Here is a 142,407-nt window from a genome sequence, read left to right on the forward strand (position 1 = left end):
CATTTGTGCAGCCTAGCCTGGTGCTGCCCACTCAGGTTTCCTCTTCTGTCAGCTCCAGCCCCTACCTGGACTACAGCGCGGCCTACTCCCAGTACGCCCAGGCTGCTTTTGATCAGCAGTACCCGTACGCCGCCTCTCCAGCCGGCTTCCTGAGCTACAACTACGCCACCAGCCCCACTGCAACCGCTGGCCCACCTGCCACTGCCACAACCCCAGCCACCGTTCATCCCACCCTGCCGTCAGCCACCGGCCCAGCCCCAACCTTCCTGCACTACGCCCCGCAGCAGCACATCCAGCCGGACCGTATGCAGTGAACCAGGAAGAGGGAGCAGTACAGGTGGAAGAAAGAGAGGGGAGAGGGGGGTTGAGGACCTTTGGACAGAGGATAGGGAGATACCCTACAGGGTGACTTTGCTGTTGTCAGCAGCAGCTTTCAGGAAAAGAGTGGGACTATTGCACTATATGATCAGGATGAGCTGTCTGCTCATTGGTGAAAGTTGGGGGAAGGGGGGGCATAAAGTATGTGGATGCTTCCAAGGGCTTCCAGAAGCTGACACTTCATTTTTTTATTATTATTATTTTTATCTTCTTTATTATTGTATTAATGTCCTTGTCAACGTTTGTATGCCATTATTATCAATGTTAGCATGTTTTTGGCTCAATCAGTGGATGTATGTCCATGGTACATATTGATGTTTGGAGAGCTGTCTGGGACATATAACACCTCCTTCCTCCCGATGTGGATATTTGGGGGCGCCGCTGCTTTAGGACACTGAAAGACAGTCATAGATGGGTGAAGACATGGTGGTGGAGGCAATTGGCGATGCATACAGCCAGCATCCTAACTGTGGTCCCATCCTGGTGCACAGTAAGGCAGAGACCTGCCACATGAACAAACCTCCAGCCCTCAGGTCCACATAGAAGGATGACGAGAGATTGCACCTCAAGGACAAAAGAGAACGTTTCAGTATAAGACCATGGGAGTTGCATTGTTTTGAGACGTCAATGTCAGGACTACACACATTTTGATTATTTTATTCAAGAGGCCTTAATTAAAAGAAAAAAAACTCCTTTTGAATCTCCTAATTTTTCAAGTGCTCCAACCACAGGGCCACATGCAGAAAGTCTTTTTATAACTGATCTGTTTCCAGCAGTCCTATTAATCTGGGTCTTGATAATTTCAGATGGATGTAGATAATCACAAGCAGTATGTGGACAAATGGGGACCAGGAGCTTCGTATATCAATGTTGAAAGGTAGCTGACACTGAGCTCAAACACCAGTGTTTTTTTTTTTTTTTTTTTTTTTTTTTTTTATTATTATTATTTTGTTTTGTCTTTTTGATCACTGAGATTGTTTAAAACCGTTTCTCTCAAAAGGACATTCATGTACAGCATTTTAAAATGTCAGTCATCAAGTACATCTAAATATTTATGGTATTTATAAGAGGTACTAAGTTAAAATAGCTTTGTTTTGTTACTATGACTATAGTTGTGGCACTGATGTCTTTTAACTTGGAGAGGTAACTGCAGATACAGGTGTTGTATTCATTTTGTTTTTCCTGTCACCACGTCAGGGGATTTACCAGCAAGCTCATTTGTAGATCCTGGACTGGTTTCATTAGAAGTTGCCTAGGTTTTTTTTTTTTTTTTTGATTTGTTTTTTTTAAGTAAGAATGTCTTTTACAGTCCCTTCAAAGAAGCCATACCAAAAAAAAATAAAATAAAGAATTTGTACTTGAAGCCTCCTGTCGTCTTCTTCCTTTGGCTATGTGAAAATCAATTAAAATCGGTAAAATCCAGTAAGGAGTAATTCACTGATTTATGTTTACACTATGTGTTATTGCAGTGTCATTGTGTTCATAATGAAACTGACATGCAGATGATTCTGTGAAAACCCTGAGGTGACAGGGTTCAGTTCAGCATGTGCTTGTTATCAAGGCTGTGTGTGCTGTCAGTTCCTGCATGACGGAGAGGGGCCCAGACTTTTATCAAGCCACAACACCACTACCTGCCAGGGGTGCTGGGTGTTCCCTTGGCCTGCACATTTGCTTTCATTCCCTGAGAGGTTTCTCTTTTAAAGAAAATTAAAGTGGTTTGAAGTTTGATGCCCCATTACTCACAGCTGCAAGTGACTTTTTCATTTTTTATTTTTTTATTTGTTATTTTGCAAGACAAGCTTAGCTAGCTCTATTTCCCAGCGGCGTCTCTACATGCTTGTGCTTACATCAGCTTCTTCTCAAGATGTGTCGCTTCTAAACCCCACTTAGGCCCAGAGAACCAAATGCAGGCAAGGTTGTTGGAAACAAAAACACATCCATTATCGTTTTGTCCTCACTAAGGGTGTAATTTATCCACCCAGTGATGATTTACAATATGGCAAATTGATGTTTTTGTGGTGCTTTTATTTTGATTGAAATCCATTCAGACATTATTTACTCCATAAATTTGGTACTTAATTATACAGACACGTTGCCCTTTTAGCCATTGTTTCAGTGAGCTTCTTTTCACTCATGAGGCTATGATCGTGACATGTAAAGTCGCGTACACAATATGCTCGGCATTCAAGGTGTAATATTGGCGTGGATGCACAGCTGCTAGGCAACTTCTGGCACCTAGGAACCATCGAGGCTAATGGTTAGCAAACTAATGACTGGTTAACTTAAAGTGCGCATATTTGCTGCCTTCAAATGGGGTCATGTGTACCTTGTGAATGAGAAATGGCTACATGAACGGCCCCCTCCTGATAAAGTCACAACCTCAAAATAATTTTTTATTATAAGGTCAGAGTTCACAAGTTGTGACGTGTTCACTTTCATAAACGGTGGAACTGGCTGTAAATATAGCCTGTTGTAATTTGGTTTCCTACTTCAGAATGTACCTGAGAAAATTTATAACAGCCTCATCCTTTTATTATGGGTTTGTTTTTCCTATATTAAGATACCTGGTGGTTAGCTTGTTAAACTGTTAGCCTCGGTGGCGGTGAAGGCTGCCCACCAGGAGTGTTCTCACAACTTATGGCTGCCTTTAAATGGGGTTGTGTTTACTATGTGCACAACCTCGTAACTGATAATTACCATTTCTGTGGGGCAATTGTTGACGTTGTCAAACTCATCACAACTCATGAACTGTTATGAATACCCCAAGAGAGGTCCGTTCATATGGACTCTTCTTGTTGACACAATAAAAATGACCCGATCTGAAGGTAGTATAAGACTTGAAGACCGAACACAAGTTCGAACGTACACAAGTTCATAAACTCATGAGTTTCATTTGAAGGCAACAAATGAAAGCAAGACGCCATTGAGAATACCAAAATCTAAACAACTAAATGACTGTGTCTTAACTCACAATCTACTTCCACCATTTCTGAAATCTTGAGAAAAACTTGTCGCAATTCAGGGCGTAGACAAAATTTTCACTTATGATCACTGTAAATGGGGATTTACAGTAATCAATAAATCAACATGTTGTACTGCACCAATTCTGAGTTATTATAGTATTCAATGCAAAAACAATATCAGAGGATCACATTATTTTCTGACTTTGGCCTGCTCCCTTTCAAGCCCCAGGAGTCATGACTGTGTGTTATACTGTGAGCAAACAGATGATCAGTAAAGCTGGCAGTGTCCCTTTAAAGTGTTTTGGTGTATAAAATAGATGTGCTTTTTATTTTTCAGTGTTGACAGCGATGAGTGTGTTTCAGGAGCTGTGTTTAGGAAGAAGCTTTACAGTTTGAAAGTAGAAAGAAAAGTTTGATGGGAGCTGTGCAGTATGTTAGGACGTGCTGTAGAAGACGCCAACACAAAGGACAGGCTGCAGTTTTTATAGCTGAAGCTTGTCACAGGTTTTAAACACGTTCAGCAGAATAGATGTCTCTGCTGTTGCTGTGTTTACTGGCTGTTACTGTAGTCAGGCGGCTCTGGTACCCCTCTCTTCTCTTCACTTTGTCACTGTTTATCTTTGACTATCTCATCCCCCGGTTCTCTGTTTGTGATCTCCCTCACACATTTGTTTACTCAACATTTCTGCTTGTCATTCGTGCCTTTTCTTCCCGTAACATCTCTTGTCTTCCTCACGTCCATGCTCAAGGTCCTGTTTCTTCTCACATTTTTCTCTCTACTTTCCTCTCTCTCTCCTCTTCCCTGTCTCTCTCTTGTCTTCCTCCCATTCTCACTGTGAATCACAGAGGAAACACAGAGCCGGGTGTCATCTTGATGAGCGAGGTCATACAGGCCCAACAGACCTTGTTATGCTGAGTCACCATAGGGCCTCTCTCAGCCCCCCCACCCCTGCCCCTCTTTCACATGCACATACAAAGTAGGTTCACTCAAATCTCACTCTCCACATGCTTCTCGCTCTGTCGTGCAACTGTGACGTCAAGTGATTCCACAGAACTGTTATACCTTATCAGCCTTCAGCTTAACTTTAATCACAACCTGCCAAAGGCACCTCTTGTTTCATGGCCTGAACACCGTGTAGGACAAGTCTGCATTTGCAAGAGTTAATGTCACGCATCAAAAGTTGTGAGCTGAGATATGATCCAAAAGGTTTCCTCAATTTTATGACCACAGCATGTTTCTTCCTAAATTTCATTGGCACAGTGACTATTGCTTTCTATTTTCTCCCCAGTCCTAAGCACATATTAACCTTTATGGATTTACAGTACCTCTACTCTGATAGCTTTGAGGCAAGCGAAAAAGTTCCTGTGAAACAACTTCATTTTGAACATTAAACATTAAATCTTTATTATCCAATTTATAAATTGGTTTTATCTTGATTTTTCTGTATCTTAAAAGCATGCCACATTTAATCATAGTGATTGGCAACTCAATGAAAAACACTCAATGACAATTAAATATGATGTATACGTATGCAGTATAACTAATGTTCCACACCTGTTTAACTTGACAGACGTGACAGTAAGGATTTGTTTTTATTTGTGGAAATTACTTTCATCCAAAAAACATGAAGAAGAGTCATTCAATTTATATTCCACACTAATTTTAAATGATGTATGATATTCATTTGTATCAGGGAGTCTCCATTGGAAAGGCCCAATAGGCCTGTTGGGGCCTGGTGATGTTGGTGCTGCAGCACCAGATAGGATTCAGCCTATATTTACCTTGCCTCTCATGAGAATTGGCTGGACCACAAATACCCATCACATGCACTCTCCCGTAGCCCTTTTGTGCACCAACAACTCGTTCAGATAACATGGACAGGTCTGGAAAGAGTCAGGTTTAAACCGTAAATCAGAGCAGGATCAGATTAAGGCCCCGTTCAGACCTTGGGTTAACATCCATCCTGGGCAATCTGATCGCAAGTCACCAGCTTTAAGTACGTGTGGTCACACCTGACATTAAAATGCATCTACATATGTGTCCTCAACCAGCTCTTAATCTTGATCTGATCTCAGTTTTGGGCTCTGCATGCAAATAAACACTATCATCATTTGGGGAGCAGTAGAATAAGATTAATATGCTGGAACAAGCTGAGAAGTTTCTCTCACTATCTAAAAGCACACACTAAGTTGTTATTTGCTGCCCTGTGGTCAGTTATTTTACAGACCTGCACAAAGCTCAGATTATAATTGACCGCTGAAACGTCGTTATGTACTTTCATGTAACACCGCTCTGTGGTTTGAAGCGCTGACGGTAAAATCTGAAGTAATAAAGGTAAATTAACACACCAGTGATTATTAGGAAGAAACATAACGTAACTCCTCAGGGATCTTTTACATCAATATGATCGCATCAATAATTAACCACAATCCAATACTTTTTTAATGACAGAATCACACACTGTGGATCCATTAAATTATTTCATTTGTTAATTCTGGTTTTGATGTATTTGTTATTTAGTTAGTTAACAGTCACAAGGACAAAATATTTTAAAAGGCTCTTATTACTAATGAGCAGACACCGCTTGTCCCTCTGAATCCTAAACACTGGTCATTTAAAGCACGGAAAGAGCAGACAGTGGAGATTAAAACTGCTGGGACAATATCTGGTCAAAGTGTGTTTTAACACTGCACGTGTATTACATCTAAAGCTGTAATGAAAAATGGACAAAAAAGATTATACAAGGGAAGCAGTGTTTGAAGCAGTGTTGATGCCAACACACACAGAATGGCGCTGAAGAAGGTATGGGTAACCCTGATATTGTGTTGAACATTAAAGTATTTACAATGGGCGTAGGAGGAGGAATGTAGGAGGGATATGAAACCTCCAAAGCAACTTCTATCTCATACAGAAACCACAGTCTTGAACAAAGGATGAAGAGAAACAAGGAAATAAGGATGAAAAGCAGTTCAACCCAATTGAAAAGTTTCCAATAACCTCCAACAAGCTGATCAAGTAGTGCACAAGAACTCAGCTGGTTCAGCCAGTAAGACAAGGAACATAGCAGAGCCTTAAACAAATATTCTTCTCTACATAAACATGCCCATTTGTTTCTATGAACCTGACGCTTTGGCTCTGGCTTGGTGTGTGTAATGCAGGCTGCTGGTTGAAAACAAAATGACTGAGTGTTGCAAAGAATTATTTATGGCAAAGCTTTGGCCAAATTCTAAAACACCCTGTAAGTGAATCCCAAGTAATAATTTGTAAGCAGTCTAAAAGCCTGGTAACATCAGCTCGGAACCAGTTTTATTGACCCAAACTGGTGACGCTTGGACAGCGTAAGGTGTCTGGAAAGTGACTTGCAAGGGTTATAGCCAGGACTGTGTAGTCTGATAAAGGCTGAGATATTTGTGGCAGAAAAAAGTGCTTATCTGCGACAGGCCTGTATCCTATCAGCTGCTGTTAGACGGCCCTGCGTGCCACTCTCACACCTCTCACATCCACTGAGCCTGGTGATAATGAGATGGGCCAGAGGAGATAGACTTAAAGAGGACTGATATGTGGTAAAGTTTATCTAAGTAATGAATGAAGAGAGGTTAATTATTTGATGGGACAGACAAAGAACAGCTGGAATAAGTGGACTCTGACTGAGGTGAATGATTAGGTTGGATTAAGTGTGGATTTTAATGTATGTATCAATCTGAATGCATGTGTGTGTTTTCCAGTTATTGTCTTCCCTCCACTCATCCATGTTTCTGGCCCTGTAATGTGATCTGTGCGCCTTTACTCAAGCAGAGCTGGGAGACGTCCATCAGAGCCGGCCTGTAATCAAAAGCTCAGACACCCCCCAATCTCCCCTCAAACACAGCCCCCATCCCACCCCCACGTCTCACAACGACAAGCAGATCTGAGGCGCCACAGACGCTCTCAGCCTCCCCTCGTGTCCATTTCACACCACGCCACACACTTGTCTGGTGGCACTGGCGTGCGCACACACCAAATGTGGAGCAAGCTTTTCAGAGCCAAGCTGTTTGTTCTGTGTCATTCTGTATGTGAGCAGCTAATGTAGCATGGGTAACACCCTGCATGGAGTGAGAGAGAGGTCTGGGTAACGCACAAGAAGATAATAGAGGAAGCAAGTAGGCGAGAAGTGCGAGAAGAGCTGGCTTTGGCCAAGCCAGGTCAAAGCCAGCTTTAAATAGCAATCTCATAATCAGCTGTAAACATCACAAAGCAGAATAAATGCTTTGACCTTTAGCCGCCGTGTTTCTGGCACTTGTTGGCTGTGAGTGTGTGTTCGTAACATGTCCAGCCCAGGGGGGGAGTTGGTTTTTCTCAGTGCCATATTTTCTTATCTCTGGCCAACATGCTTGTGCTAACGAGCAGCGCCTCCACCTCGACCTCAAACCCAGCCAGTCACTGTTGGAGGGCAGAAAAGAGGAGGAAGGGAGAGTCTGAAAGAGAAGGAGGTTGAGGTTAACTACAACATGAGCAGCAAATAAAGAGAGATAGAGAGATACAGAGAGAGAGAGAGAGAGAGAGAGAGAGAGAGAAAGAGACAGGGGCCTAGTAACTGACAGCTACTGACAGCCGAGCTTCCTCTTTCAGTGGGGCTTTCAAGACCACAAACTGACAGTCTCTCTCTCAGACACACACACACGCACACACACACACACACACACACACACACACACACACACACACACACACACACACACACACACACACACACATCGATCTGTTTCAGACATAGCAACAGGGTGACCACAAATTATGCCCATTCCCTCTCTCACAAAATGCTTGACACTGACTATGTGAGACTGTTCTGCTGAGTTGTCTGTGTGGAACAGGAGCTGGTTATGTAACAAGTTCTGATGTTCGGTGCATGAGTCTGTATGACTGTGATGTCATTTTGCGCTTTTCTACCTTTGGTGCACGATCTCAGCTCTGATAGTTACAAGGGAAAAGAAAACAAAAAAACGTGTGTGTGCATATTTAGTGCGTGTCCACATCTGTCTCAGTGTGTGGCCACACACTACAGGAGGCAGTGAGCAACAGGTGTAAAATAAGGGGTTAAAACACATGGTAACCTCCCCAAGACCCCCCCCCCCCCGTTTGACTTCTGGACCTTTGCTGTCACTGCTGGCATATGAGGACAGCTGTAAAAATGCCCAGTTTCACACAGAGCACGACAAACATTACATCTGTGCCACAAAAAGTGAGCTATAGTTGATCTATTTGTGTGTCTCCTGCTGAAGCACGTGGGTCTGTGGTCTGTGTTAACCAGCACATGACCTGGCTGTTATTTTATCAAAGGTTGGGGCCTTAACGCAGCTGCTGATGTCACACACAGGACGGGCAGTTACTGATAACTGCACCTCAGACAGACGGCAACAGTGTGCAGGACGGGGAAGGAAATCACGTTATTCACTTACACAGCTGTTGAATTTGTTCATCTGTCATGTGGCGAAGGTCCTGAGTGAAGAGATCACTTTTATGTTTGCTGACTGCGGTCTGATTGTTTACAAATGGCATAAAGGCTTTCAAGCAGAGAGGATAAGGATGCAGCCATTAGAGAAACAAAGCAGTCAAAAGATTTTTAAAGAAGTATTTTGACCTGGCATTACTGTCACGTTGTTATTGTAATTTGGAAACTTTTCCCAGCAGGTAGTTAGCTTAGCAATAAGACTGGGAACAGGAGAACAGCCAGGCTCCATCTAAAGGCAGTAAAATCTTTGTACACCTCTGTTTAAAGTTAGTCAACATCATTTGTTTAATCCACCCACTGAGAGACTGATTTGAGGTAGTTTCCAGGTGGATGTATTAATGTCTCAGTGATATGCAATAACCCCTGAATGAAAAAATTATATATATATTGTTGCATAATTATAGTATAAATACAGATATAGATACACTACCTGTGTTAATTAGAGCACTTGACGGAGATGGGTTTTGCTCCAGAGCCAGCTGTTCCTATTTCCTGTCTTGATGCGGCCTGTAGCTTTATTTTTACCTCATAGACATGAGTGTAGTGTCTCTCTACAACGATGCTAGGCAAGAAACTAATATTCCCCAAAATGTTGAACTGCTTCTTAAAGCCAAATAGGGGGATTGCGTGGACGGGGGATGGCGATCATGTCGCTACAAATTAAAATGTACAGTAAAATCCATCCTTTGAGATATTTTTGGCTCTTGTCTGTATCTTCTTCATAATCTCCTGCAAGACAACTCTCAGGGCAGGAGCCTCCCTCAAGCACAAAACTCCCATCATTTGTTTTTGGAGGTTTCCTCTGACCTCTCCTATTTTAGTAAGTTTCACCGAACATGATTTGCCCTCTTGTGTGAAGAAAAAAACTCACTAAGCTCTCTTTCTCTCATAAAACAACCATGTGGGTGTGTGTGCACGACTGTGTGTGTTTCCACGCACCAACAGTTATGTTCCCGATCCTGGAGGGAGTGATCAGCGCTCAGTACAGCAGGGAGGCTAGTCTGCCCGGTTCACCAGCAGCTCTTTATAAGGACAAGGAAAAAAAGGTCCTGCTGCCTCTATATTTAGATGGACTTTATTAGGCCCCTTGTCTTCGTTTTTCTATCCCCTCCTCCCGTGCCGCTGCTGCTGTTGGAAATCTCTCACCAGAGCCATGTGGGAGGCCGACCCTCCTCTCCATCGCAGTGAGGGGAGAACAGGCCTGATAATGATCTGGGTGATAATAACAGAGGGGGGAAAAGACAGAGAGATGGGGGGTGGATGGAGGGAGGATGACAGAGAAGAGGTGGGTGGTGAGAGAAACGTTTTTCATTGTGTCTCACTTGCTCCTCTGCGACTATTATCCACTCTGCCGGTGATGTTCTCTCTCTCCTCCACCATCCTCCAGTTTGGAGGAAGTCCTAAAAAAAGGGCTATGTTATTCATCCGGCTCCATGAGGAGGGGACTGCCAGTCCCCTGGAACCAACAGGATGGGCCTCTCCTAGTCCCCCCACTGCTCTACTTTACCCACTTCATAATAAGCCTGAGGTGGCAGACACTGCTGCATTAAACCTGTGTGGAAATATGTGCGTACTATATATGCATACACAGTCCTCTTATAGGTCTCCTCTACATACCTCTGCTATCACGCCTTATCTCCAAAGCAAAGCATATTTCACAAGAGCTTTGACCTCTGCTGTCCAAATTTACTGTCAATGACAAACAGCTCTCTAACACGGCACTCTTTCTTATCTCACCTAATGCCTGGTGATTTTAGCAAAGTAGAGTCAAACACAAATTGCACACTAGTGTGTGTAATGCAGGCTGCTGTTTGCTCACTGAAAACAACATGACTGAGTCTGGCAAAGAACTGGTCCTAACTAAAGCAAAGCTTTGGCCACAGTTATGAGCCCTGCATAACTTGAAGCTTGAAGCTTGGTCTTGGATGTGATGGCAATCAAACCCATAGCTCATCTCCGATTTGTATTCGTTTTGGGTGGATCCTTCAAATATCATTCATTCATTCATTCATTCATCCATTAATTTTCCGCTTGTCCCTTGGAGGGTCGCGGGGGTGCTGGAGCCTATCCCAGCTGTCATCGGGCGAGAGGCGGGGTACACCCTGGACAGGTCACCAGTCTATCACAGGGCTAACACAGAGAGACAGACAACCATTCACACTCACACTCACACCTACGGCCAATTTAGAATCAGTGGGAGGAAGCCGGAGTACCCGGAGAGAACCCACGCAGACACAGGGAGAACATGCAAACTCCACACAGAAAGGCCCCAAATGGAATTGAACCCAGAACCTTCAAATATCATGATTTTCCCAAACCTAGACTCTTCTTAGAAAACACGACTGAGTCTGTTAAGCTATGTGCTCTTTACTTAGGCACTGCAGGGGATCGAGGTTAGACGCTCACATGCTCACCTTAATAATGCTGAAATGACAATGTTCACCATCTTGGTGCTGACATTTGCTAAAAAAAACACTCATCACAAAGCATAACTGAGGATGATGGGAATATTCCAAACTGAAACTGAAAATGTTACACTACTAACCACAAATACAAACTTTATGTTGACACTAGAAGGAACAGAAAATCATAAGGTGAACTGTCAGGGTATTACCAAAGTTTTCAATATTCAACCACCAAGTACTGTCTATGTATGGATCAGGTTTCATCAGGACAAATGAGAAAGTCTTTGGCGATTAGACCTATTCATGACTTCATCAAGATGGAAATGGGGAGAAGGTAATGTTGTTTAGTACAGGAAACCCCCCAGGATCTAGACACTGGTGGGGGAAGAGGAGAAGGCTGGAGCTCTGGAAATGATGAGGAGTGGACTCTGATGACCTGGACCCTGGATGTGAAGACTGGACGTGGACCAGGTGGAGGAGAGTTGCATCACTTGAACTGAAATGACATCAAGACTGAGAGAGAATGGAGACGGATCTGAACGGATAGTCTAGAAACGCCCCTTGTCAGCTGGAAGAGGGGGGAAAAAGGACAATATTCCTGAATGACCTTTTGTGACCAAACCCATGAGGAGCAATCATTCATAGCAATCTTAACAAGAGTTAAAGTATTTCAGGCTGGACCAAAGTGGTGTAGTGATGGACGAATTGCCATCCCCAGCTGCCAATAGCCTGAACAAAAAGAGAAAAAGTACTGGTACATAGAACTTCATATTGAGAGCCGTTGTAAACTTGGAATGACTTGAGCCCAGACACGAATAAGGCTCGACCCTCTGAGTACTGAGGGTTTGCTCTCAATTATTACACAATTATGACTTGTGTTCGTATTCAGTCTGCTTGTGACCTCCTAATATAATCTCTTGCCCACAAATGATGCCCCTGCAACTTATAGGCAAGCCTTGTCTGCCTTGTCTGATTGTTTCCTCTGTGGTAGACTGCACCTATCTTGGACAGAGTAACAGCATGGGGGACAGGCTGCAACACGAGATCTGAACCTCACCAGTGAGCATGGAAAGGCAGGACTGAACGAAGAGGCTGATTTGCATGCCAGCTGCCAAATTCAGGAGTCATGCAAGAAAAGCATCAACTGCCATTCAAATGAGAAGCAAATTTAAATTCAAACCAGACAGAGTTAGAAGAGGGGTCAAAAAATGTGAGCGCATAGCAATGTTGTGTGTACTGTATGTGGGACTCGGGGACGACACTCTGATTCTGACTTTGGGCTAAAAGGTCTGCCAGGTTTTACCACAGCAGCAACAGCAGCCCTCCAGGGAAGGACAAACCATGACATCAGAATAGTGGAAGTAGAGCTGAAGACAATAGTCCTCTGTGGAGGAGAAGGGCCGAGGCGTGGCCTGGCTGGACAGAGGCGCTTCTCAGTGGACCAGCCGGCCTCAGCAGCTGTCTCAACCTCTGTCTGTATCTCTGTCACACACACAATTTCAATTCAGCATGAAAGCTGACATAGCATTAGGGCAAAGGATCAACAGATTTATGCTAAAGCCCTCTACCCCTATGTATATCTCTTTGTGTTCGCACATGTGTGTGTGTGTGTGTGTCTGTGTGTCAGCCTCTCTCTGTTCCATGCTCATTCCAGCTCAGGAACGCAGGGACGGAGGTGGAGTGGGAGCCCTGGAGAAAGACACACAGTTTGTGCACAGTGGCAAACAAAGAGCCAATGGACAGAGAGCTGATCTAGGATGATAGCTGCATTAATAAGTGTGCATCTAGACACACAGCTCACAGTCTGCCCACACAGCAGCACTGTATTTACTCGCTACTCGTGTGACGTGCAGCAGGACACTTAAGTTCAAGTTATTTATCCACTAGAGGAGAGCCCTCCTTGTCACACAACCATAAAGGTTTACAGGCCGTAACAGGGAGGAGTGAAGAAGCTCACCGTGTAGCTGAATTTCACACGGCGAAAGGAGGGAGATACGTGATCGAGCCGAGCTGAGGCTGAAGTTAGAGCCTCGTAGATCATTAATCCTATTCAGTTCAATTCAATTTTATTTATATAGCGTCAATAACAATACAAATTGCCTCAAGACGCTTTACAACATCCGGTCTGAAACCCGGCCTGACACTCCCAGAGCAAACCCGAAAGCAACGATGGCAAGGAAAAACTCCCTTTCAACAGTAAGAAACCTTGAGCAGAACCCAGCTCATATGGAGGGACCCATCTGCCTAAGAGACAGAAAAGAGAGAGAGAACAGCAGGAGGAACAAGATAAATAAACATCCGTCATAGATACATTAGATACATACATCTGACTAAAGCGTACATGAAGCATCTGATGATGATATAAATACAACATACAGCTGATGACAGTTTGCTAATATAAGAGGAGTCATAGGCAGGTTGGAGAATTGTTCATTCAGGTAGGATCTTGCCGCTTTAGGGACGCACCACCTGGGCTGCTAAAGGGAGCCTGGCGAGCCTTTAAATGTGGGATGTGCAAACAGCGGACGAGCATCATTGAGCCTGTATGATCGGTGCATCAACACAAAACCCACCTGCCCTTCAGTTTATGTCTAATGACAACAAATGGCAACAAAAGCCCTGCGTGATACACCCAGCCTCGAGGGGCCTCTCATTCACCTGCGAGGAGGACTCAATAGGTCTGCATGTTTTTAAATGCTTTCATACACATGGGCTGATGGCTCTTTGAATTTGCGTAGAGGACACCGGCCTAATCTGAGGAGTTTGTTTTTTTATAACATGATGATTGGGCCATTGTTGGAGCCTCAAGCCTGGCTGCAAACTGAACTGTGCTCAAGGACACTGAACTGAGCTTTTATTTTTTTTATCAGACGGTAGCTGCATTATTCAGTCCACAGAGGGCACTTGTCTTTATATCAGCTACATACACACATAACCAACATGCAAATAAAGAGAATAAGAGTTTTACAATCACAGTTTTATTTTTGAAAGGCAGTAACAATCACTAAAAATGCCAACCACTTGAATGTAAAAGTACACATACTTCTGACAAACTTGCAGTCAGAGTAGCCTCTTCCTGTCCTGAATATGGAATATAAACAGGCGGGCTGACACCTATAGTGTCAGTCATCTGACATCAGCTTTAGTCACGCTGATGATGATTACAGTAAGAGTTGACCTGTAGACTCAATAGTGTCTGCAGTGTGTGGGCATCACTGTGTTGCCGCGCAGTTTCTTTTAAGGCTTATTAACCTTTGTAACAGCAGAACTGAGACATGATCATGACTCAACTGTTCAATCAAGTTACTGCATCAGGAAGCAAATCAAATCTGTGCACAAGTTGTTGGTAGTATGATCGGTGCTAACTATATGTTATAATACACCTTTTAACATTTTTAGACAATATGTACTGTATTTGCCTGACTGATCATAATCTTATCATATCAAATATGATAATCAGGGACAGGGACCAAACCAAAACTTTAACTACGTCTATCTATAATACTTACGTACCCTTATTGACGTTTGCGTTTTCAAGCAGGACTATTTTTACATTTCTGTTCTAGTACTTTTACTAAAGGATATGAATTGTTTTTGCACCGCTGGTGTTAGAGGAACAACATCAGGTAAAAGCATTTTGGAACAACTCCCAATCAATGACGACAATAAAACTAAAGCACTGACGGGAACATGTCCTCCCCCATTTCAGTACATGTTGAACTCATATTCTGAATCCAGTCAGGTCAACACCAGGGTGGTAGTTGTTGCTGTGACCATGCGATGGTTGGGTCAGAAAGAAGTGTGTCTGAGCGTTGTCCATTGTCAAACCCCCTCTGGATAATGTGCTGGTCTGTCACTCTATAGGATGAACTGTGTGACCCCCAGCACACAGCTGCACACTGTGAGACACACAGTCTCCTGCTTTATCCTGGGATCAAGATCAGTGAGGATATCTTCAAGCAAGGACATACACCACAATGACACACACTGTGTTAGGATAATGTCAACCATAGGTCCCATCTATGTAAATTCTGCTGGCATGGTCAGGCTAAAGGCAATGAGTGCCATCTAGTGGTGCCTCAGTACAAAGAGAAAATAATCAGAATCAGAATCAGCTTTAATGGCCAAGTATGTACACATACAAGGAATTTGACTCCGGCAACTTTTCTCTCTAGTACAGAAACAACTTAAATAAGTGAAATAAAATTAAATAAAATAAAAATAAAAATAAATCTCAATCTGAACTAAAATGAATACTTCAATACACATTTCAGGATACCGACAATGGAAAAGGGGTTTAATAACTAAGACATATAAATGAAAGTACAGCCTCTCAAGAAGTTTTGCACCACAAAAATAATCTTGCTGGAATAATAGGTGTAACATGCTGGAAATTCCCTTTCTCTTAGCCTCTCTTGATGCTCATTGAAGTAGCTGTAATATTACAGTAATTATAATACACGTAATCCTGCTGCATATACATAAATGATGGTTCTGCTTGAACCTTACCTTACCTGAAGAAGATGGCTCAATGTATTCCACAGCCAGATGTTGGCTTTGTTTGCAAGTAACGTTAAACATTTTTTCATGGTGTATGAAAACTGTGGAACAGATTCCTGCAAATATTCTGTTGCTCAGATTATTTTATTTTTATAGATTTTTTTTTAAACCCCAAGAAAAGACACTCTGGAGTTCAAAATTTTAAACTGAAAATATAATTTAATTTTCAGTGTTCCTGGTGTCATATTCGTACGGTGCTTGCAGTTTGCTGAGTCGTTGGACCTCGCCCCCTCCTCAGCCATAATGCATCCTTTAATGCCTTGGCTGGAGTTGTGAATTGTACTCTTCAGTGAGAACACTTTCAAAGCATTAGTCTGGAGCACTGCATCACACTTAAGGAGAATCATTAGTTTGAGGACAAGTGTTGATCTTAGTACCTGAAAGAAATACGTCTGCCTGCTAATGCTGACAGGGAAACGATACACAAAAAGGCCAACGCAACATATATCAACAATCTGATGGTGTTTAATTGTTACTTGAATAAGTAGCAGGGTCTGTCTCACTGTTAGCGCTGAAGACAGCAGAACAAACTCTACTGCATACGCATAAAAAAAAAACTGTCCTTCAGTGGTACTGATTTATTCAAACTGTTTTGTTTTTTTAAAGCATGACAATGGTAAACAAATCACAACGCAACATAAAAATTCCACTAACAAAGAAAAAAATAGAACAAAAAGGTGTAAAAAGTCTCTGATGCATACTGTTATTTTCTGCTGTACATGACATAAAGAGGACTACAGAAATGTCTCTACTCAAACCATGCAGACCTACAGTGAACTGTACCTTAATTCATTATGGATACAGCTTTTCACTTTCAGCTGTGTCAGTTTTTGGGAAAAGATGCTTCTTCCGCCAATTATTTATTTTTTTGCTTTTTCGGGCAAAATCTCGCCACACTAACGGTTGCCTCCTCTATCCATCCAGTAACTTGAGGATGCTTTCCCTCTCCTTCAGTGCCTTCCAGGCCTGGTCTTTCTCCTTCTTAGTTGGAGTACGTTTCTTCTGCCTGGCTGCCATGATTCGCCGAAATCCCTCCATCACCTCGTTGTCAGACACCCTGACTCTCTGCCTTAATTCCTGCTTGCGCATCTCTTCTCTCGCCAACCTGTGAGACAGCAGCACATCAAATCAGGGATCTTTTATAGACAAGTGCCGTTAATTTAACAACTTCTTGACTTTGTCCTCACCGGAGGAGCTCCTGCTTTCTGGCTCTGTTGTGAGCACTCAAGGCTTTCAGTTCTGCTTGTCTCTTCTGCAGCTCGGCCAGGACCTCATCCTCAGAGTCTCCTCCTGGTCCAGGTCGCTCCTCAGAATCCAGCAGCCCCTGAGCCACCAGCTCCTCTTTGATTCGCGCCTCCAAGGAACGTGTATGAGGAACACTGGAGGAAAGAAAGACAAAAAATAGGGGGATGTAGATGCAGAACAGCAACTTGATACCTGTCCTGCACACTTCAGCCTACTATAAGGTATGAATAAACCACTCGGGGAACATCAGCTATTGATTTCAGGGCTAAAAGTGTTGCCAGTGTACATCCAGACAACGGATAACAGATTTGTTCAAGATGTTTACTTGGCAAATGGGATGTGTCAGCTTGCTTGCCACATGGTCTGCTTACCCACATGAAACCGATTACCACTCATATTTTATTAGTCAATACTACTTGGACAAGAACTTCTGGCCCATAGATCTAATCCCTACAGGACTACAGGTATCGGTGCTTCTGGAAATCATCAGTGAATCACACGCACAACCACGAAAGAGAACTGTATACCAATAGTCAGACAGCTTCAGTCAAAAACTTTCACCACCAGTGTGAGTCAATGGAGACACAGATCCTGGATATGCAATGATCAAAACCAATATGTACTAGTTCAATCAAGGACACTATAACAAATTTTTACAATATTGACAATTATTTCAACCCTGAATGGGAGGTATAAAAATAACCATACACATCTCATTCATTCATTCGTTTCATTAATTTCCATCCGCTTATCTGAGGTCAGGTCACAGTGGCAACAGGCTAAGTAAGGAACTTCAGACGTCCCTCTCCCCAGCAACACATTCCATTTTTTTCCTGGGGAATCCCAAGGTGTTCCCAGGCCAGACGGGATATATAATTCCTCCAGCGAGTTCTGGGTCTGCCTCAGGGTCATGCTGGCCGTGCCTGGTAAACCTCCAAAGGGAGGGGGCATTCGAACAAGATTCCCAAACCCCCTCAAATGTGAAGGAGCAGCGGTCCTACTCAGAGCTCCCTCCGAATATCCGAGCTCCTCACCCTACCTCTAAGGCTGAGCCCAGTCACCCTTCAAAGGAACCCAATTTCAGCCACCTGTGACCCACAGTTCATGACCATGAAGACAGACTGGTAAATGGAAAGCTTTGCCTTACAGCTCAGCTCCCTTTTCACCACAACAGTTCAATATAGTGCCCGTGTTACTGCAGCTGCTGCACCAACCATCTCTCGCTCTCTTTACCATCAATCACTAACAGCATCCCAAGGTACTTGAACTCCCTTATTTGTATATAATATGTATATATAATAGTATATAATAAATCATATAAATTATTTAATTTGTTTATTTACAATTATTTCAGGCTAATAAGACTACCAGCTATAGAGCACTGTGACAGATTTCTTAATCGAGTGACAACATGTGGATTTCTTTTTCCCCCAAGACCAATCAGTTTAAGAGTAGCTACAATTTTAGTTGACAGATTTTCTTTAACTATTGAACCTATAGAACAGTTATGCTTCTGATATCTCACAGTGTTGAGACGCTGCAAACACTATACCTAAATGCTTTTCCTTGGCTTCGAGGAGAAGTACCAGCACCATCATTAGCATCCTTCCCTGAAATGTCTGGTATAGGAGAATCCTCCATGGGGGATATAATGTTCTCCTGGAAGAAAACAGAAACCATGTCAACAAATGACGGCCATCTTTTCACAATATTTAAACATATATACACTAAATAAATACTTTCAATGCTTTTTAATGTGTGTATTTTGTCAGTGTGGAAACACACAAAACAATGAGTCTGACCTCTACAAGGGCCTGAAGCAGACGCTGTGTGAGAGGCCCAAAGGGACAGCCATCTTCAGGGGATTCATGTTGGGATTCTGACTTTTTCAGCAGCGAGTCCACATCTAGAGTAGTTGAACATGACTATTAGGGTGGATACATGTTTGTGCAAAAACTACAGTCTAACATGGTACTTAGTTAACTAGAGCAAAGTGTAGTGGTCCTTCACCTTTAGCGTCCAGTTCAGACAGCGGCCCTCCCATGAGGTTCTTCTTCTTGTCATTGGCTCGCGCTCCTTCCCTCTGTTCCTCCAGCAGATCCTCTTGAGCCCACCGCTGAGAGTAGTGTTTCCCCAATGCTGGGATCTACAATCAACACAACCAAAATGATCAATTCTACTCTACTTCAACCAGAATTCTGTCACTGCTTTTAATTGAGTTACTTGGAATGATCAATTATCATATCATACTTTGAAATACTCAGCCTCGTCCTCTGGAGGTTTCAGAAGCTCTTCAAGCAGTCGTATCTCTTCATTTGTAATATCGGCACAGTATGGCTCAACTGAAGCCCAGAATCTAAAAAACAGAAACTATTTAAATACACTGATTTGTATTATCCTTCTTACTGAAGCACAGATATCTGAGAACAGCCTCACTTAAGAATGAAGTCATGAAATGAAGCATCACTGAATTTCAGCAGAAGAAAGAAACATAACTAGAAAAAGGCATATAACACTAATACTATACAGAGTTGTTTTGCTGACCTGTTGGGTGCATCATTTTTTGGAGTGCGAGGAATGTCTTGTGGGTCGTCTGTAAATTCATACTCCTGAACCTTTGGCTGCAGGTTTTTAGATTTGGGTCTGCCGGGACCTGGGCCTGGCCCGTGACTTCCTTTGCCATCCAGTTTCTGCTTCTTTGGCTTGTGGCGAGATGAGGCAGCAGGATCTGGGTCTTTCCCCAGTTTCAGAAAGCGCTTGTCTCCCTTCTTGTCTTGCCAGTCAGTGAGGATCTGGGATGCAACACAGAAGAATGAAAGCAACATAAACAGAGATATTTTATACGAATATGTCTTATGTGTGATTCATACAAATCATAATCTGGGTCTAAGTTACCTGTCTCTGCTCCTCCAGGGCTCGGAGGCGGCGGCTGGCTGAGGACAGAAGTGTCTCCAGCTCCAGCTGCAGGGTGTCCAGCTCTTCGATGCCGATGCCATCGTCCTCCGAGCGGCCCAGCACTGCAGTGTAGCGGGGACACACCTTGACATGCTCGACGGGCTTGAAGTCGTAGTATTTGAGCGGGGGGCAGTCCTTCAGCTCACTCATGATGCCGTGCAGCACAGACCTGGCAGTGTCTCCTTAAACTGATACACAAAAACGTGGTTATTGAACATTATTAGGCTCACACACGTGCATCTCTGCTCAGCTGGTCTTTTATCACGCGTTTAACACACAAGCAAATAATACATGGGCTGCTTCTTAGAGCCCAATCTCGCTGGGCCCAGTCTGCCTAAATGTATTCTTAAATTCTACTAACGGCCACATGTGTGTTTCACATATGCACACAAACGTTTAACATTGTGGTATTTGGAAGCTGTATGTGGTGAATGATATAGAGCAGGGCATCGATATTCACCTCACAATTTTTAAGAGCAACGATATTTACCGTCAGTGAATGGTCTCCATGTTGGAAAGCACTATTATGGTGAGAGGGGTGTCTGAAACACATTCTGATGAAATTATTACTTATTTAAGACAAAATGGCGATTTTAAGAGCACGGTTGAATTATAACAATGTAACAGAAATTATGTGACATTTTAAATCCCGACATGTATCAAAATGATAGAATAGATTTGTGAATACATGGACATGGGGGTATAATGGTATCGTCGGAACAAACCATTTTCTCTCGAGGCGCTTTAAAACAAATAGTTTGTCGCTAAACCCGTAATTCGGACGTTAAAGTAAAGCATACACGTGCTAAAGTTTTTATAATTTAACGCTGTACTCAAACCAGGTTCCAAAAGTTCAAAATAACTTAAGACCCGACGGTCGACGTACAATGTCCCCTTTTCACTGAGCGAAATGGAAGCACCTTGGGGTGTGCTCGTTTTGATAAAAAACATATTCCGCCCGGGCGGAGTGCAACACGAAAATCGACGACTGTGCGAAGATATCCGTTTCCTCAAACGAAGAGTTATACAAAATCAAGCGCACCCTAGCTTCACTTGAGTATGTAGGATTTACGGAAGAGTCGTCCCAGGCGTGGCTGAGGAACTTCCGTCTTTTACAGATCAAAAATGGTAAGTCTCTTGCGCTAAATGTATGTTTATATGTTATTATTTCGCATTTTGTCGCTACTAACTAAGGCTACGTTCAAGGCCGGATGAGCTAGCTAGCTCCGTGTTTCTCTTAGACGTGGTTTCTGGTTGTCAGCAGTAAAATGTAGACGTGCATCCTTGATACGGTTTGCAGAAACTAGAGTGAATGAGCTGAGCTGTCTTTTCCTCTCGGCCTTTTTCTCCTCATTACTATGAGTGGTAGCTCCCTCAAAGCTGTCTTTAGACGGCAGGAAGGCGGTGTTTGTAATTGGCATGATGGTAATTAAGCTGGAATAGTTCGGATCAGCTGCAATCTCGGTCACCTGAAAGCATCACATCCATTTATCAGTCACTACTGTTAGTCATCTACAATCTGCTACATTGCATTAGATTGGTACTTACTTATTGATTTTCTTCCTAAACTATAATATATAATGAATAGCTTTGGTTTTTAAATAAAAAGCGTGCAAATTAAATATAAGCAGGTTGTTGAGTCGTACAGTGAATCACTGGATCTTTGCACACCCTGATCAAACCAGACCTCATATCCTGACCCTGCTGTTTGAGCCACCCTCACTAGACCGGGAGGTTTACATTCCATGCACTATGATTTAAATAACATCTTTGCAGAGTGACCCACTGATTTTATTCCATTTGTCCCCAGACAGCGACTCTGCGCCCCTACTTGAACGCTGTGAGGGCCACCTTGCAGGCTGCCCTCTGTCTGGAGAACTTCTCCTCTCAGGTGGTGGAGCGTCACAACAAGCCTGAGGTGGAGGTCAGGTATGTTTGGCAGGCCTCTGCCTTGCCTCCTTCTGTTTCTCCTGCCCTTAAGCTGTGTGCAGATCCTCTGCTGCTGTCATGCAAGTTTGGACTTGTGCAAACTTGCACGAGAAAATCCAGGAGGCAGGAAAAATGACGACAAGCATGGGCACGGCTCTGAAATTGCTCAGCAGGGACCTGTTTGCAGGTGTTTTCCCTGTGCAGTGACATGTGTATGGGCTCTGTGCAACAGATGAGTTTCTAGAAAACAAAGTGGTTTTTGATGTGTTTACAGGAGCAGTAAGGAGCTGCTACTCCAGCCAGTGGTGATCAGCCGTAATGACAAGGAGAAGGTCCTCATCGAGGGATCCATCAACTCTGTCAGAGTCAGCATTGCTGTCAAGCAGGTAATTGAAGGCGGCATGATTCTGACTTGTTTCAGGCTATCTATAGTTTTCCCTCAGAGTCTAAAACAGGCTTCTGTTCTTGTCAACTGTAGGCTGATGAGATTGAGAAGATCCTTTGCCACAAGTTCATGCGCTTCATGATGATGAGAGCAGAGAACTTCTTCATTCTGAGGAGGAAACCAGTAGAGGTAAGGGATGGAGGCTTGTGTATAATAAAGCAGCAAATGACAAAAGAGGAATCGGTATTCAGGAAGAGAAAGAAATGAGCAGCAGTGTGACGTTCAAAAGTGGTTTATGTCATGAGGTTATACAAACATTTTTGTCAGATGTGTTGAGCTGTGTAACTCATGTCTTCCTCGTGTCCTCAGGGATATGATATTAGCTTCTTGATCACCAACTTCCACACGGAGCAGATGTACAAACACAAGCTGGTGGACTTCGTCATCCACTTCATGGAGGAGATCGACAAGGAGATCAGCGAGATGAAACTGTCCGTTAATGCTAGGGCTCGTATCGTTGCTGAAGAATTCCTCAAGAACGTAAGCAGCCTCTTCTCTTGTCTTGTAGCTCCTTTGGAACCGTTCTGCCTGTGAAAGTCAGACTTAAGCATAAGTGCTTGAATAATAATTAGCTTCTGTCTTCCCCACAGTTCTGATGACAGTGTTGTCCTCGGTCCATACAAACCTGGGAACACTCTTAGGGTCCAATCAGCACAGGGGTGGAGAACTAAAGGAGGAGACAGCCAATCAGAGAGGAGATGAGGATCGTGACCAATCTGGCAGTGACGCCCTTTGCACACGTCTCGAGTGTCTCCCTGTACTCATGAATATCAATTCCTGTATATAATGAAATATTTACCAGTTTCATTTTCAGCCACTTAGAACAAATCCCCAAACAAAGGCGGGTCCTTAAAGTATTAATCAAGTTGATAGCCATGAATACAGGGGCGCAGACGTGTCAGTGCAAATAAAACAACCAGGTTTTTGTATTTTACGTATGTGAGTCTGTTCGTTCCGTCACAGTTATTTCAAATTTGTCTCTGTCAAAACTTCTTTGTTCTCGACATTTTACACGTTTGAGGAAACAGTCTGTGTGGCATTAAGTTACATGGAGCAAGAGCTGTCTGTAAAGAGGCCACCATCACCCATGTAAGAAAATAATGAAAGATAATAAAACTGTGTTGTTTGTACTTGTGCTGTTTGTGTTTAAAAACTGTCCACTGCTACTGGTTTGCGCCGCTGCCCTGTGCCTATAAATGGATGTGTACAGTTTCTGAGGAAGTTGCCTGCACTCAGCACTTAGGTCACATCTTGCTTTATGCACTGTTGGTGTTATTTCAGCTGTGAGGAAGGGGAAGTGACAGAGTATGAACCGTTCTTTTTTGGAGCCGTGCGTGTCATCTAAATTATTCACGGCCTCTAGAAAAGAAAGTGGCATTGTCAAAAATTTTTATTTCATCAGCAGTGTTGTGCTTCCCTGCAGAGCGAGGTGTTGCACACAAACCTGCTATGCAAAGCTTGTAAAGGGTTTTTTAAATATCCAGACTGGCTCAAATGTTTCATTTCATCCCATGACAGTAACAAGATAGAAAGCTCCTGAAGACTCCTTGTTTGTTAGCATAAATATACACCGTGCTACCCAGCTTCACTCTTTGGTTGTATTCATGCAGCTTCCATCCACTACGGTCCACCAGTTCCTCCCAGTCCCAGTACAAAAAAAAAAAAAGCTCATCTAAAACAGCCTTCTTCTTCACCTGTCATCGGCTGGCACCTTCTGATTAGACCGCTATTCTAACAGGATCATTGTCTAGTCATCTAGTTGGAACTTTACTAAATAATCAAACCCATCATGTTTGATCAGGATTAAACAAAAGGTAAAAGAGAAGCAGATAACAAAGACTGGTTGGTTTAGAAAAATAACATCTTTATTGGAGTGGAGCTGGGACGCACACGTCGTCACCCATCAATACCAACAACTTCAAGTTGGTGTGTTGCATTGTTAATGCTCGGATCACAATAAAGTATTAAGGGCGTGACTTCATTTCACCGGCAGTCTGTGTAGAATCATCATCAGCTGAGTCAGCACATTTACATAGTGTAGCTAAAGAAAGCTTTTATTAATATTATAACCTATCTGTATAAAATTTAAGTAAAGATTTGTTCACCGTTAAAAAAAAAAAAAAAATGTCCTAGTCCACTGACTCACTCAACACAGAATAGTAAGCTTTGTTTTCTGAGCAGGTCTGTAACCTATAAATTGCACATGGTCGCTGAAGACACCTTCACGTGAAATTGCACAGTACAGTAACATGTCACACATGTAGCACGAAGATCACATGATACATTTAATGAAACCACGTGGTTAACACTTCTAACTAAACATCTTACAGTAACCTTCAGTGTTAGTTCTACTGTTGCACCATACGGACACACATGAAAAGAAGCAGAATAACACAGGAGCGTTTCGACCTCTCTGTGCACAGTTTGATTCAGCTTTAAGATGATAGAGCTCCTTAAAAAGAGACCTTAAAGGAGACGAATGTGGGGGTCACAGAGAGGTGTGTGTGGCAGCAGTGGAGGAGGAAGTGGAGGAGGCACATCACCCAGACAGTGGGGGGAGAGGAGGAGGAGGAGAGGTCCAACTTTTAACATCCACAGAGCCATCAGAGGTGAGGAGGGACGGTCTGCAGGGCGTCTTCAGCTGTACGATGGATAGTCACATTCTGGAAGGAGGAACGCAACAGCGTCAGATGTTTTGTGCAAACACACAGCAAGTACTCACTGTTGCTCTGTTTTTAGGTCAGTTTCCATGACATTAGTTTTCAGCTTTTTGAATGAGGTTGCTATTTACTCTAGTTACTGTGCTGGAAGCTTCATGTTATTCGCAAATAAGTTAGTTTAATCTGATCCATTTTTGTACGTGGTGTCATTGTATGAGTCATCTGGAACTGCTCATAGCGCAAGGCTCGTGCTATATTTTTAAAATGTCACTTTTATTTAATGATTATTTACACTTTTATACAAATATTAAACTGAGCTTTGTAGATCTCCAGGGAGACAGTAATCTGTGCATGACACAGTGAGGGTTTTGTTCAGGCTGATGAATGGCAGCAGTTTGTTATTCACCCCAGTGGAGTATTTGCATGTAAATGAATGGGGAAATCTCTGCGCCTTCATGTTTGTGCAGCAGAGTGAAGCAGGAAGGGCAGAGCACTGAATATTTGATCTGTAGATATGTACAGATGCGGAGGAAATGGCAAACCTTGTTTCATCTCCCAGTAAGAACAATACTTAGTTTATGTCTTTACTGTTAAACAGTAACGCAGCTTTCATGTCAAACTTTCTAAAATGATGCACAACAAGAGTGTGGTGAGGAATCATGAAGTGGTTGAGTGGAGTTTATTTAGAGACAGTGTACAGACATACCTTCCTCTTATGTCTGATGTGAATATACTGTTTGACAAAAAAATAACAACGTATTTGTGCACTTCAAGGATCAATATCAGACAATGTTGGACATCCTAAAAAGCTAAACAGTTCATTTTAAATGTGCAAAATAGAAGAAAATGCACAACTTCATTATGTTGTGCATTGCTGTCAAACTGAGATTAGAGCTTTTTGACACAAACCAACAAAAATATAAAGTGACAAGACACCGGTAAGAAGTTAACATGATGAGAAAAACGACCTCAACAGATCAACAAGAACATGAACTACTCGTAATCAATGCTTCAACAGAAAAGGTGCTGGAGTTTCATTGCTTCACAGTTGGACGTTCATCAGCGTCAGCAAAAAAAATAAAAATAAAAACAACAAAAAAACTTCATCTGCTTTTCATTTATTCTCCAAAAATAGGAGAACGTGCACGACCCAAAGATCTGTGACAGGATTAATAATCGGAAAATTAGAAACTGGATTCCAGTCAATTGCCACCATCAGCACATCTTAGCATATAAGTAGAGGGAAAACAGACAAGAACTGTGGCGAGAGACTCAATCAGTGATTTGGGAAGATACATTGTGCGTCTGAAGGGTTCATTGTGCGTAATGAAGGGTAAAAGAGAGAGGGGTCAGAGTGGGTTGAGGGGGACTGCCTCATTGGTGAGCTGGCACCGTTAGCAAAGCCTCCTCTGACATCCGCGACACTTCTACGTTCTGTTCGATAAAAAAAACAAAGAGGAGGAGGAATCAAAACACAAGGGACACATGAAATCCACTGTGCACACACACACACCCACACCCACACACACACCCACACACACACACACACACACAGGAGGTGAAAGAAACATGTGAGGGTTTTATCTCTGTGTCTTTATCAGCTGTGTGGTAGCAGTGTAGCTGGAGTAGAGATGAAACCACTTTTACGTTCTTGTTCATCACATGCTTATTGTTGGAAATCTGAAGATTTGTCTGCTACAAAAACTAAAAAACCCACAAACAAGCTTTATTGGTGAATGACAATCATCTGAAAGCCCCAAATGTGATTGGATGTTTTTTCAGCTGATTTTCTGAGCCTTACGTCATTCTCTATAACTCATGTACAGTACAGTACATACAATCACAACCTCATATACAGCATTTGTTGCCGTTAATGACCAGAACATGTAGAACAAACAGCAACACAGTGCATTGAGGCATATTTACTCAAAGGGTGTGAGGGTGAAAATGTGGAAGCAGTGGGAGCATTAGTCATCGTTTGTGTTCACCTATGATCCACCTGCTCTGCACTCATCATTAACACATGGCCCTCTGAATGACGAGCAGGAACAAATATAATCTGTATTATGTCTGAGCATTGCAGTGAAACGTCACAACACCATTATGTTGTGAAGCTACTGGACCAACACGTTTGTCAGTTGTACTGTGTATTTGCGTGTCATTATACCCACCTCAGGTCTCTCTCTGTGTGTATTGACCGCGTCCACGTTTAGACGGATGGACTCCACTTTGCAGCCTAAGCGTACGGACAGAAGGTTTTATTGGTTTGAGTGACAGGAGTTTGTTTATTTTTCAGCAGGTATATACAGTATTGTGTCTTATAAGCTAAACAAGAGAGCAGTCCTACCGTAGGCCACTGGCGTCAGCTTCAGCACGGTGTGCAGCGGGCACTTCAGGTACGGCAGCTCCTCTGTGTGGACAGATCATCAGCTCATGAACCCACCAAACAAACAGGAAACACCAACTACTGTTTCTATAATCTATCATTTACAGAGTCATTTTTCCATGCGAGGACCAAAGCCCACCTTGTTGTGTTCCGTTTGTCCCCCCCATAGTCCAGTGATAAATAAATGAAATAAAACACACATCCACTATTTGACATTTTCTGACAATACTCTGATTTACAACACAGACATTTGGTCACTCAGCTAGGAATGGATCATATACTGTGTGTGGACATTAATAAAAGTATGTCACGGGTTCATACTTTTCATGTCAGTGCACTGAACTTTTAAACTATTGCCCTAAATAGAACAATCTGTAAACACTTTGTGACACTTGTAGCCCAGCCCAGAAAAGGGATGTGATATCATGTTTCTGACGTGGGTGATAAATAAAGTGGTGAAATATGACTAATGTTTCCTCAGCTTCCAAACACAGTGCATCACTCGCTCTAGTGGCCAAGCTCTGACTTAAAAGACTGAAACAAAAACCCATGGATTCAGCCACTGTGCCGTCTTCAATATGAGTGAAAGGGAAACTGAGCACACATTTGAAGGACAAATCAAAATTTTTCTTTCTCTAAACTTACTTATCTACCTCTATCAACTGAATGTAGACTATTTTGGTGACATTTCCCACAATGCCTCCTATTTATGCATGTTTCTGTCCTCTGACTTGCACCCCTCAGGTTTCTTGAGGTTCAGTTTGATAACTGACCTGCAGTCTTGTCCAGGAAGTAGGCCAACAGGCAGCGCATGACAGCCTGGTGACAGATGACCAGCACGTTCTCCTGCCTCTCCAGCTCCATGATGACCGGCTCCAACCGCTGCACCAGGTCCTCATAGGACTAACAATGTTGGAAAAAGCCAAATCAGACAAATGCAAAGATTGAAAACTCTTGACATAGGAAAAAGTGAATCTGTAAATCAAAAATGGAATTTTCTTCAATACTCTGCTGATACAGTAGTAGTATAATAACCAGACTGACATTTTAGCGAATGGAAAAATCCATATATGCCGTCTAGACACCAACACCGGCTTGAACAATACAGCACTACATCAGCACTGTCCTTCTGGGCAGCCAACTAATGCCCATATCCATCTTTCTGTGTGATATTAATGGGGAGGTAATGGAACGGACGAAGAGGGACCAGTGGCCATTGAAGCTCAAAGTAAACAACCTGACCCTACATATTTGGCACACCCACAAACACACAGACACGGGGATTAATGTGAAGTCTTTGTTTGCTGTGAGCTAGACTTTAGCTAAATCTGTCTGAGAAGCTGCTCGTCCAAGCTGAGGCTCATTAGCAGAGTGTACGTGGCCAACAGCCATCTGGATAGTTTGATGGTGCGACTGTGGCTTTGTGTGTGTGTGAAATGAGACAGAGGACCGGGGACACAAAGGATACTCTGCATTCATTGAGAAATCCCACAGTTCAAACAGACAAACACTGTCCTTGAGCCCGTGACATACATACCGATGGACAACATCACATTCAAGTTCAGCCACTGACCTCTCCTTTTGGGTATCTATAGCGGTATTTGTCCTGGTCCCTTAGGGCAAACTCCAGAGGGAAGTGGTCCTGGATCTCTTCATACATCATCTCCTCACACACACCCTACAATGACGTCACATGCACAGGTTAAAAAAGAGACAGTGAAAGAGAGATGCCTTGCAGCCAAAAGAGCACTACTTACAGCATCAATCTCGTTCAGGACCTTCCATTGCTCATAGGGCACATTAAGACCCTCGGCAGTCTGGATGGTTCTCTTCATCTGACTAGTCCACACCTTCAGGTCACTAATGCTTTGCGACTGGATGAACTGGTTCAGCTTCTTTCCAAACTAAAAGACAACAAAATGTTATTTTCTTACTCATTTAAAAGCAAAAGAGAACGTCTGTTCTAAAGAACACATCTCTCGTATTGTAATGTTTGCTGTACCTCTTTGCCTCTGGGCGTGAGGCCAGAGTCTCCTCCAATTCGACCCTTGACGTTGAGCTCGCTCTCTCCATGGCGGCACAGGTAGATTGAGCGTGGAGTGATGTGGATGTTCATGAGGTAGTAGACGATCCGGCTCTGGATGTGGTCCAACACTCTGTTGACCGAGTACCGCTGCCCCACGTCCATGATTTTAATGTAGGAAAGATCCCTGAGAGGAGACGATGAAAACATTAAGACAGAAAATAAATTTGAGCACCACGTCATAAGTAGCAGTTTAGCAACTTAATAACTTGATGAAGATAATATTATGTGCTTTTGTCACTTGTATGTTTCACTGTGCAGAATAGTGTAAGTACAGGGGCTGTTTTAGCATAAATCCACTGGATGGGGAAACCCTAAATCTTAGCGTACAGGACAAGGATCGCTTTGTGACAGGTTTGCAAGCCAATCTAATCCAACACAGAGCTTACACCAGTGTGAGGCCAGTACACAAAGACTCAGAGTACATACACTGTCAGTGTGGATATGTGTTCAGCAGTTAAACATATTGAAATCAAATCAATCAAATTTGAGTGCAACAAGGACCTTTAAATGGAAAAACATTACTATTCAATTCAGGTTATTTTTATACATTTTAAAACTTTTGAACTGACAGTCAAATTCTTTAATAGAGCCATGAATACATTTAGTTCACATTAGCTTTTCACATATAGAGAGGGTAGTGACCCCAAATGAAATATGAAGCCTGGATGTCACATCTAACACACAGCTTCCATCTCACCTGTCTAGAACTTCATCCAGTGTTTCATAGGAGTTTTCATAACACTTAATCCTCTTCATGAAATCTTCTACTGCGTCTTCTGTGTTACAGTTCGTGTAGTCGGGGCTACCCAGCTTCACTTGCTGAACAGAGAAAGAGAAGAGGAGTGAGTACAGCGCAGACAGAAGTTAATTTCCCACTGAGGCAAAACAGTCCAACAAGAACAGCCACTCACCACGATGTTCTCCTGTATCACATCTGGGTCTTCACACACAGACTCCACAAAGAACACCTGAGAGAAGAGGGAATGAACACAGACTCAGAATGACTGTCAATAAAACTAGTACCTTCACAAACAACTGTGACACAACAAGTTACCTTAAAGCCATTTTGTTCTGCAAACTGGATGATGGTTTTCCTTCTCTCTCTAGTAGTGTTTGTTGCATCGAACACCTACAGTACAGAACAGATGTGGACATTTTAGCATTGTACACTATATCTTAACTGCATATAACATCTCTGCCAATTCAACATTCAACCCACCGCAACTTGGCCACTTTGCTCTGTGAGGTACTGTCGCACATCGTTCAATGCTGCTGAAGCACACTGTCTGTAAAGATCACAGATCAAAGTCATAAATGTCACATGGCTGGATGCTAATTAAATTGTTAAGGTAGTCCGATTCCTAAAGCCACCATTACCTTCTGATCTTCAAGCCCTCCTCGTTGTCCGGGCGGAAAAACTCAAAGGACTTGTAGATCTTCACAAACTCCCTCCTGTACTGTCCAACATTGAACTCTGAGGGAAAGACGGGAAACATTCAAATCACCTGTCTTTTGAAGATGACCCATTTTCCCACATCATAGCGAATTATTTCCCTCTTTCCTCTTTAGCTGACATTTCTGCTGGTGCTCACTGACAAACCCTAGAAGCCATACCTCTGGTGGGCACTCCGATCCAGTTGAGGTAGCGGGTCAGCTTCTTGGAGATGTAGGTCTTTCCTCTGGCAGGCAGGCCCACAGTCACAATCAGGGTGGGACAGTTGGTCATACATACTGGAACAAAGTGGGACAAGAAAGCCTCGGTCATGTGCTGATCACACATAATGCACGTGTACATAATATATGGATCCATCACTTTCATAATCTTCCTAACACTGACTGGGTGTGTGTGTGTGTTATCTGCTGCACAAACAAAGTTGCATCACTCTATTTGGTGCATGTCAAATAAGTAAAGAGCTGACATCTGTGGATGTGTCTGAGGACTTTTGAAACACTGCACTTTTACAACTCCAGACATCTGGAGAAAAACAACCAGTTTCCACACTGTGTGCACAGATGACGGGGTCAGAGAGCATGGCGGCTTCCCTGGATGCTGGTTTATTTGTTTTTAAAGATAATGAGAATTATGGAGTGCTTTTCACACTAAATCTGAGTGTATAACTCCGACCAAACAGACACTTACCTACACACATTTTAGTCTGAGTCAATACTGTTTTCTTTGTGAGGCCACAGCAAGGTGACGCAGGCAATAATAGTCAGCCTGACTGCAGATTAAATGCAGCGGGCCCATCCACATGGCAAATCACTCACGTGACTGCATTCATACAATTCCTGTTTACCAACACCTGGTGTTTGACTTGACACAAACAATGAGACGGACACCCCCCAGTCCTTTCTCCGCGATGAGAGCAGCCTTCATCTGCAGTGAGCATCATGTGAATCCTTACATAACCGTGGAGAGCAGATGGCAGCAGCAGCAGCAAGACATCTCGACCTGTGCTCCCCGCTTGTATGACCCCAGCAAGGTGAGCTGGCGCATCAAAACACGCATCGGGGCGGGCTAACGTCGAGTTAATTATTCATATAAAACAGCGGGTTGGCGAACAACCAACAGCAGACAATTACACATATCAGCTGATAGACACGGAAACACGCGTGGAGTGGCTACACGCCGATGCTAACAGTTATCGCCACGTCGCCATACGTACCCTTTCTTTGAGAAATGTGTTTTTCAGGGAGGCCGTTTTTACACGGCATCCAGATCTTCTTGAGAGGGTTCTGGGTGAGTTCCCGCGGGTTCATCGGTGTTTTGTCCTCCATTCTGTCTTGCGGCGAAGTGGAGGGAACCGCGGCGGGAACACGGGGGCTTTTCCCGTGATGCTGCGCTGAAGGTGACCGGTGTTTCATCCGCGCGGCTGTGCTGCTGGGATGGAGACGGTACGGTACGGCAGCGCTCGCGCTACCCTCTCTCGCTCGCTCTCTCTCCGTGCCGCGGTCACGTGCCCCGATCTGGCCACCCTGGAAACCAACCCACGGTCTGGCTCTACCGTAATGACCGCAACACGAGCGCAACGTGTTTTTGCTCGACCGTAAATGACATGCACTGTGCTCACCCCAAAAAACACAAACTAAATGCTACAGTGCATCTTTAGGCTTTTTTTGTTTGTTTGTTTTTTTACCGTACACGACAGTAAATGCTGAATTTGTTGTACTTCTGGTCACCAGATTTATCAAGGTCAAAACTGCTGGTTTTAGTCTTCACCAACGCTTGAGAAAAATATGTGACTTTTCAACTGCAAAATGCTCCACCTGTTTACTAGCAAGTTGGTAACTTTCCACGTAACTTCATAGGCAACCAGTGATTCCCTGGGTTTACCACTTTGTCATTACTCATAGTCAGTTGATCTGCTGTTTATATATATATATATATATATAATGATTAGTGCAGCTTTAATGGTAGAAAAGTATGGTAAAAATTCATATTCTTGCCCTTTTTAGGCCAATATGTACCTGTCTAAACAGCCTGCACCAGAAATACGAGTTAGGAGAGTAGGAATGGAATATAGTATTCCTAATTATGTCTTCATTTGTGTATAGTCCCCCATGACAAAAAAACTGTTGTGTTTTCATTTGAGTTCGTCATTTTTCACAGAGGGTGCAGGTCCTCTTCAATAGAGCCCGTCTTGTTTATTAACCCAGACAGACTGACAATCCAAATACTGACTCTAGAAAGGACCTTTTGTATTTTTAAGTTGAACTGGTAACTACTGTAAGTTCTCCTATACTTCTAAAAAGGGAGAGGTGTTCAATTGGTTGCAATCGACCACTAAATCCTACACAGTGGTCCTTTAAACATATTGTTCTGATGTCTCATGGGAACTCGGGAGATTAATGATAAGAAAAACTTAACGCATTTTGTTGCGTCTGTTAAGGTGGGACAAATGGCACCATGAGGATTTGTTTCAGTTCAACATATTTGATCACATACTTCCAGCATGGTTCCCCCTCTCTTGTACCTAGGTTGCGTCTGACCAGTAAGAGTAATTCCAAACACCAGTGTGAGACCACATTTTCCACATTGCTGAAGGACTCCATTATACTTAGCCTTATCTTACTTTGCTTTAATTGTTGCTTAAGGCTCGATGCTTGGCTAACTTTATCAGTTTCATAAGATTGTGCTTGCAAAATGAAATGTTAATCTCCAAAACCTGAGGTAAACTCTCAGTGCTACTGTCACTTCAAGAGTCAGACAGATGGCCATTTGTGCTCTTAAGTAAGAACTCCTGAAGCTGCAGAGCTGGACAAGAAAATGTTGTGCTTGTGTTTGGATAGAAAACCAACTTTACAGCTGCTTTGAGTATGAGTCATTTCGAGGTAAAGGGTTCTTTTTCAGCATTTCTGCAGATTTAAAAATACACAATATCCCTTTTCACAGAGGGCAAGAAAAGCAGAGGTTATTATAATATGAGTTGTGGCTGGATTCCATTTAGCTGCCTCGGTCTCACAGTCCTTCTGTTGTGTCAGCTCGCTGTCACACCATCACCTGACTAAAGCCATCGTTAATGTTATCAGTCACTGTGATGGTGGCAGTCACTAAGTGAAAAATGTTGACAATATTCACGTTAATATTACCATTAAGCAGTTTGTATGTTGGTCTGTTAGTGTTAATAGCATTTTCCTACACTTCACTTATGAGCTGACTGTGTCCATGAGATGGCAGCATTACACTCTCTCTCGTACCCTCTTCGTGTGTTGACTCAGGATTGCAAACAACCAGTATTTAAAAAACTGGCATTGCAATCCAGGATAACAGCCTAATGCTTATTTGATATACATCTAAATCAGTACAATCCAATTTTGTTGTTTGTAGGGTGGCAGAGAATTTGTTTTTGATTTCAAGAAGTGCTTTTAATGTTCTCTTCATCTCAGGTGAACAGTAACCTTTCAGTATAATACAGCCAAGTACAATATCTCCACAGTGGCTACAGACATTACCATGGAGATTAATCCACATCACACTGAGTATCAACAAAAACTCAATATTGTAGGCTTTACGGAGACCTTTGCAGAGCTGCTGTACTGGATTAAATAACAGTGTGCCACATTTTCAGGTTAGTAGGCCTATTTGTTCATCTGTTGTTATCTGTTGTACTGATTATATTAAGCTGAGAGTCAGTCTTGGTGGTGGAGCCACAGGGCCTGTGACCTAAATATTGTAAGATGGAAGTTTTCTAATTAAATAGCTTCTACACTCTGACAAATTCCCTGACTGCTGTTACACTATAATATATGTCAGGTTCGTTAGGTGCACCAAGAAATGGCACAGTAACTCCTGCTAAGGATATACTTTTAGACTTTATTTCAGCTGGGTAAAATAAAGTTTGAATAGCGTCTCGCAAACAGTGGAACATGCTGCATAATGTAAACCTTTAATTCAGTTTTATTTTCTTATATTAGGCTACTTAGATTTAATTTACTAGTCACTCAAAACAGTGGCTTTACCAATAGGAATAATTTGAATAGTCTCAAGATGCTTTATAGAAGCCAGGGACTGAAAAAAAACCCGGAACAAGCACTGAGGCAACAGTGGAAAAAACTCTCTTTTAACAGGAAGAAACCTTGAGCAGAAGCCAGCTCATATAGAGGAACTCATCTGGTCGGACGGGTTAAAGAATAAGGGAGGTGAGACAGAAGATAAGAGAGGAGGAGAAGCAAACAGATGAATTCATACATGCATCTGGGTAAAACATACATGCAGCATTTGCACATGATGCATAATACATGATGCATGGGAGATTGGTAATGGATAAAAAGGATGGGTAGCGCCATTAATCAAAGTATTAATTTTACAAAACCTTGTCAGTGATGATAGTCACTGTATTACAGGTGAGTAGGCGTGTACAAATCCTGAATATAAGATGAATCATAAGCAACATGAAGAAAATTATGCAATTTAGTTGGAATGAACACCGGACAGCATGGAAAGTCTGCCAGCAGCCTAGGCCTATAGCAGCAAACTTAGGGATGGTTCAGGGTCACCTGAGACAGCATTAATCATAAGAGTTATCAAAGGGGACAGGTTTAAGCCCGGTATCGGTAGGTTCCGACTCACATTCTACTTTTGGAAACAGAAGCCATGTTTAAGCAAAGTGCTCTATTGGTGTAATATGGTACTGAAATGTATTTTAAGAAAAGATGGAGTCATTAAGGGTCAAAGGATTTTAAATTCTGGTTTAGTTTAAACAGGACGCCAGTGAAGACAATCTAATTGGCTTGTATGTAGGTAAGTGTTTGGAATTGTCTTGGCTGGCTATCGTCCACCTGTGTGACAAGGCTGATGGACATCTCAGCTTTGTATGAAGTATGTCTCAGTCTTACATGCTGTAAACTGGAACATGAACAGGAAACAGACTGAGCTCCTCCTCCGTGCTCTCAGCAGCTGCCAGGCTCTGATTGCAGCTAGCAGCCTTTAGCCTGTACTATACAGGACAAGTCATTTCCCAATATAGAAGTCTATGGTAACATTACAGCTGGCAGTGAACCAGCATTCACCAGGCTGTGGCACAGTCTGAGCTCACCGAGCACACATCAGGGCTCAATAACATTCATCGCAGCAGCAGCACAGTGTGAACTGTACAACAAACAGCCATAAAAGCGAAACCATCAACCTCTGCAACAGCATCAGTGAGTGAAATATAGGATAATAACACCCCAATCATGAGTGGAAAGAAACCACGGAGCTCAGCCTCACTATACACGAAACCTTCATAATGCGTTTTATTATCATCATTTCCAGCAACAGTCCTAATGACATCCTCCTTACTCTTCCTCCTGTGTGACAGTAAAGCTGCTGCTGTTCCAAACCAGACTGCCTAGGCTACTATTAAAAACTAACATCAACGCCTGGTGTTGTTATGTAGGGTAAAGGTCTCGGCGACAGCGCCAACCCTCGATCGAGCGCGTCGACTCTTGTTTACGTCCTTACCGGGCTGCCCGGCACCGTCTATAACCCGGCTAAAGCTGGACCGTGTAAACTGTAAACGCCGTGGCATGTCTTACCCGCTCTGCCCTGGTTCTGTGCGGACTTGGACCGGCTGGAGCAGCCTCTCATCATGGGCGTCTGGTCTGATGGAGCGCGGTGATTCCGACAGCAGCAGCCCGCTGATCACTACGCTGATGCTCGCTGTACACACACCCACCCACCGTGCGTGTGTGGGACTTGGATACGGGAGGAAGGCTTTTGACTAAAATGGGTATAATGAGGTGGCTGCCTACCTGCCCTCTGCACCCTCCTACACCCCACCCATCCTTTTTGAACTGCTGGGAAATGTCCACACTAGTCATAACTGGGCTGGACTTCTGTTGTTTGCGCATTAAAATTTAGACTGCTGAATATGCGCTGCAAGAAACATAATACAACTACACAAGCCCTCTAACAGCTGAGCAGTGAATAAAAAACATATCCAACATCATAATCTGTAATATTTTGTTTGCTTGCGTTATAAGATATTCTTTAAATAAAACAGAGTACACAAACCATTTATCATATATTTACTGCTGAATGTTGCAACGTACTGAGGAATGTAAGTTTATTTTTTGAACCTTTTTTTTAGATGTAAGTTTCTGTAGTATTCTAGGAACAGTCAGACTGGCTGAACTTGTTTTTTTAGCCGTGCCTTTTAGAAGTAATCTGTTTACATTGACCTTTGACGCATTTAATGGTGTCATACATTTGTTTTAACGTGGATTATTTAAGAATATACATGTCTAATATATCAAACTGAAAGCAAATATTTACAAATTCATCTGCAAAAGGTGAAAATGCATACTTACTGTATGACTGTGAAACCCTTATAAGCCCGTCACTGGTGCAGACTGTTGTCTTTAAAAGTAGTTTTTCTTATGCTGAACAGAGACCATCTGTGTGCTATTAAGAAACTGATAAATTCCCAGCAAATGTGACAAAATTTCCTGAGAATTACTGCACTCATTATGGGAAGGAGGCAAGAAAAGCTACTAAATATCCCCTGTAGTACGGTCTTTAGAGAGACAGGCAGTGATGGGGACCAACAAGAGACCCACAGACCTGTTCTAGTGATGGCAACGTAAGTTTTTATACTCGTGTTTGTAATTTTATTATTTTTTTTCCTGTGTCAAAAATACCACAACAGAATCCATTAAATTAAAAGTGATATAAAAAAAAAACAAACATACAAAGAACAGATGGTGGATTTAAGTATTACGTTTATCACTGATTTCCATGAAGTCAAGTAAATTTGGTTGGTCAGACGAGGAACAAACACTCCTGCACTAAGCTTGCTGCCAGCGCTGTGACCCTCTGGAGATAATATAAGCATCATGTGACCCGTCTGTGAGGACTTGAGGCTATTTCGGTGGCAGTAATGATATCCTTATCCTACCCATGATAGTGATGGCACTAATTGTCGAGCGAGGCCTGTAACTGCACATCTGTGAATTAATGGGACAGTCTCACATGCAAACACGCGTGAAAAACAGAGGAGTGGCATGGGGGAGATTTGAAGGGTCCCTTCAAATCTTTGCCTCATAGAGACAAAGACTACTCACAGAAGTGTCCAGACAACAGAGACGCTGCGTGGTGGAGAAACAGTGGAAGGTCAGCTCTCTTTCCGCTGACCTTCAACACATTCCTAACTAAAGGCCAAAGTGATCAGCCTCCCTGTCCCACCCTTCATACACTCCCCCCTTGTCCACCTCACTCACGGGCCTTAGGCAGAACGTGTAGTATTCTGGTCACATCTGCCTCACCAGGATTTATCACTGCGCATAAACAGGACAGCTTTCATTTGCTCCGTTTCTTGAGTTTAGACCACTACTGCATTTGACTGAATGAATCCAATGCTAGACAGAATTTCTGACCCCCTCACTGGACCACAGCTCAGGCTGAGAGTACAATAATTCACAAATAACCGTTTTATAAAATTAATTAAACATGATATTGGACCCCGGATTCCAACATGCTTTTTATGTCATTGCCAGGCTCTCTGCAGGAGAAGTGGTTCTGTGGCTATGGAGGAATGATGCAAGTAGGAAGTGTCGGAGACGCCGTGTGTCATCATCATATGAGTGGTACAGATGGGTGAAAAAATCTTGACTGAGCTTGTCTCTACAAAATGGCTGACTAACACGGAAAAACACTGTCCTGTCCATTACTGTCCCAAGGAAAAATGTCACTTTCAACATCCTGTAAAATTCCACTCACCAAAGCTGTCAGACTGTTATTGTTTGTGCTACTCTGAGCGCTTTATCATTTCTTTATTCATAGACATGCCCTAATCATGGCAGACGTTCCGTACGTGCAGAATCAAAGTAGTGTTTATTAGCTTCCCCTAACCCACACTCTAAATTCTGCAGGAGGACCATGTGATCAAAGTGGGGGAAAGGTTCCATATAATCTAAACATAATAATGTTGACCTTTTGCTGTCAGATGGCTGAGTCCCAAATAACTACTCCACTGCTGCTATTTACGGCAGCCTTACAAAGCCTGAGAGGCCCAAATACAAAAGCCAAAGGCCCACATAAAGACATGTCTCACTCATGAACATTAACCCCTCGATGCGCCTTACAAATGAGGTGTCTGTTTTTATCAGCTCCACTGCGTTGCTCATGTTTTATTGAGAAGGGTAACTGCAGCCACTATTTACTGAAAGCATTTTCTCAACGCCCATAAACACGCACAAGACGTTTCTCAAGGAAAGTGTCACAATTCATCCATGTAGAACGATCTCCTGTTACCTCACTGCTGTTTGCATACAGCTCCCTGACCCTGACAGGAACCTGACATTGCTCCATTGATATTACATAAAGTTGTTATGAGTAAAGTAAGTAAAAGGAATTTGTTTGACTTGATGGTGAGCGTGAGGTCATTTGATTGTTGCTACAATAAAACAATACTCCCTCGGGCTGAACTGTGGAGGCTACATTTTATTAAGACGCCATGTTAGACTTTTACCCTGAAAGGAAGGCAGCGAAGGACGACATTAAGACGACACAGGTAGTAATGAGTGTTCTAGTTTCACAGTCCGTCCACAGTTGGTTTCTTTGTCTTTGTGTGATCTGCACACTAGTGCGTATTTGCAAGGAGAGGTCAAACAGGCATTCAATACAGAAAACGTTACCACTACACACACTTTTTACAAACAGGCAAGCTCTAAAAATGACTTACATACATAAAAATGATTAAAACCAGACAGTAGGCAGAGCTGTTGATTTCTACCACTGATGGGAACCAGGTGATATCACATCTTGATATGTCCTATGAATGTCCAGCGTTGACACTGGTGTTTTTTAATTGTCCCTTTAGTTCGGGACAGTTGTTTAACGTCTGGTCTCTCAAGAGTCCTGAGCAGCTCTCTCAAAAAACCTTTCTCTTACACAAATTCATTTTTTCTTCTCTGTTCTGAGCTGCTTTTCTTCATTGTTGGCGGTTCTGCCACCGAAGACCTTCATCGTCTCACTGACTCTGGCAGACTGTGGACCCGCCCTTGGCACCTGCAGCAGCCTTCTTGCGTCTCTTGTTGAGCAGAGGGTTGCTGGATGTGTCCAGATCCTTGATCTTCACCTGGTCGTAGTCCACACGCATGGTCGCCAAAGCGCAGGTCATCTCCTCCTAGAGCAGGCACAAATTAAAGACAAGGGCGATTCAGAAGCCTGTGAATGAAGCTACAAAATACCCGTGTTTTGTAGATTGATACCACTCATGTGTGTACAATAAATACTATATGTAACACTGTACACCAGAGAAGCTTAATCGCAAAATTCACACTCCAGCACAACTAAAGCTCATTATTTAACAAGTTTTCACTAGTTTTTGCTATCCACACAGAAACAGCAGCATAAAAAAAACAAGTTGTAGTTATAGTGAGGGTTATGTGAAATATTTCTCAGAAGGGAACCGTTGCCACGCAGCCAGTTGAGATTTTAGGAAGTTGCTCCTCTTGGGCGAGAAGCATTGCAGCATATAACGTATAATAAAACGGCAATCTAACATTCTTTACAAATCTGTTTTTTTACTGATTAAAAAAAATAGATGAGATGTAACATTAATAAGTGAGCTTTAGAGGTGCTGATATGGCACACTTTACTACTTTTGGACAGTCATTTGACACGTTTCCAGGCTTTATGCTGAGATGAGCGACTGTTTGCCTTAATTTTTTTATCAACTCAAGTTATTCACAAAATTATTTTTTCAGGGCTAAATGACCTGATGTGGACCTGGTAGACAACAACCAGTCTGGTGTTTTTTTTTTTTTAGTGAGCTGAGAAAAGGTCAAGTAGCCTAGAGGCTAAGGTCAAGAAAAGCTGCAGCCAGAACACGGTTCAGAGCGAACTCTCAAACTCTTTATCCTTTACTGTAAATGAATAAAGGTTTTTCACTCATGATCCATACTGCCAGGGCAGAAAGATTGTATTCTTGCTTTTGTGCTTTTTGAGAAGCTTTTACAAATGCAATCTGCGAAATTTTTACGCAACGTAGCAGTGCCCATTGGTGAACTGAACAGTGATGTATTGTGTTGAAGAATGGTCTTTTTAGACGTTATCACCTCCAACTTGCTGTGAAGGAATGTTCCATTTTATCTTCTTTCTCATTCTTAGCCAGTGAAACACGGGATTGCCCAATATGGAGACTTTTCTTTCAGTATTGGGGAATCAACCCCAGCGTGACTTGATGTCAGCAAACAACTTTCTTATTTCTTTGTATAAACTCAACCAACACACAGAACAGACTGTGACCATTTCCCCCCCTGGTGGCCGTCTGGGTATCATCAAGATGGTGGCACCAATTTTAAACATGAACATCCGATCTGAATATAAGTCATTTACAGTAATAATATTCCACATATTAGAGCGGCTGTATATATGTTTGGCACTCTGAAGGAGAGTTTTAAAGTCGGTGCTTCAGCATGGGCTTAAAAACATTTAAAGACAAAACACAACAAACCGGGGGAAAGAGTGCGAAAATATCACATCTTCTGGGCTTCTGGGTAATAAAGAATCAAGCATTTTGGGGGTCGCTTCATTCTTAAGTCTAAAAGCTGGGATACTGAGTCCTCCAAAACATTGAAGACAAAACTAAAGATTTAGTAGCCCATGAGTAACAGGTTGTAATGCCAATGTGTGGCCAGAATGGGTCAGTGTTGTTGTGCTTCTGACCTTCACATCGTCCCACAACTCTCTGTCTTCAGTCAGGACTCGGGTGGTGTGCAGCGGAGTGGAGGGAACCATCATGGACTGCTGCGGAGTGCAAAGACACAAATACACAAAGATGAAGACATGGGCAGGAAAAAGTATGGAAAGGGTACGATGCCTTTCTCTACTTAACTCTCCACTGGCTTGACACGCATACGTACATTGATCCAGGGATGGTTCATAAATTGGGTGATGGTCATTCTTTCGTTAGGGTCTGTCTTCAGCAGCAGGTGGATCAGATCTTTTGCTGGGAGAGTGGCACAAAGATAATGACATTAGTATTAGCAGCAAGACAAACAGGACTGCTAATGTTGTCTCTTGTGGCGCTTTTCCTGGTCTCGAGGACAGACTGTCCTACTTACACATCAAATGGGATTATTTGAGAGCATGATAGTGAAAAAAATAGGATTTACGACACTGTCACCACTGCCTGTTTTGTCAGATATATCCGTAATTAAGTAAGATTATTTGTTCTTATGGTCTTTAACAGTATTAACCTAAAAAAGAAAGAAATTTAGTTGATGAGGAACCAGAAGACTTTCAGAGGCATTAAAGTCACAGTAGACCTATATGTAAGGTAAATGATAACTATAGACCACAGTTTACATGAACCATAAATGAAACATACTGGCTGTATACAGAAATGCAGAAAAAGAAAGCAGTAAAAACAGGATGTGATATCTCCACCTAACTGAGGTTTCCTATTTGAGAGTTCTCAACATGACTGGGTCATTCAGTAAACCTGCACAGTCAGACTCAGTGCAGCTCTACATCTTCATAGCTTCCTGTTTCCTGCACGCTTCACAATGAGGTCATGTACACACCAATGCAGATAAATATCTGTTAATATAACGCTGTTTCCATGTCCGACACGGTTCGTTGATACGACTGTTTTCATATTTTGCACTTTTGTCTTTCAACTGGGGCAGCACAGTGGTGTGGTGGTTAGCACTGATGCCTCACAGCAAGAAGGTTCTGGGTCTGAATCAATCAGCCGACTGGGGCCTTTCTGTGTGGAGTTTCTATGTTCTCCCTGTGTCTGCGTGGGTTCTCCCCGCGTACTCTGGCTTCCTCCCACCATCAAAAGACATGGTTGTTAGGTTAACTGGTGATTCTAAATTGGTAGGTATGAGTGTGGTTGTCTGTCTCTCTGTGTTAGCTCTGCGACCTATTGCATCAACACATTTTGACCATTTTGGCATCTTAGATACACTGCTTGGTCTAGAATAGATTAAGGACCAGTGTCAGCTGGGCCAGTGTGGTTTTATTGGTTCTCACCTTCCTGTGAAACCTCAGACCACTCTGGATTAGGGAACTCGTACTGGCCCATCCTAATCCTCCTCTTCATCCCCGGAGAAATGGCCTGGCCTGTGTTGGAGTAAAATGGGGGGAAGCCACACAACCTGCAGACACAACCACAGCAACAAAGACAGAACAGTTCAAAACCTTTGGAAACATTCACCGAATACATGATACATAAGCATTTGAGATGGCTACCGTGTCACCCTCTGACCAAGCACACACCCAGTACTCACAGGATGTACATGATGACGCCCAGAGACCACATGTCACATGACTTGTCATACTTCTCCGGACCCAAAACCTCAGGAGCTTATCAATGGCCACAGACACACAGACAATATAAAAAAAGGATATTAGACACTGCGCAGGCAAAAAATGACTCAACAGCTAGACATATGTCTTCTAAAACATTGGTCAAATCCCGGAACAATAATGTGAAGCAACTTACCCACATAGTATGGTGTATAACAGGGGGTCTGCAGTGCGTTGTGTAGTGTAGTCTCCTTAGCAAAGCCAAAATCTGTCAGTTTGAGGACCGCTTTTCTATCCTTAGTGGTGTACAGCAGGTTCTCTGGCTGCGGAGGGAGGTACAAGAGGAAAATGAATTCACTAAACTATCTAGAAGTGATCACACACTGCCTGATTTGGATGCTGATCTTGATCCCTGCTTACCTTGATGTCTCTGTGAGCAATGTTGATGCTGTGGAGAAACTCGATGGCCGTGCCGATGTCCCTCATAATCTCAGATGCCTCTGGGAGGAAACACATAAAGACACTCTCTCAAACCAGAAGCAGTTCTTATATTACACAATGAGAGCCACGGCTAAAACAGAGATTATGTTACAGAAGAAGAAAATTATGTTTAAGAAGTATAAGTTCAGGATAATCAGGGCAATCAGGTTTGAACTTCCTGATTGGCAGAAGCCTAAGTTTGTCCTAGCAGTACCCAAACCTCCTCCTTATGCTCTATAGTTTTAGTAATACCAAGACATGCGTCGTATGTCGCTGTGTGTGTTCACACATCCCTCCAATAGTCCTCACCTTTTTCAGTAAAGGCCTGGTCTCCTCTGGCCTGGATCCTGCTGAACAACTCTCCTCCCTCCATACTGAAGGGAGGGAGAGAGAGAGAGAGAGAGAGAGAGAGAGAGAGAGAGAGAGAGAGAGAGAGAGAGAGAGAGAGAGAGAGAGAGATATTTGAAATGTATTCATGTAGGAATGGACAATATCTTGAATGAATTGTGGGTATCATAGAATAATAAACATATTTCTCGTTAATTTGACAGTTGTCATATAGGCTTCATGGGTAAATAATTTGCCAATTACGCTTTGTGTCTAAGATTTCATGTCAGTTTAGTAACAACATAATTTAGTAATAAAGTCATCTGATACAAAGTAGACGGAAATGAAAAATGATGCCACTTTCTAATCATTCATATTGTATTCATTCCTAAAATGTGTAACATAAAATAAATAATAAATTATTTACTAATTTCATCCCAAAGAAATGTTCAAACTCACCACCCTGAACAATAATTGGTTTATTAACAGCTGCAAACAGAATACAGACTGGATGAATGAACAGGGCTCAACTTTTGACAAACCAAATATTGATCTTAATGATTTAAAACTGATATAACTGGTGTATTAATTACAAAATGTAACCTTTTTATAATGCTGAGCATTTAAAAAAGCGCAATAAATCATATACACTGTTTTTTTACACTGTCAGCCACAATTACAAAATACTGTGCCTTCATGAAGGCAGGTTTTATTACAGCACTATTGTTGTTAGCTTTATAAGCTGCCAGCTGTCAGCTCCTCTACAATACTTGTTTTGATACATTTTGTACCTGTGACTATAGCCTAATTATTTAGAGAGTCTGGCCACAAAAAATGTTACAGTGTTAGTCAGATGTCTGTGCTTCCCACTACCCACTTTCAAAACCACACATTACTGACACCTGAAAGTCTCCCTTCTGTTCCCCAGGAAACAGTGCGAATCGGCTGCACTTTTATGTGCATTTAGTAAGAGTGTACTTTTTGTGGTTGACGGACAGATAACTGAGAGATATGTCAGTGTGATTGTGACTGTGCGACTGTCAGCAGTGGACTATAGCATCACGCTCAATCATACAGGAAGCTGCAGTGAATCTTTCACTATATGTATACTGAGCGCGTACACACACAAGGTCATTACACCAGTAAAACACAAGCAGTTGCTATGTCAATAAATATGATGAGAATCATTTGGTTTAAGATTCCCATGAACAGAGGACAGGGTCATTTCTCTTTAGTCAACCTCTGTGGTTACTATCTTTTCCTCCGAACTGTTCCGTTTTTCCCTACTTTGGACAAGAAGAAGTTGAGAGTTTAAATACATGCATGTGTGTCAGAGAACACACACACACACACACACACTGTGTTTAGCACAGCCATTGTTATGACCAGTTTGTCATGACACATGAGGTCCAGATGGAATCTCGTCTGTCTCTTTATCAGTGCTGTTGTCATCACTTTGTCTTCTCAGCGTCAGATCTTATGTCTTGGCCTTTAGCTTGCATGAATGTTCTGCCCTCAGTGGCACCGAGCTTATGTGGTGTCAGTGCAGACACGTGTGTGCCTCTGTTTCTTTGTGGCCATATAGAGTATGAGCAATTTAGATATATTATTATTATACTTTGGCAACCTAGTACCAGGGTTAGAGGAAATACTCTATTTCAGAAAATCTATTTCAGAAACCATTTTTCCAGCAGAAAATAACAAGAGTTTTACTTAAACTCACAGTAAAAAAAACTTCACAGTTATATCTTTTAGTTTGTGTCATGACTGTCTTCGCATCATAAACAGTGCTGACTTGTGATGTTGATAGTATCTGGTTGGAAAAACACGTGGGCGTGTTGTAAACCTTCATTTACTATTAAACTCATTTTCTATTTTGCTCACAAAGCAAAAGAGAAAAGTTCCAGTGGAAACTTGCTAGCTTAACTTCTGACCTATTTTCTGAAGTGGAAATACTAAGTATGCTTTACTTTTCTGGTGACATTTGTTGAGGAGAAGTCTGTTACAACAGACAGTTCATCTTTATTCATTATTTGTAAACCTTTACTCCTACTCAGACTCAGACTTAAGGGAATGTGTAGTGAGTGTAAACTCTATTCCCAGTTTTGAGTCTGACATTAAAATGACTCACTGTCATGTCTACTGGAAAACATCTATCCACAACCTAATGTCAGCTTTAAAAGGAATAAGACAATGGCCTTGTAGTAAGCTTCAAAAATGTCTTATGATATTGTATTAGACAGGATCAGTACATGTTAGAGTTCATTTGAAAACTACAATTAGGCAACAAGTGGGTGCCATGGAAAGCATGTGGACAGGTCAGGGTGTGTAAACAGACTGGTGAAGTGGTGAAATGTGAGTCCTACCACTCCATGATGATGAGCAGGCACTTCTTGCCATGATGCATGTTCTCATAAAGGTTCAGAATGCGAACAATGTACGGCCCTCCGGACACTTGCCAGTGAAGCTCTACCTCTCGTCTCGCTTTGGGACTGTCGTAGAGAATCTGCGAGAGGCGTAGAATGATGGATACCAAATTAATAAATGGTTTAATCTTATCATTACTTTGGTCAAACTATTTGTATAAATATTCAATTCAATTCAATTCAATTCAATTCTATTCATATAGCGTCAACAACAATACAAATCGTCTCAAGACGATTTACAAAACCCAGCCTGAAACCCCCAGAGCAAGCCTGAAGGCGACAGTGGCAAGGAAAAACTCCCTTTTAACAGGAAGAAACCTTGAGCAGAACCCAGCTCATATGGAGGGACCCATCTGCATAAGGCCAGCCGGGTACAGACAGAAGAAAGAGAGAAGAGAACAGCAAGATAAACATACATCTGTCATAGATACATATATCTGACTAAAGCGTACATGTGGAATCTTATGATACAAACTGATGATGTTACATGACAGTGTGAAAATGTAAGAGGAATCATAGGCAGGTTGAAAAATTGTTCACAATAGTGAGGTTATAGTGACTGTTGTAATTAAAACAATCTAAACAAATACAAACATGGAGCTTTTAGTCTAATGTAATGCAGCAGGAACATATGACATCAGTTTAGTTATTTAAAATGCTTTGAATACAACTGGTACTTATGTAATGGTACATTTTTATTATAGCCAGCTGCTCAACAATACTAGGGATTTCAAAGGAACAAACGTAAAACATTTGCTTTGTCTAATACTATTTTATAGTATTGTAAATGTTATACAATGTTTTTGACAGATTAAAAAAAAAAAACTAATCAAATATAATTGTTAGTTTCAGCTCTGTCAATGTATTAATACCGTAATAGTCAACCATAACATTCATAGCATCTATAAACCCACAGCTACAAGACTGTGTCAGGTATTTATGTGCCTGATGAAACATGTCTTGTTACATACTACATTATCAAACATTTGGTTAAAGCTGATGAAAAGTGACCCTTAACAGTGTAACTATACTTATTATAATAATAAAAACACTTCCTTCACTACCTGAAAGCTGAGTACACACGTACAGTCTTTAAGGCAGCCTGGTGCCATGACAGGATGTGTGTTTGACATAAGCAAATGCAGCACACGTGCACACACAGACACACAGCAGGTGTTAGACTTTGACATAGCGCATTGGTCAGGGTGTATTTTTGGATGTGACAGTGATGGAGTGGATCCCCTGCTGTTCACAAGGCTGGTCTGGTCATAGACCAAGTCTGGAGTACAAAACACACACAGAGAGACTGACTCATTGAAGTATGACAGACGCACAGATATAAATCGGTGCCCACTTTGAAATATCAGGTTTTCATATTGAGCTGGTGGGTGAAAATGAAGTTTCTTTAAAATCGGAAACGCCAGAGACAACAAGATTAACGCTGGTTAATAGTAAAGAGGAAGTGAAGAGCTCAGAGCAGAGTGTTGAAAGAAGAAGTCGAGGGTTTCCGGTGGCTTAACTTGTCCGTTGTGCTACCATACGTGCCTTATTTTCTTCAGCCTCGACCACTGAACTTGACTTTAAGTGAACCAGTGGGTAGGTTTGCTTCTGGTGTGTCATTTATAGCTTTATGACTTCAATCAGTGCCGACAGTTTGTGAGCTGGCTTCCTTAATTTCCGGCACTGAACCAGAATTGGCTATCATAAAAAAGGACTGCGTGGATTAAATAGACACAGGAAATAGTGAGGAGGAGACCGACAGAAACGTGAAAGAATGAGACAGTCAATCTTCTGGTGGACTCTTCTTATGTGAGAAGACATATAAACTAATCATCCACATGATCCACATCCCAACACTCAGACAAATCAGATCTGTGTCAGTAGAGGCTCAACACAAGGTGAGACACGCACATTTACCTGATAAAACCCACTGTGTTTAACAACACATTACCTCTTACCAGAATCTCACTGAACACACACATCATTTACTCTAACATGTCTCCACTCTATTAAATATTAGTGCATGCCAGAGTGCCTGTCTTCTATCTTCATGAAATTGTGGTTTATCTTTACAGCTTCTACAATAAAGCACTGCTCATAAACTTTCAGTTATATACATTGTGTTTTAATGTCTGTCTATATGCTAAATGCTCATGTCAGCAAGCTAACATGACCAGACTGACTGGATCAAAGTGGTAGACTGACCGGCCAAAACAGCAGCACCTTGAACCATATTATTATTTGCATTATAATAACTAAAAATGCATTCATCAATAAATCGCCCATCACTCGCTACGAACTACAAACTTTCAACTCAAGCAAGAAAAATCCCCTTGTGTAAAGGTTTCCCAAGACTTCAGTATGTTCCTATCAAAACCCTGTGAGTAAAATCACCAGTGAAAGTCCAAGTAAGGCAATAAAGGCATAAACTTCCTGTGTAAAAGTGTGTAAAAGCTGAAGACAACAGCAGGCACGACATCTTTCAGCTCTTTTTAATGCTACAAATATCTGTAACCATAATGATTACGGAGGTTTAAAACGCCCAAACTCCTGATGAATTCAAGACGACCTCTAAACCCAAACCTCTGATTAACGTTAACAGCGCCAGGGCCCTGGGGCAGATCCGACAGCATTATTCAAAATAAAGCTTTCTTCTGCACGCACTATCAAACCATACAGACAGTTTGGTCGTGGGCTCTAGAGGACACCCAAACGAGCCACATGCATGCCAGTGGGCTGACCACAGAGGTGAACACACTCAAATAAGGAGAATTATTCTGTGACTGGAAGCCTTCACACAGACATGCAGCTCACACAGATAAACTGGAAGGCACTCCAGGCGCTAAAATGGAACAACTGCTGGCCAGATTTGTGCTTCTAATGGCATGAGTAGTTAATGGCGGTGCGCAAGAGGCCTTCCAAACGGAACAGGGCTCTGTGTGTGTGTGTGTGTGTCCGAGTCAGACAAATCCAAGTTAAAAGAATCTTGATGACTGTAACTGAATTACATTAAAAGGATGGCTCCCCTCCAGCTCCGCTGCAGAGTAGATTAAACCTATACCATCCATTACGTTTGGCGCTCAGAGCAACACTTAATTAAAAACCCAGCGAGTTGGTCAACTCTTTTAACGCCCTGCACACTAAACACTTTCACCTACAACCTTCTGCTTTCTATTTGCCCTGAGATACAGAAAAATTAAAAGGAAGTTGTCAGTGGCACATCGTGGACACTCGAACCTGACGCTTTACTGCACAATCCAGTTTATAGGCAAACCACCACACACGCCAGAAGAACAGGAATGGACAAGACGAGGTGTCTCATTTGTCCTCTCTAAAACCTTTTAACAGGTTCTTCAGTGAACAGACGGGGTTCAGGGGCTGAGTAGCTCGTTTGTTGTGTTCTCTCTCCACTTTGGGTCACACTGACCCAGTGTAGGCTTCCCCTGTTAGAAGCCAAAGGCAGCACTGTTATGGATGCAGTCCGCAGTTACATGATGACACAAAAACCCTTTTTTACAAAATAATATGGCAACGATTAAGTATCCCCACTGCCGCCCAAAAAATACTTTGTGCTGTGGTCCTGCGTAAACATATCTCTGTCTCAGTTCTGTTATAAATTCTGGAAAAAAGGCTGAGATTAAATTCAGCAAGTAGTCTGAAGATTCTATGGCCACATACATTTTTTTAAATTATTTCCTCTGTAGCCATTTCTAAGCAGTAATTGTTTCCTACTCCCCCACTCTGATGTGATACTATCAAGCATCTTGTCCCTTTTGGCCTTCATCTTCATTCTTTTGTCTGATTTCCTATTTTCTACTGAAGTTTATCTCCGTTGTCATCATTTGTCTCTATTTCTAACCCACAGCCCGGGTCTGCAGCTCTGCTTGTGACACTGCTGCTGCCTGGTTTGGCCGCTCAGATCCAGATGGATTACTGTAAGCCAATAAATCTTTCTGAGTCTGCGGCCCAGTGGTGACAGGTGACAGTCTGACGACCTCTGCATGCGTGAGCCTTTGCATGCGTAAAGTGGTGCCCGGGTTTCTTTCCACTGCTCCCAGAATAAGGTGTCACTATTGAAACCCATGTGCCAATATGGCTGGGTGACCACATGGCCCTGAACTTGTAGCTGATCCTGTGCTAGGCTGAACTTCCAGGAAACACAGCACCATGATCACATCCAGTCTGAACGCATGGAGCATGGTGTGAGTTCAGTCAAACTCAGACTGAATGTCAGGTAAAAGCGGAACAACATTCATGTACGAGTCAGAAACGGAGGCACCACTTCACTATGAAAGGAGAATTACACACCATCACACAGATGGGTTGTATCTGTCACCTTTGGCCACTCCTGTGTTAGTGTAAGTGCTGCATGTCTGTGAGCCAAATCTGACCTCTGTAAAGGTCAAAGTTCTCGATTCTTGACTGCAGAGATAGACAAGCCTCAAACTCTTCTTTCTTAAACATACACGCTGAACATGAACATTCAACCCAGTATATTGATTATTTTTTTCCAGATCAATGGACTCATGTGCAGCTTATAATTATTAAAGTTTATAGGAACAACTTGTGATTTAAACACCATAAAAAAACAACAGGGCTCACACCAGTAATTCCAAAGGGACTGATCAGGTTTTACGCAGCAGATACATTTCTAGATCAGTAATGTTTGTGTAGACAAAATAAAAATTTTAGTTTTAGTAATTAATACGGTCACTAAGTGTTGGGTGACTCCAGTACCTTCAGTGCGCACTTCTCTCCAGTCTTCTTGTTGAAGCACTCAAGGACTTTGCCATTAATTCCCAAGCCGAGAACCTGACTGGAGATCTTATAATCGTCCGTCACTGCATTGCGCTTTATCTCCAGTTTGGGGTAAGCGGGCATGGGGAAGTGCGTGGACTCGGTGTCCGTGTCCTTCTTGTCAGTGTCCGCAGTCAGGGGCTGCTGCTCTTTCGGGGTGATGGCCGTGGAGTCCGACTCTGCCTCATCATCAGCATTTGGAGCTTGCTGCGGGTTTTCCTTTCCGTTTCCATTTTGTAACATGTTCACACCGACTTGCTGTTAACCAGCAGTGAACAGGAACAGAAGACGTGAGAAACTGACCACAACAGTGCGATGACTCCTGCTGTCCTGCCTAAAGCGGAGCGGAGCGGATCGGATCAGGACCACTAACACATCTGCCTGTCCAGAGCACCAAAGCCTCCACACAAGCTGCTCTACGGCTTATAACACAGAACACATTTGTTTAAACTTCGCTATACTAATTCCCAATTCCTATAAATATATATATATTTTTTTAATCTGTCAACTTTACCGGTCAGTGCTCAGTCTCTTCAGAGAAATCTAAAATAATTTAGCGCATCCCAATCAAGTAAAAGATCCAGTCAGGTGTATTTAAAAGACAGTGGTTGCGGCAATCTGTTGACTCTGGTGTTCTCAGTTTCCCGTTGATCTTGAGTCCTTTAGTTGTATTCACATGGCCACTCTGTCACTGTTTGTTTAAGCACCACCCTCCTTCAGTCAAGTCGTACTTCTATCTGAACTGGCCCTGAGCGGCCGCCTTAAAGGAGCAGCACGCACGTTTTCAGCTCAGTGCTCAGCGAGGACAAGTGAACCAACGGAGCTTTGGTGATAATCTTATTTTAAGCGGTGCAGAAAATAAGCAAAGGGAACACAAATGCTTCTGCAAGGTTACTCATAAAGACCACTGCAAGATCCCACTAACCAAGTGATTTTGTCAAAGCAAAGTAGTCTGAGATCTGAGATTAATATTGTGGGGGGGGGGGGGGGGAACATTTATTACACAGACTAAGGAAGGGTTTCAGACAATGGTTTTGTTTTGTTTTAGCAACCATAACCGCATTATGCTTGTGTATGGGTGTGAAAGTGTGCATGTGAGTGTGTTCAATAGTCCAGTGCACAGATAAGGGCAACTCCCTGCTTGATCCAGTGTCCCTGACTGTGATCTGTAGGCAGCTCCACAGCAATCACGTAGTTGGTAGAATGACCGGTAGTAGACAGAGTCCCTACAAAAGCACACAGGAGCAGTTCAGTGACACAGAGAAAACATTTTCCATTCCTGCACTGAGTTCTGTGTTTCTGAGCAGCCTAAAGTGGCAGCACAAGGTGTTGGCTTCACACTGCGGGTGGAACATACAGAGCTGCACTTTCAGACGCTTCGTGAAACACGACACTAACTACAGTCTATTTTGGGTGAGTAATAAAACCACCAAAAGAGATGCACACAAATACTTGAGGAAGCAAAAAAACACCTAGTCATAACTGAGCCATTTCACAGACAGATTATTAAATTAAATAAAAATAATTTGTTTGTTGTACTACAGATGAAATCTATCACTCTCAAGGACTGTATGTACTGACCAGCTCGTGTGAGCGTCTTGTAGATTGGGCAGACGTAGATCCCAGAGGACGGAGGTTTGCGGTTGGGTTTGGGGATCAGTCTGATGATGGCCATTTGCGTATAGAGCTCCTTGGGTCTGGACTCTGTGAGCTGACCTGCCTTGGTATCCCAGCGAGCTCCCTCTAGGAATAGACCATGGATGTAGCAGCCTGTGCTTGGCATTTCTGTTATGTCTGACACTGACTCCACCACTACCTAAGGGAGAAAGAATTACAAAAACAGGCAGCGGAAACTATTAAAAGCTAATGTTTCAAAGCAACTCTTATAGAAAGAAAAGACAGTATGTGTTTACATTTATACGCACATTAATAAATAAATCTGTAATGTTACAACTGAGAATTATAAATTAATATATTTTAAGCTAGTGAGGCAAAAAAAGTTTACAGCTAAATGTCTGACCTCAAAGTCAAATCCAATTGTGTCAATAGAGGTGCCAGAGCGACGGGCGAAATTCTGCAGGGTTCCAGTGAGAAAAGCCTGCGGGAAAAAGAAGCCACTTATCCAGAAGACAGGTGGAATGCCATCATAGATCCATCTCTTCAGAAAACTGGTCCTCTGAAGCAGGTCTGACACCCAGGAGGCCAGAGGCTTCAGAGATGGGTAGGCCTGGAGAGAGAGAGAGAGAGAGAGAGAGAGAGAGTTGTGTTTGTTGTATTTTTTATAAAACAGAGCCTGTAGTTATTAGTGAATTACAGAAAAGCCAACAAAAGTTAATTTGATCAGACAATTGCACAATTCAGCTTTCAGAAATGTTTTAATATAAAAAAATAATTTAGTAATTACATAAAAATGTATCTTTGAGTTTTTATAATTAAAATCAAAGGATAGTGCTTTTAAATGTGAATCTCATTTTGTATTGTGTGTGTCTTGCCTTAGCTTTCCACATATCAGGCACCATATTATTGAACAGGCTGCGGGACATCAGCTCTAGTTCTGAGGACATCACTACTAAACCCTTCAGAGCCTTCACTATATCACTGAGACTCTGAGAGATGACGTCCAGCAACTTGTTATATCTGAAAGACAGAAGATAGAATTACTTAACACAGTAATAACTGAGTACTACTCAGACTTGGAGTTATTCATGTGACCTTCTATATTCCTAGAAATAAATATTTTTTTAATTACATAACAATTCATAAGTCATGCAGAAAATTGGTAATAATGGAGAAGTGAAATAACTTTGCTTAAGGCAGATGTCACATTTCATTGGATAATATACTTGCAGGAATTGCATTTACCACTTACCAGTAAACCATCATATAATATATGATAACTGGCAAAACAAAATCCCAGATGAGGTGCATACAAACACTACATAACTCTCTTGATAGATCCTACTGGCAGATACACAAACCAAACATAGAAGCAAATGCTGTGGCAGAGGGATGAAAAAAGGGTCCATTTTGCTCCATTGATCCTTATAGCGCTTGTATATGACCAACATTTCACAAAGGAAAAAATAAAAGCTTTTATTACCACATAACAAAACGACAAAACAAAAGGAGCATAAAATATTTGCAGGAGGATAACAGGATCAGTCAATACCAGTGACTCAGCAACAGTGGCCTCCAATTTGACATTGCAAGATACATCAGCTTACACACAACCAAATTAAAGAGTTGCTATTATTACAGTATAGCACATTACTGATCCAAGCAATATAATTATGGTTCATGGCTGTGACATTTTTATAGCTCAGTTTCTGATCCCAGTCTCAAATAGAGATATTGCATTACTGGTTTAATTGTAAATATTTTAGCAGAAAACGGAAATAATGTTCTGTTTATACTATAGAGAATTACGGATCTATTCTGGCTACCGGACCTGACCACATATGGTGTTTAGTTTACACAGATTATTTATTTTTCTGATTACAAAGAATGACCAAACTGAAGATGAACGAGTATTAGAATTTTCTTTTTAAACAAAGTCTTCTATCAATTCTAATACAATACACTATACAGTTAAGGACTGTATAGCCTAAATTGTAAAAATATGTATTACCGATTGTTGTAAACAGTGGTTTTTACCAATTCCTTATCGTTTATGCACACTGGCAGAGTGGAATGGCGTTTTAGTATACTACACAGATCTTGAATATAGTTTGGGGTGTTGCCTTATAGTGCAGTCTAGTGTTACCTGATGACCTCCTGGATGAGTACTGTGTTCATGGACTCCTCATATTGAACCGGGTACTTTTCAGTCACCTCCTGAACGCTGAAAGGCTGAGGGATCTTTTCAACAATACCTGCCACTATTTCCTCCACTATCTATAGTTCAGACAGACAGACAGACAGGAAGCACAGTACATAAGCTGCACCTCTCAAATTGTATTTAATTCATATATACATATCCAAATGATAAGAAGTGCTAATAAAGACAGCAGAAGAGCGAAGGAAATCCAATTAATCTGTATCTGTACCTCCTCTAGACTTTTGCCTCCAGCAGATGCAGCTCGAGGCTGGAGACTAACCACAGCTCCCAACAGGGTGAAGGTCTCATTCTGGGCAAAGCTGATGTTAGCGTTGTCGTGGAGACCAAAGATCTCAGGTGTATCATTGATGGGCAAGCCACGGATGTATGCCAAATAGCCCTAGAGTCAGAATTGCCATGACAACAGGTAAGGTTAGAATTTGACATGGTTTGACTTGAACTTTTAAAGCAGATTTTTTTATGTGTATCTTAGTGTGTCTTAACTGGGCTACATTTATGGCTTTAGTTTAAAGACTTTCCCAGAAAATGTGTACATACTGATACAGCTTTTAAAATGTCTACATCTGTGCAACTATAGACACTACACATACTTCCAGTCTCACTATTTACATTTCCTTGTTTGTGAATGGCAGCAAGAAGGCACAAACATTTTTTGTTATTTTAAACTTCCCGAACTTCTGAATAATACAGTGGGAAAGTCTGGTGTTAAATATCTTAGCTGTTCTTTGGGAACTTTTCAGCACCTCATAGCTGCTTTATATTTGAATGATGTCTGGATGATGGTGCATGAGACGTTACTGCTGTTTCTTAGGATATCCTTTTTCACCTTTAATCTGACCCTTTATTGCAACAAATAAGTGTTTTACATGCCAATTTTATGCCTTTTAAGAACATAAGTCCTTATTTGTCTAATTATTTGCTAAATAACAGTGTTTCACCAATTACAGATCATGTACACTGAATAGTGGGTTTGGTTCCCAACCTTAGGAAATGTATGCAGTTTCGTATACAAACTGCAGACAAAGGTCAAATTTAAAATACACAATCTTCTAATGCTCCAGTGATTATCTAACCTTGACATCCAGATTAGTGTCTATTTGCCGGTAAACTCCAGACGAAGAGTAGCTGTAATCATCAATAAGAACAGCAGGACAATAGAAGTCTTCCAGCACACTGAGCAGACAGCGTCTGTCCCAGTCATCTGTCACACGTCCGCCATAATTAATCTCTCCTGCAGTGTATTTTAGAACCTGGACAGGTGGAGGGCAAAAAGGGGAGACAGACAGATGAACATATCCAACACACGAATACAAACACACACATGCCTGTTTGTGCCTGTTTGTGTTTCTGCTTATAGCTTTTACTTCCACTGTTCATAATGGTAAAATCAGAACAGTACAGTGGACATGTATGTACGAGTATGTATGTACTTGTCACACGTACATACTTGCCCCTTGGGGGTTCAAGTATGTACGTGTGACAAGTTAGAAGTAGTGTGGAGCTACTGTTCTCAGGCAGTTAAATACAGACAAAAGTCGCTTCCCCACCTTGTACGGGATGTCCTGATACTCATCCAGAAACATTTTGAGTTGGCTGATGCAGATGTTCAGGTCGCCATCTGTGAACTCATAGGGGATGTTGAAGCCCAAAGGGCCAAACTTTCTTCGCTCCAGAGCAATTCCATGGAACAGACAGAGAGACAGCAGCAGAGACTTCAAGTGTGCTGTCTAGATTAAAAAGAAGAGAAGAAATGAGGAGATGAATAAGTTGATATATGACCTAATTCATTGCAAATGTAGGTATTATACGATGCATCGATCAGGCATACCATTATGACCACCTTCCTAATATTGTGTCGGCCCCCCTTTGGCTGTCAGAACTGTTCTGACTCATCAGAGAATGGACATGTGCCTTCTGGGGGTGCCCTGTGGTGTCTGGCAAGAGAATGTTGTTAGTGGGGGCCTTTGGGTCCTATGGGTTGAGGGAAGGGGCCTCTGTGGATCATCCCACAGATACTTGATCAGTTTGGGATCTAGTGAGTTTGGAGGCAGGTTAACAATACAACGGCCATCAAGGAGTGTCATTGCTATAGGGTGGGTTTGATCTGGTCGAGGTGGGTGTCTAAGTAACATCCACATAAATGCCAGGTCCATATCTTTCCCAGCAGAACATTGTATTGTCACTAGATGGTCAGTGTTATTCACTTCACCTGTCATAATGTTATGCCTGATCGATGTATACAGTGCATTCAATAACGCTTTACCAGACTGTTTCAAATCAGAACAGATCCAAAGATACATATATTTAAATCAACTGTAAGTGATGAAGAGGTACATATAAGGAGCAGAGCAGACACATGGGAAGGTGCCTGAGGGATATGCAGACCTGGGTGGAAGTGGAGATGAAATCATCAGTGAGTCTGAGGTAGGTTTTCTGTAAGTTGGCCTTGATGCCTTTTGGGGGTTCAATAGTCATCTTGGAGCCATTTTGGAGAATGGACACAGGGAACTTATTGCTGGGAAGACTTGTGAGCCACAGGCGAAAGTCCTTGTGAACCTATGAGGAGGAGAAGGGACACATGGTTCACATCAGTAGTAAAGGAAGCACCTAATATCGCGATTAGAAAGCTCTGTGTTTTTGGCTAATCTAAATAGTATGCATTAACTCACTCACGCTTCTTTCTGAATCTGTAGTCAGCCAGGTACTGTAGTCCTGTACCCATGCTCATTTGAAAATATTGTATGTTCTTACCTTTACGGGGTTGATGTTTTCAATGAGTCTCTCCAGGGAAGGCATCCAGCTGGGTGCCAGGTGACAATTCTGGAAAAAGGCCCACTGGCCTCTTTCCATGGCAGTGTGCATCATACTCTCAGCCCAGGGTCCCTGAATCACACAAACAATAGCAAAGGGTTGTGCCAAACAGTAAGAGAAGATAGGTAACCTAGATAACCTAAAGGTTTGAAACGTATTTATGGAGTGATTAGCATAGCACAGCATAGCATAGCATAGCATAGCATTCAAAGCCTTAAGGAAGGTTTAAGAGCCCTCTGTTCAGGTTTTAAGTACAGACAGAAATTGAGGACACAACAGTCCAGCACTACCCAGGATTCTAACTCACATAATTAGTGCTAACACCTATTTAGAAACCACAGAATGAGGGAGTTGCTAGGAGAATATTGCCAGTAAGATTTAAGGTTTGAGTACAGTGAGTTTGCATTTGGGTTGTCTGTCTCTGTGTTAGCCCTGTGATAGACTGGCGACCTGTCCAGGGTGTACCCCGCCTCTCCCCCAGGGACAGCTGGGATAGGCTCCAGCACCCCGCGACCCTTCACAGGAGAAGCGGTTACAGAAGATGAATGAATGAATGAATGAATGAATGAGTTTGTATTTGTCTTGTATTTTGTGAACTCTTTTATGGCCTCTGGAATCTAGGACCTGTTTAAGTAGTATAGTCTATTGTCCTGGCTTTTGGTCAGAAATAAAGAAAGTAATTAGCACATAGATGTTCATTTTTAACAAGTAAAATTAAAATGCCCTGGCTCAGTTAGTGCTCAAGAGAGTGTGTAAGCGAGAAAGGGAACAAGAACTCCCAGGCCTCTCCCTGATACTGACCTGGCCTTGACCCAAGGAGATGGCTCTCATTTTCTTGGAGAACTCCATGACATCAGCAAACTTGTAGAGGTCGGCTGCAGGGTCAGTACCAGGAGACAGGACAAAGATGAGGGGAGTGGAAGGAGATGACTCCATGAAGACTACAGACAGGTCTGATGTCTGTGGAAAAGTGTAGTGAGACACAAGACATAAATATTTCTGTTACATACAGTAATACTGTTACATACGTACATATAGCAATTATTTTCTTTTGTATGTATATTATAACAGTTACCTATTTGCACTGTTGCAGACAACCCAACATAAAGCAAACCATTATTACAATGTTACTCTCACTACAGTTTAAGCTTCTGTCACAGACAAAAGAACAACTTTGTCACTAGTAGATATTTTGATAATAGGCAGGAGATCCACCTGAGGCTCTATGAAGCGCTGTCCGAGCTGAGCTGATACAAAGTCCTGCAGGCCTTGAATGAGGCAGTCAGCCCTCAGACAGCGCAGGACCAACAGCTTTTGGAATGAGTCTAGCATGGTGTCCCACTCTCCTGGGAGGGCCTCCCTTTAAGCAATCATACACACAAAACCACACATTGTTAGATACTGAATGTACAAACAATGTAAAGAACTGAATATGTGCAGTCGTTATCCTTTCATGCCTGTGAGGCTGGTTGCTGTCAAACAAATTCTTGAAGGCCTGCAGATGTTCAGTGAAGCTCTCTGCCAGACTTCTGAAGTTGCCCAGAGTGCTGAGTCCTAAAATGTCCTGCCAGGCGCGCTCCGCCAACCAACTTACTGCAGGGTTGGGCAGCTCTTGGACTGGCATTCCTCCAGACAGTAGGTAACGCCACTCAGCCTGCCACGGAGATACAACACAGATTCATCATGTTTACTTTGTTCTCAATTAACTCTTGTATTGTATGAGTTCCTAAAGAAGATGACACCTCTTGTCCATCCTTTTGCTCACCATGTCAATTTTGTTGTCATTCATCATAATGCGAGTGCACAGAAGAAAGGCAAACATGAGTTTGTGTTTCTCAAACAAGCTGCGGCATACATTGCTGTACAGGCTGAAGGTGAAAAATTCATTGATGTTGATGATTCTTTCTTCCACTGTGTCTGAATGAAACAAAAATAATAATAAAGTGAACTCATAAAGTTGTATTTTCCACCTCTATGTACAATACATCATATGCCAGTTCTTCAATTCTGTGTATAATCTTGTGTATATACCAATGTTGCTTTCTACCTGCTCTCTCAGAATTGGCAATGCCAGCCATGAAGATGCCTAGGAACCACTCCAGAGAGTACTGGTACATTGGGTCAACACTGGACAGGTCTGATACACAGAAGAAGAGGATCTGTGTGCGCACGGCCACCGGCACGTACTCCAGACGGGTGGCATCAATATCCTGCTCTGTCTTTTCTGCTGCCATTACTTTGGCCTGCAAGTAAATCTCAGTGTAAAATTCAGGAATGGTAACTGATCGTTTCAATGATACTATATATCATCAAAGCGTGATTTATGTGGAGTCAGGTCTTTATAGGAAAAACACTTCCAAGTTTTGTGATATTAGGTATTAACCTCTCCCCATGTCTGACCTTAATCTCTCCAGCTTTGATCTTTGAAGCTCCCAACACTTGAATAAGCTCCTCATTGTCCACAGGGTTTCCCTCTGTGGAGCTGAGACGGAACAGGATCTCATCCTCAATTTCTTTCAGCTCCTGTTTCATTTTAGCATTGCTGAGGATAAGCTGGTTCTTTGCCTCCTCTAAGTCTGGACGCTCCTCCGCCACCACCTGGCCCAATAACTGGTCTTCTAGACCACTGAATATACACAGAAGTCACAGTCAGTTTGGTCTAAAGCATGAACGTTAAAATTCAATTCAACAAATTAATTCTGAGATGCAGAATATATTGATAAAATATTACAAACAGATAAGACTGTACTGAAAGAGTAGCATATTTTTCAAAAACAGCAAATCTCATAATTAATACTTTCAAATGATACTATTAGATGATTTGGACATATAATATTCAGTGATAAATCCCAGGTTAAACAATCAATTGTTTAAAAAATGTTACAGTCATAATACAGGTTTCTTCAGATGTGGGTCTTAAGCAATACTTTAATGCATGAGATAAGGAGACATAGCTTTAAAATAGGCCCCAAGCAATAACATGTTGCATTTGGAGCTTGTTACCATTGCAGACAGAAATGATGACAAACCAGAAAACTACTTCTTCTATTATCTGTTTGAAATGAGTTTTACCTTGGTGACAGGGTGAAGTTAATGAGGGTGACTTTGGTAGAAACCTCTGGAGAGTAGTGTGGGTTAGGCAGCTTTGTGGTAATGTACATCTTGAAGCCTTCATGGTAGGGGATGACTGAATCACCCAGCTTCAGAACCATGCTGCCTTGCTGCTTGAATGTCTAAGAGCCAAAGATGCAAGTTAATCAGAACAATGAGTCAAAGGACACTGAAAAACATGCGATTTTTGTAATAAATGTGTGTGTTATGACCTGTTGCAACAAGACAGGTTCGAGAGCCGGATCTAGCTCTTCTCCAACATTCTCCAAGAGGCTGGGTTTACCGAAGCGAATTGAATTCTCCAGACTGCGGAGGAAATCCCGGTCGCTGAGCTTCATAACTTCCAATCCACTGTCCCGCTCCTAGGCAACAACAGAAAGCATTTCTGTGAATAAACATTCAACTCAGCCATGGGTATGTTAACAAACTTCCTACTGTTTCCTGGACACCCAGAGCAGGTACCTGCATGTATGTAATTAACCTATTTTTTTTCCAACTTTGTTTATTGAACAGGGATTTTTTTTTTCAAACAGACAAGCAGCAGTAGCAAACAGGTATCAAGATAATTGTGCATCCATACAATTTTATGGCTACATGTTGATAACCCTCCTGTCCCTTCCCACCCCGTGAACAAACCCCTTTCAGGTCAGAGCCAAACAGGGACACAAGACAAACAATATATACACTCAAACAATGAAAATAAACAAGCAAATAAATAGATAAAATAAGTAAGAAAAATAAAATAAAATAATAATAATACCTAAACATAAGAGTAAATGTAATTAACCTATTTTATTGATATATTAAGCATGTTCACAGGATACTCCTTCTTCATGACTGTTCTAATGTTCAGTTTATGTTGAAACTGTGTAAGAAAGGTGGTAATCCAACTAGATGATCATTTTGGAAGATGTGCTTCGTGGTGCTGTTAAATGTTATTGAAAACTGTTTCTGTTATCAAACCTAGCCCACTGACTAAAATAATGGTGTTGGGACAACACAATACAAGTAAACAGTAGGTACCACAAGTGTAACCATGAAATCCAATGCACTCTAATATAACAGTCCTTCGCTAAATCTTAGCTTCAGAATGTCTTTAAAACAGCTACGAGAGCTGATTTAACAGTGTTTTAAATGTGGATCTAATGGTTTACACAAGTGTGAAGGGATATTCGTACTAAAAACTGATGGTCATTTTGTCTCACTGGCACCCTCTGCAGTTACAGCAAGATCCTTACACGGAAAAAAATACCTCACCATGTTTTTGATCCATGTGTTGGCTTGTCCCTGAGGATCAATGAAGAGCGGCCAGCGCAGGGAGTACTGGGCAATCACGCCATTCTCCACCGAAAGATTATCTTTGGGCAGACCAGCAATCTGTTCATATATAAATGGAAACATATGATGACAACTGAGACAAAGGATTAAGAGAAATTACCAGCAAAGACATTCAGATATTCAGATGACATCAGCCTCAATATGCTTCAGTCGTGAAGGTCAGCTAATGATCAGCTTCTGACCTGCCAGGAGCGGATCTTGACAGGATTTCCTAAGGTGTTGATCAGGTTGGGTTCGTCAGTGTGTGGAACACTCAGCTCTTTAAAACAATGCAGCCACTCATCTGCCATGGCAGCCCGGTACTCTCCCTGAACACAAAATTGGACAAATGGAAACATATGGAAACAGAGCAAACCTACAGAAAAGCTGATTGTGATGGGAAATAAGTGCATATACAGACTTACAGTGAAGGGTCCCAGGTAGGCTACATATCCTGCAGACAGAAGCACGTCACCTGCTACATTATTGACCATGTAATCCAGATGTTGCACAGTTTCCTTCCAACGCACTTTTTCATCTGCCAGTCCACCTATCAGCTGGAGAAGATCAATGCATCATGATGAGTTATCAAAATTTAAGAAGTTAAATATGTTGAGATTAAATAAATATTTGAAGAGACAGAGACATTCTTAAAAGACACTATAACACTGCACCTTCTGTAATTTAAAAGCAGATATTGACTGTTTACAATGAATTTGTACTCTGTTGTACTGTTACTTTATTATGTATTACATGTATATTGATGTATACATAAGTGTTGATATAGTTTTGATATTTACTATTTATGTTTTCACATTATGATTAATTGTATAATAATAATTAGAACAGACATGCTATGTATATGTTTTTCTTATTTATTTACACTTCCTAACTACTTCACTGGTGTCTGTGGAGATCAGAGATGTTCGTGTCATCTAATCTTTTCCATCTTCCTGACCTTGTCTGCTCGGACGAGCCGGACCTCACACAGTTGATACTTGTTGTCCAACTCCTCCTTCTTAGCCAGACAGTCCTGATACGTGGCCTGCAACGCGGCAATGCCCCCTTCCACTGATGCCAGTTTTTCATTGGCATCATCCAGGATTCTCTGGGTCACTGCTAAATCCTCCTGGGCCTCATGAAGAGCTTGCTGCAAAAATATTTATATTTTTAATGTTTTGAATTTTGATAAATCTCTGACTTGCTACCAAGACCAGAGCTTAAATGTGGAGTTAAGTTTTTACCCGTTTAGGTTCCACAGCCTTGGCCACAAAGTGATACATATGCATGGCTCGCACCCACTGGCAAATGGAGGTACAGGCTTTGGAAACCTTGGCAATGGCGGCTGGCTGAAATTCTTCATTATCTATGTAGGGCTGAACTAAGTTTATCACGGTATCTGGGATGTTATCCTGCATTCATGGTAGCAGAACAAGTTGTTTGAAATACATCAAATCGGCATCAACAACTGAAACACAAAACTTCAGAACTTTAGATCAAATCTGAAAGACAAAATGTGCTCTACCTTATCATACTTGAAGAGGCTCTCCAGAAACTTGCCAGGATCTTGTAGCAGACCCTTACCAGGCTCCCAGTAGTCATCAACCTTGGTGCCAGGCTTCTCCCCAGGTACCCTTTTGGGTTTGATGCCCCTCATAATGCACACTGCCTCAATAACCAGCTTCACCCCCTGGGGTGGTCGCTGCATGGCTCGCACCTATGGAAAAAAAAAATCTGATCATAATCTAATCTACATATAGTGTAAGCTAACACTGCAGTAATGTTTGAAGGATATGCCCCCTCCCTCTGGAACTCTCTCCCCAAACACATCCGCGACTGTACCGACCTTCCTACCTTCAAATCTCTGACAAAAACACACCTTTTTAAAATTGCTTTTAATGTTTAGCTCAGTTTATTGTGTTTTAATGTTATATTTCACATTTGTTTTTGCTGATTTGATGTTCTTTTTATGTAAAGTGTCTTTGAGTACCTTGAAAAGCGCTTTTAAATAAAATGTATTATTATTATTATTATTATTATTAAATGGCCTTGCTTTTATATAGCGCTTTTCTACCTATTGGTACTTGTTACGTCTAGGTGTGTGTGTGTGTCTCTCTCTCTCTCTCTCGCTCACTCCTCTCTTTGTTCTGCAGGTGAGAAATGGAAGATTGGCTGCCACCTGTGAGCTCCTGAAGAGCTGTGGATTGGCCCACCCTCCAGCCAATCAGCCAATCAGAGACAGCGGACACCCTTTTTAAAAGCCTCTCTCTCTCTCTCTCTCGCTCTCTCTCTTGTGTTGCTCTTGCTGACCCTTTCTTGCTTTGTGTGGTCTAGGAAGGTTTGTGGTGGGGAGGTAGGACTGAGGTAAGGCTGGGGTACCCCATACATTTACACACGTAGACAGAAATTGTTACCACACTAGGTTATGGGCTGTTGCCACCGTTGTATTTTTATTACTTTCAGATGTTTTTTCAGATAAGAGTTAGGCCTTTTGTTTTCTTTTTCTTTCCTCACCGATAGGTTGAGCTAGGCCCTATTTTTTTTGTCCTTTGCTTATTTTGTTTGGCACAATCCCCACTGTTACCCTCCCCCCACGTTTTTCAAACCTGCATTCATTGTTTACCTTTTCACTTAAAAATTGTAAATAAATCTCTTTTTGACTGCATCCCATCCTCCCTGGGTTCTTTCTTTGTTGGTTGTCAGCATTATTGTTTCTGCTAAAAAGGGAAACGTAACAGTACTCAAAGCGCTTTACAGTCACATACACATCTACCCATTCGCTCACACATTCACACACCAGTGCCACGCACTGGGAGCAACTGGGGGTTCAGTGTCTTGCTCAAGGACACTTTGGCACATGGCACATTCCGGGGATCGAACCGCTAACCCTCTGGTTCGTGGACAACCCGCTCTACATACTGAGCCACAACCATATCTTAACCAATCACCTCTGTGACGTCATTCTTGTTGAGTGACTTGAGGCTAGTGAGGGCAGCATCCAGGGCAGGCAGAGCTTCGTCCAAGTCTCTCTGGGCATCTGCTGCGATGGCTCCTGTTAAACGGGCTTTCTCTGAGGCTTTGGCTTCCTCTGCTTGCACTGACTTACGGGTCTCCTCTGCAACCACTGTGTCTTTCTGGCGACATAGAGTGTGGTCAAGAAGACAAAAGCATTTATTTCAAAATTTGAATAAAGAAAATAATTATATGCAGTCAGTGTCTAGTGAATTTCACATTCAGACTATGTGTATGTTGTGTGGCTCATAGATTTCTCACACTATTAATACTCACTTTAATGGTCTCCATTGTGACTTCAGTGTCCTTAGCAGCCTCCTCCAAAAGAGGTCTCATTGTCCCCAGCTCCTCCTGCATCTTACTCACATCCTCAGCTGTGCTAAGAAGCTACGGAAAAACCATAAAGCATACATTTAGCCAAATAAAAGCTAAATTATACACTGAATTATTATGATTCAGTGCCTTGCCTTGTCCAAACCAGTCTTCATGCGCTGACGAGCACCGCACAGCTCTTGCTTCTTGCGTCCAATGAGATCTGAGAAGATTTTGAGCAGTTCCAGGTAGCTCTTAGGTGTGACATAGTTATGTCGAGATAGCTCAGCAAGGTACTGTTCACTCTTTCTGGCTACCATCTGGTGAATCTTCACACACATCAATGTCTGAAAAAAAGGAATTAATAAGGAAGGAATTATGCTTGCAAAAAAATTATTTCAGCATTTTAGTTATTTTTTTTCTACTGTTTTAGCAGTCAGTGGTTTACACGTACATAATGATACAAATAAATAAATTTACCAAACTTCTGTTTATGGTGTTAATTAATGTGTTAATTGTGTTAATATTGTGTATATTATTGCTTTATAACTCACTTAAGGTGATTCTGTGGCAGAAGTGCCCCAGTAATCTCACACATATACATGTAGTTATGGCTTGAACGTTTTTTTTAACCGCCATTTTTGTCTGTTTTTAAGTTTACAACAAATTAATCATCTTCTTTGTGGTCATTCACAAATCAGTGTAATCAGTTTGTATGTGGGCACTCTTGAATCGTAAATAAATATTGCATGCACATAATATTGTCAATAAAGTGTTATGCACTTTGTGGTGCACTGTCATGATTTAACAGGCTAGGAATCAGAGCTGACATCCAACTTATGTGATTTCTTATCAAAATGACAGATACACATACTACATAGTGTGAAAACCAATTAGCCAATGCAACAGAAAATTGTAAACTCTTTCCCTTATCGCAAATGTAGGTCCATGACAATGTCATGTGTTCCATGCATGAAAGCAACAGTTAAAGTTATTTCTACATATTGTTATTTAAGTTATAAATGTGTCAGTGCATGACACTTTATGTCAATAAAGCTCACTGACATACAGGATCCTCACCAGTCCTCTCAAAGCTGTGGGGCTAGCTTCTAACTCAGGCAACTCATTAAGAAATGATGTGGCCACAGCCTGCAGAGCCTCCTCTGGCCAGGCACTGAACCAATCAATTGTACAACATGTCACCAGTGAAGGAAACTGCCTCAGCCGTGCACGAAACACCTCACCAATAGGGCTACAGAGGAACAAACAGAGAGAATTATGAGAAGTGGAAAAGAGAAAGAATAAGAATTTTAAAAGTAATTAAGAGACTGAGTAGAAAGTGTTAAAAACCTCATGCAGAGTACAGTGTGAATGTTGCTTCGGACTCTCCTGATGTACGCAGCCATAAGATTGGCTTTAGTCGGCTGCTGGCCCAGGTCCTGCACCACTGATTTCATTGCTGTCAGGATACGCTCCTGCTCATCTGTTGCGTACAGGTTGGGAACATCCCCGCTGTTCAAAATATTGTTGATATCCTCCAAGAATGACTCACTTTTAATCTGGTGACGGAACATTTGGATGGAACAGTGACATAAAAGAATCCATCAGTGTTTTGTGGATAAATTAGAGATACATACTTTTGTTTGAGCTTAATTTGCACAGATTTAAAATAAGGTAAGGTAAGAAAGTGTTACTGTATACCTGTGTGTCTACAAAAAGGAAGGTGATCTGCTGGTCCTGGAGGCCAGCCTTGAGCATGATACCTTTAATGTCTTCTCTCCACTCTGTTTGCCCATAGTTCTTTGAAAGCTCAATCTGGAAACACTCATATTCCGATCTAAATATGGACAGAAACATTATGAAAACGGGTCCACAACATCACTGGACCACACTGGTGGTTTTGCATGTTTAAGCAATTGTGTGAGTGGTAAATTTTTATGAAGAATTTTCTATTTTATAGATTTTTAAAACACCTTCTGAATAAATAAATAATGTAATTATGCCATGAAATGAAGGCAAATGCTGAGTATGCGTTTTGAACACAATTAGGCGCCTATAAAGTAAGGCATTCAAACAGATAAATTGTTTGGATAAAAAAAATACTTAAAAAACATGCAAAAATTAGCAGCATGATCCTTTAAAAAAATGCAAAACAAAAAGAGAACTGTTCCATGAAAAGCATAATAAGAAACCTGGCATGAGAATTGAAAGATTTGTGCAACTCACATATATGAGGCCAGGTTAGTGAGTGACTGGCGCCCACTGCCACCCACTCCAAGCAACAGGGCATTGCCAAGGGGCTGCCGTAAAATGCGGCTGATGCGACACACGTGCTCAATGGCATCCATAAACAGCACCAGCCTCATCTTGGTCATGCTGATCTGATTGTAGTCTTCCATGTACTCCTCCATCACTTTCTCCAACTAGACAATATAATGTGAAGAATCTGGGTTTAAAAAATGGACATACATATAAACATACATACTTACAATATTTTCAAGATGGTAGGCACCACTCACCTTTTCCTTGTCATCTATGTATGTGTAGACTTTGTGGTCAGCACCAGGAATCATGAAATCTCCATACAATACAGGATAGCAGGGTACAACCTCTTCAAAGCAGCAGTCAAACGCCTGAATACAGTCCTTCAGCAGCCTGTTGAACCAGTCCCTATCCTCAGCACACACTAGACGATCCTGGAATATCCGGCAGCTTTCATGATACCACAGCTGCAGCAGCTGTACTTTATCCTAAAAACACCAAAGTAATGCTACGTTTACACTGGGGATTTTAAAATGTACAAAACACTTCTTATCTTTTTCCTTCAGTTCAAATTCCTTTTTATTATTCAAGGGACAAAAAATGTATTTGTCACACCTGTTATCTGGGTATTGCAGGCCTGAGCCGTTTAGTATGCTGCTTGTACGGTTCACTTCTAATAGTCCACTGTGCCACACAGTCTAAGCACCTAATTGATGATAATACTAACCTAATATGTGGATATTACCCACAATCTTCAGTACATAATTTTAGCAATGAGATAATTTCTTAATCATTTAATAATGGTGGATCTGAGTACCTCTATCATGCCAGCCTCAGCCATGAGGATGCCCTGGAAGACCTTGGACAGGTCTCTGAGGTTGAAGGTGTAATGGGACTTGGCTGGAGTTGGGAGGAGCTGGGAGGTAATGGTAGCATATACTCGGATAGTGGCATCCACAAGAGACTCATTCAGCGGCTGGATTGCTGGCACAGGTCCTGATGAGAAACAGAGGGATAGAAGAGGGATGGAAACAATGTTTACCAGAGACATCTCACAAGCCCGGTTCCATATTGGTTGTTTCTTAATATCTGCCATAAACTTTGTGTGCTCTATAACTGTAAGATCTTCACAAAAATTCAAACCACTTTGTGTGCCCTGTACTTAAGGAGTTACACTAACATAGTATTTTACTTCCTTTCTTTGAGTCCCTGACTTACTGCCTGGTTCCTTTCTACTCATATTTCCATCTGAAAGAGAATAAAAATTCCGTTAGAAACTTTTTCACAAACTAATAAAGGTAGGCTGTATCCTGGAACCACTGACCAACCACTAAAATATTCAAACACATCCCTGACTCACCCATCCAACTTCCTAGAATGGTAGAGAATATCTTTTTCTTGCTGGCATCTTCCATTTCAGTAAAAGACAGGAAGTTGAAGTGACGTGTGAAGCGCTGGGTTATGGGGTTTCGCCCTCCACCTGGGGGTCCCATGGCACAGGCAAAATTGATATCCACTATTTGCTTGAAAGTACCTGTGTAAATATGACAGGAAACACATACACACAAGAAACTTAATCTCATGAATACTACACATTTCCAAAATAGTGTAACTAAATACGAATCTTGGTGATTTATACTGTAGGGGCAGTATAATACAGAGAAACAGTGTACAATTAGTATAAAAAGAAGCTGAGAGGTCAACAGTTTTTTTTCATCACATTTAAAGAGTAATACAATAATACTTGAGTATTCCCACCTATCTGCTTCCTGTCATACCAGCCTCCATGGTCCATCCACTGCCTCAGCAGTTCAATAGGAGGCTGAGCACCATAGGTCTCCAACATGGGCATGTTTAGGTCATCAATGAAAAAGATAAAGTGCTTCCCTATTGGAGGTCCAAATACACCTTTCCGCCTGAAACACATGCAACATCAAGCCACAAACATATTGTTGCTCTGCTGATCATGTGCATTTAGTTCAGCTGTGGTTAATGGAGCATACCCACCTTTTGTCCAGTTTGCTGTCAATGTAATCTTGAGTCTGGTTGGCTGATGTGCGGGCAGAGAACATGACAAAGTGTGTGATGTACTTGTCGGGCATTTTCTTTAACAGCTTGTCTGACATGGTCAGGGTCTTTCCTGTGCCAGTTGGCCCAATACACAGCACCTAGAGTCACACAAACCATAAACATAACTTAACCTTTATAAGAAAGAAAAGAAGTATATGAACAACAACTTCATCTTTTCTTCATAATTTATTTGAAATAAAACAATAAATAAGTAAATTAAATCAAATTTAACAGTACTCACATGTTTCTTATTGGTCAAAAGCATATCCATTAGGAAAGATATCCTCACTGTGTCAGCAGTTGGAACAATTATGTCGGCATAATTTGTTTCTGGAGTGATTACAACATTTTGTGCATTTTTCATCCAGCTGACCCACTGGACCTATGACACAGGCAAAAGATGAATACAACAAATATGTATCCGATAATCGTGGCTGCAGTTAAAGATGCTCTGCTTACTTTTCTTTCCCCATCTTCTCCATCATCCCCTGGATTACTAATCCCTGCATCATCAAGCCTGTAGTCATATACCAAGCCCTCTGCTGGAAAACATAACTGTATCTGTAGGACAAATACATGAATATTAATTAACATTTACCTCTGCCAAGACTAGAAATCAATGCAAATTCAATTTGAAACACATTATAACTTGGATGCTAAAGCAGAAATGGTGATCTGACTTGCTCTTCGGCCATTTTGTTTTTGAGCCAGACACTGAAGCGCTGGCTGCTGGCTGCATCTCCTGTGGCTCCTACACTCCACACAAGAGAGAAAAAGAACCAGGGCTCGATCAGCTCCTTCAGACGGTCCAGTTTCTTTTGAGGTGGTGGATTTAAGCCCTAAAAGTCAATGAAGGTTTAGCAAGGGAAGAACAATCAACACTATTCACACATACATTGCAAGTACTTACAGGGAAGCTGTGGCTCAGGTGGTAAAGTGGGATGTGCACTAATAGCAAGATTGGCAGACAAACTTTTTTGTGAATGAGAAACACTGGAAATAGCTTTGGGCACTAATAAAGTGGAACAGCATTCTGCAAGTGCAGACCACATACAGTATGGAATTTCCATCAACTTAAAGGTGCATCATGTTATTTGATCTGTCAAATAACATGATTAAAAATTGCCATAAAAAAACGTAAACCAACAGAACCAATTGTTTTGTGCTGCAGAGTTTATTTCTTATCATAATAATTCATTTTCATAATATGACATTTTGTTTTAAAGTAGATGAAACAGCTTACTGTAAGCACTTTCTTGTTGATTATCTGGTTGATTATCTGACAGAGAAGATGAACACAAACCTCTTTAACACTGAAGGGACTGAAGAAGCAGTCCATTAGTTTAAGCAGACTACAGGTAAGGTTGCTGTCCAGAGATGTGATGACCTCCCTCACTGATGTGCGGACAAATGTAATGGCATCCTGTGTAATGAATGCAGAAAAATAAGAGCAGTGTAATATTTATATATGAGGTGGAAAAGCCTTAAGGCTCCCGCTTATTCTGACATCTCTCACCTGCAGGAACCTGGCAAATAGTAAGTTCAGCTGCTCTGTGTACGGTTTCAGCGCTTCAGGGACCCGCCTCAGCCAGCATTCTGTGAAGGAGATGAGGCCCAGGATACTAGGCTCCAAGTAGACCATACCACAGCGTGACACTGTGGCTGGAGATGCCACTGCCAAGTCCTGCACCTCAAACATCATGGTCATCACCTGCAAGACAAAGACACAAAATATCTCAATGTACTATGGAGAGAAGACAACACACTGTCTGAAAAGCCATGCTTGGGAAATGTCAACATTCATCTTACATCAGTGAGTTTTATGATTTCTCCAGAGCTAAGACACAGCTTTTTGTTGTCATCCAGCACAGTGTTCATGTTCTCAATCCACACTGCATCCACTGGCCCATCAAACATGTACCACTTTTTCTCCTTGTCCATGGATGCTGCTCCTCCACGAATAAGAGATGAGAGGATACCATCAGACCTTAAAAAAAAAAAAAAAAAAAAAGGACAAAATGTGGGTCTGTCTTCTTCATTTGTTATGTTGATTGTGTAGGGTCAAAGCTTTCCTTACCACTCATGTGTAAGCAAATCATACTCCCCATACAGCTGTCCCATGGTGATTGATTTTGGGTTGAGGACATACATCTGAACAGCCTCATACACATCGCCACTCACAGAAGGCTGGCCCTTTAGAGCTGTTATTGCTGTACCTAGTATCTCATAACACTTAAATACACAGCATTTATATAAATATGATGGCAGATGATTTGCAAAACAAAAATCAATGTCCACTGCATGGAACAGCAGACACTTTACTAAGATGTAAATGACTCACCTTGGTTTTACCCGATCCAGAGGGTCCCACTAACATCAAACCATGCCTCACCACAGTAGTTTCATACAGCTGAATACACTTATTAATATATCCTGCAACCACAATGATACTGTTATTGTATTCATTGTATTGTACACGGAAAGGTAAAAGCTTTAATATTTTGTGATTCCAGTAACAACTGACCATCCACATCTTTGTGGTTCTTTGCAGTGCACACGTTACGCAATGATTCTTCCAGTGTGCCGTAATCGATTGGCTCCTGCTTCGTCTTAGGGAAAAGATCAGACACAATGCCATTGAAGAGCTTCAGGTCATCCTGTAAAAACTTTGGTACATTGACGTCTTGAATGGCCCGAAGACAGATCAACTCCTGGAGGACAGCAAGATTGTAGATACGTTTTTAAAGCATTTGAATCTTCATTAAAACGTGTCTCATAGGTTCCCATAGCTACTATAGGTCATGAAAAAATATCTTACCTCATTCATGTCAGGATTTTCTCTCTTCAGGTTTCCAGCAGCAGAGATCACAGTCTTCACAGCTCTCATACCAAAATCATAATGATCCTTTGCATAAATAAAAGCGAAGGTCAACATATATTTTATCATACATATACATTTGTCACCTGAGTTTAACTCCATTAAACCTCATTATGTCCTTTTATGTTATAATAGACTTTAGCATGTTTTTTAGAAGCATGAGGATATTTAAGTTCAGAGTTTCTCTATACCTGAGAGCTGAGCTGCTCAGAGGACAGCTTGAAAGTTGTAGTAATTTTCTTGGAGAGGACTTTGGCATCACCGAAGCCAAATGAGTACAAGGAGATCTCGGCTATCATGGCATAGTCAGGGACCATCATGGCCACAGGACGAAACAGGGCCTGCAGAAGATGAAACTTATTGGTTGAAGCCCAATCTGCTTATCTTCAGTCTTACACAGCTACTGTACTTAAATGTAAATTGTTATTTTAAACCTTGAGATTGTCAGGCAGTTCTGTGCGACCAGCGTAACCAGGATTCATAGTGATAAATACAGCGCAGGAAGGGACAAGAGAGATCTCCGCCCCCTCAAACACAAACCGGTCCGCCTTAAACACAACGACACACAATTATTTACACGTTATTATTTACTATCAATAACTTATTTACTTAATTACATTGTCTGGAATATGTATTGTACAAAATATTTGTCATTTTACTGGTGTATGTGTGTGATGTTTGACTCAAATAAAGGTGAGACTTTACTGTACCTATTAAATAACAATATAGTAATACTTCCAACTTTCTGTAAGGGTGCCGGGAGCTTATTTAAGTTCAATGTAAGAAATGAAAAATTAATTTCATCTTTGAACTTTTCTGAATAGCAGTAGAAAAACTATAGCCATTTCAAATAACAACAAATACCAATTTTAATCATGGACAATATTTATAGCTTAATACACATTTGGTGGAATATTCAGTGAATCAGCTTCTCACCCTTTGTTGCTGAGCCTTTTGTATAGTGGTGATCTGCTGTGCCACCACAGACAGCACCTCCACATCAATACGATTAAACTCGTCAAAGCATGCCCAGGCACCAGAGCTGAAAAATGGGAGGTAGAAAAGGAATCAAAAATGAATGTGTTGTGACATTTGACAGCAATTCTGATATTCTTTCAGACTAACTTCTACCTGGCCAGTCCTTTAAGAAACTTTCCCATTGCAATGAAGTCCAGCTGATCAGAACAGTTAAAAACTACTGTCTGGATTGCCAGAGCCTTTCCAAGATCTTTAGTGGTTTCTGTCTTTCCTGTCCCTGCTGGGCCTGCAGGTGCCCCTCCAAACTTCAAGTGTAGAGCTCCAGTCAGGGTCAGGTAGCATCTGAAAAAGCCAGAGATTGGTGTCTTAAAAGGAGTGCATAGCATTCAATTGGAAATATTTGACCTAAAGACTACCTGTCAGTGAGTGGGGTGATCACCAGTCGTCCAGAGTTCCCAAGGTACTCGTAACCGTACAAGAATTCTGCATTTACTGCACGGATGTACAAGTCATCCTTTGCCCAGTAATATCTACAAAAAAAAAGAGATCACTAACTAAACACTAGTGTTTGAGAAACCATATGTCAGATTTTACTGAAATAGCAGACTCCAAGGACAGGATGTTAAAAAAAATAACAAAGCAAACTATTAACCTAAGCTGACTGATCCACTCAAAGTCATTAACACTTGAGACCTCCTGCTCCACCAGTTTGGCCGCCACATCCTTAGCATGGACCTCTATAACAATAAGGGCAGACAGCACAGCCCGCTGCATCTTGGACAGGCGTCCTCTCACCAGCTGCACCAAGTCACCCAGCTTCAAAAACAAAATGCATGATTTTAAGTCAGTATAAAGTAAATTGTAAAATGAACAATGTTTAGTATAAGCATGAGAAATATATATATAATTTTTACTGATATAATTTTTTTTTTACAAACTAAATTTGAAATGTTTTTATTTTGTATATTGGTCATTCTAATATGGTGCCCACACCTGTATCTGTAGTTGGGGATAAAGGCGGTTGGCCAAGTCTCCCTGCTCCAAAGCCTCAGACACCTCAACAGTCCAGAAGACCTGACAGCCAGCAATCACCACTTGACCAGGCCACAATAACACCCATTCTACACGTGGTTGCTATGAGGTCAGGAGGACATAAAGACATCTTACTAAAAAAGCCTCAGTATTATGTTAAATCAAGATGCTTAAGAGTATAAACCATATCAAAAATATTAAAAGGCAAGTTCTCTTACCTCAGGGTAGTCTTTCAGTGAGCGGTCAATGTTATCCCTCAAAGTGGTTTTCATAGACTTCTCTACTTCCCTCAGCCAGTCCTCCACATTCCCACTTGGGCTCACTGGCAGGAACAGTTTCACCTCCTCTCCTTCTCCAGAGTACATATGCGTGATCTGTAGATCTGACTGAAACTGGAGCTAAGGACCAACGGATGTCTTAGTCATGAGCAGTGTGTTTTATATTTCATGTAATATATGAGTTATGTGATTAAGGAAACAACAAGCAAGAGCAAACCTGTGCAATGTTTTCAAAGCACTTGCGCAGGTGTGGTTGAACAGCAGTGGGGTCTTTGGTCTGAGACAGAATCTCCAATAGCTCATCATCAGACAGGAAATAAAACCTACAAAGGGATATTTACTGTGTATTGCATTACAGACAGTGTGCGTGTGTGTGTGTATGTGTATGTGTGGTACCATCCATGTGAAAGAGTGACTGATAGTGAACTATGTGAAACACAAAAGACTAACACATTTGTTATCAAAATCATAAGAAGATGAATTCTAAAACGTTTTAAGGACAGTTTCACAGTGGCTTACCTGGGAAAGGAGCTTCGCTTTGTCTCCAAGTATTCACTGAGACCCTTCTGCACCTGTTCCAAAAGTGCGTTGCACTCCTTTAGCTTGCCCAATAGACGAGCATCAGGACACAGCTCAATAACCTAGACACAGGAAGAAAAGACACACAAGCACCATTATTATCTAGTCCTACACGCCTACAAAACACTCTACACTTGTCATCAAATTTAAAATGTTGTGAAAGCTCTGACCGTTCGATTATTAAAGGCATTTTTCATGACTCTCCTCCATGTCTGCTCCATTTGCTGGTATCTTTTTCCTTCGACAGGCAGCTGTTGGTTGATATCATCAGAGCTGAAGATGGGCTCCAGGTATAGCCAGGAACGCTGACAATTCAGCCACTCCTCCAGTACATCCTGTATGCACCAGAAGAGGGCGGCAGCACAGCATAAGACACTATGCCACTATGTTACAAGACACAAAACTGTTAAGTGTGATCATAAGTGTGTGTGTGTGGGGGGGGGGGGTTGTACTTGAGTCATTCTGAGCTTGCTCTCCCAGGTATTGATGCGGCCCTCAAAAGTTTTTTTGAAGGGGGAAAAGGACATGCTCTGTGTCATGACAATGTGGTCATCCAGCAACTGAGACGCTTCATCTGGGCTCTTCAAAATGTAGGTTCCTGTCTCCTTGTAGGGCAACACATCAAAGACTACTGTCGACCATTCTTGTTCCATCTTTTCCAGGGCCTGGATAAAACGGTGTAAAAAAACAGAGGCAGCACAAGCTTAAGTGAAAATATCCGCACACTACCACTGTGCATCAGTTAATAATTTGAAGAATAAGATGTCACATTCACAAGAACGGGACATATGGATAGTTAGACGAACAACCCAAACGCATAATGATTCTGGGAACAGCTGTAGCTGGCACTGTGGGATGAGAAATAATGCTTTGGAAATTCTAAATTTTGTTCATGCAGAGGATTAAAATGAGCACTGACCCTCCATTCTTAACAAATTGTGCAAAACTGTATTTAGAGTATGGCTTCTCTTCCAAGGTACCTGTTCAATTGTGTACTCTTTCCCAGCCACCTCAGCCACATGAGCTATGTCATCCACGTGGTTCTGTAGGCCGAGCTCCAGGCAGTGGGAGAAGGTCAAATTGGCTTTGGGTTGGACTTTGATCTGAATGCGTTTTGAAAGCATCTCCCAGTGACGGCTCTTCATACCCGGATTTCTTAGGGCCTGAATTAGAGGGATGTAAGGATGAAAGTCCTCTATCTTGCTCCGGATCGTGGTTGCCACCATCTGGCAATCTAGTATTTTGTTAAACACAAGGAGTAGACCAGACAAATTAAAGGTCAGTCACATCAACAGTCACACTTCACTTTGCCATTTTTTAATTGGAATAGATGTGTCACATACCAGGAATGTCCTTGAACAGTTTGATGCATTTGTGCATGGTCTTGCAGGCATCACTGACATTGCGCTCAAGTTGCTCAGGGTCAATGGAAGACAGCGGGTCACTGAGCCAGCTCTCCTTCCATCGTAACCAATCAGAAGTGGTGCTCCATAGATCTTTAAAAGGCTGGAAGTCCTTTACCACTTTCTGCAGATGATCATACTGTAAAACAGGTTTAGATTTAATTCACAAAAAGCAAGGCAAATGCATGTTCTTATTACTTTCTGAAAGCCACTGAAATATGTAAGTTACATAAAAAATCTGTTTGCCTGATGCCTTCTCTCTCACTTACATTTGTAACAGGCATACCAAACAAACGTTCTCTGGTGTTGTAGGTCTGGGCAAGAGTTTGACACTCCTTAAGTTGCTTGCTTGTACGCCTGATCTCACTGGCCATCTCATGGGCACGATCAATGTCTGCATGGCCCTCAAACCCAGCAACAAGCATCTACGAACAGTTATGAAATTTTTAGAACCTTCATCAGCAGTAGTAGTTGTAGTAGCATCAACATACTTAAGTGAACCCAAAAAAAGACCAGTCTACCCTCAGACATGTCTAAATTAGATTGTAAGCTCAGGACCACCTCGAAAATTAATCACAATAGATTCAGAACTCATCTGGAAGTAATCCTGCTGTATAGTAGAGATGTGAGACACTGTGCTAAGCAAATGTTGTACAAAAGAAAATCTGGATGTCTCAGACCTGTAGAGAGACAATGTGCTCCTCAAGAGTGTTCTGATCAACTAGATGGATCTTGCGGAAGCGCTCTTCATCCTCCTCATGCTGGGTTACTGCTTTTTCCATTAAGTTGATTATCCTTTGAGGCCACCCAATAGCTGTCCACCTGCACAGACAGCAGTTGCTTTAATACTACAGATCCCTCTTGTCAATATAACTACCATAAACCCAAAAACAAAGATGTCTAAAATACATCCCAATTTAGTTTTTAAACAGCAAAAATCCTCATGATGATCTTACACTTACTTTTTCTTAACATCCTCATTTGAAAGACAGTAGAAACACTCTTCTATTAACTCATAGTCAGACAGGATCTTTCCAAGAGTTTCCTGAAGAGGACCGGTTGGAAAAATAAGATGCATTTGCAAAGTAGTTATTCATATATCATGTATAAAAAAATATCCATTTCACTACTCTGTACCGTGTAACTCTTGAGCTGCTCTGGGACTTGTTTCATCCAGTCCCTCTTTTCAGACAGCTCCTCCATGCTGTTGGGTTTCTCATGTAGCTTTCTGCTCATAATATTACACTCTTCGCAGGCCTTAACACACAAAACAACATTTATAATGCAAAGTGAACGTGATCATAATATTTACAAAACACAAGTGTTTCCAGGCATTTAAACAAAGGACTTACATTTTCAGTCTGTTTACGTAGCTTCAGAGCAAGGTGGTCCAGCAATGCATCAGCTAAAGCCTTTCTCTTTGTTGTGAGAGACGTACGTACAGCCTCTACACGGACGAGAAATGGACCAATGACAATGGAGGATGGCAAGGAGCATTTAAGAATTTCCTTTTCTTTAAGATGCTGTTCCACCTCTTTCTTCACTTCTTGGGGTGTCTGTTCAGCATTCTGAGATCTGGCAACAAAAAATGTTGAGGATTAACAGTTAAAAGGAAATATTAACAGGATAGTAGGGTCCCATCCAATAAGAAATATGGACATCCTTACACTTGTGGGGGAATTGTGAGAACTCACCAACGTAATTTCAAACACACACTTACTCAAGAAAAGTTTCTATGTCCAAGTTGTGAAGCTCTAAGTGTTTCTCATATGCAGCAGCATAAGCCCTGAGAGGTATAGCTGCTTGTGTCAAAGCATTGCGGATCTTCTCTCTCAGCTCAGTTACTTCCTCTTCCCACAGATTCACTGTGTCAAGCAACGGATCAGCACTGATGAACAGCTTCTGCATCACAAACTGGACAAAAGAAAAATTATTCAATTATTGAATATCTCATTATCATTAATACAGGATATAGGAAATTGGATTATGACATTTTAAATAATTCCATTCTATTTTCAATTCTGTTAATGCAGAGTGATTTGAGACTTGAGAACAGATTTAATTTCACCTTTTCGACTTGTGGTACATTGTATGTGGCCAGAATACCCTTGTCAAACAGGTCAACAATAGATGTTGGAAAGATCTCCAGAGGAGTGCTGTAATGAACCTCATTCTGATCCAGAATCAAGTCCACCAGGAACAAAGGATTCTTCTTTGGCCTAGATATGGATAATGTAATATTTCTGACACATTACTGAATATTATAAACACAGTAATCTCTTATGTCATGCCAACTATCAAAAATCCATTAAAACTGGGTATATAATGTGTTAGTGACACCAAAATATAGAAAATATGGAAATTTGGGCAAGTGAATTTTATCTTACTTGTAGGAACTAGTGATAAGGTTGTCTCCCCAGACCAGGTCCTGAGGACATGTGAGCACACTGTGGCAGGCGTCCAGCACCAACTGAGTCAGGCTAACCAGTGATTCCTGTACAAGGTAGCGCAGGGAGTCCTGCAGTTTGAAGCGCAACACAGACATCAGTTTGCACAACTTGGAAGTCTTGTAAATCTCCCAGCGAGGCTCATTTATGTTGTATGCGCCTTTGCCAACAGTCCCCAGGTTGTAACGGATGCTGTTGCTCAGTGTGGCAATCCATGTCTCTCTAAGAAATATGTTCATCTGCAGAAAAAGGAGAAGAGGCTTTTTTATTCATGTGATATTTAGGTGTCAAGATTGGACTTTCTGGTAATTCCCAGGTGACATCAACAACAAACTTGCCCAGAGTTCAATTCTAATAAACAGGAATTGTACAGCCCTACCCCCAGTATAAATGGGATTCAAAATAAAAGAAAAAATGCTGATCTTCTGGATACAAGCCACAATCATGATGTTTTAGCGTAAGTAGTAGTTACATTTGAGAGCAACATGTGAAGTTATGAGCAGACATAAAAAAATCTGATTCTTATTCAGAAGAAATGATATTTTAAACACCTAAGCATTGACTGCCCCTCTGTCAACTCTAACTCTAAGTCTGCTGACATTTTTTTAACAAAATCTCTAAAACAAAATCTTTTAGCTGCGCACAGCAGTGTTTTCATCTAACAGTTCTTTCATATAGTCTTATCCTGTCATTTGAATTTTATAAAATAATTAAATGACCATATTTTATTTTAGCGTTGTTTTTTGTTCTCTTGTATATACTATGATTCTTTGCGTTTACATTACGCCCTATTTTGTTCATTCTGTGCATGCACTGTGCCATAGAAATTAAATGACTGTAATAATTAACAGAATAAAAGTTACCGCTGTACTCTCCATTCAGTACCTGTGTATGCATTTGAGACTGGGTGACTTCAAATTCGTCCAGTCGAAGAGGTTTGATCGAGGTGATACCGAACAGCCTCATCGTTGCTACCTTGTTGCACTCAGACTGTATTTCAGCTAAAGCAAAGATCACCTCTGACTTTGTCAGCAGGGAGCTGAAAACAAATGCGGCTCTGCTCTTCTTATAGGTAAAGTAAGGACCTGTAGGGCACCCTGTGCAGATAAAACAAACCAGTGTTGAATGCAAATGTAGAATATTGGCTGATTCAACATTTCTTTACCCAAATGTACACAAATACACAATTAACTCTCTTACATTTTTGAGCTACACACTCAGGTTCCTTCTGTGGCAAGGGGATGTGTGAAAGCTCAGGGTAGCTCATCACTACTTTGTCAAAGGTCATGCGGTTCATGGTACGGTCATATTCCAGTTTGACTTCCTTCTCCAAGTCCCTTATACAACTCTCCAAACTGTAAACATAATATTATCTTTATTAACCATTTTAATTCAACTCAGGAGGACAGCAGTAAGCAGTCAGAAGACAAGACACTACTCACGCTTTCAGTTTGAGGCCAGGAGCTGATAGGGTGATACTTCTGATATGCTGGAGGCTGTTGGTACTGAGAGATGGTGTTCCCTGCCAGATGGGCATGCAGTTCACAGATAAGTGGTAGAGCAGCAGAGCCTCCGTGTTCTCCCTGTAGCGCAGGGCAAACTGGATCCGCTCAACAAAGACACGTGGGTCCTCAGCACAGAATAGCAATCTGATCCTGGGTACCCAGTACTTACTACCTCCTTGGAAGGTGTTTATTTCTGTACAGCAGAGGGTGACAGAAGGCATACATACAGTTTAAGGTCAGGGACAGCAGAAATATATGACACAATACTGTGTTACTATAGTGAAAACAAAGACATGAAAACCAGCCTGGGGATTTGCTCCTTTTGCGTTCTTTTTTCATAGTATGAGTTTCTTCTTCAACGGCCTGTCTGTGAACCTTCTGTACCAGGTACTGACATTTCTCCCTACTATATTCAAGAACCCCAACTAAATGCCAGCTGTACTCCATGGATGGGCTTCTTGGATAATCTTAAAAAAAGGAGAGAACAACATCAAAAAATATTAAAAAAAAATGACAATCTCATGTTTAAACAGTAAAACAGGGGCATTTTACCAGGAGAAACCTCGTCATCTGTAAGCAGCAAGGCTTTTGCAGGAATAGGTTTGTGATCAGGTGATCCTTGAGATTTCCCCAGAGCGAGCCAGTCTTCTGGTGTGCGGCAGTCATAGTCATCATTGTCAAACATCTCAAGAAAAACATGGGAAATGCGTGTGTCAGTGCTGAACACCAAGATATGAGATGGGATTGTAATGGTAATGAGCAGTAACCGACTCACCTCCAGTGGGAAGAAGGCTGAAACAGGACGGCCTGGTATGGTCACACCCTCATCATCATTTTTTAGATGTCTCATTATTAGGCGATTAGAGTCTATGCCTTTTTCTGCCAGGAGCTGTTCAATATCTAACTTCAAGTATTCCCTGCGACGTCTTTTGAAAGACATAGTATAAGAGTCATAGTTAAGTTACATCTATAGGTATTTAAATAAAGCATTTTATTGAACCAGCCATGTAGAGTAAGAGAAAATGACTACGTATTAAGTGAGATGTATTGTAATAATAATTATAATAATACATTTTATTTATAAGTGCCTTTCAAGACACACAAGGACACTGTACAAAAACAATAAGACACAGAAAGAAAAAAAACCAAGACAGAATAAAATGGAACAGTGCAATAAGTTTTCTAGAACAGGTGTGTTTTGAGTCTGGATTTGAAGAGAGGGAAATGGTACAGGATGTCAATGTATGCTAGAAGCTTCCTGTTTAACTCCCTCTCGTGTGACCTCTGAACCTAGTCCTGCAGTATACAGCATACAGGACGTGCAGCAAGTTGAAAACTACTCTGCACTTGAAGAAATGTCTTCTTCTGTCATATACATACTGCTCACAGTACATACCTCTCTATCTCCAACTTGCGAGGGATTTGGCCAGATCTAGTTTTGTACGACATTTGTACTTTGGGTGCATCTCCACCCTGGCAGAAGTATGAATTCTGTGACTCCTGCGTAGTATGTGGTGCATGGTTATCCTTTTCAATGAGCTTACGCGGGTCAGATGGAATCTTGATGGTTGTACCTGTATATTTTAAATTTTACAAACAGCATAGATGAGCGTAATATGCTACTCTTATTAATAGAATACATTGTGTATTTGGAAATAATCACTAAAAATGTCTGTATTCCTAATGTGATTTAGTTTTGCTTACCTTTTGGTGACTTGGGATCAATGAATTTAAGGTTAGACTGGCCCTGTGACTTCTGCTTGCTCTCAGGTCTCCCTGTACATGACTAAACCATGAAAAAATATTTATAATTTTTAACAGCAACACCACATTTTACATGTGCTTAACAATATAATAGTAAATAATCTGAAGAAGCAAATGAATGAGCTAACAGAGTGTGCTTTTACCTGGAAGTTAAATGTACTGATGACATCTGAGTAGATGCCTTTCTGTTCAGTCACACAACATTTTCTGACAGGGGGGAGTTTGTATCTGTGACTTGCAGTTGAAGGCTTGGTCTCTGGTGGTTTTCTCGGGGGGTGAGGCACATATCCCCTGAAACCAGGCAAATCTTTGTCCTCCATCTTCTAGCACAGTAAAACAGTGTATGTACAGTATGAGCATGGGATTTTGTTATCTAAGACATTTCCTTTAGTATCCTTTAGCTAACGTTACATTTAATTTAAATACGGAAGACAATAACTACTTTAGTTTGTTCCTGGTGTAAGAGCACATAAAGCCTCTTACATTGACAACATCAAGTTAGCTCTGTGTTAGCTCTTTAGCCTACGTGTTCGCCAAATCACTTGTCTGAATGTGTGAACAAATAAGCACGTACTGTGAGCAACAGAAAACAATAACATTACCTTATTTCAAAGTGAACTGCAAGCTGTAACTCGTAGTATATGCTGCTTTGTTAAAACATAGACGAGCCGAACTTCTGAAATCTCAGTTTCCAAGTGGAAGTTAACTACCGGTATGTAAATGTTGGACGCGGCAACGGTCGTCATGGAGACGAAGACACGTCGCTCGGCTTCTGCCCAGCAGACCAGGCCTCAGAATGCAATGTTTTTCTTTATTTCAGTTTACGCCATACTTTTACTATAACTCAGTTGGAAATATCAAACTACATATTTGAAAGTTGCAGTAACTTTGCAGAGTCGAAGCATGCAGCCTATTTTAAAACACATATATAAGAAACTGTATAGACTGTGTGAAAATACCCTACAACATACTGGAGTTAATAGTAACTGATAGTACACCTCCAACAGACATCCTGTTTACACAGTAGCTAGGTTTTTTTAGCAGCAGCCTATTTATTGCCATAGTCAGATATAATTTGTGGGGTCACATTTCATAGATTTACTAGTATTTAACAGTATTTGCTGCATAATTACTCTTGGTGCCTAAAAAAGACTATTTAAAGCTTTAGAAAGATAGAAAAAAGTGCTTATGTAAAAGATAATTTTCTTAGCACTGATAATCAAAGTACAAAAAATGTAATTTTGTAAGAAAAAACAGCAGGATAAAAGATAAAAAGGCAAATAGTAGTGGCACTCCTGAGAAAGAGGGCGCTAAAATTCACGAATAAATTGTTAACTGGCGGTCTCCATTTCTTCTATTTCTCAATCAAATTGAACACCCAATGCCACAGATTAAAAAGAAATAACTACTGGATAAAAGAAGCTGAATTGAACTAGATCTTAAAAAACAAAGTCAAATACACAGTTCCAGCCTCTGAGAGTTTGGTACTGAAACATAAATTTACACAGAAATGTCACATGACATCGCTCTCGGCAGATAAGCACCTGAACACTCACATCCCATGCTGCTCTTGCTGAGGATTGTGATGGTAATGGCAGTAATGACAGGCTAATTGAATTTGATTGGAATGTACCCTTCCCCGTGGAAATTTTACTTTCACACTCATGGCAGCTTGATTCTGTCCACAAGAGGGGAAATCCCCATTGACCTCCACAATCCCCACACTCTTGGGTCACAAGGGCATCATAACCCCCGTCTGTTTCCCATAGCTGATCAGAGGCATCATGCACTGTGGCCCCTGCTCCTACCCCTGGCCTCTCCAGATGAAACCCATCAGAGCAGCCTGAGATTGGGTAGCCAAGCACAAATGAAAGGTCTCACGTGTCTAAAACCTCACGTGTCACTTGTGAAGGACACTCACACACACAAGGATAATTTAAGGTCGAGAGAGGAGCAGAAAGTCGTTGTGGAGTCTGTGTGAATGTCAAATCTTAGGGTGTAGTCTTGTCTTTGGGCTCATGAGGTGATCCTCATTACAGTGCTCACCTCTGTCAGGAGGCCATGAACAAAATGCTTTACAGCCAAGCCAAAGAGCAAATGTCAAGTACACAAAGTGACTTCACTTGAATGCTAAGGATATTACAATACTGCGTCTGAGTCAGCCATTAATCAAGATGGGCCTGTTGAAATGTTTAGTGTGAGGTTTTCCGCTTCATTGGCTTCCTCTCAATAGAGCCTGGTCTCCAAAGCGATGACCTCACCCTAAGAGGAAATGAAAATGAAAGACTTCCCCAAGGATCTAAACAACCCACATCTAATAATGACATTATCATATCAGAGTGGTCTCGCACTTAAATCATCCTGACCACAGCAATTTATTAATGATTAACACATGCTGGTGCTATTGATTAAGTAAGTGAGGAGATCCGGCCCCAAAGAGCTTCCAAAGAAAACCACAAAAACCACAAGTCTCTGATGAAGCAGTGCTGCTCAAAACAGAGTTGCCAACTAGTGTTCGTCTAACAATAATGTCGCCATCTCTGGAGCCAGGATCCCACCTTGGAGAAGGAACTTGACTGAACTGATTAAACTTTGAAATGCGTTGTGACAGCAGTGATTTACCCTGGAGTATACTGACACAAAAGATCTGGCTGAACAAGAAGAACATCAATATTAATCACTTATATAATCGCACAGATGCGTAACTCTCATCTCTTTAACTCCAAATGCTTAAATTATTGCCCCCCTCTCTCCTACTTTTACAGTACTGAGCTGTTGTTTATATGAATACAACTCCTATTTTACGCTAATGACATCAGCATGTGCTGCTAACTTTAGCTCCTCCTGAGGGCCAGATGTTGGGCGATAGGATCAAACACTGGCTATGCCCCTTTCTCACTGTCACATTGTTGGGTAAGCCAGGATGGCTTAGTGGTTTCACATATCCCCACATACCTCTTTTGGAGAAACCCACAATCCAACCACACCCTAGTGCTACAGTGTGATTTTATTTTTTCATAAGCAGTTTCCAGGAAAGACTCATTCAGCTTTCTTGACAAAAAAATTGCTTTGTTTTGTAGAAAAGGAAAACCTTATTTGCTTCAAGACTTCAAAATCTCATGATTTAAGACACCATGGAGCTCAAACTCTTGAAGACACTCAAGAATCATTTACATCTACACTAGTAATCATAACTCAGCCCATTTTTAAAGCTCCTTTACTTAAAATAATCTGATCTAAGTGGCAACGACATTGTGGCCATAGAATGTCATGACCCTCAGTTCATAGATTAAACAGAACCACCCCGAGGGAAGCAAATGTCACATTAACATCACTGTGTTTTGTGACTATGCACTTTACAAGAGCAAAGCAGATACCAGCAACATATGCACAAGGGATCTGTGCAGATTTGGTTTTTGACCTTGCCTTGGTCGTGCAAGGAGCTGCTGTTTAACAGTGCAACCCTTGCACTACACATTGAAGCTGCCATCATGGGTTGGATGACTCACAGGTGGACTTGGCATGCCAATAAAGACATGTTTAATGAGCTGAGAAGGGCCTCAGAGCACAAAAGTGGCCAGACATGAGAAGCAGTCTGGAGACCCTAGACCTGCGTCCTGGGATGTCAAACAGCTGCATTAGATTTCTCCTCTCATTTGCTCCATATTTTAGTGTGACTTTTGGAGGGGGACCAAAGTCGGGCCTCGTGAGTCATAAAAATGTTCAACAGAGAGGGAGATTCTCGGTGATGTAAAGTTAAAACACTAATACAACTGTTTGGGTCTATTTAAGCATGTTAGCATAAGACATTAGGTCATGTGTCCCCACCGCATTATTCTGTTGTCTTTCCTCAGCTTTTTTTCCTTTTACAACAATACACTGAAGTTGTTTGGGACCTTGAAAATAAATCATTATATAAGCGCAGACATTATGTTTCATCTAGGTGGGTGTGTGAAGAACAAGCTGGAAGAACAAGAAAGCAGTGACTGGAATCTGTAACACATGTCAGTGTGTGTTATTGTGGGACAAAACTAGTGCGCACGCTGGCATTTCCAGTTTGTTTATGTGGGTGGGAGACGGAAGGAGTTATCGAACACAGTAATTGTTTCTCGTGTTCATGCTTGTGTTTGTCAGAGTGACAGTGTATTTACATGACTTGGTGACACACAAAAGTAAATCTTGCGCTTGTTACGCTGATTGAACGGATGTAAAGAAGTCAGACAGAGACATCCTGTATGAATGTGTGCGTCTGGGTGGGAGGTTGATAGGCTGTCCAATATTAAACAGGAGTTTCACCAATAAATAAGTCATCAACACTCAGCTGAAGCCCCTTAAAAAACGAGCCACTCAACATTCCTGAAATTCTTTCTTGTTAAGAATTAATAAAGAGTAAATGGAAATAGTTCCACATAGTTTCCTGTCATTTACACATATGCAAGAGTTTATGGCCGTAACATTTCCATGAACATACGCCCACAAATCCGCACACAAGCCAAAATTGGTTTGGCAACAAGCTCCAGCACTTAAGAGAGGACTTGATTTTTTCATCGTACCTCATCTGGCCTTTATCAGTTTCTGGCCTGACAACTTAATCTGTGTCATTCTCTCACATCAAAGCGCCACCATGCGATCAAAAGCACAGACACACACTCAAAGCAAATTTGCAAATGCACAAGTTAGCAGACTACCTGGAAGACTTCTGTGTGATTAGTAAATACAACTCTGTGACATGACAATCATCGCAACAAACGGCAGCAGGACTAACCCTCCATCCGACCATGTAATTTCCGTTGTACATAATGACAAATTAAAGCACTTCACTTTAATTTACCAGCCTCTGGGTATTACTGCCTTTTGTTCTTTCTCTTCAAACAACAGACCAGTTCAAATAAACCTGAGGATGCACAGTCCTTACCTTTCTTCTTTGGACTTGAACTACAGACCTTTGCTATTGACCTATCCCCTTGACCTTTTAACTTCTAACTTAAGTTTTCAGGTGAGAGCTTTAAGGAATCATTTTTGTATCGTCATAAGGAGTGCACAAAACAGAATTTCTTGAATCTCAGTATCAGGCATCAGTTCTGTGTAGTTCATCCCGTAAAAGCTTAAAAATGGACGAGTAACTCTGATCTCAGTGCTTAACTCAAGTTCCCCATATTATCCACAGCGTTTACTGTTTGCTCTTGCGGCCAGTGGATAACGTCACCTGAGATCATACTGAATATTTCCATGGCAAAAAGGCCATAACAAAACAGAGACTTTTTAAATTAGACTGGAGAAACAAATCAGGGTTTGATCCTGTTGGCCTTTGAGGCCTACATGCAGCAATGTCACATAAGGAGGCTTAATCCTCTTCATCCACAGAGAAACATGGGAGCTGACATGTAGAAGACGAAGATCGGGAGAAGACATGAAAACGGAGAAGTGAGGAGTGACACGGTGTATGACACACGCATGTATGAGCAGCCCGGACAAACAGTAAGGGTGGGAAGTGCATGTCTCTGTTTGTCTGACCCCGGCCCGCTAACCCCTGGCCTCCATTAAGCTCTGTAAATGGGAGAAAGAGGAGCAATTAGAGAGGCAGTCATGGGGCAGGTAGGAGATCCCCATGACCTTTCCTGGATGGTATTTGACCTATATAGAGAGAAAGTATTTGCTGAAAGATACTGGATGAAAAAAAAAAAAGGGGCGGAGACATTTTTGTCTCAGCGTTCAGAATGCAACACTTGTTGGGAACAGAAGTTTAGATTGTGTTATTTATCCTCGTTTATATGCTAACATTTCAATCTAGTACTTCTTTAGATGTGGATGGGTGTGCATTCCAATATCAAAGACCGTGACATTTAACTACAGTTTAGTTTGCTCACAATTAAATGTGTTTTTCATTGTGAAGCTAAAATGAGCAACCAAATGTAATTTACAGGCGTTTCTAATCACACTTGCTGCTCTTAAAAAGGTTTACATAACACTTACATTTAATGAAACCTGCAATTTTAGGGCCTTTTTAGAAATCAGAAAACACCAAAAAATATAAACTTCCTCCAGAACCTGAAAATGCAGCTGGACCACACAGATGATTTGCTTTATGTTTTGTGCATTAGCCCTCCCTTTTAGACATACCAATGAACACAGGTCCTCCTGTGCAACCTGTGAAAGGATGGGAATCTCATTTTGGAGTGTCCCATTGAGCCAGACTCTAAATCAGAGACAGAACCTATTTCTGTGTGCCACTAATGTTACCAGATAACCGCCAATCCCTCATAAAAGGCATGACCCGAATCTCCCATAAAGTTATTCTTAGCATATACTGTACTACTGACGTGAGACAAAAGGAGAAACTGTGAGATGTGTGAAGATGTGTGAAGATGAAGACCAGCCTCTGGGTATTACTGTCTGTCGGCCTGCCAGACCTTAAGGGTGTTAAGAGTGGAAAGCAGGAGGACGAAGAGATGACGGGACAGAACAGTAAGGGCAGAGCAGACAGAGATGGAGTCATATAGGAGGTGAAAGAATGTGGAACAAGGAATGAAAAACTTTAAGTAGCAATACAGGCCAAATTCAGACTGATAAAGTTTGAATAATACGAGTAAATTGCCAGCTGCTTCTAAAACAACATGGTATTTTGTCAGTACACATGATACAGATCATCATCACCGTTAGTTCATGTTGTTCTTTTATAATTCTAGTTTTAATCTCCACTCTCTGGAAAAGCAAGGAGGCAGGTCTGTAAACAATTTGTATGGCAGTGGAGACATTTATGGAAACCAATCCAATTCCGCGCGTCTATTCCAATCTTCGGAGCCCCCTGTATTTGAAGTTAAGCCATAAAACTGAAGAGACGTGTTTATTCTTCCAACTTAGAGAATGTGTGCACCACAGAGGGAAAATACATCAAGCTCAGCAAGGGACCGTGTGTTTCCAGTGGTTGAAAATAATTTAAAAAGTAGGACTGTCATGTATCCGACCATGTGTTTATTATCCACGGTTATAATGAGAAATGACACAGTAATCTATCCAGGCAGGCAGACAGAAAGGCGAAAGGCTCCTTTCTTGTCCCACTCATTTGCATGAAACTCCAAGCTGCCAGATTCTTTTGGTGCCACAATGCCCATCAAGCTGCAAATAACTGCTCTGAGGACTATTTTTGTCTTGTGCTCAGGTTTCTTCGTGCTTGACTTCAAAGGGGCTTGTAACCTGGAGTTACTACAGCTGAAAAACAGGAGGACAGACGCATATAAACTAATTTCCTAGCCTATTACGTGGCCTTGGGTCGTGGAGGGACCTGGTTTAGCTGGTATGCGCCGTGCGGCTGGTTCACATTAACGTGCTGACCAGCCCGTGCCAGTCACAAGACTGTGCGCACGACCTTTGGAAGAGTCACCATGGATGAACGGCGAGCAGTCTGGCAAAAAGAGTAGTTTTGTGTCAATGTTCCTGGTGTACAGCAACCGCGCAGTGCGTGTATGTGTGTGTGTGTGTGTGTGTGTGTAGGCGGAGGGGACCCATAAAAGCAGCGCATGCTCCTCTCCTGTGCGTAAACGCGTAAGGCGCTGAACGCACAAATCCCTCGGGTGGTCTGGGAGTTAATGGGAAAGCTTATACAAAGTTAAAGTGGGGAAATGTGCAAAAAGGAGGAAAATTTGTCGTTTTTTAAAGATTATTTTTCAAATGACAAACTTAGACATACCAACGACCCGCATTCTTGCTTCACCTGGAGCGCAAAGAGGCGCCCTAATTGTGCCCGAGGATGATTTGAACTTCAGCTGTAGACGTTATCCTCGTGAGGACATCGTAAATACACTCCTGGATTCATCTGGACACTTTGCGCATTGCGTCAGTGGCAGAGAAATGCGTTTTTCTGTAAAATAGGCTACACATGATGTTAGAACTCATCTCTGCGGGAAGGCGTTCATCGCACCGTGAATGTTGTAAGCGCTGCAGAAACCAGGATGACTGTGTCTAATATGCTTGGGACAAGTCGGCATCGGATGCTGGTGGCTGTCAGTTGGCTGCTTTTATTTGTGGCTTGGAGCGGAGCAGGTGAGGCGCATCACCTTTCTGCGTTTATTTTATTATTCCGAATCGTGTCGTTGTCCCAGAACGCTGCTCTTCACGCTGTTGGCAAGCGGTGCTTATAGTCATAATGTTATGGTGCGTTACATGTCTATAAAGGTGATGGATGGCTTATCATCTTTTGCAGAGAAATTACAACTGCTGTTTTTCTTTAAAAAGTGAAAGTCACATATGTAGCTCATAAACTTGATACCTCATGTTTTTCCATTTCCATGTAACCTGAGAGTTGTAATGCAGTGGAGAGAGGGTAGGATTCTGTGACAGCAGAAGCTGTGGGACAATGGTCTGGCAGATTAAATATTCATGGAAAGCACAAAGAGAAGGACTTTGGTTTTGTCCTTGATGTCAGTGCTGCAGAGCCTAGTTCTTTTGTGAAAGCCTTTCTGTCACAGGATGTAAAAGCAGAGCTCTGATAAATCACCGCTGCTAAGAATTCCACTAATTCTCATTCACCCTCTTTGTCAGTTTCTAGATGTGCGGACCACGCATGTAGTCCACCCATAGGAAACCTGGCCAGTGGCAGGACCCTCCTCACCCTCTCAAGCTGCTGTGGGAACAGCACTGTCCATCCCCACCTATGCCCCCAGCCTTGCCCAGAGGACACTCACCCGCCTGCTCACATGACTGACGATCCTTTCATGCACCCGAATACCTGGTGGGCTTCAGGTGGAGGTTCCACCGTGCAGGGGAACCAGGATGAGATACGGTTGGATCTGGAAACACAGTTCTGTCTGTCTCATGTGGTTTTGGTGTTCAAGTCACCCCGGCCTGCTGCCATGGCCATTGAACGTTCGGCTGACTTTGGAAAGACCTGGGAAGCTGTCAAAGTCTTTGCGCACAACTGCAGCAAGGAATTTGGTTTGCCTGATGACTTTGATCAGCCAGGCTCAGTGTGTACATCACGCTATACAAGTGCTGCACCATGCAGTGGTGGAGAGGTAAGTTAATGTGAGTGAAGGCATAAAGCACTATAAGAATGTTTGATTCAGTTCTATTTAACACTCTGCTTCTCCTTCTAGATAATACTACGTACTCTGGACCCCAGCGCTGCTAAAACACTGGACCCCTACAGTCCAGAGGCCCTCGCCCGCCTGACCCTCACAAATCTCCGCATCAGACTGCTAAAAGCTCAGCGCTGTCCTGCATCTCTGACCGCCCCAGAAAGTCCAGCTTCAGCACCTTATGCTATTTATACTTTACTGGCCAGAGGGACCTGCTTGTGCCACGGCCATGCTGAGTATTGTGTACCATACAACAGCAGTCACGACAAAATACAGGACAGTAATGAGGTGAGTAGATCATCCCATATGTTTGCATATACATAACGGTGAGAGAAAGTGTGTCAGTTCTTTACGCTGGTCTGTGTTTTATCATAGACACATAGACCATACATGTTTGGTCCAAGTTTAAAATGTACTTACAGTAAAGGCCATTAAATAAATTGATTTACACTTTCCGTCACCTGCTTGGATGCATGTTATCTCTGTCTGTCATGTGGAGTAATGTAGATGATGCGTCTCCCAGGTGTTCGGAAGATGTCTGTGTACTCACCACACAGCAGGACATCACTGTGAGAAGTGTGCTCCACTCTACAATGATCGTCCCTGGAGGCCTGCCAACGGCAGCAGTGGGGAGCCCAACTCATGCCAGAGTAAGTGATCACCAACGGGATTGCATGGACATCAGATCAGGAAACAGAGAAGAGACTTTTTTCGTTATCATGTGCTTGCACGGGCTCTTTTGTTATGCAATACTTTAATGTTTTATCAAGATGCAGTACTCAGCACCACATAAATCAGATCCTATAAGTAGGAGTAAAGCAACTGAGCCTACCAAAGGAACCCCATTAAAGTCATTATCTTAAGATAGTTGTTCAGGTCACCTTTGGTCAGTTGACCCCGAGTTTGTGGAGGTGTTGATCTTTAAATTGTGCTCTATATAGCTAGATTATACACACAATAGTAGACCCATTACAAACTAAACACAGAGACTTGCATATTCTAACCCTTGTTCCTTGATCCCTTTCCTTCTCCTCACCACCTGATATCCACTCTTTGTCTCCTTGCTGTAACATCTCATCCAGAGTGCGAGTGCCACGGCCACGCAGATAGGTGTCACTTCTCTCAGCGGGCATGGCTTTCCTCCGGCGGGACCAGCGGGGGTGTTTGTGAGGACTGCCAGCACAACACCGTCGGGCGCAGGTGCCAGCGCTGTCGCCACGGCTACCACCGCCACCCATCCCAGCCGCTCAGCTCCCCCCACGCCTGCACACGTAAGAGCTACAGACAGAGGGTTCACTTACTGTAATTTTGCATTGCCTGATATGTGTTCAGCTGTTCTGAATAGAAAATTAAAGCTATTTTCACAATTGATGTTCTCTTAAAGGAAACAACTCAAGCTAAGGGAAGCTTACACACGCCCCGTAGCTCCACCTGCTGGCATTTTTGTAAACTCATCATAAAACAACACTTACAAAGCAAACTTAAAACTTATACAAACCTGTACGTTCTCAGGCTGTTGGTGTGATCCTCGGGGCTCTCTGCCTCCTCCACCTGGAGAGGAAGGACCCTGGTGTCATCCTAGGAGCGGCCAGTGCCACTGTAAATCTGGTGTAGGGGGAACAAGCTGCAGCCACTGCATGCCCGGCTACTGGGGCTTCGGAGAGGAGGGCTGCAAATCCTGTGCCTGCCCACACAGCTGCGATCCAACCACCGGGCAGTGTCTGGACAGGTATCGTGGACAGGCATCAATTTAACTGAATACGGGTAGTTGATAATAATGAACCTGTATGTCATATGATGCTCTTCCTTTACAGCTACACAAATAATCAAGTGTTAAATGTTCCCATTGGTGGAAAAATCCCTGATATGGATCTTATGTTCTCAACTGAGGACGACGTCCAGTGGTCAAAGGAGCTTGCAGTCTCCGCTCTACATTACACAGGTGACTTTATCTGCATTGTGAGGTTTAAAACTGTTGAATCGTGAAGAATCGAGATAAAAGGAGGAATAACTGTCTCTCTACACAGGGAAGTGCAGGTGTAAAGACAAAAAGCTGAGAAGTATGTCTGATCTCTGTAAGGCCAAACATGATTATGGTAAGAAATAAAATGCACACCTTTCCCTTGTTTAAAAACTGATAATTAAAAATAAATAAATAAAAAGTCGTTATTTGCAGCCTGGTTGACGCTTAGAAACGTTTTCTCAGTCTTCTTTCTTTGTGGCCCGTGACAGTGATCAAGGCGAGTGTGCTGTCCGCTCATGACAAAGGTAGCCATGCAGAAGTGCAGGTCAAGGTTCGCAAGATCCTTCAGTCAAGCCAGGTAGTGCTGTCCTTGGGGACAATTAGCATCTATCCTCTGTCCTGGACAAGCCGTGGCTGCACCTGTCCCATACTAAACCCAGGTAAGAACTTTCCATAGATTACAGGGAAAAGGGGCTCATAACATTGTATTGAAACACAAATCAACAACTGACACAAAAATGATTATTATTAGATTCAATCAATTTATAGAAGCTTACTTCTTTTTTTTTTTTAACCAGGTGTGGACTACCTGCTTGCAGGACCAGAGGAGCCTGGAACTGGCCGTTTGCTGGTCACCATGCAGAGTGTGGTGGTCCCATGGACACCTCGACTAGGTCTTTTTATATCAGAGGGCCTGAGAAATGGATGCCTGTGATCCATATTATCCAGAAACAGAGGACACACACCAGAAGACTTCACAAGATCATCAAGAGTCAGTGGACAATTCAGAAAAAAGACTGAAAATCACTGCAATCCAAGATTTTCATGGAGTACAATTTGCGCAAATATACTATAAATATGTTATCTCTTTTTTTATATTAACAAAGACGATTTGTCATTTAAATATTTAGTGCATACTGTATATGAACCAGAAAAGTGTAGTTTTGGTTCCTAAACATCACTTTTATGGGGCGCTGGCTGTGACATAATGTGCACACTTCATTACCAGTTGGGGCTCTCCGTATTATTCTTCTCCAATCTCTCATCTCTCTTTTGTCATAAATCAAATAAAATGTCTAATAAATGTCAAAGTTCACACAACAACATAGGGATATTGATCTTTGGCTTTAGAAAAGAGGAAAAATGAAGTTGAAACAGTTAGACGATCATTTTAATCTTTTTGAGAAAACCACCAAGTCTTTTAAGGCCTGGATGATACTGGATGTTAACCACAAGTGAAGACTCTAGACAGTGTTGGGACAAGAAAAAAACATTGATGAAGTCAGAGGTAAATGTAACAGGCCAATTAACAATTTCATTGTCCGTACAGCGACAGATATGGACGCATACCCTGAAGTTTCTGAAGATGTCCACAAGCACTCTTAGAAACATTATAACATATAAACTGCACAGATGATCAGCAGCCTTGCTCTCTTGCCAGTTACATTGGTCTTGTTTGGTCTCAAGTGATGGAAAGCAAGTAGAAGGATTTGGTTGAAGTAAAAAGCTGACTCTGCTTAAACCAAAAGATGATTACACCTTAACTTAAAGATTAGTTTTAAAGCAGTGTTAAGTGATGCTAGTCCTGATCAGCTGACATTAACCGGCCAACACACATTCAGAATGCTAACACACTTCTGACTAACATGAGAACAAGCAGCAAATTAAATTCCTGTTGCATATAAAGTGAGTCTTTTAGCCAACGTCCCTGCAGACAATAGCTTGGCCCAATATCAGTAATCATATCATTCAATAATATTTGAGTTCTCAGCAAAATGAGCACCCTGTATTTTTGTACATACGCTACGTTTCTCTGCAAGTCTTCCTCTGATGGTCTGTAAATATTTCCCACAAGTGTCAGAGCTGTGTCAGTGAGCCATCTCCGAACACTTGAACGGGACCAATCACAGCTCCTCAGTGAGAGTCATCGATGCCGAGCAGTGCTTGTACAAAAACAACTAGAGCCTGTGAATGATGAGGATTGACTTTAGCTGGCAGTCTGGTTGTCTGTAGGTGAAGTGCTGTCAGAAGAGACTACTGAAGAGACGGGAGAAGAGTCAATCTCAGATGATAAGGCAGAATTGTCAGACGGTTCAGCGGATGAAGAAGTAGAGCTGGGCTCTGCTTGGGAGGAGCTTTCTTTGTCTTCCTCCTGGGGATAGAGCTCGGGGTACCTCTGCATGCACTCCTGCATGTTACGGAAGTTGTCGATGCACTCAGAGCCCTTCACCTCTTCCTTGCTGTAGTGGAAGCACGAGAAGGCCTCCTTGAACTGAGAGCCACACGGTCCGCTCGCCATGCCCCCCAGACAGGGACAGTTCCAGTTTATGTCTCCATTTGGCAGAATCAGGCCTAAAAAACAAAACAAAACAGACAATAGCAATGTATGAGTTAAAGACCCTTGAACTTGTTTTCTGCATATTTTTCTAACTAACTAGGTTTCTAGCTTTGCAGTTTGTGTGGTGTATTCTTCCTAAACCACAATTACTACTTGAAATCGATTAATCAATCATCCTTAACTTTGAGTGATACTTGTCACAAACACACAGTTAATGGTACAGGGACTTGGAATTTTAACCAAAGGGAGTTTAAATGGGCAGTCCACCAATTTAAAACAGGGGGTGGACAGGGAGGGTCTAATGTTGGTGACTGATTGTCAGTGTAGTTGAAGGTGTGTGAGGCATTCACATGCATGTCGTCTTCAGATGACAAACTGGAGGTTTACAAGTCATGACTTACATAAACAATGTCATCAGCGGCAAAAACTCTTTGGTGAAATGGAAACACATGCTCATCTTTTCTCTTGGAGGGGACGATAATCAAGTTATGCCAGTTTTCACTTAGTTAAAAGTGTTTGAATTTTGTAACAGTACTAAATAAATATGTGGAAACCAGGTCCACGAGAACTAACTGACTAACCTTGCTCCTCATACGGATCGTCGGGGTCATCAGCAATCAGCTCAGCGTTGCTGGGTGCCTCGTGGTCTTCCTTGGTCACAAAGATGATGCGATCTTTACCTAAAACCAAAACAAATAAACAATAAAAACAGAGATGAATGAAGCGCGGTCTTGGGATGTCTATAAAGTCCGTTTATGTTCTTTTAATCTTGCAACAGATAACTGCTGACAGTGACCCCTGGGTAACACCGTAGTGCTTTAACTGAAGTTAGCCTGTTTTGCTTTGATACTCTTGACAGCACCAACAGGATCACCGCTAGCTGTTTGACAGCTCTCCTGATCTGTAACTCACATGTCAAATTATTGAAGGATGCAGTATATTGAATCATAAAAACAGCAGAGTCTACTGTAAACCTGTCGTTACTACTGCCAGAGGCTTGGCTAGCCTCTTACCCAACGCGCTGAAAGCTGCGGTAACTTGTCGCTGTTCCTGGAGGTTAGCCTAGCATGAAGGCTCGCGCGATGACATTGCCAAACTACAGACGGAAAAAATGAATGAAAGAAGGAATGAATTACCTTCTTCTTTACAGGACGACATGTCTGCTCGTGTTTTCTTTCGTCGACCGTCCTCCTCTATTATAACAGATGACCAGTATAGGAGAAATTATTCAACAACTGCAAGGATTTCATTTGACAAGCTAGCCGGCGTCAGACAGCCCCGTTACCCCTCTGACCTGTCCACATGCGGGCGCACAACAATGACGTCACTTCTTTTTGATTGAATAAAACAATTTTACTTTAAATAAAACAAATTAAAATAATTATCATAAGAACGTGTCACAAGCCTTTATTATTGTTATTATTATTTGTATTTAATTAAGCAGTAGAATGATGAATAATACTCACACATTTATATTATTATATATCAACACAAACTTACATTTACACTTTAATTTATCTCATTAAGTTTCCCTCTGGTTATCCATTATTTTATATGACGTTTTGAGGCTCAATGTGTTGAAGTCCTTCACAATACACTAAACTTTTGCTAATTTGTACATTTTTGCTAATACTATTTTTATTTTGTTTTACTAGATTTTTATTTTACTTATTTTTATTTTATTTAATCTTTCTTTTATCTGTGGTTCTTAAGAGTGTTTTTTTTTTTTTTTTATGTACAACTAAGCTACTGTGACCAAGCAATTTCCCTTGTGGATGAATAAAGTTTATCTAAGTCTAAGTTTATTCATTATTGGAGAAACAGCAGTGGGACTTGGATGACCAAGGGGATAATATAGACTGAAAATTAGATATATGGAGTAAAAAAATAAGCTGACCTTAATTTATTCTATACAATTTTTCAATTTACATTGGACCCCCTTTAGAAACTAGCAATAACTTAAGTAACTGCTTCCCTTAATATTGTTAAAGGCTGATATAAACTATGAGTAGAGGCTGTGCACTTTCTTTGGCTTGCTAGAAAAAAAACTGAGAAGCAGTAGGTACTGAATATAACTTCAATGCTATGAGTCTGTTGCCCTCTAATGGTAAGGTTCTAGGGAGCCTAATAAGGAGCAGCTCTCACTGAATAGACCCACTGCCTGAAAGCACAAATTAGAACTGGTCTCGCATACAGTGGAAAATTAGAAAATTAGAAATTGATATAAGTGTGACTGAATTTGAAATCACAACTACAAAATAAACTTGATACAAAAGCAGCTCTTGTAAGAAAATAACATTTGTATCGACTATATTATTTCAGTTATTTCTCCGTGTCAAATCCATGAACAACCTGTGCTAAAGGTAATTTGAATGCTTGCTTCCATTATCTACCCCACATATAGTATCTTTTTAAAACAGATAGGAATTTCCCAAAAAAAAAAAAAAACACAATTTCAAAATGAGTTGGAAAACAAATCCTTTTTTTAATAACACAATTATGTTTGTTACATAAAGTAAAAACGAAAATGAAACCCCCTTTTTCATCCCTATCAAACCCACCCTCATCCCGACCATCTCGGCAGTTTTGTGCAGCGATTCAGCCTGGGAATAAAAGAGTACGACGACACAGACAAACACTTTTCCTTTGAGGACCCAGAGACAGAGGACAAACACTGTGCCCTACAAGACCAGAGTGAAAATAAACTTAGTCAGTGATTTAAAATCAAAATAAAGGTAAATGGAAAAACAGTTTGTCTGCAATTATCAGAAACCTTTCACACCCTACTATAGGCCCCTAGAAACCTCAAGCATGATGGCAAGGTGATAAACACGACATGGCTTTCTTTCAACTCCCCCGAAATGTCCAGACACAGTGCTTCCAGCTTTAAATATGCATCAACATGCTGTTGCTGTCTTAGTGTTTCTTGAACATGAAACAACGAACAATGCCTGAGGTAAGTTAAAGACGGCACCTCACACTTTTGTGCTTTTAGGCATTCTTCAGCTGATAAGACAGTCAGTGGGGATTTAGGCAGCCTGCAGCGAGATGGGTAATTGCTACTGGAATAAAAGGACCAAAGAAAAACAATACTGTGCTCAACCCTGGGAGTAACTAAAGCTGTTTACTCAACATTGATACTCAAGAGCAGTATATTGGATAACAAATGCGATGGAGTAAAATTACCAATCCCAGCTGCAAAACACACTGATTGTACAAATTGCAAAAAAATGCAAAATAAAAAAATATGGGGGTGGATTCTTTGTGTCTGATGTGCGTCCGATGATATTTTCTAGAAGAGCAGTGCTCCCATGCTGCCAACTTCACTCTGCTCCTTCACGAAGATCTCAAAGTATTGGTAGATGATGGTCACAGCCAAGAGGATTCCTGTACCTGAGCCGATGGCACCCAGGAAGTCAGCCATGACAGACAGCCCTCCTATACAGAGCCCACCAAATGCAGCAGCTGTGGGGATGTACCTGAAGATACGATTTTAAAAACATAAATGTTGAAGAAAACAGAAGTGCTGCAGCTACAAAACCTGAGATTGCATTTCCAAGTTTGATTTGTACCTGTTAAGTTCATGCACCATGGAGGTTTCTCTGTGTCCTCTCATTACCATCTGCTGCTCTTTCAGCTGCTTTGCCACCTAAGAGTCACAAAATGACATTAGTGAATATTTTTTAAATGGGACTCTGACAAAAGGCATGTCCTAAGGGATGGCACACACTTACATCTTTGGCAGAGGATCCCGAGACCTCAATCCAGGTCTTTGAGAAGAAGGCACAGGAACCCAGCATGAAAACAATGTAGATAGCAGCGTGAACCGGGTCGTCTAGTACAGAACCGAACGACTCTGGAGGGGAAAGGTAGTAGCAGAGACCTCCCACTGGGTAGGCGCGAGCATGTCCTCCACTTGAAGTGTCCTGAACACAAAGGTTTTATCAGTTCAAACTCTTACAAATTAGCATGCCAGTGTGGTACTAGAGCAGAGGTGAGTCAGGTACTCTTTCCCTGGGTACTAGAGGCACTCAGTAACGTGCTGCAGGGACCAGGGTCTAAGTTAAGTTCTGAGGAGTATAATTATTTTACACCTCGCAGAGTCCCTGCATTAAGAATAGTTCAGGAATTATGGGAGTGAGGGTTGCAACCCTGAAAATTTCTGACTGGGCAAGTACTTGTAGCATTTATTCTCACAGACAATCTCAAAAAACAGTATACAAAATCTATTTCTTTCAGCGCTGGATGACCACATTTGCAAAGCAGGATATCTCAATCAACAGAAGCATGACTTGAATCTCCTCCATGCTTAATACTGTTGAAGTGTCACTGCTTTATATGATATTATCATTTTTTCTTATGCATTTCTACTGCCAACTTGACTGGAGTGGAGCCGGTTGTTATATAGCCATATAGTCGCACGTAAAAAACATGTGCAAAGACTCCTAATCTTCATAATTTTTTTGTTACCATAGCAATAGTACCAGTTATGTTCCTTGTTATAGTCTCCTGCAACATAGAGACTGGAAACTGGATGTGTTAGAGACAACTCAAACTTATTTTGTACTTACAGACCAGGTTCCCAGGAGGTTGACAAGGAAGTTGCCACTGAAACGTGTTGAGAGCATCTGAGAAATTACATAGAGATTGGAGACCAGGGCAGACTGCAGGATGATGGGGATGTTGGAGGTATAGAAGAGTTTGATAGGGTAGGTGTTGTATTGACCACGGTAGCGGGCTGACTTGATGGGCAGGTCCACTCTGAAGCCCTGGTGAAGAAACAATCATTTAATAACAATCCATGTTCCTTTCAGTGCAGTAAAAGCAGGTTAGGGCATGACTATATTTACTATGTTGTCAACTAACCTGGAAGTATATGACCACTGCGAACACGAAGACGGTGGCGATGAGGTTCATGAGGTTGGGCAGGTTTTGCCTGTAGAAGGCCTCTCTCAGGGCGCGCACCTTGTCAGTGCGGGTGGCCAGCAGATGGAAGAGAGCAATGATAGCTCCCTCAAACTCAGTACCTGGAAAACACAGCACTCACTGGGTCAGTCTTTGTAATACAGATGAAGAGATGCATCTCCCTTGTCATCACTAAGCTTCAAAATGTGTGCCTATACCTCTGCCAGTGTTGACAGTGGTGGGGCTGAAGGCCTTCCAGACGATGGTCTCACAGATATTGGTAGCAATGAAGAGAGAAATACCAGACCCCAGACCATAGCCCTTCTGGAGCAGCTCGTCCAGAAGCAAGACTATGAGGCCTGCAACAAAGAGCTAAAGACACAGAGTGGAGGTTTGTACCGAGACAGGACAGGTAGACAATTAGCTGCAGAACACATAAAACAATAATCTTCTAGTGTAGTCTGTTGCAGCTTGTCACCATCTAGTTTTACTAATAAAAAAAAAAGGCATATTGTTCATCATCAGTCTTTACCAAACCAACAGAAATGTTGGCTGACAAATGTTGGTGTTATAGGTACAGGGTATTCATCAGATGAAGAGCTTGATCAAAGTTGTATTATTTATATCTTAGGCCGGGAGCAGCAGTGGTATTTATATTAACCTGGATGATGATGAGCAAGCATATTCCAGCACCCATCTCGGAGGGGTCTCCATACATGCCAGTCATAACATACACAATGGCCTGTCCGATTGTGATGATCATTCCAAACACTGCAAAAGTAAAGAGAGAATAATAAAAATTTGAAATTGGCAATCTTACAAATAGTGCTGCGTCAAAAGTGGCTTTACGGAAAAATGAACAGGAATATGATCATGCAAACTTCAAAGTTACAAAGACTTTGACTTCAAGCCAAGATGTGTGACATGTTCTAAAAATAGCACACATGGAGCGTAATAATACCTACATTTCTGAGCTCCATTAAAGAGGGCTCTGTCTTTTGGAGTGTCTCCAACCTCAATGATCTTGGCACCAGCCAGCAGCTGCATGATGAGGCCTGATGTGACGATGGGTGAGATACCTAGCTCCATCAGAGTACCTGGAGAAGAAAGTAGGCAACATCAATGACAAAGTCTGCATCATTAACTACACCAGTAGCAACACTATCCAAACCAGTGCAAAAGAGCCTGTAACTTTTGACCTTTGACATGCGATAATGAGATTGCATCGCTCCTGATAACGAACAGTGGAATTTGATTATTTCTCCTCAGTGGAGCTGCAGAGGACTTAAAAGAGCTCTGTGAGAACCAAGCTAAGAAATATAAGCACCTCTGTTGGAAGCCAGGATTACTCTCATCCAGTAGAAGGGATCTGCTGAATCTGATGACATGATGCCAAAAAGTGGAATCTGAATGAAGAAGAAAAAAATACGATATAAAAACACTGTTAGACAAAGAACTGTCGCTAAGAGCATTAAAAGCAAGCTGGTTATCATCAGGAGACTGTCATCAATAGATACCAACCTGGCAGCACACAAGAAAGATGAAGAGTGTGATGGCAGTCCATAGTACTTTTTCCCTAAACTGAATCTGCAAGGTTTTAAGAAAAAAAAGTGGGAGCAGATTAGATTACATTTAGTTTTACTCACACATGCACAGTGCATTCATAAAACAACTTTATGCTTAAAGGACAAACCTTTCTTTCTGGTTTCTGGATTTCTGGCAGGACTGCACAGAATGGCTTGATGACTTCCAAAAATTTAACTGCACGGAGAGATTAGTATGTTAAAACAAAACCAAAGTCACAGTACATTGACACAAAACTTAAGATTGGCATATTTACTTTGTATATGACTCATATTTGAGTTTCTGATCCACTTAAACCAGGTTAGTTTAGATGCTACGTCATCACTAACCATCAGCTGAACAGCTGCCAACAAAGCTATACATGGCAGTCTGGTGGATGGCTAATGCTGCAACAAGCAGTGAACTCCAGCAGCAATACGTGGATATAGAAACATAAATCTGAGCATGGTTAAGGCCAGAAACTAGAAATCAACGTGTAGTCACTTTTAGACCATTTTACTGCCGAGATGTTAAATGTTGTGTCTTATTGCTGATCAGCTCTGTCAATCACTGAAGCTGACTTTGACAGCAAGTGATTTCACACACACACACACACACACACACACACTTCACACTTCTCACTTCTTTTCAGCTACCCAACTACTCTATCTTGCATGCTAAAAACATCTAAATGTGCTGTCATAAAAGTGAGGAGACCCCAGAGTTATCGTTGCAGAACACATCCTATATAACTAATGTATTCGGCCAACATTAGCGTGATGCTAACTAGCATTCAATCACAAATCGAGTTCGCAATCGTTTTAAAACAGGAAGTTCAGAAACATCCTATTGAAAGGGCGCACACATAAGATAGTAACAGTAACGGTGTACGGTCCGGTGTAATGCTAATTAAACCAGATGAAACACAATCTGACAGTAAACTTGCTCTTGTTGTAAGCTAGCTTCACTTGCCACCTAACCTGCCCAAGGTTAGCTAATTAGCTTCCCGACGAGCGCTAAGTGCCCGTTATTGTTCGTAATTAAAACGACAGTGGGTATTTTACATCACCCACGACACGCGAAGACAAGACAGTGCTCTCACGTACTCCCCATGGTGTCCTTAGTCCGTCTCCAGCCGTGTTATTGGTACCAGTTTGAGCGCTGAGTGGAATCAGTGTGGCTCCATCCAGCCGCTCGGAGAAAAGAGAGAGCCGTAGAGACACGTCACCAGACAAGCCGCTAACACACGTCACTTCTCCGGGACACACGGATCAGACCTGCCGCTCTCTACAGGCCGCACAAGCCCCTGGCTGTGGACACACTTCGTCCAGGATGATAAAAACAACAGGGCCAGCTCAGAAAACACATAATAATTTTACGATAATATTTATAAATTAAACGCTTTATGTCAGAGTCCTCCCATCCGGCAGAGGGCGCCCCAGACCAGAGTCATCACTCCTCCATGTTTGCCTCCTCCCCCCCGAGAGAGAACGAGTACATGGTTTTTATTGTCATTTAATGTGGACCAACATCATCGTTATATATAATGTCTCCGATCAGGTCAATACTGTCTTTATACTGTCAATCAGAGCCGGCCCAAGCCTCAATGGGGCCCTAAGCAAAATTTGATTTTGGGGCCCACTATTTCTGCCAATAATATTGATTGTTGATCATTCACACACCTACTACAGTATAAACTTATTACGCCTGACATGTCTTTACACATTTAAGGGGGTGGCCTAGGTAATAACATAAATAATACCAATGCAACAATACAAATAATACCAATGAATGACTGATCACATTACCGGTATAGCGGAGCTTTGACATAGAACGGCAGTAAGAATCACTAGGCCTACATCAGCAGCAACACTAAATTTATTTTTTATTTTTTTTTATTTCATTTTTTACAATAATATATCTTTGATCATACAGAAAGCATCACTCATACATGCAAAAAATAAAAAATATTTAAAATATAATATTCAAATATTTTTTTGTTGATTGCTCTTTGGGGCCCCCTACTGGCCGCGGGGCCCTAAGCAGGTGCTTAGTTCGCTTATGCCTTGGGCCGGCTCTGCTGTCAATACTACATTTTTTGTGATAGATAGATAGATAGATAGATAGATAGATAGATAGATAGATAGATAGATAGGTTTAGAATAAAAATATAGACTGTAATATAGAATAAAATATAGACTGTAAGACTCAAGTGTAAACTTAGAGGGGGGGTAGTTGTATATGTACATATGTACATTGTGCTTAAAGATACAGTTGTATACATCAGTTTACATTCATTATACAGAAATGTTGCTGTAGATTCCACTTGTGTGTTACATCTATATGATCTTTAGTGTATTTGGTGTTGTAATATATTGTGACAGGAGTCGTTATAGAAGTTAAAAGAAGTGTGGTGGTAGTTGTAGTGTTAGCAGAAGTACTTGGTGACTGTGTCATGACTGCATATATGTGGAACAGAGGGACTGGGAGAAACAGCATTTCACACCTCTGTATGTTTTTCATGAACACATTGTGGAAGTGACAATAAACTCAACTTGAATCGTGTATCTCGAAGAAGACAATATCCTAACAAACCAAAAAAACACCTATTAGTCAAGGATTTAAAAAAAAAAAACATTCGTCTTTTTAACTAACAATTGTTGTGACATAATCTAGTCTTAGCATAACTAAGACTTCTGAAGACATTTAATTTCTAATGAAATATGTGTTAGACAATAAAAAAAGACAAGGTTAACAAAATTATGAAGCAAAACAAGCAAAGCACAGCTGCTAGGTCTCATTGTGATCCAAGCAGCAGGCGTTGTTTGGATATCGCAAACAAACCTGTCTTCTCATTTACTTACCCTTTATGGTAATTCTTTTTAATCACATCCAGTAACTAAGAAATAACACACTGGATTTTTGTTTTTCAGTGTAACTGCTCACCACTAGAGCTCAGTGTTGCTTCAGAGCAGAACAGCTCTATCTAAGCTCTCTTCAAAGGCTGGTGCAAAAAGACATGACAATTTCATGTAAAAATGGAGCTATACACAATCACACTGACACCGTTCACTGATTGTCTGCATATACTGTTTGCGTGTTGTGTTGACCAATTAGCATGATCTGTTAGCATGTTACAGCAGAGATGTGAGTTTATTTTACAGGCCTATGTTTATTTGTACTTGTATACTCTTTTCCAGGAACCCAAATGTAAAGAATTAAGGATTAGCTCCACTTCCATCAACTAAAACTACAAGTTAATGCAATTACACTAATGATCCAATAACAGTGAGGCCATTGCCCTTCATGTACTTTTACAGTTGGGTGCATTTTGTTAATAATACGCTGAATTCAAAACGTTTGCTTTCACTAAAAGCTCTCAATACACATACAAGAAAACCACTCAACAAAGCAACGCTGTCTGATGTCACATGTGGAAACAGGATGTGCTGCCTTGTTGTCAAAGAGCGTCAGAGATTCAGTTTCCATCTGACTACATTTATTTTCCCTTTTCTATATAAGGTCAATCAGCAGAGGGCACTTGTGTTATAATTCTCACTCCACAATAAAGAGCTGCTCAGGAGAGTACTGTTTTGGTAGGGAATGCATTATGTCAAGGGGATGTTTGTGTGTACTGAGAAGTTTTCATCTCTTTGTTATACTTGTTAAATTCTTGGCCTGCAGTGTCAGATGATGACACAGTGTTGGTGGCACATTTAGCCACCGATCCATAATTCTGAAACAAGCATAGTGACAAGTGGTGCTTTCAGCCATCTGTATATTTGAACAGCTGAAACTCTGTAAATCTACTGTCATCTATCACGTTATTGTTTTTTTTGTCAGAAAACACACATACAGAGAAACAGACAGACACACATACACACATACATACAGTGGGGAACAATTGGGAGTCATCTGCCCCCAGATAAAGAGATATTTGTTCATGTTGTTACATAATGACCCTAGAGCTGTGAGCTAACACAGAGGTGAAGACGAGCAAATAGCACAAACACACCGTCCAGCTTTCAGCATTAGCTTATATTCTTCCATCAGTTGTGAAGAAACTGATGTTTGACTTTGAAGTGTTAAACTTTGACTAGTTTGTGTGAATCTATAATCTATTGTGAGAAAAATTAGTGAATCAGAAAGAAATTGTCAATCAGCACCGCTTTAATGGTACAAGAAAGAAAACAGCCTCAACAAAAAGTGCAATCAGCCCCTCAGCTCCAGACGACATAAATACCCTGTGACAATGCACAAACAAATTTTTATCATATTTCAGACAAGAGGGGAAAAAAAAGATAAATGAAAAACAAATGCTAATGTAGTTTTCTCATAATGTTTCCCCTGCAGCAAAGGTGTACCTGTGTATCCCTGTGGAGAACATTGTGTCTGTCTGCAACCTTCAATTATGTAACACATGGAACCCCAAACCATGGAAAAGAAGCTGGCCGTACTATTTACATTTTAAATTTGCATAAGGACTATAAAAGTAAGAGGACACATCATACTGTGCCTCTGGCTCTGGTGCTCCGGAGTACTTTAAATCCATTAAATCTAACTCTGCGTTAGGCCTTTTACTAACTGTAAAAGATCCAAGAAGGCACAATGGTGCCATGTAAACAATGTTTAACCTTATCGATCACATGAATCAAAACTGATATTTCCCCCTTTTCGTTTTTCATACCAACAGAGAATTAATTGTGTCAAGGTAAATAAGTCACAGACAGTATACTGTAATAGTGTCCGTGTTATTCTGTGAAGGTGATCAGGAGCCCCAGTCCATATCCCAGCAGTTGATCATTGTGTCTAGTGAAATGGCTTATCAGAGACAAAGGCAGAGTGATGACAACATGTCATGAGAGAGAATGTTAAATGTCTTGCAGAACTGGACACAGGATGTTTAACCATAACCTCTGTTAAAATCATTTAATAATGTTTTGTTCATAATTTTGGGGCTGTCATTGTTATATACCATTACTTTTTCAGTTAACTGACTTATTTTTAGTCTATTAAAGAAACTAAGATGAATAATTACCACCACACACTTTATGAAAGTCTTTAAATTACTTGGTTCGTTTGGGCAGCATAGGTAAACTGGATGAATGACTAGTTTGTGCTCAGTGTAATTTACCAGAGCTCTTCAGCAGATTTCTTAATAATTACTAGGCTAAAGAAAGCACCTTGATAGAGAACATTACAGATATCACAAGGAATATCTTTAGTCTCTTCTTTTGTCAACCATGAAACCTAATAAATGAATGCAAAGTGAAAATTTCTTTTCATCAGCAGCATTTAAATGTGTGTCAGTGAATTCTTTCTCATTGGAAAAGCAACAGCACACCCTGTTTAATCACGTGCTCTGTTTCTAGAAAAGAAGATGCGGAAGCAAACAAATATAGTATGTAAATTTATGGTTCACCATAAACTGTACGGTGCATGTTATAAAACACATCACACATCATTAAATCCAACAGAATGCCTTCAACTTCATTGTCATAATAAAACACACGGCACACTGATCTTTGCCTACGCATAAGCGTACAACATATGCCTCCACGGAGTGACGTTGTGTAGTGACACAGACATATGTCCCTGAGGTGTGGGAGGCTGATATCTGAACAGGAACACTTACATAGTGATGATGCCGGCGGCCGGTCGGCTCAGTTGTGTCCGCTCCACATGAGTCAGACTGTGTCTTCCTTATTTTTAGAGATGGGTGAATGCAAACAGTGAAGGGCTTCTGCAATTACATTAATGATCGGCAGAAAATGGATGGGCATGAAATGAAATGGCATGACAGTAGCTAGAAGCAGTTTGAATACAAGTCGAAAGACTATGGAAGTCAGCAGCATGGGAATTATAAATCCATGTGCTTCATTCATACACATACATGAAGCTTTCACACTGATCGTAGCCTTGTTCAACTAGGATCGGTGGGCTTTCAGGCAACATGGCAGTGAGACATCTACAGTATGTTTGAACAGATTTACATTTTCTACATACAGTACATAGATGTCCAAAGATGTCCATCTTTGAGTAGATTATCATGACACATTCCTGTCCAACAGGGTTCCCAAGGTCCATCCTAAGCTGTTTGCCAGCTGGGACTTCACACATTGAACACGCAAAAATACACATACACACAAATGCTATTTGTGTATGTGAAGATCTTATGTAAACCGATCACTGGGGATAGAGTTATAGCCACGTAACGGACATAGGGTAAAGTGAATCCCAATATAGCTGGAAGAGATGAATTATAAGCTTTGGCAGTAATATGTGAATTTATTTTCCATGACATCTTGTCATAACCCCACGTCTGGCACCTGTCTATCACTGAAACCACGGCAGGCTGTGGACAGGCTTTTTTTGGCAACCACTTCTGACAATGATTTTGTGTATTCACAGTATTTATCTATTTTTCTCCGGAAAGCCCAAACTCCTGTAATCCAAGGCTAATCCAATCGAGGCCTGGCAGTGTAGTTGTCACAATAACACCCAGAGACTAATCTGAGGACAGAAAGTCTTTCTTTATTTGACCTTCATGGGTGAGCTTTAATAAAGAGTGAGTTTGGTCTTAATCTGAGTCTGTGATGGTTCATTACAGTAATTAAGAGGTCAGTGTAAATGAGTTTGACAGGATGGACCGGCGTGCCGAGGGTACAACAGGAGCCTCAGGCCAACTGGAGGCTCGGTGCCTGGCAGACAGCGTCACTGCCGCAGTTATGTAACTCTCTAATTACATCTTGGCTGGATTTTGCTTTCTCTATTTTGCGTTCATAGTCCATTTTTCTGGCTCTTTCTGTGGCTGGACAATCAATCCAAGCCTCTGTGCACTGTGTTTACCATGTTTGATGTTCTAACAGTCACTTTCACTGAATATGGTGAATGAAACCCATCAGATGGTGGTTTAACGTCCAGCGCATATGTGCAGGCAGGCAGGATGAAGTGAGAGTGAGGATTTGATGAATTGAATGATTTAGATAGGAATGAGGTTATGGCATGATTTTCATCTTCCAGTGATAAATCTGCTTTAGTTTCTATTACATCATGGTGTAATATTTACTCTGATTATTTCATAAATCATCCATGGTGTGCTGTTAAACCCAGTTTCTGGGTTTATCTATTTTATTGTTTTTTTCATAAAAGGTTGTTTTATCTTTTGTCCCTGTATGAGAAGGATTTGAATTCAAGTCACAGTGAAGTGTGACAAGACAAAAACCGTCAATGTTAGGTGGATTAATACATTGAAATAACTTCTTGGAACAGAAACAAAAATACTTCTTGCCAAGCTATGGCCATGTATAGACAGATGGCCAAGTCATTCTGGTCCAGACTAAGATATTTCAACTAATGCTGGATGGATTGGCATTAAACATGTACAAACATTCATGGTCCCCTCAGGAAGAACTGTAATAACTGGATTTTCTGACTTTGCCTATACAGCGTCTGTATTACATGTCTCCAACCCCACTGTAACGGTGTGTATTGAAAAAGAAGAGGACTTTTCATCCTATGATGAGCAGCCGTTGAGCTCAGGAACTGTCTTTTTAGACCACCTGTTGTAAGATATTACATCTAATCAAACGTGCATAGAAAGCTGCAGTAACCAAGCGCACATAGCTGTGTCATGAATTCATCTCCAGCAAGGATTCCTGCTGTCTTCTCATCAGACAATCCTTTTGAGCATATATCACTCCTTTCTAAACTCTTCCAACCTGAAAATCAACTTCACAGCGTCTGTAAGAGCAGGTGCTCTGTACTCACACATGCATACCTCACTGGTGGTTGAACTCTAATCAAACCATACATGGATTTTTAAGCAGGTCAGCAGATTAATCCCCACAACCATCACCATTTTAATCACACAAGACTTCTCTTTTTTTTTCTCTGCATAATCTTCCTGAGTGAGAAAGAGCAGAGATTCCACAAGTTCTTTCTTTCTTCCATTGTTTCCTCTTTGCATTTCTGACCCATTTCTGTAAATGCCTGCGCAGAGCTTGTCACCATAGAGTAAGCTCAGTTTAACACCTGTCAAAAAAGGCTTGGCCATGCTGAACCTGATTCATGCACTGTTGGCACTGTCCTCATGTCAGCATGAACAAGAATTTCATGTTCAGTTAGCCTGCTCTTGTCAAAATAGGTTGTGGGAATGCTGAAATAAGAGAATCACAGCAGGAATGTAGAGGTATTTGCGCTTGCAGAAAAAGTTTGAACACAACAGCCCCCACCTCCCCAACTCTGTGACAGACAATGGAGCTGTTCTGAGATGGTAGTGAGGGGACACAATGAGACATATGATGCTTGGGATCACATGTAAGAGTCATCGGGCAGTTAGCCCACAGATCACATAGGCTGGTTGTGTTCATTAATTACAAAACAACCTCCTGATTTGAGGATTTGTGTGTCTGTAAACACATGATAAAGGCCGTGGATGAGTTTATGAGGAATAATTTCCAGTTAATCAGGATTCCATTCAAAAGAGGGGAAAAGTAAAAATAGATTCAAGGACTTGCATATCGAGTTAATCACAACCCGGAAATAAAAATAGAATGCTTAGTGTCTTTGCCAATGTTTTTGTGGTGTATCTCTATTGGAGTAAGAGTCAAGGACAAGTCCTGCAAACATCAATCAGCTGAGAGGAAAGTGGAGCTGGAGCAGTTTGAACTGTCCTCTAACACTGAATACCAGTGGAAGACTTAGCTGGCTTAACACAGGGTAATCAGTGAAAGTGCTTCACAGTTATTAGATTACTGAAATAGCAATCCATGAACAGATAAGAACCTGAGTTGATAGTAAACACACAAGGGTGACCTCACGCTTCAGTTGATGCAGGATGACTTTTGCAAAGCTGTGTAACGGAATTATGGTTTCATATTCAGTAAGGTGTTGGGCTACCATGCACTGCCAGCACAGCTTCTGTGTGCCCTGGCACTGAGTCTCTGGAGCTCTAATGAAGCAACTAAACACCTTCCCAAAGTTATTCTGTCCTCTGTCTGGAGAGGGCTGTCTAGGGACAGTGAGACACCAAACCGCAGGTCGGCCAATGGCCAGCGCTGGGCTGTCAGTGAGCGTCTGCGGCCTGCAGTGGCACTTGTCAGACCACTTGGTTGGTGTGTTGACTGAGCACATTGAGTCAAAGGTGGAGAATGTAGGTGAGAGAAACTACTCTAAAAAATTCATGTACAAGAAGAGAAACAGAAGTGACAAAAGTAAGAAGAAACTAGATAAGATAATCCTTTATTTATCCACGGTAGGGATTATTGGAGCATACACTCAAGAAGAGACTGGCAGCAACGTTTGGCAAGAAGTCATAGACTGTTAAGCCCCATGCATTGAGCTTTACTAAAGTCTTTTTTTTTTTACGCTCACTGACGTTCTGTTATGTTGGCTTGGTGTGTCTGGGCCTTTTTATGTGTCAGTCCAACATATTCCATGCATCTATAATTGAGTCGGGATTCATATCATTTTCATACTCATCAGACCACATGCTCTCTACGAACGGGAGCATCATCATCCTAGGAGACACCACATGTTTCATCACAGGACTAAGGTGATCACATGCTCTGACCGACTTATTGAGAATATGGGGAAGCATGATTTAGCTGATTTATTTTTTTCAATCCCAGTAAAACTTGTGTAATTGTTGCCAATTTACTCTTGCTGACGGTCAGATCACATCTTCTTACACATCACACTGGTGCATGAACCTTTTACTGATGTTTTTCCCGCAGATTTGAAAGCAGATGTCACTGTCGGAACTGTTTCTATAGAAATACGAGGCAGTGGAGCAGTCTCCATGAGGGAAGCTCCTGCTCTCTGTGCCCCAACAGTGAATGCACATTAAAAAGGCCACAGACCATTTCCTTTTGTCATCTCTATACAAGGCCAAAATCAACTAAATCTGCTCGGTTGATTTTGTTTTTATACATGGTATATGCAGTGCACAAATGCTTCCTTCATTCTGTCACTGGTCTGCACATCATTCATGAAAGTGAGCACCAGTACAGAATGTCCTTACCGCGTGTGATGACTGACACGGTTGCGCGTGGATGTTGGAGCAGATCCTGATGAATGAAGCAACACGAGACAGAAAGTGTATTAACATTTTGATGAACTGCGCCGTGACTCTGGTGGCCCCAAAAGCTATGACACTATTTCATTGCCGGCTAAGGCTGCTGTTGCCATGGTGATTTTAACCACTGTTACGCAAGTGCTCCACTTACAGTTGCAACCTTCACAAAGCAGCGGGTTACAAGGACGGGGATGCGCACAACACAACATGTCATATAGAGGTATGCCAGAATCGTGGTATGGAATAACAGTAAATTTATGGGATGCATGTGGTGTCATATACAAGTGCAAACAAACACATTGCACGTCATACAGTGACAGAATGAGAACATTTTGATGGTTGAAACCAGCCCACTGACCCAAAGGCTGTTATGTAATACTGGTTACCAGCCTCCCACCCCCCACCTCTTCTCAGCACAGTGGATGTTGAAGAGCTTATGTTCTCCATCTCTCCATCCTCTCATCCATCAATCTCTCTATCCCACTGCAATCAGACAGCACAGAAACATCACATGTAAGTCGGAGTTGACAGTGGCTCTGTGGCTGATCTCTAACAGTTCATTAAACAGACCAAATACTGCAGTCTGAATGGCTCACACGTACAAGTACAGTATGGGCTAATAACCCCCCCCTTAATCCTTCACTGACTCTTAGAGATTAAAGTGTCGGTCTGCTTGGACAAGACCTTTACTGGGTTACGGTGAAAAGCTTGACCTTATATTGTGGTGTCCTGAACTCCTTGAGGATTATAGAAGTAGGTCCCTGACTGAGAATGACACAGAGTCTGTGAAAAATATGCATATGCCAACCAATGGGATCTTTGAGAAGAGAAAGGAAATATATTTTATAGATAATATATAATATTTTCTGGTAAGTTACAGGCAAAGATACTGTGAATTAAATATATATAGTCATTTATATTAAAACATTATGAGTCGCTTGATTATTCTTCATTCAATACTGTTGCTGGTTACAGCGAGGAAGAGTCTGTATATGTAAGACAGCAACGTACTTACATCCAGAACCCAGCGTGTGACAGATGGTGATATGCAGGAGGTGACTATTTTCAGCACGTTCTGAATCAAGCACACAGCCTCCGTGACATATTGTACTATATCACTAAAATATCCCTCAAAAGGTGTTTTACGAGAGAACAGAGTGTGTAGTTATGGTTAACAGTGCGTATTAAAATCAATGTCAATCATCAAAGTTTTTTTTTTTTTTTTAAATGATCTTGAGTACAAACCAACGCTTCATTCTTCTGATAGATTTGATATTTGAGTGCCAAATGGTTGTCTGTACCAGTACAGCATATTTCAGACAGGATAAATGGGCGGTAATGGGACGTGCACGCTATTGACACAAACCGATGACTGTTTCTCCTCATAAACCACTGGTGATCCTTACATCACACACCGGAGAAGATGTGTGGCCTCAGACCGGCTGAAGACGACCAGGACTGGCGGAGGCATCCCAAGCTGCTGCAGCCCGTCATCTCTCTGCAACAGAAATCCCTCCAGACTGAAGACAACAACAAGGCTATAGATATGTCTGTGTGTTGGTGCTTGGCCAGACTCCACCAAATTACAGAATGTATTTACAGTGGACTGCAAATGTGCCAGTTATTTTTCTTCCCAGCAGGTGTTGGGGGTGGCCCTCCGGTGCCTCCTCCTATTGAGTTACAGTCCTATCATAGTTTCCAGGGTGTCTGTGGAGATATTAATTAATCTTTCATCATGGGTTTGGACTGACCAGTGTTCAGAAAGAGGTCGCTTGTCTCATGCACACGCACACACCCAGAAAACAGGCTCACATATTTACATAAAATTTGATTGCTGTGACATTTAAATTCCATCTAAGCAGGGAACTTGTGGTCAGTTTCTCAGACTAAATGTCCTATTGTAGAAGCGATGAAAGAAGACACAGATGTTAACACAAACCAGAGTTTTTAATTTTTCCTCCAACAAACTGTGGACAACACAGATATACAAGATAGAGGTATCCAAACATGTTAAATAACAATATTATTAATATCATTATTGTAACATTAATAACATGGAATGTACTATTCTCCATTCACATTCTTTTTTGAACTTTTAGTTTATTTTATGAAACGTCAAATAAATAAATGGCTCTATATCATCTGTATCTGACAGCTATATGAATATATATGAATCTTTGAATGAAGATGAACAGGTAAAACAGAAGAGCTCACTACCTCTCGTCCCTTTGATTCTGTCCTCATACATCTGTTCTCTTTAATAGCCCTGTCTCAGTCCAAACACACACTTGCACAGCAGAACGTCTTTAAGTGCATGTTTGTGCGTGCAAATTATTACACTTTCTTTGGAAATCAGACACAAGGAAAAACATATCTGCTCTCTCAGACGTCTAACTGCTTTTATTGGCTGCCAAGCCCTTCTCTAAACAGTTAAGTGAAATGATGACAATGGGTGAATTACTGCATCATACACACAGATGGCTTGTCTATGTTACTTGCAAGTCCTTATCGTATCCTGAAGATGAACACAACAGAAACATCTAAAAGCACCGATGGCAGAAACAGGAAGGGGCCCACTGAAAAGACCAGCTACAACATAGACGAGAGAAGAAATCTCTCTTCACTTATGTAGTCCGCTCCTGCTCTGTTCTTCCAAGGATCAGAGAGTTTGTTATTGTGCCTCTATGTCTGAATGCATGTGTATCATATCAGTCTTCAGTCTGTGCTGTGGTTCTCCAGCTCGGAGATGATGGTGATCAGGTTCTGAAGACCAAAGATGTAGCCACTGTCCTGTCCCTCATGGACTACACTGTCTTCCCGGTAATGTCTGCAGGTGGTGTGGGCAAAGTCTATCATTCTCACATCCACCATGGGGCTGTGGGGGTCTGAGCAGGACAGGCGGGTCTGGCTGATACCTGAGCTCCCACCACCACTGTTACTGCTGGAGCAACTGCTGCTGCCATCGCTAGATGCGGAGGGACTGTGTGGAAAGCCAAGTGCTCCTGCAACTTCACCCACCTCTTCCTCCTCCTCCTCCTCCTCCTCCTCCTCCTCTTCCGTTTCTGCTCCGGCTTCCACTTCCTCGTCCTCGTCCTCATCCTCATCCTCGTCTTCTTCTTCTTCAGAGAGTCCATCCTCAGTGCGTCGGCGTGTGTGCTTTCTGTGCGGTGCCCCGTCATAGATGATGAGCAGTGAACTGGAGTAAAAGCGGTAGGATTCACAGGCTTCCAGGGCAGCTTGCATGTCTCTGAGCCTGCTCAGCACCGGGGAAAGCAGTTCACGTCTCAGACGAAGCCCACTGTGGAAGAACTGGAACAAAGCCTCCTTGAAGCCCGGCAGGGTCAGTTTACGGCCATGGTACTTGTTCATAAACATCAGCTGATCCGTGTCAGACTGGTACACCTGCAGTGGTGAAAATACATGGAATAGTTAGAAAAGGTGCAGACAGTTTCCCAGAGAATGAAACTGATTCACTGATTTAACCACAGTTGTCATATGTCCCTGCCTTTTGATGCTTTACAGGTGGAACCTTTGTAGCAGATCAAATCCCAATAAAATTCAAATTAATCAGATTACTAAATTAACTCTTCCAAATTTTGGAAATGTGGATACAAAACTATTTCTTGACTGGGTGCATAACTTTCTGGAGTCAAACTGTTGATTTGACATTTCAGTTTTTGTACAGATTAACAAATGTATAATGTGTAACGCAGTAAGCTGCTGGCAGGGAGCCAGGCTAGCAGCTTACCCTTATTCTTCGTGTTAAGACAAGCTAACTCTCCACTGGCTGCAGACTTAAATACAATATACAGAAATAAGTGCTATTAATCTTCTGAGAGAGTAAGGCTATTTCCTAACATGTAAAACTATTCCTTTAAGACAAGTCATGGACACAGAGGACCGTTTTGGCCTCAGAGCTCACCTGCATGCCGCAGAGGCGCACTCCTATTGTAGCTGACGTGCTCTGCTGGCACTTGCGGATCTGCATGGCCTTCTTCTCTTCTGTAGCATCGTCTCCATGCTGCCGTGTGCCCATCTTCAGGTCCAACACACATGGCACGGTGTGTCGCCAGGTCAGGTTTTCAAGCAGAATGAATTCTGTGAAATTGAGTTAAGGAGCCAAAAACCAAGGCCTTCTTCCACACTAATCAGCTTACAACGTAAATCTGAGGCTGGATTAAAAAAAAAGATTTTCACTCTACTTATGCTTTCCTTTTTTGTTACAAGATGTAACTATACAATATACAATATGTATCAAGTCATAGTAATAACAAGTAACTGATGGGAGCGCGTTTGAAACACAACTCCTCGGGACAGAGAAACTGATAACTAGACACTTGAGTAGACATAATATGACCACCATATGTGACCACTTAGACATTTCAATTGTCTTAAATATGCAGGTGTTGGGCAGTTCTGGTGGCCTAGTTGGCCTGGGCACATGCCATGTCCTCTGGAACATTATTAAGTTATTGCCGTCTCACTTCACTGTGATATTAAATGTTGAGAAGGTATTCTGATAACAGTATAGCTTTCAGTCAGTGAAAGGATACTGTACTGATTGCGGTGCTTGGCATTCTCCTTCATTCTCTGCAGGTGCTGCTGGTGACACTTGAGGCTCCAAGGGTTGTGTTTCAGCTGCGGGACAGCGTTACTGTGACTGTGATCCAGTCTGTAATAGAGCACCTCAGCCTGCTGCAGCCACTCCAGCTCCATGTCCTCCTGCAGTTTATGAACACTGAACGACAGGCAGAGAACAAGATCCTTGTTAGATTTACATATAAAGCAGAAAGATCTGTCTTGGAAAAGGCAGTGAAGTAGTATCTTTCTCTCACAACTATTCATGCTTTCAAACATCAGTCTCCTATGTTTAATCATCAGCCAGTATTGTTCTTCTAGTTGTTTCTTCACTTCTAGTGCCAGCCAGTCAAAGATTTTTGGTTGTAGGCACTGACAGGCACTGCAGTTACATAACCCTAAAACTGTGACCATCTCTGTGGCTGCCAAGGCCAAGGATCAGCCTCTTGGTATATTTAGGGCCAGTTTTGCCTTAGGATGTATGTGTAAGTCAATGTGTGCGTCATTAGTCGATTAATGTGAGTCTTCAGAATACAGCTCAACCATTCATGGAAAACTAAATACGACATAGTTGTATAACGGCTGCATCATCGAGAAAGTGACTCGCTTTGCCTCACCTGTTGATGCATCAGCCACATACTCTGTTATCATGGTAAACAAGTGAACAGCTGTTTGTGTTGGGGAATTTTATTTTGTCTCACCTCTTGTCCTTGTCTTTTCGAGAATGGCGGCTTCGGCCATCTTTGCTGTAATGTTCGCTGTCCACAAGCAACGAGGATGCCATCATTTTCCCCCACTTCAGCATTTTACTCTTGGCCTCACAGTCTGCTGAGGGGTCCTTGTTCTCTAAATCTGCTGCTGGGTCACTGTGTAGGGGGTAGGCGATGAGACAAAGGTTCCCTTCTTCATCCTCCTCGAAGCTCACAGACACCACACCTGAGACAAGAACAGAGAGTGTCACAAGAGTGCGTGGATACAGACATGGATCTATCAAAGCGTATGGATATGTTCAAATAACAGTCCAAACACAAAAGACAAAAGGATGCCAAATTGAGGTCAGAATGATGTTTATTCATTTCCAACTATTTTATCTCAAACCACATGATCAGAAACACACGTCATGCAAAAACCACAAAGAAACACTCAGGTATACTGTGATGTTAACAAACTATCAGCTCCAAAAAGACCATGGCAAATTATAATCAGTGTGACAGCAAAGCCCAAGAATATTCACAAAGCTTCCAGATCAACAGCACAACCAGCAGCTTATTAATATTGTCACGATTTCCCCATTTGTTTATGTCCTAAAACAGCCACACCTTTTCCTCCTTGTGGTGTCCCTAGGGTGGCTCAAGGAGAAGCCGAGACAAGGTGGGGGCTGCTTGAAAATAAATATTAACTGCTGATATGCCACAAAATATAATAATGTCGTAGAAGGAGAAAGACACGGGTTTGACTTCATCATTCCACGATCACATGAGTTTATGTTGTATTTTGGAGGTGAATATCTGGAGCAACAGTGGGGGCTTTCAGGGTGATCAGAGGAAAGTGGTTGCTGTGTATCATCTTACACTTCTCTGCTGGGGACACAAAAGAACCAGCTGCACTGGGCCACAAGACCGTGTCTTGGATAACATTTAAAGGAGATGTGCTATCGCAGACTGGGCTGGAAAATGACAAGGACGCAGAAACAGATTCTTATTCCCTGTGACCCTTTCTGTTTGCTAACGTCGTCCACTGCGCTTCATCTTCAAAAAGCTGTGGTGATACCTTGGTCGGTCAAATCTGTCGACTAATCCACAGTCACACAGTGGAAGCACTACTTATGTCTACGACTAGGTGACCTCGTCCTGTTCCTGTTTTGGGATCAAAACGAGGCACAATCTCACTGTGCATATTTTCCTTCATGCTGGCTGTGTGCCAGGAAAAGAAACCGTAGCTCCCCTCTGCTCACCTGACTTACCTGTCTTAGTGCAGCCTTCTACAAAGAAGACACCTCAACTGGCCACTCAGTTGAGGTGTCCTGTTTATAGCACCCTCCTGTGGCACAATTTGGTATACTTCTTGCAGCCTCATAAAAACCAAACCAAGGCATGAATACTGCAGGAAGCTCTTTCCTAAAAATCTCAAAATCTACACAACCTGCAGAGTTACAAGTAGGTTCTGGAAAACAAGTTACTGACACACATGCATGTAAGGTAAACAAATAAAGAAAAACACAATGCACATAAACACAACACACCAACAGCACACGGGTTAGAAAGAGATAGATTTCATTACCTCTGTACTGGGGGGTAAATGTCCTCATTGCAGCAGGCAGACTTTTGTAGAACTGATGTTCACGGGGAATCAGTGGCTTGCAGATGGTCTGCTCCCCGAAGCGCAGGACGCAGGAATGTCCCCCCACTTGGTGCACGAAGGGCTCAAGCATCACCCCTTTATCCATGTAACACTGCTGGTGCTGCAGCTGATTTTGCAGATGGTTCTGCTGCTGCTGCTTTTGCTTTTCCTCTGCATCCATGGCCTCCTGGGCCTGAGCCTCCACAGCCGGACTCATCCTCCTCTGGCCCTGACCACACTACCGCGGGCATTAGCCTCCTCACACACGCACACACAATGTGGTGGGGGCCCTATCTGGCAGGGACACTGCAGATCCACGGAGGACTAGTCCTAGTACGTCGCGTTGAGATGGCAGGTTTGTGCAAGTTATTCCCACGATGTCTTCAGAGGCTGTTGTTGTGGTGAGGATCTGCTTTGTCTGTGCTGTCAGGGATTCTGCCTGGTCGAAAACAAAGGACAGAGAGGAGGAAATAGAGGAAAAACTGAATAGACAGCTCAGGTTTGGTGGATATTTAATTCCTTGCGGTGCCTTGTGTGGCAGTTATTGCAGCTGAGTGGAAACAGAAAGTAGTTCTATGTCCTTTAAATTCTTGGGCATGGACCTATGCGACTGCAGCAAATAAGGCAAACAGAGACAGATCCTGCTTGTGACTCCGCTGCAGACCGAACGCTTTCTGACAGCTGAGAGCTGGCTCTCGACTGGTAAAGCTCTCACAAGCCAGACACTCGACCCGCCCCATCCCATGCAATCCACCAATCACAAGCATCCAAAGCAGGTTGTTGGGTGGGAACCCTTTGAGGCAAAGAAGCAAGCAAACAAAGACAGTGGTGGGAGGGGAGAGTCTGGGGGAAGGGAGAGAGGAAGGAAGAATGAAAACAAGAAGGGAGGGCGAAGCTGAACTCAGCTGTTTCTCTGTCTGTATGACAGCAAGTTTTAACAAGCTGACAGAAGCAGCAGTATTTCCTCATCTAAAGTCAGGTGAAGGGAAACACATGCAATGCAAAACAATAGCCAAATATTAGCAAAGCTAGAAACTAAACATGTGCCCTGAAAGAAACTTACTTAGATTTACACAGACTTTATTCATCCACCGCTTGGCTGAGAAATGCTCTTCACACAGTTCACAAGACTGTAAGACTGATTGTTTATGGTATTGAATTGCTATTAAGCTACCAAATGATCATTCAATTCTGTTAATGCTAAAAACTGAAATTTAACACAACAACCTTCACCTGGACCTCTTAACCATACACTGATAAAGCAAGAACAACAGTATGGTGGTATAGCAACACCTGGGTTGCAACGTTTTGGAGACCCCTACTTTTGGTTTATAGCTTACAGTGAACTTTAAGTTTTGCTGTCCATATTAAACTCTGTGTTACTATAAACCAATTTGCTGTTTACATCATCGTCCTCGTTTTCAATCTCAAGGATTCTTTCAAATATCAGGACGTGGTGGCCTGAAGATGACATGAGCTGAGCAGGGGTGACATGTGGGGTTGCTGAGCTTGTGCTCAGACCAAGGTGGAAACTATAATCCTCATGAAGCACCTCCCAGTCTGTTATTGACACAGATTATCACGGCAGACAAAAGACATCTGATGAATCCGGTCACTATCTACTGTCCATTAAAGAGAGGGTACCTATACAGTTCTGGCGGGAAACGATAAGTGCATACTGTATTATTACAAAAACATACAATATGGTTAGTGTAAGCCTGCATGTTTGCATCCGCTAATATCTTGTGGTGTGTTTTTTTATGTTTGGGTATTTGTGTGCGTGGATTTGTGTGTGCTGTACATTAGAGTTTGTCACTGGCAGAGTCGGCACTAATCTCTCTAATCCTGCCTCTTGGAACACAAGGACAAAATGGGCCATGACAAACAAGCAGAAAATAGACAAAGTTACACTTAAATACCCATGTACCTTAAATATAGCAACTCCCGAACACTTCTCTAAACATGTTCCTTATCAGGGGACATTTTAATGGACAGTGCACTCTGACACATAACGCCTGCTGGCTTGGAGCAGGGGAATCTCCGTTCTGTAATCTCCAACTCCCTGTGATCATTTATTTTTATTTCAATAAAAAAAATAATAAACACGGACGTTGTCACTGACATATTCCTTTTTTGGACGTCAGATGGCTACACAAGCTTTATTGCCTGATTTGATATATAAATATCTATAATAATACCTGCTAACCAAGCCTTAAAACGAACCCTGATCTGTGGCATTGAGACCCTTAATCAAATCACTATTTTACGACCATGTGCTCATCCTGCTGTGCAAACATAAAACTATGTCAATGTCAACACCTGCATTGCCTGCTATATTAAAATTAGAGAGCTGTAAATTGAGCAGTTGGCATGAGATAAAACGCAAGATGCCAGAGTACTGCTATTCAAATGAACAGTTGAGGAGAAGTCTGGCCAGAGCAAAACAAGCACTATAAATGTTATTTACGTCCACATTTAAAGACATAGGTCACTTGTTATTTGGAGCTTTGAGCGTTCAGGCACTCCTTTCATCCTATAGACATCCACAACTTCCAACAGGCGAAGACATTAAGAATCATAAATGTATGCAAATCATTTGAAATGTTTTATGGAATAAGTTGTGGCCAAGGGGATTTAACCGGCACATGATGCAATTGAAGCCCAAATTGGAATGACTAATAATAACTCAATGGAGGAAATTACACAGACACCAACAGGAATAAAAAGAAGTGAGAGTGGAACGGCAACTGTGACCTTGGAAGAAATGGGCCATGTAGGCGCCAGCATGGGGCAGTTAGCAGGGGCTTTTCACATTGGTGGTGAAGCACGTGACAGTTACTAACAAAGACACTGAAATCTGCGGGTGACAGGAAGCTGGAATCCCGCTCCAACAGTTGTGTGGCTAGAAGATGCTTCCTGACAAGATATTTTTTGACCCTGACAAAAGGAAGAGGACAGATCTTAATCTGTCTAACAAAGTACATCAAAGAAACAGCTTATCTAATCAAAACTCATTCTGAATGCCGATAAAACACACAATATACAAACAAGGTGCCATTATAGAGTGGAAAGGCGTAAGGACACCCATAGTGGAGGACACCAGTCAATAATGAGAATAGCAAAGACAAAGGTCAACATTGCAGTTACTGGTATTCAACACTTTTTTCCATAGGTGTTGCCATGGAAATTATATTAACAACATGAAATGGCGACCGCAGCCAACAGAGCCAACCAACATGTTCATATAGTCACCTTGTGAATTTTATAAGAATGGAACAGAGCAGAATGGAGGCAATGATACTTTTTGTTACTTGTATTAGCACAAATACATTTTTGCCTGAAACCCAGACTATTACAAAGGTCTTTTATTGATACCAAAAGGCTATTTAAAATCCATCACATGTTCTGTTCACAACATGTGCATGTCTTTGATGTGTATGGGCAATTTGTACCACAGAAGCAAGATCCTCTTACTTTTGTGGTAACATAGCAGCTGTAGCACCTTCAGACAGCTTGGCGGCAAGTATTTGGGCAGAAACACATTATTTGATCTTCAGGCAGTTCATACATTGAAGTTCCAGGTGTGAGCTTTAGTTTGTCTAGATTTACATCAATATTTAAAGCACTGTAGCCTATATGACATTTAGTTTAGGTTTCCCCTCAACACCTAATGCCAAAATTGTGAAGGTTCACTCACTGGAAACTTGGATACTGAAAGTATCGTACACTTGTCAAACAGCGTGGTGCTTGGTGTAACCGGCACTAATGGTTTCACGTATGATGGAGGCAACGCAATGAATGTGGAGACATAAAGGAAGCTTCTGTGGGCTCAGATTCAGCCAAATACATCAAAACCCATTGGGTGACAATTCATCATTCAGCAGAACAGCCACCCTTAATGGCAAAAGTAATCAAAGAGGTTGAATCGTCTTGACTGGCTGAATCACTCACCAAATCTCAATCTAACTCACCTGCATTTCAACTGCAGACAGACCTCACAACAAGGAAGAGCTGAAAGTGGCTCCAGTGAAGGTCTGAGAGAGCAACAGTGGAGCGGATATAAAGCATCTCCTGATGTCTCTGAGGACAACACTTCAGGAAGTCATTAAATGAATGGTCCTTTACTTAGGATATCATCTTTCAACATTACATGTACATTAACCTAATTTACATTAATTAAAGTAGATGCAGTGCTTTAATGTCAATTATTTTATGTCAGATTAAATGTCAAGAGCAGAAAACATAAAACTCTTGATATTTAGAGTCTAGACATTATGTGTTGGCTGTTGTGAAGAAGTATGGGTTTGTGAGGGTGAGCTCAGGAAGAAAAGGGGTGTGAGGTCTCTCTTTGCCCTTGTGCAGTCATTCGTATTAGAGGAGGAAGCTAATATAGAGGTGCTGAGTGTATTTAGATTTACAAGAAATGGAAGATACCACAGGGAAAACAGGCAAACAAACTTATAAACAACTAACTCATTCATATGTAAACGCACAAAATGAAAATTAATTACATCCGTAGTATTTTGTCCAGGTTCAACAGTGCTATTTTGTGTGTTTTTATACTCTTAACATTATATGCTACAAAAGTCTTACAAGATTTAGGAGGAAACAAATAATGTTAATGAGGTGGCATGAGTCTGGATTTTCCGGGATCAATGGCCAAAAAGAAACAAACAAAGATACACAGATTTCTATTCCTGTGTGGAAAACACTCAGAAGGCAACACACATGCAGACAGACAGAAACAGAGCAATGGATACATAGAACTGACATATAAAGACTTAATCAGAGCATCTTACCACACTAACACACACACATAGACGCTCTAGTGCTCCTGGCCTGGCGGCTGGCACAGGTGAAGTGGAAAAAGGCTGATCTTACCTGGGTGGAGATTTGCGGGGTCATTTTCCAGACTGATCTCCTCACATCACATCAAGCCAGATAAACCCGCTAACCAAATCCTCATGGGTCACCAAACACCTAATCCCCCACTAAAAATACCACATGCCATTGGCAATTCAGGCCACAGAGTAGCTATTAATAAAAGAAGTCTGCACCATGCCAAATGCAACAAACAAAGGAAGGAAAACATGTACTGGCTACCACTACGACAAACAAGGACAGACACAGAAGTCATATAGCTTCTGTCACTAGTACCTGCAACAATACAGTTGTACAGATGGGTCGAAGCTATCTGTCTACATTCAGTCTATTCTCTATTATCCATTCAAACATACTGTACATTTGTACACTTGTATAAATGTGGATATGATAATAAAACCAAGAAACACAAAATCTCTACAATCCAGAGCTAGACAGCCACGATACATGGTAAAACTATGACACTAAGACTATGTCTTACTGTGTGATATGTGCATGTCTGTGAACAATGGGTGGGGGTATCAGCAATGAGGTCATCTCATGCCACACACACTGAACTTGTTTCCTGAGAGGAAACAGAAAATGAAGGTCTGACCAGTGTGCAAAGTGAAATTACAGTTTGATGAGTTGCTGGTCAAATTAGCTCAGCACCCAAAATATCCTGTGTGGAGAGTCAATTTCCAGACAGACTGGCTGTGAATTAATACCTTTATAGACAAAGAATAAACACACTGTATACAGTTTTACATGTTTAAATAACTTCAGGATGTTCTCGTGTAGCAGTCGTGGAGTGGTATGAAGCACTGCATTTAATTAGATGGAAGAACAAGAGCAAATTGTAGTCACTGTTACATATTTAAAAATGTCACCATAAAACTACAGAGAAAGGTCGTTATAGTTTTCTTAAATTCCTCCAAAAAGGTCTGTGTTTACAATCAATACAGTGTAAGTGGGCACAAAGTTGGAAGGAGGATAAAAGCTGCGAGTTCTCTAAGGGGGAAACGAGAACTTGTCCTGGAAGATATCAATCTTCTGTCAGTGAAAAGCAATGCTGCATTAACAAGCAAATTATTTGCAATAAGAGCAAGGGATGCCAACCCAAACAGAGTCTGAAGAATCTGGCGAAGGAGATGGCAGTCTCTTTTTACTTTTATTAAAACAGGGCTAAAAAAACAACAGGATTCCCAATGCTTTGACAGCATAATGAGGTCTTCTTGGTATTCACTAATCCAGCAGTAACTGGATGATGAGTCAGTGAATTACGGGAGTATTTATAAAGATGGGAAGCTCAACGACTGTGCAGGATACAGGAATGTGGACGTCACATACTTCCTGGATTTTGGCTTTGCCACATTCTCTGTCTCATTCACACACACATGCACAGAGACACATTTCACAACGACTCATTAGACAGAGACTGAGCTGGCTCCAGTCCAGTGACACAACACAGTTAATCAGCTCTCGTCTGGCATAGAACTGCTGAATGCCTCATACACACAATGGGTTTTGTTGTGAGAAAGACACATATTAAGCATAAATTGATATCAATGTAAGCGATAATGTTAAACCAAACATTACTTTGGTAGAATACATTTACATTCATTCATTCACTGCAAAATGAGGCCTGAACAGTCCCGTTAATCTCATATTCCCTCTGCTGTTTTGTGTCTGGGATTTGGCCCATACAGTCCTTGACTGGACTATTTCCAGAGCCATTTGGCTGTGTTTCTCCTCTGCAGCTGAGAACTAACCCACACTCTTTAGTTCAATTTCTAGGGACTAAAGCGTGGGGGTTAGGACAGCGATAGAACAGCAGAGAAGCCTCTTCTCTTACCCTACAATATAATGTTTTAATTGAAGAAAACCTCTGGCTGTCTGCCTCTCATATGGACCATGCACAAAAAGATCTTCGATTCTTAGAGGAAAACATCAAGTTATTTTCATCACACACTTGGGAGAGAATCTGAACTTCAACGAGCAGTCATTTCCATGAACAGGAAAAGAGAACCGATATTTCAGAGGAAGAAAAAAAGCATGATGTCACATTTTCTGTTTTGACTAATTGCTGAGTAAACACAAGCCCAGAACATACACAGCTCAGTTGAGGTAGACAACAACAGGATATATATGTGTTTGTCTCAAAATCAGACTAGCATGGTGCAAGAATGGCTGTGGGCATGTAAAAGGTCAACGTTTATTTTCATTATTGTTCCTCCGCGTTTGGCAAATACGTTGGAGGTTGGTTACATATTGGAGAGTGTTGCCATATCACTCTCACAAGCACCCAGCCATGCTCCCACCTCTGCAGTATTGGAGTTGAAGCCAATTTTCTATTAATCCTATAGATACGGTCTTCAACTTAGTTGGATGTCAACAACACTAAGTACTCAACACATTCTAGCTTTACATGCAGTGGCATGTGTACAGTCTAGGTGCAGAAAGCCTTCCAAGACAATGTATGGCATATGCTGCATTTGCAAAGGAGAGAACCATATGTGAGCCAGTAACTTTTACATCTATCAGGGATTTATCTTTAAATTCTGCATTACAATTCAGGCATCTCCTGAAGGCATGCCCGCACTTTGCATATACTCACATTATTATACAGTTAAGTGGAGTGTCCCCATGTCTCAGACAGTTTCAGAGTCTGTTAAAGTAATGTTGCATTTGATATACCTTGCAAGTAGGAATTCAGACTTCAAAATTACGAATTTCTGAACTCCATTATTTCACTAAAGCGGAAAGAATTATGGCTGCCTCCAGGTTTACTTTGTTTCTCTTCTACTTTACTGATGAAAAAGAAGAGTTAAAAAAGGCACAAATGATACAGTACACCGTCTAATGTTTTATTGGATACGAAAAAAAAAAAAAGAATAATGTAATTATTTCATCTGGATAACAAATGAAAACTGTTTGATGTGCTGCTGAATGATTTAAATGTCAGGTTGAGATAACCCCAAGTTTACCAGCAGAAATGGAGTTTTCTTAAATTGAGAGCTCCCAGTTATTCAAACACATCAGTGAAGAAATTGTCTAGAGATTAGCACATGGAAAAGATTTAAAAAGGTTTTGAATCTCTGAATTATTAACTGCATGCTCACTTATTAGTAATACTGTTTGACTGTGCTAGGTCAGTATTTCAAAAGAGACATTGTTCTCAAACTTTTATCTAATAATATAAAGGAAATAAATACATTTCTGGGTCTTCACTGAGTTTTGTGTCAGTGCTAAAATTAACAGGTCTTTATAAACCTAAACAGAGGAGATGCTGAATGCCTCAAGGGGTTCACACACAAAGCGACAAAAGACGATTCAATGTTTATGACGATAGTGGGCTTGGAGTATAGGAGCAGTGACAGCAAGAAAAGTTAACCCCATCCATATATGAACAATATTGTTAAGTTCTGCTTGTTTCACTCAGAAACAGTTGGGGTGGGAAATATAAAAGAGGCTTACCCAGGTAACCAAAACCTGGAACGTCCATTAGCAACCAGCTGTCAGCTACAAAGAGTCGGGTGATGAGCGCATCGCTTTATATGTGGACATGGCTTTACTGTTATCTGGTGAACGATCAGAAGTGGAGAAATAAAGCACAGCTGCAAATAGCAGAGAAGCTTGGACTGACCTCCCTGCAGATAAGAAGAAAATGGTCTTGAAACTAAGAATGAGGGCTTTGAGTGGGCTTGGGAGGAAGAGCTGTGTCAAGGAGGCAAAAAATATCAAAGTGTGCGTGCCTTTCATATCTACCTGACACAGAAGCTTACATCTCAGAAGTTCTCATGCTACTGAGCTATTTGGGATGTGTGTGTGCTTGTGTCCACGTGTATCCTTGACATTTCCTCACATCCAAAGTTTGTCATCTCTTGCCTTCTACCGCCCCACATGAGGTGACTCGATCGGGGACTACATATCACTACCACACTGGCACATCTCTCACACCAAATATAAACACACATGCACACCTCTCTCACAATAAATAACAGCACTCATACACCTTATCACAGACTATAAAAAGCAGGGACCTGACATAAACACAACGGCATGCCCGCACTTTGCATATACTCACATTGTTGGGCCTAGCCAAACAAACTTTGGACGCGGCTATTTCTGACCCAAAAAGGACAGGCCCTTGCAATGGTGACAGCACATTGTGAAACCATGCCCATTGTTTATGTGTTAAAGATGAAACAGAAGTCATGCTTATAAAATAACCAGGCATTACAGATAACAAATACAAAGACTAAAGTAACTCTTCTGTTAAAACTGAATGGGAAAATATTTTGACCCCAAAGGAGGAAACAACAAGGAAGTAATGAACGCTGTTAGAACAAGTGAAGCCTAATGCAGGCCAGACTGAGGCAAATGCAAAGCCATGGCTTGAAAGCTAATATCATCATATTAAAAGAAATGTGATCATTCCAGTGAGAAGACAAGCTATGTCTTCACCCAGGACACCTAATACTGTAAACCAACTCGACTTGAAGAAAGCACACAGTCTCTGGCTTTGTGGACTGCTGCCCAGATGAATATTAATCCTTGGAAAAAGCCCACACACGTGCAAAAACATAATACGGTATGGTAAGGCTCTAAGAGGGAGTACTGTTACATCAGTTTAGAGTTTGGCGCTCTTCGTCCCCTGAAAAGCTGCAAGCAAGCATATAAATTTATTGTGATGGACACAAGTGAGGCTATCACACACACAAGTCTATTGTACTACTGCAATATTGACAATGTTGGCTGTTTTCTTTATGTGGTGACTTTACCAAAATACACTGATGGTGCATAGCAAGCTATTTTTTTTTTTCTCCTCCAAATGTAATCTCCTTTAGTCAAATATTCTAATGTACACTTTTAACATCCATCAGTAGGATATATATATATATATCCATAATGCTTATCCAAAGCAAAACACTCATAGAACAATTTTAATTGCATTATCTCATCATTTCTTTGAAACCAATTTGCAATAATGTTTATTAAAACTATATGTAGGTCAATACGCAATCTACCATGGCCACCCACCACTATCAGCACAGAAATTTAGAGTGAGGTAATGAAATACATAGTGGGTTTATGGTTTGTGTGGGTAGGGACGTTGGCTGTTATAAAGCAGCGTGGGCTGCGCTGGCAGCAGTGCAGCCTGTCTCTGTGCCACAGACAGCTCTGCAGTGCAGTGGTTGTGTGTGCACGTGAGGAAGAATGCACATGTCAGAGGATTAAGAAGAGCCCATCCATATCCCCCTCTGAAGACCCCCACCCCCCACCCCCTCCCTTCAGGCAAAATCTGAACCCTTTACTGCACTAATGCAGCTGTCATTTCTAACCCTCTGACAAGTGAACATCCAGTCCTAAATCTTTCCAAAACCACAGCATTCAGCCATTGTAATAAGCACTTCATCCCTCAAAGCAGCAGAGTGCCCAGCAAACGGACATAATACGGACACAATCCGTCCACTGCAGCTGCTGTCTAAAGAAGGAAACATCCGTTTTGAGACAAAATATGTTGTCAACTTCAGTACCCGCTATTGACCTGTCATTTCCCAGTTCTCTTAAAATTGAAATAACCTTTTGACTCTTGTCCCATTACTCTCTGCTTGTTGTCCTAAAATAAAACTGGGCACCTGGATAATGAGCAGTGCAAGTGGTAGACTATCTAGATTATCAAGGTGGTAGTAGAGTGTGCTGAGACTCCTGGGGTTTGGGATGATGGGTCTGAGGAAGGTTTCTGATGGGTGCTGATTGGTAAGCTCGGCGTTGTTCCAAACGAGTGACTGGAGCCCACAGAGAGTCAGAAAAAACGAAATCTTAATCATGTACAGAAGAAAAGTGACCAAGCTTCATCAACCCCGCTCATCTGTTTGTCATTATAATCCAGACATGCATTGTATCTTCTGTTTCTATTATTAACCAGCATCATGTAACCACGTGTGTTTACAGATATTCTTATTTTTATTTTATTTTAACTTATATAAACTACGATAACTTTAGGAGGTTAGAAGAACCAAAAAGTTCAATGCCTTCAAATGCCACACCAAATACATTTCTAATGTCTGGCTCCTGCTTACTTTGACTCAGACCCAGGACAATAAATGGACATCCAGATCAACTTGTTCTGGCGGTCTTAAGTTACAATACACCACCTGATGAGGACATTTACATCCACAGTTTTGCATAGGGCACAGCAGCCTAAATATCTGATCTGGGATGTTTGTACCTCAGATCATCCAATCTGAGGTACAAAGTGAAGAACTGAAGAAGCTACTCGGATGAGTGGTGAAACATCTTCTCAAAAAAGTCCAGTTGCCTTTTTCAACCTTTTTGGATATACCATGACCTGGATGACTGAGAACCTTCACAGACTGTACCTCAGATTGCAAAACATACTTATCTCCCAAGAGAGGTACAGAATTAACCTGAAAGAGGAGTCGTGATATTTTGAGGCAGAAAGTTACAAAACAATTCACAAAATTTCAAAAAAAAAGTCCTGGCCTACCTGATGCTGTAACACCTTAGGCCTGGTTTAGTGCGCTCAAAGAACAACCACAGCTAGGCTCCATCTGTACCACCTGTAAACCACACACAAATACATTAACAAGACTTACGAATTATTACATACATACATATCCTGCTCAACAAAAAGTCATCAGGGTCAATCAAGCACACAACACACTTGCCTTAAAGGTTGACGTTGCTTTGGTGCATTTCTCAAAGGGTCAATTTCTACAACTGTCCTCTCAATGTATACGTTCCTTTTTGGGAAACATCTCTTCAACCCAGCTAAAATAATTCTGATTCAAGACTTCGTTTTTCCAGGTTAAAATTAAAAAAGAAAAATATTTGATACAATATATGGTATTACAGCACTGGCAACAACTCCAACTTCATCTTGCCATGTGGGGCAAACACGCCAAGGCAGATTGGCATATTATTGTGATTATAAGTGGAATACTGGCATCCGTCTAAGCAAGGCAAATGAGTCTGTGAGAAATTAGAAATCAAACTATTTATTCTGCCTGACTCTCAAAAGGTGCACCCTTAGTGCAACTAGAAAGAAAGACTTCCTAACTGATCAGACGTAGAGCAGACAATGAAGCGAATAACAACGCTTTGGGTGCTCCGGTTCTACAGCTAGAGACTATCTCAAACAGAAACCAGGACCAGCACTGGCAAAAATAGATAAAAGAGTAACTGGGGTGGACAGGGGGCTTTGAATTATCGAGAGGGAGAAAAGTCCTTGCAGTAGAGAAATGTGAGACATTAATGTTAGTCAGACGCCAGACAGATACACCTGGCATTACCAATAACTACTTTGACAGTCCAGTCACAGTGAGAATAGCGGATAAATATAAACTCATTAATCCCTCAAAAGAAGGGCACTAAATAAGAGTCTGCATGAATGCTAGGATGTGAGCTACAGGGAGTGAAGTAGAAGGAGGAATGAAACTGGCAAAGGCCCAGGATTGTGCCATAGCCACTCAGAGCAGGTCGGCCACTTGAATGGAAAGGCTTCATGCTCAGCGTCCTCTCAATGACAAATACCTTTTCTGTCCAGCTGGTTTCTCTGGCACAGGCCAACAATTCATCCCCATGCGGAACCTTGCAGAACCATGGCCCTCGTTTCAAATTGCTCTCACAACAAGTAAGCAAAAAAAAAATTAAGCTGGTGAGGAGATTATGATGTTCAGTCTCAGGATTAAAACTTGTCACACGTTCCATGACTGAGAGATGGTGACTAACTGGTAAGTCGCAGCCATAAAAGGGAACGTAACCCTGTTGGATCAGGGTAAGTACCTGAATTATTTAGGGGGGTCAAAGAAGCACCGTTGGCTCTAGGGCACAACCATTCCTTGATCGTTGGGCCTGAAGCAGTGGAACGGTGTTGCTTTCTTTCCATAAAACACCCCTGACATGGTTCTTGTCCATATCCAGTATCAAGTCTCTGTTTCTACCTACTTCTTCTTTTTTTTTTCTTTTTTTTTTATCTCAGATGGAAACCTTTCCATGCTGGTGCATTGTTGTGAATGAAGTTTTAATGCAACAGCCACCTTCCATAAAAGAGACTGACATATTTTGTATTACTTTATTACCCTGATTAGTATGGAATATCTGCCCATGTTTGCAGTTACATTCAATGTGGCAACATCTACCTGAAAGGTAAAGTATGTGACCACATCTCTGATCGATCTCAGTGTACACAGGTACATTGAAAGATGCCCTAAAAACGTAAATGAGGAATATTTCATGTGCTTAAAAAAGTACATGAAAACAGATCTTGTTAGGCCCCTGAAAAAAACCTTCCCAAATCCCAGTTAGCAACTATGCCAACAAACATGGCAGTGGCTATGAGTATGTGTAACAAGAGCTCCCAGATTAGTGGTTTGTGAGATTAACAGGGGCTGAATGACTGACTCTGAAAAGCTGCATGCCTTTAAGGACTCAGTGAAAGAGATGCTAGCGATGTTGTGGTTAAAGAATTAAGGCAACCAAAGGAGAAAAGCCACCACAAATCCAAGGATTGTTGAAATGCCTTTAACATAAAGTGAAACTCATACCTGGGAAGGTTACCCTCCATGACTTGTGTTCCAGAACTACATAAATGTCTTAGCCAACATTGTAATAAGTACACGCCTATCAAGCAAGGGCAGGCTGTGAACAAAAAAAATTTAGCCCTGTAGGGAGTAACCTTGTAAGCATTTTAGCAGGACCCAGCAAATTAGTTACTACAGTATCACTGCTCCCAATTATGATAACAAATAAAGTCTATGTAGCATCTTGGGATTTATTCAACACTGTTTACTTGGACTTTCGGTTTCATGCATGCGACCTCATCCGTGGGTTGTCAAATAACTTTGAAATAATCTTATTCTTATATGCCCAATTTATATCTCTTCTTTGTGATGAAATTCAGAAAGACTTCTTACACTGCTATGCTCTCTGCGGAGACAAAGCAAATACAATTGCTTCTTGCATTTGTTTTTAAGTGGGCATATAAAGGACGACTGTGTAGGATTTAGTGGCATTTAGCTGTGAGGTGGCAGATTGTGCCATGTTTTATAGGCAATACATGGAGAGGATGGATAAGGAAGGAGTGGTCACCACTTGAATGTCAAACCTCTTATTTGTATGTTCTGGGTTACCGTTGAAACAAGGCAGGCGACATTGGAGAAGGCCTGCTCCCTGTATAGATAAATAGGTCTCATTCTAAGCTAATGAAAACACAACAATTCGTAGTTACAGGTCACAGTATATACATACAGTATATACTTTAATAATTGTGAAGAATTTACAGAAATAATTTATCATGATTATCTGACTGAACAGATAGACTCACTGAATTACATCAGCGCTAGAGATGATGAAACATGTTAGTGTCAGTGTGTGTAAACATGCGCTGTAGCGAAGGAAAATGAGAAAATGACTGTGAGAAATGTAGTGCTAAAATTTATTTTCAGTCTGAAGAGAGCTTGTCATCATTCATGCAACTATCAAAGCATGGAAGAAGCATGCCATGCAAGACCATACACATGTAGGGGAATCCTCCGCATATCTTGTGTTATGTAAGGGCAAAAGGGGAGTCATATCCATTGACAGAGATCCCCATTGTTTCTAATGGACTCGTCTGAAAAAGGCCATGTTCACTGGCGATTAGCTGATGACTTATCTAATTTATGTTATTATGCGATTTCTGAATCCAGCTTTTCCGTGTGAGATATTTCTGCTCTTCTCCGTTTAGGATTGTTGTAACTGAATATTTTAGTTTTGAGTTTTAGATGGTTGGTTTAATGACGAAAAAAGGCATATATTAAGGAAAGAAATATCTGGTTTAAAATATCTATTTTTTTGATTAAAAAACAAATAAACAGCAATTTAGAATAGAAATGAATAAATTAAATGCTGCTAATTTACCACTTTTACACCAGACTTAGGCAGGTCCAGTAATGCTTAAACGTTGCTTTATTTAAAGACAAGCAGATATACTGATTAATACAACTGCCACAAACAGCATGAGCTAACTTTCATCACACAAAACCTCTTTCATATTTTTCATTCACATACATTACTTATAAACTTACTCTTGACAGGTAAAAAAATAATAATAATACCTTTTCAGTCTTCACAGTGAACGCTAACAGTACAAACAGCTAGCTTTTCTTCAATTAGCTTAAAATATATAATAACACTGGCTAACGGTAACCTTGGTTACGCAGCCAGTGTCAACCAAGATAAATAAGCCCAAACTGGTTTGTCCCGTTTTGTCCTTTACCTTCGGCGATATGGACCTTTTTTTCTTTTTCCATGACGTTACTTTTACAGCAGTTAGTATCCAAACAGTGTAACTATGCAGGAAGGCCGAACTGTGCTTAAATTAAACATTACCTCGCCCCCGTTGTTTAACTGAGCCTCTTCGTGTGGTTTAAGTGTGCATTTTCCGGTTTTGCCAGACGATTCTGATAGGCCCGCTACTCCGGAAGTGGCTGTTTTTGATGCCATGGCAACCGGAGGCGGGGTCACAACGGCTACAGAGGCAAAGGGTAAAAGAGAGGTGGAGAACAGTGGGTAGAAATTAATGAATTCCGTGTAATTTGCTTGAGTCACTTTATTAGACTCAATGACTTCTTCTCAGTTTCTGGTGTAAGTGGTTATCATACAGATTCTGAATAAATATTAAAAATATGGCACAGAATACAATGCGTTTGTGAACTTAAAACTACTTGACATTAGTCAAACGCAGCTTCATCTGCATCATTTCAATATGAGACGTATCTGTATAAATTAGAATTAAAGCTGTAAAAGTAAAGTTGAAGGTACATGCTTCTTAACTGTGGTGTTTTGAGGTTTTGAAGTATTACTGTATTTTCTCCACCACTAGTCAAAACATACGCCGTTGGCAAATAAGTCGACACTTTGACCCCCTGCCTATAGGTGAAAGGCAAATGTCTGCATTATAAAATCTGTATTAGATGCAGTCATGTCTTACATCTAATACAATGGCCGAGTTACTGAGTTACATAACAGGTCATGAACCTGAGCCTGCAGAGAGTGTGGGGCAAGCAGCCAGACTCCAGACAGATATGAATAGACAAACGCCGTGTGTGTGCCTGTGTGCGTGTGTGTGAGAGACTGAGACTGTGAGACAGAGGATGGGGGTGAGGAATGGGGTGGGGAGACACTTTCCCTGCCTCTGAAAGTGTTTACCTTCATCTCAGATTCTCTCCCTGGTGTATTACTCAGTTTCTATTTTAAATTTGCACATTTATTAAGCGTTTGACAGATGGTGGGAAAACCACCAATGCATCACCCATGTGAGAAAAACAGCGCACGTGCACAGACACACACACACACAGACAATTTGCACCAGAGAAAAGGGATGACTGGGAATCTTAACACCACAATACTTTCTCTGGAAAGTGTCGCTGTTCATCTTGGCATTGGTGCATTAGGTAACAAGTCATTAACCCTTGAGACCTCTGTGATTAACGGGGAAGGAATATGAAACGTAGAAGCATATGAATATGTGAATGTGATGCGTTTTGACTTGGGAAGTTCACAGAGAGAGCACACAGGGGATCGGTGCACCTGGTAGTGTCAGTCTTCAGTGGATGATGTCAGTGAACTTCATTTGGCTGGGAACATGGAAAGTCCAGGACAGTAAGCTGGCCATTTGTTCTCACCACTGACCTGTATGTGATCCCCTAGATTTATACATTGACGGGTATAAGCAGAAATAAAGGAAGCAAAGATTTCATAAACTTTAGCCACACTCGTTAAACTCCGGTAATATTGGACAGGCAGCATGGAGAACAGAGATGTCATTTTTATTTATTTTTTTCTTGATAATTTGTTTTTATTTCTTGTACGATCCTCAAAAAATGTGCCTGAATTTACCACATAAGAAGAATTTTTCATTTTGTTACACAAGCACTCAAAGCTCAGCCTCCTCTTTAGCAACATTGTTTCACAGAGAACAAAAGAACAATGACAGCAATCTTCATGTCTCAATTGCAGCTTTGATATAATGACGTAGATCTGCACCCAGGCATTTGCAAAGGTCATCGCAGTGCAGAGAAAGAACAACACCAATCTGGACGACGACATCTTTGCAGACTGACCAGAGAAACGAGCCCCCCTAATGTCCTTGGATCTTGTTCAAGGAACATTGAGTGGGTTTGTTACTTTCTACTCAGTCAGTCTGAGAAGACAATGCCTCATTTTGTCTCAAAGGACAAAAGCGAGGTCATACTTTGTATGTCTACACAGCCTTCTTTTGTCACATTGGGACTGTATGCATCATGGTGGGTTATGTCACAAGGGTTCCACAAAAAGACAAACATACAAAATCTTTTCAGATTTTTCTAATTCTAATTCTGTTCTGTGGTTTCGGTATCAGCTAATTTTAAAAAAAAAAAAAATCTTTCTAGAACAACAGAAACATGTTGAGCCACATTCCCTGCAATACATAATTTTGTGTTGTCTTGTGAACAGCTGAAGTCAGTCAACATGTTTGAAAACTTGTTTCACAATATCGGAGCCCTGGTGCAGGTTCACTTAAATGGAATGAACTCATTATTAACGCTAGCCATTCCTACTGCTTTTCCTGGTTTGATATGTAAAATGATCATAGCCCAGATCATGACACTGAAAAGGTCTGTTATTATACATGCATAACATGTCATTTTGCTCCAGTCAGTACATTTCTGTCAGCACTTTTTGTCTGTGATTTTCACAGACAGGATTTCAAGGCATCTGTTATGTGGATCAGGAGAAAACATGGCGCCTTTTTGCAGACAATGTTGTTCTTCTGGCTCTAGCATGGGAGGGCCCTGTGGCACTCTGAGGTCACATTTCTCTCCCAGAAATGCCGCTTTCAGATTAAGGAGAAGGGCCATTCCCAAGAGGAGGATTTATCTTGGGGGTTTGTTAATGAGTGAAAAGGGAACAGTTATATCCACTGTAGGTTGGATGTAGCTGAGTGGAAGCCCCAGGGCTGACACAGGACTCGCTCGAGGGATTATATTGTACGTCATAGCTGGTCTAGGAGCAGCAGGGGTTCCCCAGGGAAGAGATGAAGGAAGTTGCTGGAGACAGGGAGGTTTAAACATCTCTGCTCCTTCTGTTGACAAAAGTTTAAATATATTTGTGTATATTAAAGTTTTTTTTGTGTGTGTGTAAAAACTCAATCACCATTGACTAAACCAGTATTAACCCTACTGATTATTACTGTCACTTAATGCATTTGCAAAGTCTGAGTCAATGCACATAGCCTGGCAGTATGACATTAACCACTCTACTATTTAAAGTAAATAGTGTTTATATATGTTTGCTCATATCTTCAGAAGGTATGCTTCACTTGTTTGCTGGGAAGACTGCTGCTCCCGTTATGCAAGAATTGAGGCCATGCCAAATTAACTGAGACGTCTGTGGGAGCTGCTTGGAAGAGAACAGCGCTGAATAGAGTTTTGATTAATTAGAGCAAAAACATCCTCTCCCTGCGCCCGTCCATCCGTCCAGCTGTCTAGACTTCTCTCCACCTGCAGGTTTCATTCAACCACCAAAGTGAACTGGCTTTGAGCTTGACTGGCATTTCCAGGAATTCTTTGTAGCTCTCCAAGAGCATCAGGAACAAAACCACCAACACTGCAAGCCGCAATGAAAAGAGGGAGAGAGGGAAACCTTGCATAACCCACAGTAAAGGACATTACAGGACAACAAAATACATAGCAACATTCATTCATTCATTCATTCATTTATTCATCTTCTGAGTACCCGGAGAGAACCCACGCCGACATGCCGGAGAACATGCAAACAGAAAGGCGACAAATGAGACAGTAAAAAAAAAAAGGGCACACAATTAGTTTGTAATCTCTGACAGCTAGCAGTACCCTTGCAATAACATATCCAGAGACAAAAGAACGACTAACCATCTGTCACAGACATGTTGATCAGGTTCAGGATTTGGGTTTTTAGACTTTAAAATGCTTTAAAATGATGGCCACACAAGAAAGGACAGACTTCAGTTTGTAGCAATATAAAGTAAAATTGTACCTGTGAGATTACTAGTGTGCGTGACAATAATATTCATTTAAGTATATTATGCTTCTTTTTTTTTTCAGTCTGTTCACACAGTGTTCCTATCTTGTCTGTTTCATGAGCTGTAATTTCCAGAAATCAATCACCTATCTGCAACCAATCATCTTAGCCTATCTGATTCTAGCTACTTTTAAACGTAAGCAAACAAGCCACAGGAACATAGTGAACTACGGGTTTCATTTGGCAGGAACCTCTGTGATTACTGCAGGTTTCTTTCAGATCTAAATTGGGCAACCCAGTTAGTCCCATTAAAATGTTTCAGTTCCCCCTTGTTTCAGTTCCTAACACCTTTGGCTTTATTTTTGAGTGTGCAGACATTGCGTACACACAGGCCTGCAGAACACCAGAACAGTTTGCGGCTTTTTCTGTCCCGTACTGTCAATCTTCTGTGTTGTTATTTCACTGAGCCACTCTACGTCTGTTCATTATCAATGCACTGCTGATTAGCACATTACCACAGAGAGCCAGTGGGCCATTCATTCAGGTTTCAATGGGAATGACGCAAATCCCTGACCTGTTTAGTGTCCCTTGGCCTGGACGTGCTCGCTTGGACTGAGGCTCTCTTGCCTCAACACGCCCTAGCTGGCAATCAGACAGCTTGGAACAGCTTAGACACAGCCACAACGTCCAAATGAACTATAGGAGGTCATATAAACCTGCTGCAACCAGACTGAGGCCATATGAATATTTGAATATGTGACAGAAGCCACATTTTGTTGCATAATTTCCTATTTAGCCTCAAAGCTATACCTAACAGAAACCTACTGAACCAATCTGCACTTGTATCTGTTACCTCCTTAGTCATGTGCTGTTTTAATCCTCACTGTGGCCAACTTAACTTACTGTGAGTCATTAGAAACAACAACTTATTCTGATTAAAAAAAAAAAAAAAAAAAAAAAAGGCCGGATAATTTTCAGTTTAATTAAGTTTCAACATTCTGTATCAAATTCGAGACAAAAATGTGATCCTCACACTCTGCCGAAACCCGGGATCGAACCAGGGACCTTTAGATCTTCAGTCTAACGCTCTCCCAACTGAGCTATTTCGGCTGGCGAGAAGACAGCCCTTGATCTCATCAATTGTAGGCGTGGTCTCTGTGTCGTGGGTAAAACTTTTCTCTGTTCTTGCCATCTGTTGGCTTTTCAATGTGCTGTTAGAGCATGTTACAATCGTCCAAGGCCTTAAACGTACTTTAAATTCATGTTACAACATACACAGTACAGTCATTTCGAGGTTAGCTGCTATAGTCCTTAAACAGGTTTTACTTGGTTTTACGACAAAAAGCAGACCAGCCAAACAAATAGACAAACAGAAAGAACTTACTATATTGTACCATGGGTTTGTTTCAGGAAACCAGTGTATTTCAAATGATCGTGTTAGGGTCACTTCAAATGTGCATGGACCAGTTGCGCTTCATCTTCCTCAGATAGGATCTAATCTAACTATGAACAATTTAGGTGACCGTCGTTAGTTCAGTCATACAAAGTGTGCACTGACAAAAGACATCACAATTCACTTTACACGTGCTTTCAAATTCAGTCTGGTGTCCTCCCAACTTTTCTCGCATTATTCACAGTTGCAATTTGTAGCTGCGCCCACCAGAGGTCAGTCTAGCACAGGATAATGTGAACCACAGGTTTAGTCATTGCAGCGATAGAGGAAATGTTTTCACTATTTTCCTTATTAGCAACAGTACAATAACAGTAACAATACTTATAATATCGCGAATAAAAAAGCAACAGATAAGTACCTGTATGTGTAGATATCCTGTAAACATCCTGACAAGACTGTACATTCTGTACACAACACTGTACATTGATTGTGTACATAGGACAGCTCTAATTGTAGTGCTGTCACCTCTGTACACACCTGCACTTCTTGCAGATAATACCTTCTTTTGCATTTCTAGTTAGATGCTAACTGTATCTCATTGCCTCTGTCTCTGTGCCCGGCATAATGACAATATAGCTGAATCTAATCCAATACATTCGAGTGGGAGTCTGTACATTATTCACATGATAGTCCGGCTTCACTGGTGAGAGAAGGACACACTGTGACACTATACACACATATACTGATGTATAATGTCCAACAGGCAAAACATATCTTGAAAACATCCATTAGGTAAATTTTGACCTTAAGCTGCACTTCTGCAAATCACGATGTTCAAGCCATGAAGTCCAAATCTCTGGGCCAGAGAAAGTCAGGAGCGGAGACTGTGTAGACTTTAACCCAGATGCTGCCATACGTCTTTCCAGATGGTGAGGGAGGAGGGAGTCCACTATGGAGGAGGTCAACCACGATGCCAGAGATGCTACAGAAGCACGAGAAGAGTCTCCAAGTATATTCATTATTATTATTTATTTTTTGTTATGGGTTACTATTATCAGTAATAATTATAGTAATTACGATGATGACAATAATACAACAAAAGAAACAGTTTTTGTAAATTCACTCTGGTTGTTAGGAGGATAACTGAGTTTTCAGTTTTCTTGACAGCCGTAGGCTCAATGTCCCCTCAGTGACTGCATCAAGACCATATGATCCTCTGATGATGCTGATCATCATGCTGCTTGCCTCACAGTGGAGTTCCCGCCTCCTGGTCAGTGAACCGACCATTTTATCATTCAGTTTTATTACTTTCCTGTTGCAAAATCAGTTTACTATAAGAAAATATACTATTCACAAGTATGCTGTTATAGTCCAAAGCAAAAACACTATGAGTGTGGTTTGTCTGAAGTTGTGCAATTTGCTATTTAAGGAATCACTCAATAAAAGTCTTTGAAAAGGAAATTTCTTATGGAGCCTCTCACGAGCATCAATCAAGCTACTCACATGTCTCCTTGTCTTTTCCACATCAACAAAACTTGTCCATGATGCATTAACAAACCATTTACAGACATCAAGGCTGTGAAGGCTGGGAGTTGTGATGGTTTGCTTGAGTGAGCCTCAGGCTTTAGGCATTTTTGCTTTGTACATCAATTCTTTAAATTCCCTGTTAAACCAGTTTCTTTCAGTACATAGAGTTTCTGACTTCATGGAAGAAATGTTCCTCCACTCCAGCTTGTGCTTATCTCTCAGTGCCACCGAGAAAATGCTGGTTCAAGGATCATGTGTCCTTATACAGATTAACACTGTGTCCTTTGCATTTAATTGTATGTTTATTCCAGTTTTTCTTACCAATATTTGATCTTATAGAAGTTGGGCACCTGGGATCGAACTCGCGATCTTTCTGTTTACCAAATAGATGTTTAAAGCGTGACGCAATGTCACATAATAACTGTAGATGTCGCCCTTGAGTTCAACCTATAAAATTGATATATCTGCCAATCGAAATGTTTATTTATGTATTTATATTTATAATAGCCTATAGCCCATATTTAGGATTTACAGGTCCAAAGTTACATTAAAATACATATGTCTGCGAAGGTTCTCAGTCATCAAGGTCATGGTATATCCAATAAAGGTTCAAAAAAGGCAACTGGACTTGTAGAGTTTTTTGAGAAGATGTTTCACCACACATCCGAGTAGCTTCTTCAGTTCTAGGGGACTGGTGGGAAGTCTGAGGTTTAAATAGGAACTCCTCCTGAAACTTGCTTGTTATGCTAACAACCAGAAACCGGTGCAGCTAATTTCCATTAACGACTGGGTACTTACCTGTTGTTGAGGAGGGACTGTTTTTGTCCCCGTCCTCTTCCCTATGAATGGTGCTCTAACGACTCTTGTCCG

General features: G+C 41.6%; 10 protein-coding genes across 15 annotated transcripts in view; 3 read left to right on the plus strand and 7 right to left on the minus strand.

The window, feature by feature from the left end:
- Positions 1-1,741, plus strand: part of LOC311487594 (RNA-binding protein 38-like) — a 9,228-nt gene extending 7,487 nt beyond the window's left edge. Inside the window, exon 4 of the mRNA XM_084543930.1 lies at positions 1-1,741. This exon is cut by the window's left edge and continues 29 nt beyond it. Within this exon, the coding sequence (XP_084400056.1) occupies positions 1-314 (314 nt within the window). The 3' untranslated portion in view covers positions 315-1,741.
- A 13,077-nt stretch (positions 1,742-14,818) lies between these two features.
- tada3l (transcriptional adaptor 3-like) lies at positions 14,819-20,832 on the minus strand. Of its 2 annotated transcripts, XM_084542314.1 has the most exons (10): positions 20,721-20,832; positions 20,486-20,549; positions 19,936-20,183; positions 19,585-19,832; positions 19,291-19,396; positions 19,051-19,186; positions 18,843-18,946; positions 18,593-18,699; positions 16,983-17,174; positions 14,819-16,900 (listed from the first exon to the last, which is right to left on the minus strand). In XM_084542314.1, exons 3-10 carry the CDS (start codon positions 20,143-20,145, stop codon positions 16,708-16,710), a joined length of 1,296 nt encoding a protein of 431 aa, XP_084398440.1. In that variant the 5' UTR covers positions 20,146-20,183; positions 20,486-20,549; positions 20,721-20,832; the 3' UTR covers positions 14,819-16,707. The 2 variants fall into 2 exon arrangements, with proteins under 2 accessions (XP_084398440.1, XP_084398441.1); XM_084542315.1 differs by lacking the exons at positions 20,486-20,549; positions 20,721-20,832 and having other exon boundaries at positions 19,936-20,444.
- A 157-nt stretch (positions 20,833-20,989) lies between these two features.
- arpc4l (actin related protein 2/3 complex, subunit 4, like) lies at positions 20,990-23,499 on the plus strand. The gene is made up of 6 exons (XM_084542321.1): positions 20,990-21,123; positions 21,806-21,924; positions 22,199-22,310; positions 22,403-22,498; positions 22,679-22,849; positions 22,960-23,499. The coding sequence occupies exons 1-6, from the start codon at positions 21,121-21,123 to the stop codon at positions 22,963-22,965; spliced, it is 507 nt and encodes a 168-aa protein (XP_084398447.1). The 5' UTR covers positions 20,990-21,120; the 3' UTR covers positions 22,966-23,499.
- A 137-nt stretch (positions 23,500-23,636) lies between these two features.
- On the minus strand, positions 23,637-36,573 carry pfkfb4a (6-phosphofructo-2-kinase/fructose-2,6-biphosphatase 4a; the record flags this gene model as incomplete). Of its 3 annotated transcripts, none has more annotated exons than XM_084542307.1 (14): positions 23,637-25,032; positions 27,201-27,265; positions 27,377-27,439; positions 28,189-28,318; positions 28,989-29,093; positions 29,173-29,319; positions 29,418-29,625; positions 30,199-30,320; positions 30,413-30,469; positions 30,556-30,630; positions 30,721-30,787; positions 30,879-30,975; positions 31,116-31,232; positions 36,519-36,573. In XM_084542307.1, the coding sequence occupies 14 exons, from the start codon at positions 36,571-36,573 to the stop codon at positions 24,973-24,975; spliced, it is 1,368 nt and encodes a 455-aa protein (XP_084398433.1). In that variant the 3' UTR covers positions 23,637-24,972. The 3 variants fall into 3 exon arrangements, with proteins under 3 accessions (XP_084398433.1, XP_084398432.1, XP_084398431.1); XM_084542306.1 differs by lacking the exon at positions 36,519-36,573 and adding an exon at positions 32,168-32,613; XM_084542305.1 differs by lacking the exons at positions 23,637-25,032; positions 36,519-36,573 and adding exons at positions 25,550-26,463; positions 32,168-32,604.
- Positions 36,574-39,403: 2,830 nt separating this feature from the next.
- mapkapk3 (MAPK activated protein kinase 3) lies at positions 39,404-51,912 on the minus strand. The gene is made up of 10 exons (XM_084542316.1): positions 51,213-51,912; positions 46,416-46,555; positions 44,032-44,096; positions 43,663-43,742; positions 43,439-43,565; positions 43,224-43,299; positions 42,967-43,091; positions 41,850-41,935; positions 41,653-41,733; positions 39,404-40,108 (listed from the first exon to the last, which is right to left on the minus strand). The coding sequence occupies exons 1-10, from the start codon at positions 51,513-51,515 to the stop codon at positions 39,953-39,955; spliced, it is 1,239 nt and encodes a 412-aa protein (XP_084398442.1). The 5' UTR covers positions 51,516-51,912; the 3' UTR covers positions 39,404-39,952.
- Positions 51,913-52,284: 372 nt separating this feature from the next.
- On the minus strand, positions 52,285-83,477 carry dnah1 (dynein, axonemal, heavy chain 1). Its single transcript, XM_084543821.1, is given in 76 exon segments — positions 52,285-52,498; positions 52,854-53,088; positions 53,293-53,499; positions 53,765-53,909; positions 55,036-55,166; positions 55,319-55,489; positions 56,184-56,360; positions 56,658-56,837; positions 57,496-57,666; positions 57,862-57,993; positions 58,723-58,881; positions 59,137-59,281; positions 59,379-59,575; positions 59,687-59,838; positions 59,969-60,164; positions 60,322-60,547; positions 60,994-61,154; positions 61,245-61,394; positions 62,290-62,409; positions 62,553-62,678; positions 62,775-62,906; positions 63,308-63,499; positions 63,594-63,761; positions 63,875-64,066; positions 65,298-65,483; positions 65,638-65,748; positions 65,829-66,020; positions 66,754-66,925; positions 67,024-67,232; positions 67,375-67,510; positions 67,900-68,096; positions 68,193-68,423; positions 68,753-68,931; positions 69,296-69,469; positions 69,694-69,851; positions 69,943-70,103; positions 70,247-70,387; positions 70,465-70,566; positions 70,686-70,844; positions 71,309-71,428; positions 71,522-71,716; positions 71,815-71,992; positions 72,083-72,237; positions 72,347-72,438; positions 72,530-72,716; positions 72,824-72,910; positions 73,075-73,224; positions 73,318-73,431; positions 73,820-73,925; positions 74,015-74,203; positions 74,278-74,391; positions 74,514-74,677; positions 74,855-74,995; positions 75,112-75,291; positions 75,389-75,494; positions 75,691-75,812; positions 75,921-76,085; positions 76,203-76,415; positions 76,731-76,984; positions 77,094-77,292; positions 77,423-77,578; positions 77,834-77,975; positions 78,116-78,198; positions 78,291-78,410; positions 78,506-78,728; positions 78,874-79,067; positions 79,222-79,372; positions 79,541-79,839; positions 80,486-80,697; positions 80,801-80,955; positions 81,043-81,272; positions 81,277-81,572; positions 81,658-81,790; positions 81,881-82,031; positions 82,502-82,679; positions 82,925-83,477. Coding segments are annotated over 76 exon segments (12,714 nt in total). The 5' UTR covers positions 83,190-83,477; the 3' UTR covers positions 52,285-52,376.
- A 4,978-nt stretch (positions 83,478-88,455) lies between these two features.
- On the plus strand, positions 88,456-94,927 carry LOC311487521 (netrin-4; the record flags this gene model as incomplete). The annotated part of the gene is made up of 11 exons (XM_084543822.1): positions 88,456-88,464; positions 90,756-90,909; positions 91,408-91,880; positions 91,962-92,231; positions 92,467-92,593; positions 93,026-93,214; positions 93,456-93,672; positions 93,758-93,885; positions 93,971-94,039; positions 94,176-94,346; positions 94,485-94,927. 11 exons carry the CDS (start codon positions 88,456-88,458, stop codon positions 94,619-94,621), a joined length of 1,944 nt encoding a protein of 647 aa, XP_084399948.1. The 3' UTR covers positions 94,622-94,927.
- A 132-nt stretch (positions 94,928-95,059) lies between these two features.
- chchd4a (coiled-coil-helix-coiled-coil-helix domain containing 4a) lies at positions 95,060-97,545 on the minus strand. The gene is made up of 3 exons (XM_084542322.1): positions 97,381-97,545; positions 96,826-96,924; positions 95,060-96,258 (listed from the first exon to the last, which is right to left on the minus strand). Exons 1-3 carry the CDS (start codon positions 97,400-97,402, stop codon positions 95,894-95,896), a joined length of 486 nt encoding a protein of 161 aa, XP_084398448.1. The 5' UTR covers positions 97,403-97,545; the 3' UTR covers positions 95,060-95,893.
- A 1,166-nt stretch (positions 97,546-98,711) lies between these two features.
- On the minus strand, positions 98,712-103,922 carry LOC311486451 (protein transport protein Sec61 subunit alpha-like 1). The gene is made up of 12 exons (XM_084542310.1): positions 103,819-103,922; positions 102,843-102,910; positions 102,671-102,736; positions 102,477-102,555; positions 102,115-102,246; positions 101,811-101,920; positions 101,368-101,521; positions 101,111-101,271; positions 100,816-101,013; positions 99,979-100,170; positions 99,817-99,893; positions 98,712-99,723 (listed from the first exon to the last, which is right to left on the minus strand). Exons 1-12 carry the CDS (start codon positions 103,823-103,825, stop codon positions 99,537-99,539), a joined length of 1,431 nt encoding a protein of 476 aa, XP_084398436.1. The 5' UTR covers positions 103,826-103,922; the 3' UTR covers positions 98,712-99,536.
- A 10,680-nt stretch (positions 103,923-114,602) lies between these two features.
- LOC311486446 (inositol hexakisphosphate kinase 2-like) lies at positions 114,603-135,292 on the minus strand. 3 transcript variants are annotated; one of them, XM_084542301.1, is made up of 7 exons: positions 134,967-135,292; positions 131,083-131,155; positions 119,649-120,147; positions 118,070-118,304; positions 117,344-117,528; positions 116,713-116,888; positions 114,603-116,192 (listed from the first exon to the last, which is right to left on the minus strand). In XM_084542301.1, the coding sequence occupies exons 3-7, from the start codon at positions 119,923-119,925 to the stop codon at positions 115,506-115,508; spliced, it is 1,560 nt and encodes a 519-aa protein (XP_084398427.1). In that variant the 5' UTR covers positions 119,926-120,147; positions 131,083-131,155; positions 134,967-135,292; the 3' UTR covers positions 114,603-115,505. The 3 variants fall into 3 exon arrangements, with proteins under 3 accessions (XP_084398427.1, XP_084398429.1, XP_084398428.1); XM_084542303.1 differs by having other exon boundaries at positions 119,649-120,143; positions 134,854-135,292; XM_084542302.1 differs by having other exon boundaries at positions 134,854-135,292.
- Between the last annotated feature and the right edge of the window lie 7,115 nt (positions 135,293-142,407).

The sequence above is a fragment of the Chelon labrosus genome (assembly GCF_963514085.1).
Source record: "Chelon labrosus genome assembly, chromosome: 4".
NCBI lineage: Eukaryota > Metazoa > Chordata > Actinopteri > Mugiliformes > Mugilidae > Chelon > Chelon labrosus.

What these genes read in the sequence shown, in the direction of transcription:
- mapkapk3 (XM_084542316.1), bottom strand. Translation starts at nt 51,515, where the DNA reads ATGTTACAAAATGGAAACGGAAAGGAAAACCCGCAGCAAGCTCCAAAT. An exon ending in GAGAGAAGTGCGCACTGAAG is followed by an intron (nt 46,556 to 51,212) that starts GTACTGGAGTCA and finishes CGCCTCTCGCAG; the next exon opens with ATTCTCTACGACAGTCCCAA. An exon ending in TTATACACCATACTATGTGG is followed by an intron (nt 43,300 to 43,438) that starts GTAAGTTGCTTC and finishes GCCATTGATAAG; the next exon opens with CTCCTGAGGTTTTGGGTCCG.
- arpc4l (XM_084542321.1), top strand. An exon ending in TCAGCATTGCTGTCAAGCAG is followed by an intron (nt 22,311 to 22,402) that starts GTAATTGAAGGC and finishes TGTCAACTGTAG; the next exon opens with GCTGATGAGATTGAGAAGAT. An exon ending in TGAGGAGGAAACCAGTAGAG is followed by an intron (nt 22,499 to 22,678) that starts GTAAGGGATGGA and finishes TCGTGTCCTCAG; the next exon opens with GGATATGATATTAGCTTCTT.
- chchd4a (XM_084542322.1), bottom strand. Translation starts at nt 97,402, where the DNA reads ATGTCGTCCTGTAAAGAAGAAG. An exon ending in GTCGTCCTGTAAAGAAGAAG is followed by an intron (nt 96,925 to 97,380) that starts GTAATTCATTCC and finishes TTTTGGTTTTAG; the next exon opens with GTAAAGATCGCATCATCTTT. An exon ending in CGATCCGTATGAGGAGCAAG is followed by an intron (nt 96,259 to 96,825) that starts GTTAGTCAGTTA and finishes TTTGTTTTTTAG; the next exon opens with GCCTGATTCTGCCAAATGGA.
- LOC311486446 (XM_084542301.1), bottom strand. Translation starts at nt 119,925, where the DNA reads ATGAGTCCGGCTGTGGAGGCTCAGGCCCAGGAGGCCATGGATGCAGAG. An exon ending in ATTTACCCCCCAGTACAGAG is followed by an intron (nt 118,305 to 119,648) that starts GTAATGAAATCT and finishes TTCTTGTCTCAG; the next exon opens with GTGTGGTGTCTGTGAGCTTC. An exon ending in CAAGCACCGCAATCAGTACA is followed by an intron (nt 116,889 to 117,343) that starts GTATCCTTTCAC and finishes TCAATTTCACAG; the next exon opens with AATTCATTCTGCTTGAAAAC.
- LOC311486451 (XM_084542310.1), bottom strand. An exon ending in TCCAGAAACCAGAAAGAAAG is followed by an intron (nt 102,737 to 102,842) that starts GTTTGTCCTTTA and finishes AAAACCTTGCAG; the next exon opens with ATTCAGTTTAGGGAAAAAGT. An exon ending in AATCCTGGCTTCCAACAGAG is followed by an intron (nt 102,247 to 102,476) that starts GTGCTTATATTT and finishes TTTCTTCTCCAG; the next exon opens with GTACTCTGATGGAGCTAGGT.
- tada3l (XM_084542314.1), bottom strand. Translation starts at nt 20,145, where the DNA reads ATGAGTGAGCTGAAGGACTGCCCCCCGCTCAAATACTACGACTTCAAG. An exon ending in GTCTGAACTGGACGCTAAAG is followed by an intron (nt 18,947 to 19,050) that starts GTGAAGGACCAC and finishes CAACTACTCTAG; the next exon opens with ATGTGGACTCGCTGCTGAAA. An exon ending in AGAAAGCAGGAGCTCCTCCG is followed by an intron (nt 16,901 to 16,982) that starts GTGAGGACAAAG and finishes GCTGTCTCACAG; the next exon opens with GTTGGCGAGAGAAGAGATGC.